Source organism: Ruditapes philippinarum, unplaced genomic scaffold (genome assembly GCF_026571515.1).
Source record: "Ruditapes philippinarum isolate M1 unplaced genomic scaffold, ASM2657151v2 ctg49_1_1_1_1, whole genome shotgun sequence".
Taxonomy (NCBI): domain Eukaryota; kingdom Metazoa; phylum Mollusca; class Bivalvia; order Venerida; family Veneridae; genus Ruditapes; species Ruditapes philippinarum.
In genome coordinates this window covers 1,174-145,352 of record NW_026859511.1, presented here as the reverse complement: position 1 = coordinate 145,352, position 144,179 = coordinate 1,174, and the positions used below count along the sequence as shown (strand labels likewise).

Here is a 144,179-nt window from a genome sequence, read left to right as displayed (position 1 = left end):
TATTTTATGAACGTCTTCATTTCTTTTATCCCTAGGGAAGTATCTCTTAGAGTTCCCAAACGTAGTCCGAAAGGAGTGACCGAGGATTGCACCATGTTACCCTCATGACAAAAGACGTTTTTAGTTATTGAACAATCAACTCAAGCTTCATACAGTACTGATTTATCGCCATTTGACTTGTGTTGTTCTCCTAACTCAATGCTGACATGTGGAGATCTTCAAATCTGTGGTATGCCGCTAGAACAAATGTTTTTACGATACGATAAGATGTGGCTCAGAACAGGTTTAAAGAAACCGCAAAACAAAAATCATACATACTAACATTTTTCTTGATTTTAATCATTGATATCCCAAAGGCAATTATATCAAAAAACAAAACAAAAAGAAACAAACAAAAGCAAAACAAAGAAACACAAAAAACATACTTTACATACACAACGAAACTCTTTTATGTGCCAGAATATCTCTCCTACCACAAAAGGTTACGGCACTAAACGTTCTAAAGACCTTTTTAACATAAACTATAACTGTTACAATCATGCAAAATTTCTTAGCGCAAAATATATGTGGTAAAGTAATGCCATTTCAGTGTTAACACAGTAAATTAAGTAGAAATTTACATTTTGTTAAAATATATTGTCTTTTAGACCTCTGCGGAATTCCTTTAATAGTAGACATTAAAAGTTATCCTTTGCAAACACTTTCAAGAACGTTAAGTATATTATTAATTTAAAATTCTGATTTTCGACTGAAGAAGTATAACTAGGATAGATAAGTAATTTTGAAACTCTAAATAACCTCAGAGTGACAATATAACGTTGTTCTTTAGTTAAAAATAATTTTCATTTGACAGACACGACACTATGAATTCAAGAAACCCTATGATAATAAAACTGACAATAAAATGACTTGATTCTAGACATAGAAACTAAGATAACGGCAATAAATTTCTCAAAATAAATGACAATTTAAATAAAAGATTAGAAGTCTTGAATAAAAGTTTATTTAAACAGGAAAACAAAATCATATTGATTGCACTCTTTGTATGTATATATATTTTAGAACTGATTTCTATGATATATATACTAAAAGAAATATGAAACAGTAATTATATGGATGTAACTATACGTATAAAATATGAGTTAACTCTATCTAAAGTTATACTTTTCTCAAAAGTGATGAATGAAACATATAACTTGTACAAATATTTTTTTTATATTTCATTAAATATGACAATTTCCCTACCCAAATGTTAATGTTGGGTGTACAGGCCAAAGTCAAAATAACTTAAGACTTTGCCGTGATAATAATTTTTTTCTCAATTCTAAAGTCTAGGTCACAATTTTTTTTCTCAATTTTAAAGTCTAGGTCCTAATCAATAACACAGTCACGTGACTCACACAAATTCTATAAATACCCTTCCGAAGGTATCGTTAACATTTAATTGGTTAAGAAATGAAACAGTTGTTAAATTCTATCCTTCACATTTTTTATTATCAATGATTAGTCAATAACTATTATAAGAAAACCAATATTTTAAAATATTTAGCCAATTAAACTCAACTCAACCATAATGTCACTTTAATGCTAAGATAGAGTATACAAATACAATATATCACAGACGTAAAAAAAACTGGAGACTGATCTTGACGTCACTGTTTTCATCTCATTATTTTGATTAATTTAAATATTTTAAACAGCCTTTACTACAATTACAGAATTCAAATATGAAGTGATAAATTCAGCTTCAGTACAGTGAAACTTATTATGAATAGAAAATCCTACAATTGCTTGACTGTTGTCATACTATTTCAAGTTCAAAATCTGACGTTAGCAATGTGAAATGCAAAATAAATGATATACTGTGAATTATATACATGTATATTAAAAACATAAAAACATTTTAAAAATTCTAATTATTTAAAAAAAACACTTATGTTTACAATTAATAATCAACAAAATATGAGTTCTGATTTGAAATCACAAAGATTTCTCTAATAATAAAACTATTTTATTGAACAGTTCTTATTTGGGAATATAGTATTAAGTCTTATTTTTATGAAAAGCAATGTTACAATTTCGTACTTAAATGAAAACTACCACAATGATTACAAGTTTTGTATGTAAGTCTTTTGTCAAAATACATAAATAACATGACTTTAACTTAAAATGACATGCAGAACCGTCCATGAACAGGCCCAATTATAATTTAACAGGGCTGTAATATTTTCAATTTTGTCGTTTTGGGCGTTCGTTTGGGATTCTGCTTTATTTTACTATTTGCAGAAAGCATTTGAGATAAAAATAAAATGTTAAACAAAATAAATCATGAGAACACGACGAAAAGTCAAACTAACATTTTTATTTTGACTATTTGGAATAAATGATATTCTATATTCGTTTTCATTCTACTTAATTATGAATAATTTGATAAAACTTCATCGCTTTACAAAGTTGACACTTGTCAGCTTATAATCATCAAACAAATCGGAATATTAGCATTTTGTTTTGAAAATGCATACATCACACAAAGACAATATTTCAAAATAAATTATATATGTCAAAATGAGACAGTAACGAAAACAGTTTCAAATCTTGTTAATTCTCATCTATATGCATTACTGAAACGGTTATCCACTGTGCCGTAGCTTCTCCAATGTTTCAGAACCTGTGATATCTTTCTTTAATAAAACATCTGAAATCAAATGTAAGATTGATAGCTAATTGGGAACGTTCATGGATAAAAAATTTCTTAGAGAAAAAAAATCCATTTGCCAATATTTGTACATCAACGTTCATAGCCAAAATTGTATTACAGAAATTTAGGATACAATTTTCCGAATGAATACATTCTATAGTCGCGTGCATAGACAATTATATCGCGATTCTTCCGTTTTATTGAAACCAATTTTCTAGATAGAGTGTGAGAAACGTTGTTTTGTATAAAGATTAATCAAATAATTTCCCTAAAAGCGCTTTCAATTAACTTCGAGAGTATTCTGTTTGACTGACGATACAAGTACAATGTACACTTTTACGTTGAGAAATATTCAGGGAGCGGTAACGAATTGTAATGTAAAATCTAGTTTTGTGAGATTTTTAATAAATCTTCTTTCTATTGCGTAAGAAAACCTAAATAAAAGAATGTATAAGCTTCACCCATTTCCCTATTTCAAATAATTATGGCAGTTTGAGTGCACAGCTGCCCAAAACATCTGACAGTTTCGTCAGGGAATTATTTCTTTGTCATAGTCGAATCCAGCAGAAGTTAATGGGTTTTATTTCATACCGGCCCTATGTCTTATTTGCGACTTTTCATCGTTCCTCGTGAAGGAATACCTAGTGATGTTTTATGGTAGAACACCCCTAATGGGCACTATAAGGAAATGTAAAATTGACAACATAGGACAGTGATATGCCTTAAATGTCACCTGTATGCAAAATTGAAACAAAATTCACCGTGTGGTTTATGAGTTATGGACATTTTTCTGAACTAAAACTTTGCCATTAGAAGGGCTTTTTTTCAGAAATGAGGAAATTCTAAATAATCTATAATATCATCATAATGAAAAATGTTTTCCTATTGCCCATTGTTAAGAAACAAATAATGACATTTAGGTAACAAATTAAACAAGCAAAATGATTGTTTTTAAACGAAATGTTTTAATATGTATAAAAATATAGCCCTACCCCACCCACTTTGAACACTTATTTGACCATTTCCCCATGTTAAAAGCCTTATTTAAAATATCCCTAAAATTTTCCACAATGAGGGGCTGTTTTCAAAGTTTGCCTAAATTTTTTTAAATGTATATTGGTTGGTCTTGCAAAATATAAAATACTTTTACCGTGTAGTTTTTATTTTATCAAATTTTGAAAATATTTGGTATCAAATTTGATATTAAATTTGGCATTGTTAAGTAAATAAATACCTACAATAATTATATAATTAAAATGAAACACTTTTTACTTCCATTAGGGATCTGAGAGATTAATAAAAAATGTGAAAAAGAAAAAAAAATTAAAAAAAAAATTGCCCCTTCTGGGGTTTGAACCCACGCCCCTCACTTTCAATACACTTTACAGTGATTCTAGCCTATTGGAATACTCTTCAAAGTGGAGATAGTGAATTAGGGGTGTACTACCTTAAGTGATAAGTAGGTAAACTACTTGACTTCCTACGGGACAGAGTATTCTTTCACATTCACGTCTAAGTCACGAATTTGGGGAATTGTAGGAGACACACATATACTTATATCTTGGTTCCGAATGTCGCTTTTCAATGAATGTTCCATGAACGCCACCAAATGAAGACATCTACGAGTGTCGGTAAACTCTAATGTTAATTCGAAATGTACATGTTGTATTTGACGTTCTTTAAGGTTCCAAATTTAACTATTTAGGTAAAATAATTTATTAGAACAATATTTAGTGTTTTATATGTTTATGTATAAAGTAATGTTAGTACCTCTTTCACTCCTATCTTTGGATAGTTTTGTATCTAATATGTTTTCTTCATGACTTTAATTTTTTTGTGATAATTAATTCAATGCTTTGAATGTGTATCAAATGTCTCATTGTAAGTTAAAAGTTAACACTATTTTATCCCGACAAGAAGGCACTTAAATACCAATATCTCATAGAGTTTGGAACCAAAATGAGATATTGGAATCTGTACCATCTTTAGAGAGTTTCTTCGATAGATCCATCACTGATAACTATGTGTAACACTAATGAAGTGCGACTCGTGGGATTTGTGACGAGTGTATTTATAAGATTAAATATATTTTCTTGGTCTTTATCAATTTTGTTTGAAGTTTTTTGTAATTTGCCGCTATCTTATACGCCCTCATACTTAATTTGGTGCTGATAGAAATGTACGAGTATATTTAAGAAGTAAATGTTCTCCTGTACTCGTATTTCTGAAGTAGAATTATGACTAAACTCCGAATAAATACATTATTACGAACAAAAACAGAAAAATAGTAATTGGTTTAAAGTTTAAAGTTGCAAAGCATAGAAATAAGTATTGGAGAATGGGGGAAAAACATATAAATACAGAATAAATAGATGGTCGTAAAAATCTCCCTTTTTATAAAGATCGAGAAGAGGAAGTGCTACGCGGGATGAAAAATGGAAGATCTGACATTGTGTATATGTTAACTTTGAATATATTGCAAGTGTACATGAGATATTTTTTATTGAGATCTTTAAAACTAGATTTGTCAATATCAATAAAATATTCAAATATTATGGAAATAAGTTCTTTGCCTAACACTTAATACCTGTAGCTATCCTTGATGATACTTATTCTACAATTAATTCTTTGCTTTATATTGTTGAGAACATTTTTATTTTGCCAAATATTTGTTGAGTTGGGCAGCTGTTAATAATCGAATTCAATCCCAATTTCTTGTCCGTAAAACATGAACTTTCGATTGCAGTCAAAAAGAAAATTTTCCCGCTTTCAAATGTTCATAGACTGATGCTATGTCTATAAAAATTCAGTCACATTTGCTGGTTTTAAACATTCAATGTTATACAGAGTATAATATTAATATTTTATTTTATTTACGCATGTCACTTCTATCTATTATGTTAACAATGACTCGTACACTAAAATAAATTTTAAAACTGTGAATTATTTCTGAACTATTTGTTCAATGTTCATACGACTGTCGCTCTAGCTATCTAAAATAGCAATACATGCTTCTTTGGTCTGTTTCACAAATAATTTTAGATAAATTCACAGTTAAGCAATTTCTGTTCCTATTTCCCACGGTTTAAATTAACCCATCTTCCCAATATCTGGAAGAACGACGTGCGTCAGATATTTTAATAATTTAAAGGCATATTCATTCTGTCAATGGTATTTTATCGTGAAAGATAGGGACCTACAATTAAAAGCATATTACTGAGAAAAACGTGCAGAAACCAAACGATCGTATTTAGAATGTATATGCCGCGATGTTCTGATAGCTGTAAGATAAAAAAAATGTCTCGTTATGAAATGTCCTTTTGCCAATGTCTTCTAATGAAATTTACTATAACAATGAATTATCCCAATTTTTTTTGTTCATTTCAATATGTCACATACTTAAATATGTATTCACACATTAGATTCAAATATACTGTAAATACTAAATAATTCGTACTCTAATGATTATTTGTAATTCATGCTTTGGTAATTGTATTTTTGCTTGTCATTCACTTAAGCAGATATGCACGTATTTCTAAAAATCATAAATTGTACAATATATACTTGGAGGTGTTTGTTATAGCATTAGCTAACACAATAAAACAAAATATAAAGAATTGTTATTATTTCAACAAATTAATATAGTGGTAATACTTCCTTACTTTGCATCCATTGCAAAAAAAGAAACTTATTCGACTTTACTGTTATAACATAGCTACGTTTAGAAAATCAGAAACATTCACTAAACAATTGTTATGATGAGTTATCTGTCAAAAGAACGTCATAATGTCTATTGCACATTAAACAAATCTTCATGTTATACAAAATATGCAAGTGTTTGTTTTCTTTATATTTGATTTTATGCAACATTAAGGTGATGTATTGCTCATTGTATGACAGAGTAAATTGATGCAGTTCTAATAGATGTGTTCCGAGGAGGTAGCACTTCTTATCGTTTGTATTGACCATTATCTTACACTTCATTCATTTAAGATCTGACCAGACAATACGATTTGATATTACTTCTTGTGTGTAAAGAATCATCTTAGATATTTGTCCATAGAGCAGGCAATCTCATTTAAGTGGAAAAACAATCATTTGTCGTCTTGGCTATTTGATAAAACTATAAATTGCCAAGACATAACTTGATCAGACATGACAATCAAATTGTCTTCCTTATTTCTCACATGAACGAAAAGGCATTAACTTTGTTGGTTTTTATAACACTCATTCTTGACTGTCGCATATTTATTGAAATGACAACTGAACACCAAGTTATGATCTAGATAATTTTGTTTTTTGTAGTCACAGTTTGATAAACAATTGAAACATTCAATGTTGAATCAAATATGAAATAGTTTCCCCGTTATAATCGTTTAAAAATGTATGTACTGGAAACTTAATGTAAGGTTTTAAACCAACTTGTTTTTTATGTTGATTTTCCAAAATAATCACAAAAAGATGTAATGTGTAAAGTTTGGTTTAACCTGCATAGCTAAAGGACAAAAACATGTTTAAATATCTTCCGGTTCCAAACATACTTAAGATAACATTTAGTCCAAGTCGTTTACTTTTTTTAGTAAAGGTCAACAACAGCAGTAATAATGAAATGATATTCAATAAAAATACCAGAAATATATATTAAGAACGATAACATAAAACACTATATCAATTTTATTTGCACAGATTTAAAAATGATAGAAATAATAAATAGATTCATTAAGTATATTATACGTTTTATAATACCAATTATTCACGTCTATTTCAGACATAAATGATTTTGTAATTTCATCTTTTTAATGTCCTTCAGGAGACTTTCAAGTGCTGTTTAAATATCAATTTCACTGAATTTATAATGTCATAAAGTGTCTTTGTTTTTCATTTTCGTTCCCAAATTCCGTTCCTAATAAAAAGCATAACGCTTAAGAATTTTGTTTAAAGAGCACAATGAAAAAATATATTTATTTTAAAGATTATCAAACAGAAAGCATAATGTTTAATAAGATGCTTTTTCAATGTTATCAAACTAGTGTTTGAGTTTTCATAGCCTATACCAACGAACTGGAATAAAAGAATGAATTTAAAAAAAAAGAATACAAACAACGCCATTTTTATTCATATCATTTGAAATTTATATGTTTCTATTTATACCATTCGAGTGAGAATCATTTATCCTGTAGAAAATGTTAATATTGACACATACCTGACCTCACCAAGCTTTATCATCATTAAACAAATCGGTAAATTATCAGATTTGCTTGGGAAAACACATAAATCACACAGAGACATTTTTTCTATGTCAATTAATATGTCGATAACGAGAATTTGAGGCAATGAAGAAACCAGTTTTATGGGAACTAATTTTGTTTATACTGAACAGCTTATGTGAGCAGTTGTAAACAATTTCGATTTCAGATACGCATCATAAGGCTCAAACTTTATTTGATTCACGTAAGTGTTCTAAAGAAACTTTGTGTAGAAAAATATATAGCATGCATATAGCATAATAGAAGTTGTAAAGGGAATTGTAAAACAACGAATGTAATTTATCTATTTATTGTTTATCAATCTTCATGCCGAAGTTGTTATGACAATAAAGACTTTTATTATATACTTATAAATGAAATATTGAGACTTATTGATGGAATGAAATGCGTATTTTCATTTTCCGTATTTTCACTGTAAAACATTATTTTTTCACTGCAGTGAAACATATTTTCCGTATTTTCACTGATGTCTTGTCGGACTACTTTCTTCTAAATTCAGCTAATACACAAAATTTAAAGGAAAATCTTTCAAATTTTAATATCAAAAAGGAGAAAAATGTATATAATAAACAGAAAATTCAAGTTTTTCTATAAATACATGATTTATTTTCATCTTGTGGCATGAAAATTACCATATTTCACTCGTGGCTACCGCCACTCATGAAATATTTATTTTCATACCACTCAATGAAAATAAATCATGTATTTATAGAAAAAACTTGAATATCCTCTATTAATTTCCTGGTTGAATGCCTTCGGTAATCGCTTGATTCGGCAATTTCTTCAAATGATTTTCCGTTTTATCGGATCCGATGTGAAGAATATTTTTCAAATAACTTTGAGAATAACCACTTTCTTACCTGTCTATTTGAAAATGGCAACTTAGTGCAAATGTTTGTCGAAATATCTTATTTCGGTTTTTAAAGATATCATATCGTTTTTATTTTCAATAGCTTGAAATAAAAAACATGTTCAAATTTATCAAAGATGAGACTACGGAAATACAAATATCTTTTACGATGAAGGCACAGATACAGATAGAGCAAAAGCAAAGATAGATTGATTACTTTGTGTTAGACTAATGAAGTTGGGATTTCGGACGGGTGCGTTTATTTGAATAAATTGATTTCTGCCGTCACAAGCCTTACTATAAACGTTACTTGACAATTACGAGTATGTACGGGCATTTTTTTTTTTTTTGATAATAAGACCGTTTCATAACCCATAAATATAGATTCTTATTCATGAAACAAGAAATGTCGAACGACACATATGCTCTCCTTTCTAGCCCTCGACTCACATTATTGGCAATTTTGTTAAAGAAACTTGCCATAAATGGGTACATGGAATTGTTCAATTATGGAAAAAAGAAAAATAATGACGACTTTTTTATAAATAGTTTTCAAGATAAAGAGCGGAAACCATTCTGAAATTTAAGGCCCCTGTGACCTTAACCTTTGAACTTGTGACCAAAAATCAATAGGGGTCATCTAAAAGTTATGACCAATCAATATTAGAAATATGAAGATTTTGTGATAAATAGCTGTCAAGATAATGAGTGGAAACCATACTAACATTCAAGAACCCTGTGACCTTGACTTTTGACCTAATGACCCCAAAATCAATAGGGGTCACTAACTAGTTATGACAAATCAGTATGTGAAATATGAAGACTATAAGAATATGATAAATAGTATTCAAGATAATAAGCGAAAACCATTCTGACATTTTAGGCCCATGTGACCTTGACCTTTGAACTTGTGATCCCAAAAGCAATACGGGTCATCTGCTGGATATGACCAATCACTATATCAAATATGAAGACTTTGTGATAATTATCCTTCAAGATAATGAGCTGAAATCATACTATCATTCAAGGCCCCAGTGACCTTTGACCTGGTGACCACTACATGGCAAAATTGGAAATGTTCCAAGTTCGATTTTATTGAGTTTATTACTTTAAAAGAGGTAATCAAATGAGGAAAGAGTTCAGGTCTACTGTTAATTACTTGGAAATACAGTATATTGCAGCAACCATTTTTACATCTGACAAAATATGTTGAAAATGAAAGTAAAAAGGTCCGATGGTATAAATAAATCCCTTCATAAAACAGATGTAGTTAAGATTTTCTTTAAACAAATATATATAAATAGGTTAAATACGGTACATTTCCCAATTTACTGGTACTATAAATATGTTGAGTACAAAAAACCTTTTATAATATATCTTTATTTTTTATAAATCTATAATTTGATTCAAATGTTGGAAATAGATCGTATTATCAATACTGAAACAGACTGATAACCCATACACTGCTAGAGCAGAAAGTGATAGGCCCTTTCCACCAGGATCAAGCCAGGCCAGCCTGCTAATCAGTGAATCTATTAAAAGTGTGTTATAAAACCGCCTTGGTTTGTTACAATATATAACAGATATAATGCAGCAAACATGCTTTGATTTTCGTGATACCTTTGAAAAGTAAACCATAGAAAGAAGAAGACCATTGAAAGCCATCCATAAAGCCGCGGAAAATTACCATCAACTTCGGAGAAAATTGTTAAAGACCTAGCAAATCTATTAGTCTAATAAACACACTCCTTACAATTCCCGAGAGCAGTGCAAAATTAGCACCCTACAAAGTTGTTAGTGATGCATCTATTGCCAAAGATATTACTCTACAGACATTATTGGGATTTATCGACTACTCTCCATTTGTGCTATCGAAGTAGAACATTTGTATATGTGTCATATAGTCGAAAAAAGTCAAAGTGATTGCGGATATCTTGTTCCTTTGTTTATATGTAGCTTTATAATTCACATGACAACCTTTAATCTTTAAAGTGATATTAAAACCTATTGCATATAAGAGAAAAGGGCATTCGTCATTGGCAGTTAAATTTTTTACTTTCATAAGTAATGATTTCATGATGAAATTGTTACATATTCCTTTTGTGACGCTTAAAATTAATGAAGATGTAAGCAAAATATTTCTACAATGCATGTTTAAACGCAGATTCTTGTTGTATATTTGACAAACACTTATTATCTTATCAAAAAAGAAGAAAAGCATAACAATACATATCTTAAAATGGAATCAAGTGAATCCGTCTGTTTCCCCCTTTGAACATGTAGCCCGAAATGTCTGTAACTTGAATGGTCTTTGCAAAAAAGGCATTTTCTAGAAGGTATAGGACTTGAGGGTTTGCAACTTGCAGTCTTGTCGTAATTAACGCAAGTAACGCTGTAAACTAATTTCAAGTTTAGAAACAAAAAAAAATAAACAGAATTAATGATGAACACTGATTAAACTATTTCGAACTTGTTGGCATCTACTTGTGTGCTGTTTATTAAGATGATCAGTGAATTATTCAGTAATACTGTAATTTAGTAATAATTCAATTATACGAGTTGCCAATGCAAATTGTTTTCTTTAAAAGTATATTATTATGTACTAAGTACATGAAAAATAATAATAAGTGAATATATGTATTGATTGGCTATTAATAATAATCATAATTAAAGCAGTGATTTATTCATTCAAATATTAGTTAGAATTATTTCAAGATCAACACTTGTTAAGATTTTTTATTTTCTTAAACTCCATCTATTTAATATTATATATGACTCGTAACAAATGTATCTGTTTTGTAAGCATATGTATTATTTGGCCAAAGTCAGATATATATTTGAGCCAGGGATGTACAAAATATTCATTCACTGTATTGATTTCCTTTTCCATATTATCTGAAATTTATCATTCATTTTGAAATTCCTCCTTCAAATTATGGATATTATCTGCCGGCGGGTTCAGAGAGCTATCTAAGAAATGTATCCATTATAAACAACTCAACCTGGAGCTTTGTTTCAAAATTCATGACAACAAATCTTTGAACAAATTATCTGAATTCGAAACGTCTTTTGAAAATTCAACAAAAATTCATAGACATTTCTTACATTACATATGGGGAAAGATTGGGGTAAATAAGGAAAGTAGACTGAAACATATTTCTACACTTTCTAATCTATTATATCTTAAGCGAAGCATTTTGCCAATAAGATTATAAATCGTTTGTCTTGTAAGCGATGTTTTGTTCAATGTAAGTGAATCGTGCATAAGCATCCTTTTGTATGAGTTGCGTACAAATTTTATTCATCAACCAATTAGTAATACCGATTTCGGTTAAAATCTGGACACACCTTGTACATGTATTCAATGAAATATCACTGAAATTAAAGGAATACATAACATAAAATTTAAATTTTGTGTCGCCAATGTTTTTGTAATCAACAAAAGCATCGTGTAAGGTACAACACTTTTTCTCCATTTTTATTAACTGAATTGATTGAACTGAATCGACTTAACAAGTATTTGTTTTTCAATATCAAATATTAGAAAATATTTTTATTTGTCATAACGGTTGCGTCTTGCTAGATCAACTGATAAAAACATCATAAATTATATCCAACTACTTTATTTGTCCATTAAACATTTGTTTCGTCAAATTATCATATCAGACATGTCAGATCAGAAGTTGCAATAAATTGATGACAGACATTGTTATATGTACAAATGTTTTTATTATATATAATCAATATTCAATAAGTTTTTTGTTTGTTTGTTTGATTGGGTTTTACGTCACACCGATATAGTATACGCATTATAGCGACGTTCCAGCTTTAGTGGTGAAGGTGCCTATCCATGCATTTTTATCAGGCACGAACGGGCACCTGAGTAGAACCACCGACGGAAATTCCGTAAGCTAGCTGGAAGGCTTCCCCACATGAAACCGCCTCCGTGGTCGAGGGGTTAGAGTCGATGATTTCTAATCCAGTTACCTCTCTGGCGTGGGTTCGATCCCCGGGAGATGCTTTGGTAGTTTAGCGCGGAGGAAGGTAGTGTAGTACTGGTGTAAGTCTCCAGGAACGATGGTTAGGAAACTGCCCGCCTATATGACTGAAATACTGTTGGGAAGAGGCGTAAAATGAAACAAACAAACAATCCTCACATGAAACATCTAAAGTCCCTGTCGGGATTCGAACCCACAGCGGTGAGTGGCAAGTGGTTCGAATCCTATTTAAGCCATTCCTTTTTTATTTTGATTCTAAAATTGCCGTTCTCTTAAAACTATTTATAACATTTTTTTGTTGTGTGTACTATCTATGTAGTATTTTTAATAACGGCCTTTATAGCGTGTATGCGCTAAAATATACGATTGCATTATGTCACAAAGAGAACTTTTGAAAGATACTGTATCTTACAGACGTAAGAAGACACTTTTTGAATAGTTCTGCTGAGGGTATAGTCGTATAAATCGATATACTCGTTAGATACTTGTCAGTGTTTATTCAAATGACCTTTACGAAAGTTAATGAAGTGCAAGGTCAATGTTGTTGGACAATATCATCCGCCTTGCGGAAGAAAGATAAATACTGTTTTATCAAAGTATAAAAGGTGTACTCGGCGTTAAGTCCATCAAAGTATGTGAAACCTTCTTGTTTTGTATCAATTGAAACAAATTGTGATAGCATTTATGTAGTGAAGAAATCAACGCCTCTCTAATCAGAGAAGCCTAAACGTTTCTATAAGGATTGTGTCTTTCTTACGGAAAAACATTCATGATTGTGTTTGGTACTAATTAGGTATGTCTTTTGGGATTTGTAACGGAAGGCTTAATAAAATTGAATAGATTTTCTTGATCTTTACCAATTTTCTCCAGATATTTATTGTAATAGGATTATATGCGTTAATATGAATCATTCGCACTGATTGAACGTCTTTATTTGTCAAAAGAATGTACATTGATTCTATACAGTATACTATATTCCTTTTCTTATAGTCTAATAATAAAATGCAAAAGAAATATATTCAGTCAAATATTTTGAATGACTCATGAATATGTTTATGAAATAAGACATACACTTAGATCTTTCTTTTCTTATTGACTTAAAAATAAGACAAGTATTTCGATAATTTTAAATTGTTTATGAATTATTGAATTTTTGCCTTTTTTTGTACAATAGACCAAAACGTTCCTGTCATAATTTTAATCAGTTAAAAACAGGATCGACTACATCATGTTGTTAGGGATTATCACTTCTTCCAGTTATTTATGCTACAGATGTTAAATAATTTTTACATTTTATTCCCTTTTTTTATCGTAAATGCGGATATTGGGGTTCATATAAAAATGAAGGCAATACTTTATCCTAGAAAAGTTAATGCGAAATGAAATGAATGCAATTGACCTAATGAATTTGAATAGTTAGTACAGAATCATATTTATTGTTATCTTTTCTTTCAAGCTATGATTTATAAGCTCAGTTCCTTTAATCTATGGTGACATAGATTAATTATATTGCATTTCAATTTCTGATTTTAGAACACTCTGTTAAAATGTTATGTTACCAGCATCAGAAATATTTTTTGTATAGATATACGAAAACAATAAATCATTTCTAATTTCCGTTTTCCGGTAAAATGAGTGCCTATAAATATAATTTTATCATTTTAACTTAATGAATTTAATAATAGATCATAACATCAAAAGAGAGATATTTTTTCTAAAGCTCTTTTTGTGATGGTGTTGATTCTAAATTTGTTCATAAAAATGTATCAATATTTATTTTGTTTTAAAATTTCATCTGATTCGGGCTATAATACTGTTGTTGTTGTTGTTTTTTAGAAAATACACACTTCTTTAGGGTACAAAAATATATGCTTGGACATGAAAGTATGAACATAATTTACATCAAAACTTGCATCTTCCATACCAAGTTGTTTATGAATGGGCACAATTTAATAGTATCTGCTGTGTATATAACATTTTAGATATTAACCTATCATGAAAAGGTGAATGCAGTTTGGAAATGAAAGTGGTTATTTTACCGTTGTATATATAAAACGTCAACTATATTATTAACTATTATATTAGAATAGGAGAATGTAAATAAGGAAAATAAAATTCAGTATTACTCTCACTGTTGAGATTAAGTATCTACATGTAAAATAAATTATTAAAAAAAAACAACAATATCAATGCCATATCTTTGAGCAGCTCTCTAAGGCTCTCACAAAACATTTAAATATAAATTCACAGTGGATTAGCAAAATGATTGTCCTTTAAACCAAATTGATTCAATATGTAAATTGTCTTGTCTGTTACTGCCAATCATTGTCACGGTTCAGCTTTTACTAAATAAATATATTTCAACATGTACCCTTCTTGCAACACTAGGGACTTTTATGTATCAAAGTTCATTGATAGAAAGATGACGAGTTCAAATATTATCTTAAATATGACACTCAATGAAAGAAGGAGACAATGTAAATTTCTTATATTTATGGTTCCCTTTCAGGAAATAATTGTATAATAAAACTTACTTTTTTTAATTTCCGTCTCTTGAATGTAACCCTTAATCTGACCGTCACACTTAGCTGCAAAATAATATCATTTAACATAAAAACGAGAAAAAAAGTGTCAAAGGTCAGCAGCTCATGTCTGATTAAACCTTAACAATAAGTAATACAAGATTAAAGATATGACTAATAAATTGACTTTCAGTACCACTTACAATATTAATTAATATTCTCTTATCATCGGGATAATAATTGATCAACTAAATGTATGTTCGACCTACAACTGATAAGTATATGCACAAAGACAAAGAGTTGAATTATAGAACAATATTTTTACAATAAGATCTTTCTTATACTAAATCGCACTGTACTAGAACAAAATAGAAAAATGCTATACACCATCTCATATTAGCAGTCCAATATTTTATTATCTTATTTTATCTATTTAACTATTTGTATTTTCTGATAACTATTCAATTTTACATTTCAACGACTAGTAAAAGGTATTTTTGTCAATTGTTTGTGCTGTTTGCGAGTGCTGTTACATGTGTTTATAATACATTTGATATTCATAAGCAGCTGACAAGAAAATAAACAACGACTAAACTGTACAAGAAATTATTATCTAAATAGATGCAAAACCTTAAATTGAAGTGACAGCTGATATAAATAATGTGAATTAGATTGTAATAAAAAAGATTTAAAGTTTTTTCATGACTGATTGTATGTAGATTATTAATCAACATCATCTGCATAGGATATATCGCAAAGATGATGTTTCAGAGAAAACGAATGACGTGTGTATCACAAAAGGGGTATGACATGTGAATTAATGAAGGAAGTCTGAATAAAATCGAATTGATTTATACGATCTTTTTTTAATAATTTACTTCATTTATCCATCGTAATTGGCCGACACTTTTTATTTGTACCAACATAACGTCTATATTCGCATAGCAAACTTGCAATGATTCTCTTTTAGCGACTTAATGCAGTTTTAATTAATATTCCGAGAATTGATGTATACTTGATGTTCAGATCTATTTTTTTTTGGAGATGCAAACGTTCTTGTCAGAATGTCCCTAAATAAAACTAAGTGTCAGTTCAATCCTGTGTCTGGACAAATGTTTTCAACAGAAACTAGCATAATGGCCACTTCGAGGGAATGTTTGTAGCAGAACACTTGGTCAGGTCAACAAAAAATTTAAAAGCTAAAAAAGCATTAAATAATTTCACCATCACATGAAGAAGTAGTTAATCCTTATAGAATATAATTATTACAAAAATTGTATTTCATTCCAGAACAGTTCACATTTTAATTACAGTAAGTTACTTTAGTTACCCTGCAAAAAGATTTATTGAGAATGTCACCTTATTTTCACCGGTAAGCCTGCCTTATATAATGATGCCAGGATCCAGGAAATTCGTTAAAACACTATAAGAATAGAATTAATTTCATAAACATATTCTTTACAATTCCCAAGATCATTACTTAATTAGTGCTATACACTGTTGACAGAGATGCATCTATTACTAAAGATGTAACTCTACGGGACATTATTAACATTATTTGCCTATTCTCCATTTACGGAAATCGAAGTTACTAAATCATATAGAAGAGAAAAGCAAAATAATAAAACTGTAATCAATCATAGATATTAACTGTCGCGTGTGTAGTTATTTCTGTATTATTATAGTTTTTATGAGTCGCTATGAATTTCAAATGATATATCAGTTTTGTAGATGCAAACATGATTCTGAAGAACAGCAAAAAAAGTGGGAACATGATGAAAAGCAAAAACAACTAAATGTTTGCATAGAAAAAGGTTCACTTTTAAGTTTTATAAAATATTTTTACAAATACTTCATTAAAATGTTATATCTCTTTTTCGATTTGATTTTAGATGACTTTTCATATAATATACACACTTTAACAAACGCTGTCTAAAGTGATTACTTTATAAAGCTGACTGACACGGATCAGTTAAAAATGGATAAAACTATAAAACTTTTGCTTATAACAGAACAAATTAAACAATATTTTATTAATGAATTCGATTAAATTAAAAAAGGATATTGCAATATAATAGATATAATAATGTCTTACCTGTATTAATGAATATTAATAATTTTATATGCTTTGACAATGTCTTTGCATGTTACCTAAATTTAGAAAGTTCGTGTCACAAACATTAGGAGAGAACTTTTCTGAACTCTGTATATGTTTGTTTTAGTCTCATTTCATGGACTAAGCTACTCATTAGACCGCCAATCGTTTCCAGTATAGAGTATTCAAAAGAATATCCCGATAATTTACGACATCTGACAAATTGCAAACAATTGTGTTAAAAGTCATAACCATAAGGACAAAAAAATTAATGGAAATGGTATTTGAAGACATGTCTAATAAAACTTACTGTTTTTAATTTCCGTATCTTGAATGTAAATAAAAGCTAATTCTGACCTTCACACTTAGCCGCGAAATGATATCATTTCCGGTACATCGTGTCTGAATAAACCTTAACAATAAGTAATACAAGATTAAAGATATTGGTAATAAACAGATTTTCAGTACCACATACAATATTAATTAATATTCTCTTATCATCGGGCTGAATAATGGATCAACTAAATGTATGTTCGACCTACTAGTCATAAGTGCATGTTCAAAGACAAAGAGTTTTTAAAAGATATTCCTAATACTATATTGCATTGTACTAGAAGAAAATAGAACAATGATATACACTATGTTATTTTAACGGGCCAATATTTTATTATTTTATTCTATTTATTTATTTATATGTATTTTCTGATAAATTTCAGTTAACAAATTAACAAGTTTTAAACTGGTCATTATAAACACCATAGTGAAGGTTTAATAGAGCAATGTCTGTACAATGGAATTAAACAGATGAGGTCCATCAAAAGACTAGTAAAGGTATTTTTGTCAATTCTTTGTGCTGTTTGCGAGTGCTGTTTAATGTGTACATTACACATTTGATATTTATAAGCAGCTGACAAGAAAAAAACGACTAAACTGTTCAAAATATTTCAATCTAATATGATGCAAAACCTTTAATTAAAGTGAGAGTTGATAAAAATGATGTCATTTAGTGTCACGGTTCAGAACTGTTCACTATTAAAGGGGAGAAGATGTGTAAGCAATCAATCGGTAGAGCTGCGTTACGGTATTCCGAGGTCCCGGGTTCGAGTCCGGTCAGACAGGCTGCACATTTTTCTCACCCTGAAATAAAAAAGTTTTAAAGTTTTTTATGTAGATTAATAATTAACATCATCTGTATAGGATTTATCGCAAAAATGATGTTTCAGAGAAATCGAAGCATATTTCTTTTTTTATCTATGATATATTAATGATATTGACATGACCAGAAGAAATAAGAACAAGAACTGTTTTATGATGTGCTGTACGTAAAGTCTGTCATGGAAGTATATAAATACCGAGTCATTCTGTATGACTGTAAACTTTGATGGCCAGTCATAGTGTAACGGAATGCTGAAATACTCACATAATATAATATAATCTAAAAAAAGGGAATGCGACAGTCACTTATCGCTGTCCCAACATTACTCAACCATACGATGACACTGAGCAGGACTACTGTCAAAAATGTTAATGGTAGGGCAGAGAAAGCACTGGGCGTATTATTCATAACTGACGACTAACGATATAATAAGGAAAATCAAAGGAACTTAAATGAGACCCTTGTCGGAGTTAAATGATTAAATAAAACCTACATTTGTCTGTTTCTTGCTTCAAGAAAATTGTTTATGATTGTGTGTGACACAAAAGAGGAATGACATGCGAATTTATGAAGAACGTCTGAATAAAATCGAATGGATTTATACGACTTTAATTAATAATTTACTTCATTTATCTAGCGTAATTGGCCGACACCGCGTTATTCTTTTTTATTCAGACAGACTTAATAATCGTGAAAATACACGTCATACAAAACTTAGCAAAATTAATGCGTTTTCTTATGTTTCTGTTCTTTCTTTCTTTTTTTTTCTTTTTTTCTTTTTTTTTGAAAGGTCGTTAGCGAAATGTGTAATTACAGCCTGCAGACAAAAAAGTAAAAGGCTATAATATAAGATGGCGTATTCAAATAAGAGACTTTAATGAAAAATCAGGGAAATAACATTGTGTGTAACTCTAGAATTTAGAATACTTTGAAAGTCTTTTATAAATACATGTATTTCCTAGCAACCGTTTTGGAAGCCTTTATTTAAATTATAAAGCCGAATTACAAAAGAATTATAAGTATAATTAATAGTTGAAATGTTTAAGCTCTTTGACAATCACTGGTACATGTGTTTCATTAATAACATTACATGTATATATGTCTTTTAAATTGTCCTGTTCAGATGCTGAACCCCATAATATTTGGATTCCCTTCTATCCGTGTTCGGCTCGTTTATTTCTGAGAACCTTGGAAATTATTCTGTCAACCTTTAACATCGAGGGCAAATTCAATATGGCATTTTGATTGATAACAATATCAGAGGACAAATTCGACTGTAAAACGCAACAGGGAGTTTTATCTGAAGTATTGTCATAAATCTAATTCTTCCAACGTAAGGTTTTGACAAAATGTATAAGTATGAAAATTTCAAACAGAAGATTTAGTTTCACCAGTCAGAGGAACTATTTATTTCAAATGAATAAAATGAAGTATATGAGTGTTATGTATTTATAAAAAAATAAAGTTGAACGATTTAGCTCAGTATCTCACATGATTTTATGTGTATTTTATTATGAATTTGCGCATTATATATTTTGTGAGTTTTGTTTTGTGCCACAATGTAAATAACATAATAAAGTATATTGCTAAGACAGTAAAAGAGTTCCACAGATGTCTCAAAGCCTAAAAATATAAATTTGAAATTATTGCATAGATCAAGTGATGCACTTAAAATTGAATAGTCAACAAAGGATAATAAAGAAATAACAAGTAAAATTGAAAATCGAAATTTTGCACGTTTTTTGTCCGTTTTGAGTTAAAAGCGTTGCAATAATTTTCAATTTTGGTCATTTTGTACAATAAAACAAATTGTTCCGAGAAAACGGAGTGAAGGGATTATCTTAAATGTTATTCAAAAGTTATTAGTTTAAACTTACATGAAATGGTACAAAACTCTTGAAAAAAAATTTCAATCTCTTCATGCAAATAAAAAAAGTAATAAAAAAATATAAAAAACCATCAGTGCAGTCCCTTCAATCAACATCACACGCGTGATAAAAATACAGGATAACAGTTAAATTGTGCTTATCTATAATAATGCCTATCATATATAACACGTTGTTATTTACTACTTTTTTGAGGGGGAAGAACGGAAACTCTGATGAACTAAAATGCAAAAGCAAGATATTGATAATGATGTACTTTACAAGTTTTCAATCACTACATTTACTGAAGTTTATTTTTACGCACACAATCAATGAAGCAATATCTAATTAATAAATTCGATCAGTGTGAAAGGATATTGCCAAAATAATATATTCATGTCGGATATTAATTTAATATGCTTTGACAATGCCTGTGTATTTAACATAAGTATTGAAAGGTCCTATCGCAAACATGGAATTTCGAGAGTTATTTTCTGAACTCTTTATATGTGTGTTTATGTCACATTCCATGGACTAAGCTACTCATTGGACGGTCAATCGTTTCCAAAATAGAATATTCAATACGATATCCCGATATTTTACCACATCTGACAAATTACAAACGCTTTTGTTAATAGTCGTAACCAGAAGAAAAAGATTAATAGAATTGTTATATATTTTAATACATTAAGACGAAATTTGATGCATCAATATAAGACCTTTTTAGTTTAATGCAATCGAATTTCGACGATTGATTATGACTTTTTGTAAAAATATACATGAGCATGGTCAAATATTCGCGATAATAATATATATTGTCACTTTGCAAAATAAATGATAAAGAAACTAACACTATCTGCTCAGATATATTTAGACAATTTAGCTAGTGCAAAATTAAGTTGGGAGGCGTATTAGGTGACGGCAAATTATTGTTAATGCTTAAATAAAACTGATAAAGACGACCGTAATCTATTTAATCCAATAAATACACTCGTTACAAATCCCACGAGTATTACTTCATTAGTACTAAACATCAGTGATGACTCTATCAAAGGGAATTTTTGTAGACGGCATAGAAAATCTATAGTCTGATGCTGTCGCTTCCTTTCATGAAAAATGGCATTGCAGTTTTTTAAAGCAGACTAGAAACTTGTAATTGTTAAAATGTGTCCAAATGAATCTAATAACGAAACAGAGGGTCCACAGACTACTGTTTTACTGAAACAGCTTCAAAACATCATAAAGGATTTTTAAGAAGTGGATTACTTCTAATTGCCAAATCAATGTTGTGTAACTCAAATCTCGACCTCGGCAAGATAAATTTCAGAACCCATGTCGCCTTTTTGCTTATTCAAAATTTTAGTTCATCATATACCAAAATGCTTAGACATTTCAAGATCAAATTAAGGGTAGTTCATTTTAGCGCATATCGGATAGTTTCTATACTCCTTAAAAGTCAGGACAAAATAGAGAGAAATAAAGAAACCCTAAAGAAAGCCCAACAAGACAAAATTGAAAATGTTGCATGCTCGGTTTGATTGAGCCTATTCATAAAGTCACACTTAAAGGTCAAATACAAAGACAATTTTGTGTCCCCACTTTAGAATCTATACTCTTTGACATCTTTATTTTCAATCTTAGTTCAAATGTTTACCTTCATACATAATGATAACTTGATTTACCTAAATATCCTGTGTCATAGAAAAATTAGAGATTTTCGGCGCTCCTTTTATAGTTCTGGTTCTACACGACAATAGCATTTTGTATCAGAGTGTAAGAGATGTTACCTAACAATATAAACAATCGACGTGATGTACTGGTGTTTTGATATTTGACGAAGTTATACTATCGTTCTAATATTTGAATTCATAAAGCTAATGCATCATGTCGTATGTGGAAATTCATTTTCTGTATCACTATTTTGTATGAATATATCATATCTTATAGCGTAAAAGTTTTTAACAACTCAAAATTTTAATTCAAATTTTGAATTCAATTTTTAAAGAATACATGAAACATGTTATGTAATAGCAATAATTATTGTTGTTTTTATGTCAATAACATGTTTGTACACTTTCAAGACTCAATACATGTTAAACAAATAGATATCACAACGTGTAGAAATCAAACAAGACAGAATAAATAGAATCTATTCAGAGTAAATTGAAAGTGCTTTTGGGGAAAATTATTTGATCAGTCTCTATTCAGACAACATTTTTCTCACTTTACTTGATAAAATTGATTTCAATAAAAAAGGAATGACTGGTAATATAATTGCCCATGCACGCATCGACAGGTATTCATTCGGAAAATTGGTTCCTAAATTTCTAAAATACAATTTCACTAAAAGCACTGATGTAAAAATATTGAGGATATTTGTTTTTAGTTAATTCTCTTCGTGAGCATGTGCCAAGTGAAAGAGCTTACTTATTGTCGCTTAGTAAAATAATAATTCCATTTTTTTTTTATTTAACTTGTTGTGGAATGTTTCACACATTCTGTTATCTTTTTAAGTCTGACAGCTGTGTTTAAGTTAAAACTTCAAAATAAGAAATAATGATAAATAAATAACATTGAAATGAAATATTGATGATAATAATAAAAAAACAAGAAGAAGGAAAAGGTTATATATAAACATAGGTTTATTTTAGTACTAACTTGACTTCATTTTCTCGTGAAGTACATCTTTAAGTCAGATTAAACATATTTTTCTAAGAATATAAGATTAAACAGGTTACAATTTACAATATTAGAAAAGTAAATATAAATTATTATGATACGGATTTCTTTATTTCCATGATAATTTACTAATTTCTAAAATGATCACGAAGCTGAATGCATACAGCTATGTGTAAAAATTACAATAAAATGTTTATCGGATAATTTAAATATAAAAAAAACAATTATAAATATCTATCCAGAAAATTTTTGTGGCAACTGCCTTAATTTGAATAAAGGTTCGTTGAATAATAATTATTGTTCAAATGTTTTCTAAATTTTTATGTCGTTTTATTTTAGGTCAAAGCTTGAATTGACATAGTTGAATTGGAGCAAATATTGCATATTTCTTTAAGCAACAACACGGCGGTTTAAGAAATCTTACACACTTTGTACAAGCTTGTCTAAAAGTTCAAATAACTTATATAAAATAGAGCTTATCTATATTTTATAAACGGTATATGTAGACATACGTTTAGCTTAGTTTTCGAGTTAAGTCAACAATGATTTAAAAAGGAATCTAACTACAGGAATGAAGCTTGATATATTTGTCAACAGTAACCACTCTAGGTTTTTTATATAGTTTTATTATACTGTTTTGGCGTGAAGGTCGTACCGGAATGTTTAACTGTACATTATTTTTATTTAAGTATAATTAAATCATTTAATCAATATACAATTTTCAACGGCAGAATTAGTCAATACACTTACTGTCTCAATCAACTTGATAAATTATCTGAATGATATTGTTCTCATAAATATTTGAATAAGTTTTATCTTAAAGGAAAATATATTAAAGAATATCTCATAAATTATTCAAAATATCATTATTATTGTAAAATTTATTGCCGATGTCTTTGTTATTTAATGTCGTATGCCTAGGATCTAAATATAAGAATATCAATTTAACTGCAGGGCGTAATTATTTGAGATTACATAAAATATAACCTTATTAATGATTGACATGTAAGTTGCCTAAATACATGTACATATTAATTATATCTTCTTTTCTTGCCTCATTTAGCATTAGACGTGCAAGATCATTTCTCGTTCTTAAGTAAACATAGCGGTGTTACTTTAGGCAGGACTATAAATATGACAAAGTATTAAATATATTGTGACATGCATTACAATTATGCATTCCATTATTTTGAAAAATAAAATTATTTCAAGTAAAACTATTTCGTCTCTTTACTTTTAGTTGATTCCATTCTAGCTTTTCTTAAATTAATAAGATTTATAATGTACATACATGCAGTACATACACTGTGATAAAAAGCTTACTTGATGGTGAATAATCGAGAGGAAATCTATTAAAGGTACCGAATATTTTTTATGATATAATTATGACATAAGTGTCAAATAACGTTTATAGAGACGGCTTTAATAGAATGGTGAAGATGGCAGAAATCAATTTATTCAAATAAACACACCGTCAAAAATCCCGGTTCGTTCTTCATTTAGTATTACACAAATCTATCAGAAATCGATATATCTTTACTCCTTCCTTATTGAAATTATAAAAACTGAATTCGCGTCTTTATCGTACAAGATATTAGTATTAAAGTAGTCTCATCTTTGATAAATTTAAACATTCTTTTTATTTCAGGTAATTGAAAATGAGAACAACCTGATATCTTTAAAAAACTGAAAAAAGAAATTTCGACAAAGATTTGCACAAAGTTGCAATTATCAAACAGACGGAAAAAAGCAATTATTCTCCAAGTTAATTTAAAAATATTCTTAAATTTCGGATTCGATAAAACGGGAAAATTTTGAAGAAATTGCCTAAACAAGCGATAATCGAAGGTATTCAACCGGCAAATGGAATTCTACATTGTCACAACAACTTCGGCTATAAAGACTGATAAACAAAACAAATCAATTAAATTACACTCCTTTCTTTTCAATGCCCTTTTAAACTGCTATATATTGTTTTCTACACATAAATTAGAAAACTGTGCATCAAATGTAGTCAAAATTTTCAAATCAAAATTGTCAAATCACAGCAACAATAAACTTCTTGGCTGGCATCAGAATTAATTTGAAAACAACTGTTCACATAACCTGTTTAGCATAAACAAAATGATAGAAGTTCCCATTAAACCTGGTTTCTTCATTGCCTCAAATTCTCGTTAGCCACATATTAATTGACATAGAAAAATTGTCTCTGTGTGATTTATGTGTTTTTTCCCCAGCAAATCTGATATTTTACCGATTTGTTTAATGATGATAAAGCTTGGCGAGGTCAGGTATGTGTCAATATTAACATTTTCTACGGGATAAATGGTTCTCACTTACATAGTATAAATAGAAACATATAAAATTCAAATGATATGAATAAAAATGGCGTTAATTGTATTCCTTTTTTGTATTCATTCTTTTATTCCAGTTCGTTGGTATAGGCTATGAAAACTCAAACACTAGTTTGATAACATTGTAAAAGCATCTAATTAAACATTATGCTTTCTGTTTGATAATCTTTAAAATAAATATAGTTTTTCATTGTGCTCTTTAAAAAATTGTCTTAAGCGTTATGCTTTTCATTAGGAACGGAATTTGGGAACGAAAATGGGAAACAAAGACACTTTATGACATTATAAATGCGGTGAAATTAATATTTAAACAGCACTTGAAAGTCTCCTGAAGGACATTAAAAAGAAATTACAAAATCATTTATGTTTGCAATAGACGTGAATAATTGGTATTATAAAACGTAAATGAATCTCTATTTATTATTTCTATCATTTTTAAATCCGTGCAAATAAAATTGCTATAGTGTTTTGTGTAATAGTTCTTAATATATATTCTGGTAGTTTTATTAAATATCATTGCATTATTACTGCTGTTGTTGACCATTACTAAAAAATTAAACGACCTGGACTAAATGTTATCTTAAGTATGTTTGGAACCAGAAGATATTTAAACATGTTTTTGTCCTTTAGCTATGCAAGTTTAACAAAACATTACACAATTCATCTTTTTGTGATTATTTTGGAAAATCAACATAAAAAACAAGTTTAGTTTCCAGGACATACATTTTAAAATGATTATAACGGGGAAACTATTTCATATTTGATTCAACATTGAATGTTTCAATTGTTTTTAAAACTGTGACTACAAAAAACAAAATTATCTAGATCATAACTTGGTGTTCAGTTGTCATTTTAATAAATATGCGACAGTCAAGAATGAGTGTTATAAAACCCAACATAGTTAATGCCTTTTCGTTCATGTGAGAAATAAGGAAGACAATTTGACTGTCATGTCTGATCAAGTTATGGCTTGGCAATTTATAGTTTTATCAAATAGCCAAGACGACAAATGATTGTTTTTTCACTTAAATGAGATTGCCTGCTCTAAGGACAAATATCTAAGATGATTCTTTACACACAGGAAGCAATATCAAATCGTATTGTCTGGTCAAATGTAGTTCTTAAATGAATGAAGTGTAAGATAATGGTCAATACAAACGATAAGAAGTGCTACTTCTTCGTAACACATCTATTAGAACTGCATCAATTTACTCTGTCATACTTATATGATATACGTCTCTCAATGGCTGCAATGCATTGACGGTGTCGTTTTGTACAGACTTCCTTTGCAATGAGCAATACATCACTTTAATGTTGCATAAAATCAAATATAAAGAAAACAAACACTTGCAGATCTTGTATAACATGAAGATTTGTTAAATGTGCAATAGACATTATGACGTTCTTTTGACAGATAACTCATCATAACAATTGTTTAGTAAATGTTTCTGATTTTCTAAACGTAGCTATGTTATAACAGTAATTGAAAAGTCGAATAAGTTTCTTCTTGTGCAATGGATGCAAAGTAAGGAAGTATTAACACTACATTTATTTGTTGAAATAATAACAATTATTTTTGTTTTATTGTGTTAGCTAATGCTAAAACAAACACCTCAAAGTATATATTGTACAATTTATGATTTTTAGAAATACGTGCATATCTGCTTAAGTGAATGACAAGCAGAAATACAATTACCAAAGCATGAATTACAAATAATCATTAGAGTACATAAAATTATTTAGTATTTACAGTATATTTGAGTCTAATGAGTGAATACAAAATTAAGTATGTGACATATTGAAATGACCAAAACTTTTGATAAATCATTGTTATAGTAAATTTCATTAAAAGACATTGGCAAAAGGACATTTCATAACGAGACATTGTATTTATCTTACAGCTTATCAGAACATCGCGGCATATAATACGATCGTTTTCTGCACGTTTTTCTCAGTAATATGCTTTTAATTGTAGGTCCCTATCTATTCGATAAAATACCATTAATAGAATGAATATGCCTTTAAATTATTAAAATGTCTGACGCACGTCGTTCTTCCAGATATTGGGAAGATGGTTGTTAACATAATAGATAGAAGTGACATGCGTAAATAAAATAAAATATTAATACTATACTTTATATTACATTGAATGTTTAAAACCAGCAAATGTGACTGAAATTTTATAGACATAGCATAAGTCTATGGACATTTGAAAGCGGGAAAATTTTCTTTTTAACTGCAATCGAAAGTTCATGTTTTACGGACAAGAAATCGGGATTGAATTCGATTATTAACAGCTCCCCAACTCAACAGATATTTGGCAAATTAAAAATGTTTTCAACAATATAAAGCAAAGAATTAATTGTAGAATAAGTATCATCAAGGATAGCTACAGGTATTAAGTGTAAGCAAAGAAGTTATTTCCCTAATATTTGAAAATTTTATTGATATTGACAAATCTAGTTTTAAAGATCTCAATAAAAAATATCTCATCAACACTTGCAATATATTCAAAGTTAACATATTCACAATGTCAGATCTTCCATTTTTCATCCCGCGTAGCACTTCCTCTTCTCGGGAGATTTTTACGACCATCTTTTTATTCTGTATTTATGTGTTTTTCCCCCATTCTCCAGTACTTATTTCTATGCTTTGCAACTTTAAACTTTAAACCAATTACTATTTTTCTGTATTTGTTCGCAATAATGTATTAATTCGGAGTCTTCTTCAGAAATACGAGTACATGAGATCATTTACATCTTAAATATACTCGTACATTTCCATCAGCGTCAAATTAAGTAAGGAGATGTATAAGATAGCGGCAAATTACAAAAATCTTGAAATAAAATTGATAAAGACCAAGAACATCTATTTAATCTAATAAATACACTCGTCACAAATCTCTTGAGTAGTACTTCATTAGTGTTGCACATAGTTATCAGTGATGGATCTATCGAAGAAATTCTCTACAGATTACAATATCTCATTGTAGTTCCATACACTATGTGATATGGGTATTTAAATGCCTTCTTGTCAGAATAAAATAGTTTTATCTTTAAACTTATAAGACATTTGATACACATCCAACGCATTTAGTTAATAATCACAAAAACAACACAAAAGAAATTCATAAAGAAAACAGAGAGACAATAACTAATAGAAGATAGGAGTGAAAAAAAGATACATCACATTGTAAATAAACATTTAAAACGCTAAATATTGGATGAAAATATTTACCTAAATAGTTAGATTCGGAACCTTAAAGATCGTCAAATACAAAAAAAAAAGATTGAACAATATTATTTAGAATTTACTGCCACTCGTAGATGTTTTCATTCGTTGGCGATCCTGGAACATTCATTGAAAAGCGTCAATTGGTACCCAAGAATAAGAATATGTGTGTCTCCTTCAATTCTTCAAGTTTGTGACTTAGATGTGAATGTGTAAGAAACACTGTCCTTGAGTGGAAAGTAAAGAAGTGTGCTCACCCGTCACATAAAACATCACTAGGTATACCTTCACGAGGAACGCTGGAAAGTCGCAAAAAAGACACCATATGACTTTGATATGGCCGGTGTGACATAAAACCTAACGACTTCTGCGGGATACGACTATGCCAAAGAAATAATACCCTGACGCAACTGTCAGAGATTTAGGACATCTGTGCACTCACACTGTATTATTTTTTGAGATAAGGAATTGGGTGGAGCTAATACATTCTTTAACTTAGGTTTTCTTACGCAATAGCAAGAAGATTTACAAAAATCTCACAAAACTAGATTTTACATTACAATTCGTTACCGTTCCCTGAATATTTCGCAACATAATAGTGTACAATGTATTTGTATCGTCAGTCAAACAAAATACTCTCGTAGTTAATTGAAAGCGCTTTTGGGGAAATTATTTGATCAATCTTCATACAAAACAACGTTTCTCACACTCTATCTAGAAAATTGGTTTCAATAAAACGGAAGAATCGCGATATAATTGTCCATGCACGCGACTTTAGAATGTATTCATTCGGAAAATTGTATCCTAAATTTCTGTAATACAATTTTGGATATGAACGCTGATGTACAAATATTGGCAAAAGGAATTTTGTTTCTTTGAATTACAAGTCAAGAAAAATCTTTATCCATGAACGTTCCCAATTAGCGATCAATCTTATATATGATTTTAGATGTTTTATTAAAGAAAGATATCACAGGTTCTGGATCGTTGGAGAAGCTACGACACAATGGCCCTGGTAATGCGTTAGTGTTTGTTTTTCTTTTAATTCGTAGTTTTTATTAACGATGGACCGCGATTTCAAGATACTGGTTGGTGAAATTACTTTGAGTACTCTAAGTCAGAAATGCATAAATCAACGATTTACAGCAAATAATTTATATGTTCGATAATGATATTCAGCAAGCAATAACCGTTTCAGTAATGCATATAGTTGGGAATTAAGAAGATTTATATTGTCTCATTTTGACATATTAAATTTATTTTTAAAATATTGTATCTGTGTGATGTGCATATGCATTTTCAAAAACAAATGATTATGAAAATTGAACAGTTTCAAGTATACATAAATTATGTATGTATTAAATTGTTCCCAATTACGTAGTTCAAAAATGAACATGAATAGCATTAATTCCAAATAGTCAAAATTAAAAAGATAGCTTGACTTCGTTACGTGTTATAGCCACGTACATTAAAAACGGAATTTCTAAAGAACGCCCAAAATGACAAAAATTTTAAACATGTTGCAGTCTCGGTTTGATTTGGCCAGTTCATGGACGGTTAAAAAAAGTCATTTTAGATAATAGACTTATGAATACACAACGTGTAATCTTTGTGGTTGTTTTGATTGTTACAAATGTTACAGCCTGTTACAAGTGTTACAGCACAAGCATTTAAAATTTTAAGAAATCGGAATTAACTTGCTGCAAATGTTACTGAATTTACATGCGTTACATAGGTGTTACTTAGGGTTACGCTTGTATCGAATGTGTTTCGTTAAATTGTATACTTAAAAAAAACAATTATCGGAATTAAGTTATAAAAGAAATATTTGTAAATTCAAATCGGAGATCAAATTGTGTTCATGTATTGTTAGCGTAGTTTTGTTTTTAAAATTATAATAACTTTAAATGATTTAAATATATTTTTATATATAATTCAGAGTATTTCATTTATTTTGAATTTTATTTTGCATACTTTCAGTTTTTGGAAATAAAATAGTGTGAAAACAGTCAAGCAAATGTATGATTTTCTATTGCAACAAAAATTACAGGACTGAAAATTAATTTGTCAATTTGTATTTGCATCCTTTTATTGTAGTAAAAGGCGTATAGAATTATTAAGCTCAATCAAACTGATAATGATACAGTCGTCCCCAAGAACAGTCTGCAGCCTTATCCTGATTCTGTGAAATATGATATTTGTATTACAATATTACAATGGCGGGGGTTCGATCCCCGGGAGATGCTTTGGTACTTTAGCGCGGAGGAAGGTCGTCTAGTACTGGTGTAACTCTCCAGGAACGATGGATTGGAAACTACCCGCCTATATGACTGAAATACTGTTGGAAAAAGGCGTAAAATGAAACAAACAAACAAACAAAATTACAAATATATGAAACTTATATCTTACTTCAGAAATGCTTTTAAATTTCTATAACCCACACTTTTCAATTAGGTTACTATCAATAAGCCAACAAGATAGACCATTAAGTGAGGACCCTAGATAATGTTGGTATAACATTTGGTCCAAAATATGATAAACAAGATCAACAAGGAAAGGCGGCGTTCAATGAACGCAACCCCCATATGACCCAGCAACAAGAACCAATGGCAAGGAGCCCAGGCCGACCCCAAACAAAAACAGGACAGGGCAAAGACAGAGCACGGACAGGTTAATCATTAAATGATAAATAATTTGTAACTGATTAGGAATTCAAAGAAAATAATAATAGGCCCACAAAGGGGAAGGGGACTTGAGACCGGGTGAAGGGGGGGGGTTAATCAAAGAAATACAAACTAGAGGCAATGGGGAAGATACTTACCGTAGACGAGAAAACAACAAGGGACACAAGTAAAAGTGTCACCAAAACAGTATGAAACAACATAGACATACATCTGAGGAACACAGTGGGGCGCCGCCTTGGAACGGTCAGCAGCATAATAATGACTGCTGGGGAGTTTAAACCGGTTAATGGTGCACCAAACCTCGCTCTTAGCCCCACCATGTTCCTATAAACGAGACAGTGTAAATAAAATGAATCCCCGCCAAGTGAAATTCTAACAGTTGTCATGGTTACAAAAGTTTAAATAAGTAAAACACTAAAATGATCATGTAGAAACATATAAAAGTAAACCCAATGACCATAACAAAAGTACTCAATGTCTTAAAGGAAGACAGAGCAACAAGAAAATCACCTACAAGGGCCCGACGAAGCAAGGCAGAAGACGAACATTAAGACAATTCAGTCCCAAAGAGGTTTACGAACTATCCATCATAGAGTCTCCCACTTGGTCCGTCAGATGCAATCAAAAGAGGAAAGCGTAGTGTCCAACTGTAAAAGGCTTGAACACTAAACATGCAGTATGTCTTAAAATAGTAGGGTCATAACCTCTTTTAATAAAACGTTTAATGATTTTAGTAAAAACAGCAGAAAAATTACCATGACCCAAAATCTTACGAAGTTTGTAAATCACATCGCCATAAAAACCAACCCTCTTGTGTGTAAATTGTATTTGTGCTTAGGATAGTGATGTTAGATTGTGTAAATATACAATAAAATATTTCAAAACTAATTAGCATTGTTTTTTAATGTACACGTTACACGTAATATGTTTCATTATCGCTGTTCAAAAAGTCCTACTTTAAATAAAGTTTGCTGCACGTTTTACGTATGGTAACATCTATATAACTATTTATTCATATTTTATTAGTAAATTTAGCATATAGATCTATATACACATAACAATAGTGTGTAAATAATATGGTTTTCTTACTTCAACAGTCCCTAGCTTTAAAGAAACTTTTATTCAAGACATCTAATCTATAATTAAAACTGTCATTTATTTTGAGAAATTTATCGCCAGTATCTTACCTTCTATGTCAAGAATCAAGACAATAGAACGTCAGTTTTATTACCACAGGGTTTATTGATTTCATAGTGTCGTGTCTGTCATTAAAATTTTATCATTAACTCAGTGAAAAACATTATTTGTAATGATTAGGTTGTTTAGAGCTTTTAAAATTACTTATCGATTCTTTGTTATTTTGTTCAACTAGAAAATCTTAATCTATAATAATGATTTACTATACTTTCTTGAAAAAATGCAGAAGGTTTTTCTTTTTTAATTATTTGCTATGACGCTAAGTTCATGTTTTGCCCTTGTGTACTCTGTTTTTTCATTTGAAGTCATGCTTGGCTTCTTCACTGTGGTCTTGTGTTGCTTGGTTGTGTTAACGGGATGCGTTCACTGAAAACCAATCTTTCTAGCTGTCTGAAAATTTGTTTTCATATTTTCTGTTATTCTTATGAAATATAAACAAAAAACGCTCAAATCGGCATAATTGTAGTTGCAGCCTCGGTGTGAGTGAGCCTGTTCCTTGACGGTAATGGTAACTGCAAGCAACCGTCCAAGGCCCCTAACGCAGTTTATAAGTCCTATTGTTTATGAAACAGTTTTGAAGGTATTTGTTTAATGTATGCTTCGTTTGCAAAAGTAAGTGTTCATTTTTTATTGCATGAAATTGAACCCGAAATTGAACTTCTTTACACAGCACATATCTCAATTATTTGATAAATATGACAACTTAAATGCATATTATTCTAAGGAGCGAAATTCAATTATAGTTTATTTTCGATTTAATTGACTTTGTTGAGTCCTGGTATTGTTGATTAAAATCTGCATTCAATGTTATAAATGGAAAAGAAGTCCTTAACTCCTATTTATTTTAACATATTTTTGAACGTTGAAATGACGCCACTGATGTCCATAACGTTGCTAATAACTTTACAAAATACAAACTACAAGCACGAAAACATTTGTGGTTTCTTTGAACTCTGTGCTGATAGATTTCGATGAGCAACACCCCATCGTATCGTGAAACTTTTTGTTGTATGCGACAACAGATGTGGCGATCTCCTAATGTCAGCATTGAGTAAGGACAACAACACAAAGTCAAATGGCGATAAGTCGGTACAGTATGAAGCTTGAGTTGTTCGTTCAAAAACACAAAACGACATTTGTCAAGAGGGTAACATGGTACAATCCCCAGTCACTCCTTTCGAATTGCAGGGGACAAAAGAAATGAAGACGTTCATAAAAAGCCGATTTTATGGCGGCATTAAATGCATTGATAGTTTGCTTTAAGACACGTGTTATTATCTCGTTCAAAGGTACAGTTTACTTTCTGTTTTATGAAATGTTGATAGTGCCCTTAACAAAATGAATATGGTTGAAACAGAATATAAGTGTCACCAACTATGCGCAATAAAAAGGAACACAATTTCGTTTATCTTTGTAAGTTAAGTGCCATATATTCGATCGTAAAATCATAAATACGGAAATTATCGAGAAAGTCATGACTTAAACATATAAATCAAACTAAATAGCTGTTCACAAACAATTATCGCGTCAATAATGAGTTTTGAAGCTAAAAAATGCACTCCATTTGACATAAATTGGTGTTTGCTCCATCAAGCATGTTATTTATTGTGAGCGCAAGAAATGACAATCAAATAATGCTGTTAAAGCCATGTTATTTGACAAATCACGAAATGCTTTAATACCGAAGACCCATTTTAAACGTGTAATTAAGGTGGGTACTAAGAGGAAGATATATGCAGTTTGATAGGCGAAACTACAAGTCTATGAAATATACTGAAGGATAGTGTATTGTTGATATTGTTGTTGTTGATGTTGTTGATGGTTAAATTTCCCTTTTAACGTATTTAAATATGCAGCTTTAAATCTTCAGTTCTGAAATATATGACCATTACTAGAACGCTGTGAAACTTTAGCAATACAGTGTTCACATATTTTCTCATGGTTTGATTCCTGTGCTCAAAATGCTTTAATGTGTTTAGAAAAATATTTATCGACTGGTTTTAGACATGCATTTGCAAAAAGCAAAAAGTACATTTCTGGTGCACGTTATGGCATACAAAAAATTATTATTTGCAGATGTTTTTTCTCAGTAATGATTTTATAAAGGTCAGATATTGTGACGCCATTTGTAAAGACGAAGTGGTAAAAGAAATATTAATCGAGTTATTAAACGGCGCGTGCACGCGCCGTCTAGTAGATATGCATTTGTCCGTATAGCAATGGATATATTATTAGACTTGATTTTGTTCATCTTTTTTTTGTTTTAACAAAATCAAATTGTTTTCAAATTTTCTAATAAAAATAGCATTTCTGATGTACAACATGTCACAGAGCTTTAAAGGATTAAAATAAACGTTTAACTGAAGTGATAGTGTCATGTTTGAATATCATATTCTATTTATAACTAACTATCTTATTTTATCTACCTAATAAATAACGTGCCAATGAGCCAGTCTATAGTCGATCGTTCTAAAACCCGGTGAGACCAGTCTATTATCTAATGACGGGCAGGGAACAAGGGGTATCACTTAAATATGCAACGGAGATTATTTTGGCGCTACGGACACAGCGGAAATATTTTTTTGCAAAACAGGCAAAACGTGTGCGGCATGTTATTCATTTATTAACTGAGTGAAAAAGTACGCTTACTTTAAACCGTATCACAAATATTTGCAATAGCTTATTTTGAAGGATTCTGTGACCGACGATTGTTCTCTTTTGCCTAGATTTTTTATAACATTTTGTGGTCCAATACCTAGATTACAGGCGAATATGCAATATTTTGTTTATTCAAGTAGTTTAATCTTTTAGTTTAAATTTTGCATCATATATACATATATATTTGACCGGCAATATCTGAATGTTACACATATAACATAATTTCCTTATATCCGTATCTAGATGCTTGAATTACAAATAATATAGTGTTTTGACAGGAATGAATGAGAAACGATATAAGTTGTTAGAATTCAATGTCATTGATACAACCAGGTCGTCTGGACAAAATATATCAATCGCAATAGAAACTATTTTAACTGTTAGTAATAAGCTTTTTCATGTAGGAGTTAATGCTGACAGAATGTCTTTTTAAACTTTAAAACTACCGTAAGATTAAAATATATTAATAAATATTTCTCGGAAAGAAAGATATCTTTGAAATGTTTAATCATGTAATTATTTTCAGCTTTTAACCTTGAATGTCACATTTTCACTGTTCATTAAATTATGAAATAAATGTGTGTACAGTCGAAACGAATTTTGATTGCTTCTCTGTCAAAAGATCTATTAAATTTTAAAACCGACCGTTTTATCACAGTAGCAAGATAACAGTTATAAAAAAAATGTAAGATAGAATCAAAAGTAAGTTGGATTGGAAATGTAATATTTTGTCTGGTAAAAATAGACAATTATGACGACACTGTTGCTGTCAAAACATTATGTTGTTCTTGTGAAAAACGAGGAAGACGATGTTATTTTTAGTTATCCATTTACCAAGTAAGATATGAATATAAATAGTTGTTCTCAGGGATTGCTAATGCCATTGTATGCTCAATCTTGTCCTTTTAATACAGGACTTTCCCTTTATTTGTTTGTTCTGAATACATTTAAAGGCAGGTTATCCCTAAAAAGTAAATACACTATTCCTCCTTTACCAAACAATATCTTAAGTTTTATAACCATGTTCAAATACTTTTAAGAGCATGTGAGATGTTTATCACTATCACCTGTAGAAAACAGCACAGCTCCGAATGTGAAATTAATTGTATTTTAATACAGTAACACAATGCAAACGAAGAAGAGGCTTGACTTCCACAGAAAAGTCACTTTAGCTGTAACAATTGCACATGAGTAAAAGATGGTTAATTATGATACCAAGAAATGAATGTTTTTGTATGTACTGTAGTTTACATGATATTGAAAATGAGTATATTTTGTTTTGGTTTGCACTTTTTACAATGACCTAAGAAAAATACATTAAGAAATTGTTCTACGCTAGACATAGATAGCATGTACAAATTCTTAGAATTATTAAATAGTTAAAGCATTTGCTATGAGAATATCAGTGACACATTGTTGAATTTACATTTAATTCTCTGTGTAATATAACGTAGATAAATATCATTGATTGCATAGTTTCTAATGTTAAAGAAATAAAGATTACATTTTGCTTTGTTAATTTTTTGATATGTTTTGTTTGCGCAATTATAAAATAGGCAAACAATAACTGTATACTCTGCTAACATTTGATTATGATATAATTATGGAATGTGAATTATATTTGATATACTCGTATTTGAATGATATAGTTGAAATAGTTGAATGATTATATTGTGTATGATGATGTATTTTGTACAAGTCTGAAATAAAGTACCAGTTCTGTTCTATAAATTTCGCATCATTCGTTTATGGTTTGTACTATTAATGGTTAATATTGAGATTTTTTAGTTACTTTTACTATAGCAACGAAATTTTATGTTGATAAATAGCGTTTGAATAAATTTCGGCACAAATCCAGCTGGAATGCTTTTATTGTGCATTCATTTAAATTTATAAATGTGTATATATGCATCAATGTTCTCATTGTGGCGAAGTTTTATAACTTTCAGTTTAGGACTGTAGCTTTCGATTTCTTTGCCACATTGGAGTTTATTTTATTTAAAGTAAAACACAATAATTTCTTGCTAACTTCTCTATTTAATAAATCCAATTATTTTATTTTATTTGACAGACAATATTCCTGCATAATCGTCACATGTAAGGTTTTCTTAATTAAACTAAACTCAACTAAACTAATACTCCCGGTTTCAAAGTTCATTCCCTTTATATAGTTAACAATAAACATGAAAATAACATGAAATTCGTGATACATGAAATATCTTTGTATCGACTCCGACGGATTCTGACGGAGTTCTTTCATGTTCCGACGGAGTCTTGACTCAGACGATCATCAACTGACTCCGACAACTTTATTTTATATGTACACTCGCTATTTGCGACACTCATAGAACATACTTATATGTTTACTCTTTGTTCATGATAATGATCTTTAATTTTTTCTATTTTCCAGTATTAGATGAATCCCTTCTTATGATAAAATTTCGTAACAACCCGTATGTTTTGTATCTGATGAGTTTATAGATACAACTTGATTTTGTATTTCTGAATGAGAATAGTTTCGCTTTGAATTATGTTTCTTATGACATAGCTTGCACGCGATTATTGCTTTCATAAACTCGATCGATTGTTAATATTGAAAACTCATGTACTGTAGCTGTATCTGTGCGAAAGATCAACCAAATGATTGAAATTTCCCAATGCTAGAAGTCTTTATATTGGCCAGCAATCATACTCAAAAGTTTTCATCATTTCTATTTGAGGCGGATATTTATCTATTTACATTGATCTGCCATGCTTTTTCATCATTTTGGTAATATCTTCTTGAAAATATCAAAATGAATATAGTGATGCCACGATATTTTATTGATTGTTCACAGCATTCAAGAGTAATTGCTTACGGCATTCAAGTGTATCCAGTTTAAATAACCGTGCTTGTGACGTTAGAAAATAGCGATAAATGTAAAATAATTTGTCATTAATGTATCAAAAATTAAACAAAGTAGAATTTTGACTTCCATACAATAATACGCATTCACTTAAACTGTACATATTGCCAAAAAGCAACAGATAAAAGATGATTCGGTTCATTGGCCAATTAGTAACTTTTTGAAGTTTTTGAGAAATAAGAACATTTATGAGGCATAATCCTTCTTTGCTATGGCGATCATATAGGATTAAATTTTTATATACCGGTATAACATGATGTTCAACTCGAAAAGACAGAAATAATATTAAACATACTATTCTTTTTTCACTACACCCAAAATGTCTGCAAAACGAATTTATTAAACATTCAAAAATAACTAAGCAATTTAGTAAAACTAGAAATCAGAGTTTTCTTTCATATTCAGAAGTCTTTGTCATCAAAGATAACATTGAATGACAATAATAAAGAACGACTCAGGGGTCTTGTGACAAATGTGTTTATAAGATCTTTTGGCTTTTATATCTGTTTATTCAATAATGTCCGGTCGTTATAGTAATTTAGGAGAAATCAAATGGCTTCGTATGTCATTATGTTGTCTGTTTTGACTAGTCATTGGAAAAGTTCCTAGACCAATGCACTTTTTCAATATGTTCATGTTTCTCTCTCGATATGTACACTGTTATTTAAGATTGATTCCTGTACTTAAGTTTCAAAGAGGATTATTCATATGTCTCTTGTCTTGAGTATAACAGTAACGTTATTTCGATTTTCGTTTGCTATATAGTAAAAGTATATATGAAATATGCTGTATTATATTATCAACGATATTTGTTTGCTTCAAGCAGAGGCGGAATATTTGATACATATCTCATTATAGTTTACACGATTGTAAGAAATAAAGGCATTAACAAATTTTCATCTGGTATCTGTAGTTCACGCATGCGTTATCTGGTATCTGTAGTTCATGAATGTGTTATCTGGTATCTGTAGTTCATGAATGTGTTATTTGGAATCTGTAGTTCATGAATGTGTTATCTAGTACTTGTAGTTCATAAATGCGTTATCTGGTATTTGTAGTTCATGAATGTGTTATCCATATGTTATAAAATTGTAAAAACATATTCGTTTCGATACATACAAAGAGTTTGTAAAACCGACACATTTGAGAGACAGATTTCACTGTAATATGTGTGTCGCAAATATGCCACTAGTAATCAAAGAAGTAAAAAACTTATTCGAATTGTGTAAAAAAATATTAACTTTATAATGAAAGATTCGTGTAGTTTTGTACATTTGGCCATCGATTATTCTTTATAATGCTTTAAGTGTCTTAAGATACATAAAACATTATAAAGAATGATCTCTTATAATGCATGCTTTTCAATCTAACAAATAAAAAACGTTTTGAAAAGATTTTATAATGTCAACTGACGTTGCAACATCATTTTGTTTTAAATTGGATGAATTTAGCAAAGTTTACGAAGTAAAAGTATTCTGATTTTTATATAGCAACTAAAATATTCCGTCAGTCTTATAGAGCATCCAATCTTGTAATGTTCAATGAAATATTGTCTGACTGATAGTATCTGTGTACAAAAATATGCAGTCAAACAACCAATAAATCAAATGTAGCGTCTGGCAAAAAGTCCAAATGCAAAGCAAGAAAAAATAAATAACATTTTCGGTATCTGTGTTTTTCTTGCATTAGCTGTCAAAAAAGTTGCCAGAAAGTCTGATGGAATATCGAGATATCATACCTTATTTGTGAAGACAAACAACCCCCTGCCAAAAGCATTCTGTATGATATCGAGTTAAATATTTGAATCACAACATAATCCTACTATATTTGTTGATCATAATAATCTTCATTAAATGGTAAACTATAAGTGTCGGAATAGATGAAAGAAACTTTAATTGATTTACGATTAGAAATTGATCCTTTGCAATAAGTGCCTTCTGTTTGCAATATTGCAAAAATGTTTATAATTTTAGTCGATTTATAGGAAAAGCTTGAACTGAACAGATGGCAAAAGATTTACAACCTTCAACATTAACATGTATTATTTTATGCTTTTCAGTGGATTACTGATTTATCCGTGAAAATTATATTTGATAATTTCACAGTGAAAATTATCAAAATATAATTTCACACTTTTCAATAACGAAACTACTTTTATTAAGATTTTCCCCATGTGATACCTCAATTTTATTTTTGCTGACAATTCTGACAATGTCAGGCTGTGTAAAGAAAAAGCAAAGCTGAAATTGATAAATAACTTAAATGTCAAAAGTAATAAAAAGAAGAAAACTTACTTCTATTCATTCAAATTCCAATCACCAAATTTCGTCTCTAAATTTTTTGTTTCATTTTGTTTTTATAATTAAAACAAGCGATCATTCATATATTTTAATAAAATATTAAATAAATATCACCGTCATTTAACGTTGATTGGCGGACTTATTTTTCAGCTCAAGACTTTTGTTTTTAATGAGAAATTCCGACTAAATGGGGCTCTCAATGGGGAAAACAGATTTTAATATTAACGTTAAAATTATGGAAATTTCGTTTTTACATGTTGTTAAGCATAAAATAAAAAGAAATTTGTTTGTTTGTTGTGTAAGATGTAATTTTATTTCATCTCGTGAACTTTAAAACAGTATTCTCACTCGTGGCTACGCCACTCGTGAGAATACTGTTTTTAAAGCCCACTCAATGAAATAAAATTTCATCTTACACACAAACAAACAAATATCCTCTATGAATTGTTTAGTAGAGCTTAGATATTTGGCATGTAGCATTGCCTAGTCAAACTCAAAACTAGCTAGCAACAAACTATTTGTCAATTAAATAACATAGACGTATATGTATGATGTTTAATTTTATAAAATGAATCCAACCGATGAGCTTGTTATACATTTATTATAATCAACATCGTATAGTTACGTTTCAAGCAAACTTTGCTGATGTTTCAAAATTCAAAATTGTACCATTTCACATTTAAATGTTGAATTCTGCTTAAGCCGGGGCTTGGGGGTGTAGACGGTATTTTGCACTTTACAATACCGTCCATGGACAAGCTCAATCGAACAGAGCCTGTAATATTTTCAATTTTGCCGTTTTGAGCTTTCTTTAGGGATTCTTATTTTCTCTATTTTAACTATACTTAAGGGTTTTGTTCAATAACAAACTTATATTCTGGTTGCTTAATTACAAATTATATAATAGTTTCACCGTTATATTAAATCACTGCTTCCGAAATATTACTGTTATTATCGGACCAGTGACGTCATTCTTTGTGAGTTCACAAATATTTATTTCCTCTTGACCTAATATTCTTCAGCCATTTAAAGATCTCAACTTTCTTATAAAAGTATCAGTTATTGGCATTAATCTTCTTTGCACAGAGCAATAAATACACAAATAATGTTGCATGTAGAAAGAAACAAAAATGATATTATTGGCTAATTTTGTTTCTAAATACATAAAGTAAGTAATAATTGTATAAACATCAGACATTGCGGTGTCATTTATATAGATGAAATGACGAGACAATTAAAACAACCGAGTAAATGCATCATAAGTCTTTAATTGCCAGGAACCAATAAATATGGTTGACTATTATGTGATGAATTACGACGTTACATATACGTGGGTAAAATATTACAAACAGTATCTGAATATATCGATTTATACTTTGGTATTTGTTATTTCTCATAGATTTATGCAATACTTTGATCAGAAGCAAATGAATACTTGCAGGTCCTGTATACACAAATTTATTTAAATAAGCTTGTTTCATGTATAACATAATATTTCGTATCTTTAAATAAGTGCTTATATTACACAAAGTATATTGTATTATGGTCCACTGAGTGAGAGTTGAGTGTATGTGTGGATGATAATGTATCGGTAACCGAGTGAAAAAGAACTAAAATTAAATGACGTTAATCATTATGAATTGTGAAAACTGTAAAATCCGACAGCACAAACTATAATTAAGGAGTGAAAGAAACTCAAAAATATGTCATGAGTTTACTATTCAATGTACTAATTTTTTTTTAAATTGTCATAATTACCTTTATAACTTGTGATTAGTTCCCTTCAAAAAGTTATATAGCAAGGGAAAATAAAACTTCCTTTGATTGAACCCGCCGCTGTGCATGTCCTGTACGTTGAAACAACTCTTCGTTTGCAGGTCGAAAGTAAAGTCAACCTTGTTAAAGAAACGAGGTAGACCATGTGATTGCTATGTCTGATCGAGTTAAATCTCTTTATGTCGGTCCATTGATCATGTAGAAAAAAAGGAAAACGGTTGATCTTGAGGTTAATTTAAAGTGTTCTCGGGAAAATATTCCCAGCGTTTTTTTTTATACATTGCAAGTCTCTTGACAATAGCTAATAAAAAGATTGAAATTTGCCGTCACTTCCGATTGAAACAATAATTAAGTAATTTATTTTGTTAATGGATTACTTGACTTACTATGAACATACCAGTATTTTAGATTAAAATGATTACATGCTTTATGACATCGTTAAAGGCTATTTTCATTTAGCCGTAAAAACATTAAATTATAGATGATACTTTATTTTACTTTTAATGAAAAAAACAACAACAAAAACAACCCCTCACATTCCTATACCATGTATACATAACCACATCAACAGCATGTTTGGCTAAAAAAAGGTATATCGAGAAATAAAATTCCATGTTAAAATAAACTCTAGCTTGCTTATTAATGTCATTCAGTTATAGATCTGCACTTGCAAGACTTTCTATTTCAGGTAACGCTAACTAGAATTGACGTTTATGTGACATTGTAACAATTACCGCAAACAGTCTGTTTCCATCGAAATTAGGCTGTATTCCTATCGTCAAGCATCGTTTTCAAGTTTGCAGTTCGTCTCTTATTACTTATAATTAAATTGTACATATATATTGTGGTTATTTTTATTTGCGTTAATCAATCTATGTCATATAACCAAATGTAAATATTTATTTTATTCTGAAATATAGTTCAACAAAATGTTAAGAAAAACATACGGCACACGCCTAACTATTACTTTTCTGGTGAAAAAACTTCAAATTCTTCATACAAGACTTCGAACAAAGTGTCGTTCTCTAAACTACCATTTGTTTTTGAAAAACATAACTGCATCGCCTTTATGTCTTTGCGGCCAAATAGAAAAATAACTTTCATTTCTTCTTCGAATGTACACAATTGGACACAGTTCGACAAAAGTTACTTCGACATTTGAATAATGTTGACATTGATTTAAATGTTCTACTTTTAGCCAGACTTTTCTGACCAAACTAATGACATATTTTTTTCACACGTACACACTTACATCCAAGAGACAAAAAGATTCATTTAACACCCAAACACTTAATCATTATATTCCTATACTTTATTCCTCATTATTTATCTTTCTCCTTATTCATAACCTTTTCACCTTTCTGTGTTGTTTTCAAATACTATTCTACTTTGTATGTTTATATTAATATAAATGTTAATTCGATCCATTAATATATTCATTCTAAATATATATTCATTCTAAATATATTCAATGGAACATATACTATGTTTCTTAAAGCATTTAAATACTTATCAAATTCTGTCTTTTCTTTTTTTTTCTAATATAAACTCGTGATTTTTGTTTTTTATATTATATTTGTCTCAGATTATAAAATATATATTTAAGCGCCTATTACATGTCAATTACAAATGTACTCACTTAGGAGAAGAATTTCATAAGACATGTTGTCTTTCATTCTAATCCTGTTGAATTGCTCTCTGTATATTGTAAATTGTAACATGTATATATATTCTGAGAAATAAAATATGTTTAAACTAAATATAGTTCAACTTTTTTTTGCAAAACTGGCTTGCGATTCATTGGAAACCGCTAAACGTTAGAATGAATAAGAAACTTTCTTAAGAGACAAATAAATATAATAAACCGTTTTGTGAAGTTAACGAGTACATGCTAGATCAGTTTTACAATAAAATGAAGCTAAAGTCTCAAAGAAATAGTAACATCGGTTAACATTTATTTCATTGATATTTATTTAACTGATGGTGCGATAAACAATGTTCAATTTTTTCGAAGAAAATTACTAAAGATCGACAAACGGTAAAGACCGGATTAAAGAGAATATAATTCAAGAACCATGTATATAACTGACAATTGTAGCAAATGCTGAAGATTGATAATAATTTTCATTGCATTTGATAATGATATCACATATGTTAATGTAATAGATAGATAGATAGATACTTTTATTTCCTCCAAAGATGAAGAGCATAACAGTATTTACAGATACAATATTTACAGTAACAATACATGTATAATACCATTTAAATATTATGCGATAACATTACAAAAATATATCATAACAAAAACAAAAATCATATATATTGTGGGATCTATATCAAATCTTTCATTCTATGGCAAAAGTAATTCACACCTTTGTTTAATTTATTGATCTATTATCTAACAAGAAAACATGGCAACTACAAGTGTATCCTTAATATGATTGTAAGCATTTCTCCTTTATATAGCTTCAACGAAATCGAAACTAAAGCTTTTTTAAAGTGGGAAACACCTTTTATTGATTTCTTAAAAATAATGAAGGGGAATTGGCAAAAAGTGCTAAATAAAAGTCATATCTTCTTCTTAACAGAAGATATAGTTAATATAAAGCTGAAGTTAATTATTTTAGTATTTTCTTCATTTATACAAATTAAATTAAATATATCATGGTTTATTTCTTACATAATTACAGATAAGACATACGTATCAGAAAACATTTCTCATTGGTACAAATACAAATTACAATATACACAACATATAACGTTCGAAAATGTATCACAATTCATGTCAATACATCATTTAATCTAATAAACGTAATAGTGATTTAGTTAATGAGAAATTTATGAAAATGCGTTCGTCATTTTTCACGGCGAGCCCCATTATAGTTTTACATTGTTCAAGAGGACAATCTGTTATAAGCTCACGGAACCAAGTAAATCCCAGACAGTCTATAAGCATGTTCCACAAATTCTCACGTTCTCGGGTATTTCTGATACAGAAACAGATCTGGTGTAGGATAATATTTTCTGTATTAAGTTTACATTTTGTGCACTGACGCTCATATTGTCGTGAAACCAATAACGCGATGTTTCTTGAGAGTTTCCTGCAGATATGTGATAGGGAAGGAGTGTTCCTGCTTACGAACCATAGGCTCGAACACTGGCTAACACGAATAAGGTTATTACAAACCCACAAATGTCCAGCTGAAACAATACAATCTATTTGATATTGGTTTTCCGACTTAAGCACTGCTTTGACGAGAATATATTTCCACTGCCATTTACTCGGAAATAAACTCGATTGTAAGTAATTGTACATTACATCAGTCAGAGAATATTTGCAGAGGATCCTATATATATCAGGAATAAAACCAAAACGTTCCGGAAATCCATTATGATATCTGGTTAAACGATAATTGAATATTTCCTTCGCTTACAATATGCCGGACAATCTACACAGTTGCCCAAAGAACTGCAGTTTCCTATATTCTATCAGGGTCTCAACACTCGTAATATTAAGACAAATACGAGTATAGTTTGAAGATGCGTTTCTTGGAAGCTGTTGCATATGTTTTAAACAAACGTTTTGAGCAGTCTCGAGTAAACGTATATCGTCTTTAGAATAGGAGCTCCATATTTCACAACCATAAAGTGCTCTGGGTAGCACCACAGATTTGTATATTTTACTTAAAGTAACAGGGCTGATAGAACCCACATCAAGACTTCCGGCTATGCTGAAGTACGTTTTCTTCAGCTTTGAACATGCGTTTTCAATGTTAGGTTTAGTAGATAGAATCTTTTTACTGATAACACCTAAATGACAGTAGCTTTCGGTTTCAGAAATAATGTAAGGCCCCATACTAAATCGTCTGCAATGAATTAATTTGTGTTGTTCATTCATCACGACAACTTTACATTTTTCTGCATTATAATAGTATCTCCATTTCTTTGAATAGTCCCAACATGTACTTAACATTATGTCTAAACCAGTTTTTGATAACGAAACAAGTACCATATCGTCTGCTACAGTTGGAGAACACACATTGAAATTGAAGATTCACATTCCTTCGCCTCTATCCTCAAGTTCTTCAATTAATTCATTGATATAGACTAGATGCATCAATGGCGAACTCTTACCGCCTTGCCTTGTGCCTTGCTGGACAATAAAGCTATCAGATATCAATCCTTGACAACGAACTTGACATTCTGAATTGACATACAATGAATATAGAGATGCAAATGTAGTGTAGTCAACACCATACTTAAGAAGTTTGTAAAACAGTCCGTTATGCCAAACGTGGTCAAAAGCCTGTTTTCCATCCAAGTAGCACATATATACCTTCGAGGAATTTTCTTTTGCAAAGTGGATGCATTCTCGAAACATAAAAGAAGTCATTAAACATCCAAGACCCCGCTGGAAACCACATTGCTATATAAGTATATTCCTGATTGCTAAACGTTTGCTTATTTTAAATCATGTTACAATAAAGCATGTTTAGCACTTAGAAAACTTTACAGCACACCAGTAACACGATCATTTTTTGTATCGCTGATCTAGAAAACAATTTATGTCTTTTTTCTTTCAAAAATGCAGGTCATACTTGTATTGTGCTTATATGTATTTCTCTCTAACAATCGCCGATTTTTGCAGATACACTAATAGAACATCTATTTATGTGTGCATAAAAGACTTCTGATTTGATTAGATTGGATTTTTTTGCTTTGTTCTTTTCATGTAAAATTAAACCATGCACTGTTTCATCTCGTTTCCTGAAAAGTTTATTTCACCCAGAGGAGTTTAACTTCCGCATTATATTAAACTCTTTCTAGGAAAACTGTTGTGTTTTTTAAGTAACAAACATCTGCTCTGTTCTTTATTTTCCTTATCAAATTATAGTGACAGATAATGTCAATAGTTAAGCGGTTATAGATGCAAAAATATGAAAGTAACATTTCTTAAATCATTATAATTCTTAAAACCATAATACATTAGGAAATCATGCATTCAGTTGTAATTCATTTACGAACTATCACCACGCTTATCAATCAGGAATCACATTTCAAGAATATAAAATGTAATAAAATTAATATGTTTTATGATAAAATTAACCCAAACCACGATTTTCATAACTGGACGTGTGTATCTTTCAACGAATTGAATAAAAATCGATCGCTGTGTTTTTCTTACGAATTCAAAATGAACATAACATTGCTATAGAGAACCGTGAGATATGACGAATATTGTTTTGATAACAACAGATCGATTCCTTCTCAGAAATGGTAACTATCCAGCCAAATTGCTTATATCATATTGAAACGCCATGTACTACAGTTGTATTTTATGAGGGAGATCAACCTAAGATTTCATGTCTTCATCACTTTGAGTAGTTTGATTGAAATTTGCAATTAAAAGTGTGCCGCTTTTTCAGTAATGACTAAACATATTCGAGTGTAATCAATATAATAGCTTGTTATGAACTTAAAAATATTCATCTATTAATTTGATACCAATTTAATGAATACAGTTAATACTTAACCAATTGTAACAACTGAACTATAATATAACTTTTTCTTTAATATATAAACTCGGTATATACCTTTAAAATCTTATGCATGTATATATAAAGACAGACATATATTTGAGCAAGGAATGTACATAATATTCATTCACTGTATTGATTTCCCTTTCCATATTATCTGAAATTTATCATTCATGTTGAAATTCCTCCTTCAAATTATGGATATTATCTGGCGGCGGGTTTTTGAGAAACAAAATCAGAGAGCTATCTAAGAAATGTATCCATTATAAACGACTCAACCTGGAGCTTTGTTTCAAACTTCTTGACAACAAATCTTTGAACAAATTATCTGAATTCGAAACGTCCGTTGAAAATTAAACAAAAAATTGATGACATTTCTTATATAATAATTATATGGGGAAAGATTGGGATAAATAAAGAAAAGAGACTGAAACATATTTCTACACTTGAACAATCGAAAATCTTATACATTTTGAGCGAAGCATTTTGCCGATAAGGTTTATAAATCGTTTGCCTTGTAAGCGATGTTTTGTTCAATGAAAATATACCCTCGTGCATAAAGATCCTGTTGTATGAGTTGCGTACAAAATATATTTATCCGCCAATTAATAATACCGATTTCGGTTAAAATCTGGACACACCATTTACATGTATTCAATGAAAGATAACTGAGATTAAAGGAACACATGACATAAAAATTAAATTGCATGTCGCCAATGTTGTTGTAATGAACATTTAGCACGGGTTTAGGTACATCACTTATTTTTCTATTTTAATTTGCAGAACTGAAACTTTTGAAAAGAATTGATTTAGGCAACTTAGTTTGGTATGTATTTTCCATTATCAAATGTTGGAAATTAAGTTTTTGATTATCATAACGGTTGTGTCTTGCTAGATCAACTGATACAAACATCATATATTCAACAACATTATTTACCCATAAAACATTTGTTTCGTCAAATTATCATAATTATCAAATCAGTAGATGCAATAAATTGATGACAGACATTGCTTTATGTATAAATTTTTTTATTATCTATATAAAATATCAATAAGTTATATTTAGTTAATTCCCGTTGTTAATGTTATTGAACACGTGTGTGATTATTTTTTAAGAAAACATGATTACATCATAGATTTATGAAAGAATTATACAAAAATAAGTTCAGCATCTGAAACGTTATACATTTTTGAATAATTCCTGCACTAGCATGGAATTATTGATTTACTTGTATCATGTACATGAATCATGTCGGGGCATTTTATCATCGACAGAAAGGTAAACGATAGCTTTACAGGTAAAAAGACATAATAAAAATGGGTTCATTAATTGCGCTATTCAACAACTGATATAACGTCAAACGTATTATATTCATAGTATGCAGCTGAAAAAAAATCAAACCAAAACCTGTGTGTACAAAATAGTCTTTGGGGATTAGAAGTTTTACCTCCCTTTGACTAGAATGCACAGTAAATATTTGACAATATATATAATATTGTATTTAATAAGGTTCCGTGCCTGCTTTAAAATAAGTTATAATTGAAATACAATATAAATCTTAAGATCCACCATAACAATACAGTGCTTGAGCGTGAATCGAATAGCATCTATTCATAAAATTAATTTTATAAAATAGCCGTATATGCTTTACGGGAGAAAGATAAATACTGTTTTATCAAAGTAAATAAGATGTACCCTGTGCAAAGTCCATCAAAGTATATGATACCATCTGATTTTGTATCAATCGGTACCAACTGTGATAGCAATAAGGCAGTGAAGAAATCAAAGTCTGCTTAATCATATAAGTCAAGATTTCGTCTTTCTTTCCGAAAATCATTCATGATTGTGTGTAGCAATAATAATGTGTGCTTGTTGAGATTTGTAACGGAAGGCTTAATAAAATTAGATAGATTTTCTTGATCTTTACCAATTCTCTCAAGATATCTATTGTAATTGGTCGTCTCTTGCATGATAGTCTGCGTTAATCTGAATCATTTGCACCGATTGAACGTCTTTATCTGTAAACAGAATTGATTCTATCCAGTATAATATAATTCCTTTTTCATATTGTCTAATAATAACGTGCAGAAAATATATGCATGCTTATTCCTGAAGTCAATATGGCTCATGCATATATTCATGAAATAAGACATACACCTAGATCTTTCTTTTCTAATTGGCTTAGGATAAAACAATGATTTTGATATTTCAAATCGTGGATGAATCGTTGAAAATATTGTTTTAACAATAGTCTCAAAACTTTTATCAGTTAAAGTAGTATCATACAAGATGGAACAGTTACAACTACTATCAAAAATTAAATAGATGAACAAATAGAAATGTTAAAGAAAACCAAATAGCCAAAATGGAAATGTCGCAGGCTTGCTTTGATTGAGCCTATTTAAACAAGCCTGCAATTATTCCACACATACTTTAATAATTGCCCTTCATACAGCCAGTGTATCATTTGTTTTGACAGGGGAACGCTTTATAGCCTACGGCAAATGTTTAGAATATCTAAAATACATTACGCTGCTAGTCAAAAGATCTGATGACGTTTCTAATCAATTTCTTCATAAACCAATGTATAGTTAAACTTTATAAAAAAGAACAATTTGTCAATATATAAAATGGGTAAAGACCTAGCAAATATATTACTCTCATACCTTACCATTCCCAATAGTAATATGAAATTAGCAAACTGTTTAGTTGTCAATGATGCATTTATTACAAAACGTTCTACTATATAAACATTGTTGAGAGATTATCTGACTTCGCTCTTGAAAAATTTCTTGCGAAGTGAAACCTTGGTTTCTACATTCCAGCCAAGAAAGTCAAAATGAATCGATCATCTATAATAATCCTTGTATGTCTTGATCTTCATGTACCAATATATTGTTTATATGTTTCTTAATTTGAATTTTACATGATAAGTCTATACAAAATAAAAATGAATACAATAACCTTATGTTGGCGAGAGAAGAAAGTATTATTAACAATTTTTGTAACTTTTGTATAAAATTTACTATACATAACGACTTGTCTTTTACAAACTGTACTGAATGATGTTTCAAGTTGATAGAGTTGTGTCAATAAACATGAACAATTAGTAAATTGTTAGTTTTCTCTTTTGTCTGATTTAATCAGATGTTCGAGCTCATATTAATAAAAATGAAGGCAATGCTTTATCATAGAAGAGTTAATGCGAAATGAAATGAATGCAAATGACCTAATGAATTTGAATACTAGTAGTTAGTCTAGAATCATATTTATTATTATCATTTGTTCAAGCTATGACTTGTAAGCTCTGTTCCTTTAATCCATGGTGACATATTGAATTATATTGCATTTCAATCTCCGATTTCAGAACACTCTGTTAAAATATTATGCTACCAGTATCAGAATTTCTTTATAGATATATAGATATATACGAAAACAATAATTCATTTTTAATTTCCGTTTCCGGTAAAATGAGTGCCTATAAATATATCATTTCAACTTAATGAATTTATTAATAGTTCATAACATCAAAAGAGAGATATTTTTTTCTATTTTTCTTAAGCTCCAGTTGAGATGGTGTTGTTTCTAAATTTGTCAATAAATATGTATCCCTATGTATGTTATTTTTACATTTCATCTGATTCGATACGGTCTATAATCTTGTTGATGTTGTTTAGTTTTAGAAAATACACACTTCTTTAGAGTATAAAAATATTATCTAATTTTTTACTTTGGACACGAAGCCATGAATGTAATTTCATCATAAAATCTGATTTAGTCAGTGCAAAAGGGTATGGACGTCAAAGTAACCAAAGTAACCAGTCACAGCCATTTTTTCACCGAGTGACCGACTATTTATCCCACATGATTTCTGTATCAGCGTTAAGAGAAAAATGACCATACGACTCAATTATTACGCATAGCCCGAACTAGTTTGCATTTTCCATACCAAAGCTGTTGATAAATGGGCTCAATATGAGATAATCTACTGTGCTATCATGGGAAAGGTGAATGCAGTTTTGAAATGACAGCGGTTATTTTACCGTTCTATATATAAAACGTCAACTTCTACATAATATTAGAATAGGAGAATGTGAATGAAAAAAATTAAACTCAGTATTTTTTGTCTCGATCAAGCAAAATATTCAAAAAACTAAACATATACATCTAAAAAGCGATCTTTAACCTGTAAAAAGGTATTTGTTGCTTTTTTCTTTAAACATTTGTGTCTTTGATGCAAGTTGATATATCAATTACTCTCACCGTTGAGATTTAGTAAGAATAAAAAATTTTTAAACATAATTATGTATTTCAAAATGGACCTTTCTTGCCAAACTAGGGACTATTCTCCTGTATCAAAGTTCATTGATAGGAATATGACGTGTTCAAATATAATCTTAACTATGCAACTCAATGAAATAAGGAGACACTGTAAATTTCTTACATTTATTGTTCCCTTTTAGGAAAAAAATGTCTTACTAATAAAACTTACTTTTTTAATTTCCGTAATGCGAATATAACGCCAATTCTGACCTTCACTCTTAGCCGCGAAATGATATCATTTCCGGTATATTACCATTATATTAAAGAAATAATACAGTTTTAAACATCAAAACGAGAGAAAGGTATCCAAAGTAAGCAGATCGTGTCTGATTAAACCTTAACAATAAGTAATACAAGATTAAAGATATGGCTAATAAATAGACTTTCAGTACTACTTACAATATGATAGAGAAAAACAGAATTCATTAAAGAAAGTCCAACACGCCAAAATTGAAAATGTTGCAGGCTCGGTTTGGTTGAGCCTGTTCATGGACGGTACTGGAAAGTGCAAGTTACCGTCCACGCCCCCTAGCACTGGCTTAAGCAGAATTCAACATTTAGCAAGAAAATGGTGAAATGGAATCAATATTATCTTATCATCAGACTGAAAAATGGATCAACTTAATGTATGTTCGACCTACAAGTGATAAGTGCATGTACAAAGACAAAGACTTGAATCAAATTTTTTTTAGATCTTTCTTATACTATATCGCACTGTACTTGAACAAAATAGAAAAATGCTATACACCACCCTATTTTAGAGGTCCAATATTTTATTATTTTATTTATTTATTTGTATTTTCTGCAATGAGAGCAATGTCTGTACAAAGGTATTAACACATGAGGTCCATTCAACGACAAGTAAAAGGTATTTTTGTCAATTCTTTGTGCTGTTTGCGACTGCTGTTATATGTTACACATTTGATATTCATAAGCAGCTGACAAGAGAAAAAAAACAATTGACTAAACTGTACAAAATATTTTAATCTATTACATAGATGCAAACTCTTTAATTGAAGTGACAGTTTTTAAAAATGATGTAAATTAGAGTGTTATAAAAAAAAGTTTTAAAGTTTTTTATGGCTGATTCTATGTAGATTATCGATTAACGTCCTCTGTGTAGGATTTTTTTTCGCAAAAATGTTGTTTCAGGGAAAACAAAGCATATTTCTTTGTATCAATAATATATATTTATGATATTTACAAGACTAGAAGAAATAAGGAAAAAAAACAATGTTTTATGATGTGCTGTACGTAAAGTCTGTCATGGAAATATATAAATACCGAGTCATTCTGTATGCCTGTACAAGTTGATGACCAGTCATAGTGTAACAGAAAGTTTAAATGCTGTCATATTGTATAATTTAAAAAAGAAATATAAAAAAGGGAAAGCGACATTCACTTCACGCTGTCCTAATATTACTCATCCATACGATGACACTGTGGAGGACGACTATCAAAACTGTTAATGGTAGGGCTGAACAAGAACTGGGCGTATTATACATATATGACGACTAACGATATAATAAGGAAAATCAAAGAAACTTAAACGAGACCCTTGTCGGAGTTAAATGATTAAATAAAACCTTAATGTGTCTGTCTCTTGCTTCAAGAAAATTGTTTATGATTGTGTGTGACACAAAGGAGGAATGACATGCGAATTTATGAAGAACGCCTGAATAAATTCGAATGGATTTATACGACTTTTATTAATAATTTACTTCATTTTTCTATCGTTATTGGCCGACACTGCTTTATTCTTTTTATTCGTACCAACATAACGTTTATATTCGCATAGCAAACTTGCATTGATTCCCTTTTAGCGACTTTATTATCATTAATACTCCGAGACTTGACGTATACTTGATGTTCAGATCTATTGTTATTTTGACTGGAGATGCAAACGTTCTTGTTAAAATGTCCTTTTATAAAACTAAGTGTCAGTACAATTCTTTGTCTGGACAAATGTTTTCAACAGAAACTAGCATAATGGCCACTTCGAGGGAAGGTTTGTAGCAGAACACTTGGTCAACAAAAATTTTAAAAGCTGAAACAAGCATTAAATAATTCCACTATTACATAAAGAAGTAGTAAAACCTATTAGAATATAATTATTTTAAAAACAAAAACTGAAATTCATTCCAGACCAGTAGACATTTTAATTATAGTAAGGCACTTGAGTAACCCTGCCGAAAGATTTATTGATAATGCCACTTTATTTGCAAAGCTAAGTCTGCCTTATATAATGATGCCAGAATCCAGGAAATTTGTTAAAACACTATTAAATAGAATTCATGTTCTAAACATACTCTTTACAATTCCCAAGATCATTACTTAATTAGAGCTATACACTGTTGACAGAGATGCATCTATTACTAAAGATGTAACTCTACAGACATTATTGACATTATTTGCCTACTCTCCATTTGCGAAAGAATTATTGCTTTCAAAGTTTCTAAATCATAAAGCAGAGAAAAGCAAAATAATAAAACAGTATTCAATCATAGATATTAACTGTCACGTGTGTAGTTATTTCTGTATTATTATAGTTTTTATGAGTCGCTATGATGTTCAGTTGATACATCAGCTATGTAGATGCAAACATGATTATGAAGAACAGCAACAAAACTGGGAAAATGATGAGTAGCATGAAAAACAACTGCATGTTTGCATAGAAAAAGGGTTAACTTTTAAATGTTATAAGATTTTTTTTTTACAATTATTTTATCAAAATGTTATATCCTTTTTTGGAAACAATTTTAGATGACTTATCAGATAATATACAAATTGATACTAACACTGTCAAAGTGATTACAACACTTTTGTACTTATAAGTTTATAAGGATGACTGACACGAAACAGTTAAAACTGGATAAATCATTATTTCAAAAAAACTTTAAAACTGTTGCCTACAAATTGATTTTAAGCCAACATTTCTCTATTGTTTTCATTTTTTCCATTTTTCTCATCCAATTAGAGTTAAATTAATAGGCATTTTATCTGTATTTAACTTTTAATTTCTTTTCATGCACAATACACGTATCAATTACCTTAATAAAAACAATGTGGCACATCATCATCAAGTTAATATACATCCGAATAATTCTATAATTTCACATTTAAAGATATTAAATGATTCATTACAGATTTTACAATTATTGTGTATTTATAATACCCTTTGTATTCAAAAAACATACGTGTGACAGACTTAATAAGCGTGAACATTAACTTCTTACAAACATTAACAAAATGAATGCGTGTTTCTTGTGTTTCTGTTTTTTCTTTCTTTTTTTTGTTTTGTTTTTCTGTTTTTCCTTAAAGGTCGTCAGCGAAATATGTAATTACAGCCTGCACATAAAAAGGTAAAAAGTTATAATATTAGATGGTAAAATAAAATTAGAGACTTTAATGAAAAATCAGAGAGATAACATTTTGTGTAACACTAGAATTTAGAATAATATGAAAGTCTTATATAAAATTCAGGCCTCGACACTAACATTTTTAGCAGGTGGTACGCCGGACCACTAGATTTGAAAGTTAGGTGGTCCTTCCAGAAGTTAGGTGGTCAGTTATCATTTATTATTATATCATTTTACTGCAAATGTAAAAATAAAGTTTAACCATGATGACAAAGATGTATTATTAACCTTTAAAGAAAACAGATATTTTTAGATATATATTTTTCATCTAATTAGAAAAGGGAGAGCAAGTAGGTACTCTATCGTAGATTTATTTGTTTGTTTGTTTTTATCTCATTCAAAAATACACAACAGAGCTCTTATTTATGTTAACTTTCATATTGAAGTGATTTCTCCCTCAAATCAAGTTAGGGAATAGTGAAACTATTTGTGTCTGTAATTTTCTTACTGTTATTCAAATATCCATTGCTGATACATGGTACATTGTACGTCTTATAATCATGACAGTAACATAGTATCTTTTATATATTCACCTTTTTAATGAAACTAATAAATTATCTTATTCTTGTCTTCGAAACCAAGGAAATATCTAAATTATTAAAATAATTACAACGTAATGTTATGTATAACTGTAGTTTAGCTTATTTTTCTCACAGATTTATAATACAGAAGTTTTACCTCCCTGTTGCTTGTTGGTTGATATTCATTTTTTAAATTGAGTATTTTTAACCTTTTAAATTAATTTTAACTCTAGGAGAAATAGATCCTTTATCGTTATACAGTAAAAATAAAGATAACTAGCAAAGAATTACTAGATGTATTTCTTCCAGATCATTTCGTTTGCTGCCGTTATTCAAGTATTTGAAATTTAAGTTTATCCGATATCATATGATTACCATCATCGGATACTCACGGTTGATTAACATGTAACATAAAATAAATGTTAATGGTTCCGCCGTCGGTATCCAACGATGCATAATTACTAGCACCATTTGAATGAATTTTGTACCTAAATTAATATCGCAAATTCTAAACACTTGCAAAACAAAATGTTAGCGACTTCAAAAGAAAATTATCGATGACTTAAGAACTTCTTTAACTAATCAGAGATTAATGAACCATATACATGTACAACGGACACAAGATTTTTTAACAAAATCATATAAACTGTTTTTGACCAAATCGCCATTCTTCCAAATGAGCTTTGCATCAACCAGAAAATTCAAGTGGTCCAACGGACCAGTGGGTTTTAAAATTAGGTGGTCCTTGCCAAAATCAAGTGGTCTCGGACCAACGGACCACCGCTAATGTCGAGGCAGTCATATCCATAAGAAAAAAAGACCTTTTTAGTTAAATGCAATCGAAATTAGACGATAGAGTATGCCTTAAACATAACATGAGTATGGTCAAATATTCGCGATTATAATATATATTGTCACTTTGAAAAATAAATGATAAAGCAACTAAAACTATCTGCTCAGATATATTTAGACAATTTAGCTAGTGCAAAATTAAATAAAGAGGCGTATTAGGTGGCGGCAAATTATTGTTAATGCTTAAATAAAACTGATAAAGACGTCGGTAATCTATTTTATCCAATAAATACACTCGTTACAAATCCCACGAGTCTAACTTCATTAGCGCTAAACATCAGTGATGGCTCTATCAAAGGAATTTGCTGTAGAGAGCATAGAAAATCTAATGTCTGATAGGTTGGTTTATTTTATGAATTATGGAATTGCAATTTTTTAAAAGCAGTCTAGAAATTCGTAAATGTTAAAAGATGTACGAAACAATCTAATTGTTATTCTCTTGAACAAAATAAAATGTTACACAGGCTACTGTACTATTCACTCAAACAGCTTCAAATTAGCATATTTTTTAAAAAGTGTATTAATTGCCAAATCGATGTTGTGTTCTATAAATTTTAGTCAAATGTTCACCGCGGCAGAACAAATTTCAGAACCAATGTCGCCCCTTTGCCTACGCAAAAAACTATCATGAGTTTAAGTTCATCATATACTAAAATGCTAAGACATTTTAAGATCAAATTAAGGGTAGTTCATGTTGGCGAAAGTTTGTAAAAGCTAAGGTATTATATGGTATGTGGAACTACATTTTATGTAGACATGACTATGTGTCACGAGCAATTTTGTATTAATATATCGTATTTTATAACGTAATTTGTTTTTAACTATTTAAAATATGAATTCAAAATTTTGAATATTATCATAATATAATAGCAATTGTTGTTGTTGTTTATGTCAATTACATGTTATTCTAATAGATATCACTACGTGTAGAAATCAAACCAGACATAATAAATAGAATCTTCTCAGTGTAAATTGAAAATGCTTTGAGGAAAATTATTTGATCAGTCTCTATTCAAAACAACATTTTTCTCACTTTATCTTGAAAATTGATTTCAATAAAAAAGGAATGATTGTAATATAATTGCCCATGCACGCAACTACAGAAGGTATTAATTCGGAAAATTGGATCTTAAATTCCTATAATACAATTCCACCATGAACACTGATGTAAAGATATTGAAGATGTTTGTTTTTAGTAAACTCTCTTGGTAAACTGTTTTGCCAAGTGAATAAGCTTACATATTGTCGCATGGTAAAGATAAAAATAACAATTAGGGTTTATTTATTTAATTTGGTTGTTGATGTTTCAAACATTCAATTATCCTTTTTATATCTGACAGTTTGACTGTTTATTCGTTAAATTTTCAAAACGATAAGAAGGTGCTTTTCAAAAAAACATATATCGCTTATCTTAATATTTACATGACTGTGCCAGTTTCAGTATCTTAAATTAAACATATTTATTCATAGAATACATACAGTTTACCGTTTACAATATAAGAACAGTAAATATAAGTTATCATGGTACGGTCTTCCTCATTTTCCCGATAATCTACTTATTTATAAAGTAATAATAAAGACGAATATATACAGCTATGTGTAAAAATTTACTACACAAATGTTGTATCGGATAATCTAGATACAAATATATCAATTCTAAATATCCATCCGGAAAGAAACAATTTTGTGGCAATTACCTAAATGTGAAGCTGTGTTCATTGGATTTTTATGACGGTTCTCATGTTTTAATGTTATGCCGTTTTGCGGGTCCAAAGCTTAAGATGGAGTTCACAACTGAATTGGAACAAATAACCTCTATTTCTGTAAGCGATCAAACGGAGGCGGTGACCCAACAATGAAAGAAAATGTTAAAGCTTTTGTCAACAAAAATCGTCGAGTAACTTTGGAGGAGGTAGCCAACAAGTTTTAGCATCGGTAAGGCATCGGCACACAAGATTTTACCCGAACACCTTGGCATGAGCAAGGTAAGTGCTAGGTGGGTGCCTAGACAGCTGTCCACAGATCAAAAGGCAACCAGAGTAAACCAATGCAAAAGAACATTTAAGTCGTTTTTATCGTGAAGGAGATAAGTTTTTGAACCGCATTATCACTGGAGATGAGATGTGGGTTCATTATTCCGAGCCTGAGACAAAAGCTCAGTCAAAGCAGTGGAAACGAAGCTGGTTCCCCACCTCCTAAAAAGTTTAAGCTGTCTCCTTCGGCTGGCAAAGTCATGCTTGTTGCCTTTTGGAATTCACGAGGAATGATACTTACTCATTTCATGCCAAAAGGTCAAACTGTCACCGCCTATACTATTCTGAAGTAATTCTGAAAAATCTCAGAGAAAAGCTGAAGCAAATGCGTCCCAGGTTAGCACAGAAAAATGTCCTCCTTCTTCACGATAACGCCCCCTCCCATACTGCCGCAGCTACAGTGGAGGTTATCAACTCTTACAAATGGCAATTGTTGTCTCACCCTCCTTATAGCCCAGACCTCGCCCCCTGTGACTTTTATTTGTTTCCAGAACTGAAAAAATTGCTTGCTGGAAAGAAATATATGACCAGGGCGGCTTTAAAATATGCTGTTACACAGTACCTAAAACATAGGTCTACGTCGAGGTTCACAGCGGGAATACAAAAGCTCCCACGAAGATGGCAAAAGTGCGTAGACGTAGGTGGAGAATATTTTGAAAAAGAGTAGAAAGATTTTTTAAAATGTTGAATGGTTTTCGAGAACGAGTCAAAAGTCCGGATATTTTCTGACTTCCTCTCGTATATTATCTACGTCATTTCTAAGAAATTATAAAATGCACGAAAAAGCATCTAGAGAATCAATAAACAATATCTTAACCAACAAATAAATGAGTTCAGATGGTGCAAATGAACCGGAATAATGCAAACAGCATTGTCAGTGTCTACCAATTACATGCAATATTTGTCGAAAATGAAAAGATCCTAGAAAGATGTAAATATTTACTGCACCTTCCGTTATTATTCCCAACAGTCATACCAAATTAGTGGTACGTATATATACAATCATGAAAAAAGAAGGAAACATGGCAAAAAACCTCTACAAAAAACATTCAGTTCAGTTATTAAAACACAACAACTTTGATTCGTTCAAAACATTATTGCAATTAAACTGGCTTTTCTGTACCAAATGAAAAGGACGGTATTCATATTCTTTCCTTAAAAAAGACTTTATACCATAAATGCATTTTATTTGCGATAATAAAACAGTAGTTTTTTCTCTGCTATTTTATGAGAGGATGTCGGTTATATAGCGATACGTTACTCCCAGTCAAAGTTGAATCACGCAAAAATAGTATAACTTTTATGGTGAATATATAAATATATCAAAATGCGTGAAATATAGATTCTAGTCAAAGGGAAGTAAAACTGTATAAGGTCTGTCTGATTTGCTTCCAGCTAGATTTTCTATAGAATAGTTTCATAACCATAAATTTTGAAACAGTTCTAGGATATGATGTATATAACTTATACATTTCTTAGAGAACTCTCTGATTAGATCTCATAGACACCGTCGGCAGATAATATCTATAATCTGAAAAAGAAAGATTCAAAACGCATGATAAATTTAAGATGTTATGGAAAGAGAAATCGATACAGCGAATATTTTATATATTCCTAGGTCAAATATTTGTTTGACTTTTAATTGAATACTTTTAGAAAATGAATTCATATAATTGAATCAAGTTGTTTTGTGATTTTTTTTCTCAAGAAGCCGATCATATCGTAATTTGGTATTTAGTGAACATTAGCATAATAATAAGTCTTACATTTAACATTATACCTTCTTTAATTTAAAGAACAAAACTTCATGGAGCTGACATCCTTTTTTGTTTTGCTTTGCCTTATCCTTATACCTTCAATGTGACCTCTGTCATTCCATAAAAAGCGACCATGAAGAGATCATAAGTAAGCTTTAGGGTAAAATATACGTAGAAGTAAGTAAAATTTCATTTTGAATGGTATTACAAAGTATTATGTTGTAAATGATGAGGTACGTGATGTTAAGTGACTTATAAAATGAAATAATCTTATTTCAATAAATGTAATTCTTAAGACAAAACAACAAACGCAAAATACGGCATATCTGTCCTCAGGTGTCATGCAAGTATCGGCTTATCACACAATAAAATGGATTTTCAAATTAAAGAAAGAAAGAAAATGGTCGTGTCAGTGATACAATTGTATCTGTACCCTCTGTGTCGTAAAGTATTGGTTTTTGACTGATTAAATTCATGTGGCTGACATCGGTTTTTCACTCCTATAAAATACACCGACAGGAAAGCTTCCTCCAATACACCTAATTAATTTCTTAAATTGACTTTGAAACGTTTTCAAGAACGAAAAACAACAAAGGAACCAAAAACATTATATAACATATACCAGTGAATCTCATTATTAAATTTCAAGTAACAATCTAATTTTCGAAATAAATCATGTTAAATGAGATATTTTAGTTGTTTGGAATATAAAAAAACGAATGTTTACAGTAACAAAACATATGCTTGAAAATACAAAAATTACAAATTGTTTTGTAGCACGATTATCTAGAGACTCCTTGTTCATGGATAGACCGGTACATGTATCTATTAGGGTTTAATAGAATTAGCAAGACATAAAAGGATTGATGCAAAGTCAATGTCTTTTTTCGAAGCATGTTTAGACGTAAACCCACGATGACAAAAAGTTATACAAAAGGAAGAATATAAAACAATATCTGAGAAATTGGGTAAGATCAATGCAAAACTATTGATTAAGCTATTGGTTGATTGTTTCGTGCGTCTGCAAAGCTGGCTATTATTTCACATAGTCACGAATTATTATGGTGTTAATAAAAAAGAGAGAAGAAATCCATGCGGACAGAATTTCATTAGTCCACATTTTTTAAGGATTTTTTTAAATATATGCATACAACCGGAGTTCTCGCATCGTTTTGACTGTCCGAAATTTATAACGTGTATTTGCCGATGTGCCTAAACAGACTTTCTGACAACTATGTACTTGACCAGTAAGCGGTGAAATATTAATACATGTAAAATGTCAATCTTTATGGTATATCTTTCTTAAGATTTTAGCCATTTTTCGTGTTCTTGTTTATTGTGACGCATAGGTCTAAAAACTTCTGAGCTTGACGTTAATTTGAAACTGTGGGCAAAATTTTGTTTTGCTGTTTAGTGTGCTTAAAAGTCACATTTAGCCTTAGGGTTGATTTTGTATTCTTCTGAAAGGGCGGACATGTCTTTGGCATTGTTTAACTAATGGATTGAAAGCATATTAGACGTTAATAACGTGAAGTTAGTAGAGCAGAATGTAAAATAATTGGCAACGAAAGTAGCAAAACGTTAACAATGTGGTATTTATACTACCAGATAAAATACTTAATCCCTGAACAAAATTGACAAAAAGAAAGAAAAGAGCAAAAGGCGGCTGTACTCTAATTCCTATGAGTATTATTTCTGAAATTGTTACAACACACCAACGATGAAAGATACATCGGTGTATTACAAATAAATGAGGCAAAATTAGCCTTTAATCGCATAGTACTGTATCATTCATTAAAGGTGCAAAATATGATCAAATGCATGTTCAAACAAGGAATACTGTTGAGTCTGTTTTCTACAAATAATAAATAAGTTATTTTGAAATAAAATGAAGATAACAATTAATACAAATATATTTTCTCGAAGTGTAATATTAAGGTTATTAAACATTGTATATGATAAAGATTTTTAGGCTACGAAATTTAAAAGAAGGCTTGAAAATTTTAAGATTGGCAAAAAAAATATCAAGGCTAATTTACTAAGATTGAATCTGATTATGATTTATATTGGGAAATCGCATTGTGCAAACCATGAGTCATTCAAAAATTAGGTATTTTTCATGTATAATTATTCCTCTTACACCAATGTTTCTTATGATTTATTAAACACATTCATTTAGTTAATCAATATAGGTTGTACACAAATAAAGACGTTCAATCGGTACAAATGAATCGGAATAAAGCAGAAAATCATGCAAGAGTCAGCCAATTACACCTAATGTCTGGAGAAAATTGGTAAAGATCGAGAAAGTCTATTTAATTTTATAAAGCCTTCCGTTATTAATCCCTATGGTCATACCTCATTAGTGTTACACACAATCATGAATGATTTTCTTACAGAAAGAGAAAATCTCTACAGACACTTTAAGGTTTCTATAATTGGACAGTATGTGATTAGTTCACGGCATTATTGCTATCAAATTGGTCGGTCTGTACCAAGTAATAACAAAATGCCATGTTTATTTATTGTGTCATGGAAATGCATGGAATAGATTTTACACCTAGTGCATCTTATTTGCTAAAATAAGATGAAACCATGTAAGGCTATTAAGAAAATGTGTTTTTGGTGGACAATAGGTATATGCGACACATGCAAATAATGTTTATTTCGTCTAATAATGATACGCTTTTTTACTTTTGATAAAAAAGAATCGTTTTCTTTTTGATACATTCAAGATAATTCTATTGCTGCTTATTATAACACAACAAATACGACAAAAAACGTCCAATTCCTAAAATAATGTTTCATGCTCCTTTCGACAGCATCGGGTACAAAAGACGTATGATGACTTATCATGTGTTCATTTAGACTAAAATGATATTGCATTTAGTTCATGGTGGTGTTCGTGTATTGCAAACACATGTAATGGATTTCAACGCAAAGCGCTATTTACTTAGCTATTACCCTAGCCAGAATAACAAAATTACTTAATGATAAGTATGGTTAAATGAAACTATATGTATGAATCTGAATAAATGCAACACTGCTATCGATAATCTAAAACATTTACTAAAAGAAAAAAACATCTAGCTCTTGCAATTTGTTTAGATGTTCCATAAGAGACGTGTATTCAGTCCTTTGCATATTTATCATTAAGAATATTTGTCTCCTTGAAAGTTTGATAAAAGCATCTAGTTTGAATTTAAAGGTAAATTGATATTGATATTCTTAAACATTCTGAAACGCAGCTAATATTTATACGTACCTTAAATTTATCTGCAAAAGGTGGCACACGGTAATAGGATTGATTTTATTTGAGGGATACAACTTCGGTAGCAAATCTCTTGGGCATGTTTGAAGAATTAACTGACTGCTTGACACATGGATGCCCCTCGTTCGTTTGCAGATGATAAACCGTTCATACGTTATTAAAACGTGTTTTTCAATACGGAACGCAGTTTTACACAAGAGCTACCCATTATAGTAAAGAAAGATGTTGATGACTCAGGGACAACACAAACAAAGAAATAAAATACAATCACTGTAAGATGAAATATTAATGAAATACGAAATCGTTCCTTGAAGTTATAATCGACTTTATATATACATGTATAACCGTGCCAAATAAGTTATACCTATTTCTCAAAAATAATATAACAAACTGCAAACTGTTATTTCGACTTGATGAATTAAGAGTATGATGTCCAAAATGTTTCGTTTCAGTTTTTGAATTTTACAAGATAAGATAGATTTCATGACATACAAATCACATCTATATGTACAAATACTCTTTATGCTTCATTTTTGTATGCTCAATTTAGAGTTGAACTACACAATTAATCTTCTACCGCAATAGCCCACAATATTTTGGTTTTATATTATCTAACGGCAAAGGAATCAATGCAAAATATCACGTCATAGCTTGCACAATTTTACGTGCACATATCGACGATGATGTTTTAATTAAGTGTCCATTAAGCTCAAAACAATGCTTTGATCCTTTCTATTTCTCAAAAACCCTTTATTTAAAATATCCTAATATATATTCCACATAGGTACTCATTTGCCGTAAATATGAAGTTAAGTTTTCTTTTTTGTTGTTGTTGTTTGTTCGGAAGTCAAAACATGAGTTTGTTCTTTATGGCACATTATTGCACATTTGCTTTTTTCTTCAGATGATTCAAATCTTCCTGAATGCACATCTATCAAAAATATGTAATCTTGTTTTCCAACAATTCCTCTTAGTCAAAGTTAATACGGATATTCTAAAACAATTCTAAACGAAATCAAAATCATTTAAAAGGTCATGTTATAGTACATCTTTGTCTTATCCACTGACAGAAAAGAAATCTTTCATCAAACAAAATCCAGCGCGTTCGGCTTTAACAATTTTTATCATATTTGATTCTCTTCGTTATTGAATCACGCACAAATGGTGTTATTATATTGTTGAAATATGGATATATCACGTTTTTAAATCATTTATTTAGATTCAGACATGCAAGTTTGTGAAAAGAAATCACTTAACACATTAACAATTGTTCCTTTATGTTAGATGTATTAATTAAACTCGTATTCATTTGAAATGACGACGATGTCGCGGTCACGGAGAAAAGTTATGTGGATTACATCGCTCATTGTTAAGTGAAAATTATCTTTTTGTCGTACTTCAACAGTCAAAACATAGGAGTAAAAAAGTTTTATTATTATGTGTGATGCATCATTAAAGAAACAATACAATCTCTGATAGATAATAATCTGTAGGTGTGCACTTATCTTTGTTTAGGGTTCACTTCAGTATAAGTTTGTTTTTGACTCAAAACATTGTGTTATAATCAAATTAAACCTGGAGGTGATGAGGGATATGATATTCAATACATAAGGACCGCACGGTGTAGTCAATGGTTGTGTTATGAATGTGTTTATGGAAAGTTGTCTAACTAGTATATAAAATAGATTAAATTCGACTTGTGATTTTAACAGATTCATGTTAACTGTCCAATAAATACTAAATCTTTCATATCTTAATTCTACATATGTACAGACTCAAAAAAATAAGTGTGTAATTTTCATGTAATTTTGTTGTGATTGATGCTTACGAGGGATCACCCGTCTTCCAGATTTTCTAAGATCGTCGACATATTTTTTTCATTTTTGTTATTTGTTATGTTGTATAGGTCTCCGAACATTCTAAATACAAATCAATTTGTAAAAATGTGTTTTCTTACAGCTTTTTTTTCTATGTATTACGGCAGTACATAGAATACCACAAAGCATTATTAAATGGATAACTAATAATATGTGTTAAGTAGGGCACCGGATGTTGTTTTTCTACAACATATATTACTTCTGATTAGAGGGATTAGGATGTATACATTGTTGAATAAATGGTTATTGTATTTCTTTTAAAGTTGCGAAAGGTTGCCTATATCTAAGAATAACATAAAAACCCAACTGACGTAATTGTGGGTACGAAAATACATGTCACGAACATTACAACTCAATTTTAAAATAATGTACAAAAATGCTTAAATTACGTGACGTTACAATTTCACAATAAAAATGATATTCTCTCATATGCCATTGTCTTGGAATACCAATTTTTCAATTGCTTGTTCAGGAATTATGAAAAGCATTACATTGTTGTTTTTTTATTTTTTTTTAAACTCGACATTGGCACACATATCGTTTCACAACAACTTTTCGTGATACTCCTATTTATGTATTTTGGGAAAGAGGAATTAAAGAGTTAACATATTCAAATTCAAGAAGATGTACATTGCTACAGTTGGGGCAGTCCTTGCTTTAAATTTTTGCTAAATTGATATCATAATACAATTTTCTCAAGGTGTCATTCCTTCCTATGAGTTAAATGTTTTCCATTTTGATGCATAATAGTTTCTCTACAATAAAGTAAAAAGTAAAAAAAAAACTTGGTCTGATAAATGGACTGCACATTATGATTAAATACGGACCTAATAATATTCCGGTTGGATTACTTGGAATTGATACATTTGAATCATTCAACTATGAAGACATTTTTGTATAATAAATCGATATTTTGCCACTCACCTGATCCTACCAAGTTTTATCATCATTAAACTCATTGAACAAATCGGAAAATTATCAGCCTGTCCTCAGAAAGCAGATATTTCACACAGATATTGTTTATGTCAATTAATATGTCGATTACGAATTTTTAAGGCCATGAAGAAATTCGTTTTTATAAGGATTTGCCAAAAATATTCACAGTTTGGTAACCATATGTGAAGACAGATTCGCTCTGTCCGCAACTCTGAAACATGTTTTTCCTGTTAATCGAGTTTTCCCCATGCATCATTCTTGAAATAGATCGATTCATATGTTATATTAGACACTTGAAAAGAGAAGATCCAGCTAAAGAAATGACATGTACTATTTAGCTATATCTTATCATGATGACATCATTTAATAACATGTTATTATTGTTGTTGTTAACATTCTTTACAATAAACACGTTAAGAAATAAATGATTTTTTTTTCTTTTAACAAAACAATGCTAATGTATCAATTGTTTAGCAATCCAATACGAAAGATTATATGATGCCAAATTTTTAAATGATATCTCATTTGTTTTGATGCGTTTGTAACTTCATGCCCGTAAAAATGCATAACAACATTCAGAGTATCTAGTAGAATAAATGGCCTTAGTATCAAATAAAATTCTGTACGATTTCAAAGAAGTTATAAAAATGATAAAGGGATTATTCAATCTATGTTCCGGCTGAAAATGTATTACATTTATTTGCAATTTATTTTATAAAAACGATTTATCCGATAGGAAGCTACTTAAATATCAATAGCTCATACAGTAAAGAAGCGCAATCAGATTTTGGAACTGTGTTTCTTCAAATACATGTAGATATATCACTTATTATCATATGTAACAATAATGAAGTACGATTGTAGGGAGATGTTAAGAGCGTCATATTAAATTAAAAATATATTTTCTTAATCTTTCCTATTGTTAAAAACTTCATTATCATAAGCTACTATTTCCCGGACCCTGTATTAATTTGGCGCTAGTGTGAACGGCCAAATATGTTCCGGCAAATATTAGCCTAGATGTCTTATCACACGATTTAAGTTATCTCATTATATCAGAGCTACTTTTATAAATACAACACATAATTTGAAATAAAAACATAATTATATTGTTTAACTACATAGTTATATAGACACACAGGGTACATAATTTTCTTCTGATGCAATAAATGCATTTATCACATAAACCGCGGCGCAGGAGTGTAATAAAGCCATTCACTTTGACGTCACGTAATTTGCACTATAAACATAGCGTTAAAGCGCGCTAATGTTAGCGTTACACTATCGGCGCGTCAAAGAAAAATGACTCTTGTTAACAGTTTACCGTTCTTATTTTATATATGTGATAAATAGAACATTATATTCGTGTTTGTTTGTTTGTTTGTTTGTTTCATTTTACGCCTTTTTCCAACAGTTATCCAGTCATATAGGCGGGTAGTTTCTTAACCATCGTTCCTGGAGAGTTACACCAGTACTAGACTACCTTCCTCCGCGCTAAACTACCAAAGCATCTCCCGGGGATCGAACCCACGCCAGAGAGGTAACTGGATTAGAAGTCATCGACTCTAACCCCTCGACCACGGAGGCGGTCTTTATATTCGTGTAGATTCAATACTAAATTTATTGAACTCGTTGAATAAAACAATATTATGCTCGCCAGAGGCTCGCATAATATGATTTTATTCAACTCGTTCAATAAATTTAGTATTAAACCTACACTCATTCAATATCCTCTATGTGCATCAATTTATGTGGCATGCAATTCCAGTTATACGATAAAATAATGTATAAAGAACACAAACAAAAGTAATTGAATTTTGCAATGTTTGACACACCATACAAATTAAATTCTCATTCCATACAGATGTAATACATACACTTTTTGTTCTTTGTCGAGTATATGTACAAACAAGGTAAGGGCATTTGCAAGATAATGTGTCCGATATAAAAATTAAATCAAGATGGCGTACTGGATGTTCTTTAGCGCCAAAGGTTGACAGAATAATAAAAATCTGAGGAAAGGGGAATGAAAACAATACAATCATATGAAAATTGCAGACTTGGTTTGATTGAATCTGTTCATGAGAGATAATGTATATGTGCATATACCTCCCTGAGTGCATTTATTACAAACAAATTATAAGAGACAAAATGTTTAATACTGAAAGTAATCAAATTCACTTCCAGAAAGTTCATTGAGTTAATTGTTAAAGGAAACGTTTATTTATAATGTATTTGATTAAAGGATTGGTTTGACATATGTCATTTGATCAGTGAAGGATAATAGCGTGTCACGATCATTCAGAATTAAGATACACTATACAAAGTCAAGCAGATACCATAATTACTTACTAAGCGTCAAATTAAAATAAAAACATCATGAATGTGCAATGGAAATGTTCTTTGCGATATTCGAGCTAAATCATAAACTGCTGAGATGGATACGATTTTAAAGCTTTATTGGTATTCTGAAAACATGTTAACAATAACTGCTTTATAATCAAGATATTAATTCATAAAAAATGAAAAGTCATTTTTCTCTCTACTCAGATGTCGCTATATATAATATACATTTGTATTGAAACAGGACTGATCTTTCAAAACATATCTTGTACACACGAATAGTGTTTCATCATGAGATCCAGAACTTCACATATTCAATATATTTACTCTAAAATCAACATAAAACTGGCAAGGATTTTACATTTTAGTGCGGTGCGTCATCAAAAAGAATAAAATTAACTGTTTTACAATTGAAAGAAATTCAAAGTTATTTTATGAGAAACAATTATGGTTGAACATTTGCATGGACGAAAGTGTTACATTGCAAAAGTCATCATAAAAATCCCTATGTCAAAGTATAAGAAAACATTGAAATATATCACTTGATAACTTCTGTGCATTTCTTGTAGGTCATGTGTTTTTATTTCATCAATTTAAAATATTTCCATATTCTCACAACTTTGCAAAACAAAGTTCTACCAAAAGAAACATCTTCCAAATAACACCAAACAACGAATAAAGAAAACGGAAACTGCACCCGAAGGCAAGTAAATTATATTAAATATCTGTTAAATATTTGGGAAATCACCAGTAAGAATTGTAAATCGTAAATGATATTTGTAAAATACGAAAGACCGGTAGGGCCATTTCAACTTCGTGAACTCCCGTTTTCAAAATACAGAATTCACGAATTCACGATTCAGCTTCATGAATTCACGATTTCAACTTCAAGAATTCACGATTTCAACTTCGTGAATTCACGATTTCAACTTCACGAATTCACGATTTCAACTTCATGAATTCACAATTTCAACTTCACGAATTCAACTTCGTAAATTCTCGATTTCAACTTCACGAATTCACGACTTCAACTTCATGAATTCACGACTTCAAGTTCATGAATTCACGATTTCACTTCACGAATTCACGATTTCAACTTCGCGAATTCACGATTTCAACTTCACGAATTCACGATTTCAACTTCATGATTTTTTAACGATTTTTACACCATTTTACTGATTTTTGCCGCGTAACGTCATGCTCTTATCTTCATGACGTCATCAAATAATGACGTCACAATGTTGAAGCAAAATATAATTCCATGATTATTTTTAGATTTTAGATGTTTTTCAGCACAACGTTCGTAAATATTTACGAACTACAGTTATCACGTATATTTTTTATTATGATTGACTACATTTCCGCTGAAAAAAAACATTCATTAATGATAAATATTTTATTTTTCGCTCATTCTCAATAAGACACAGCATTTGATGTTCCACTGGATAGCTCTTATACGAAGGTTTTTCTTGAGGTCAAAATGTCGTTAGAAAGGTGGCTGCCACTTTGTCTAATAGGGACACTCTCAGTTTTACATTTCTATCTGTTATTTTTCTTTTACAAGTACCATTAATGCCCTAAAATGTAACATACGCTACTGTCGCCATCTAGAATTTTCAACTTTGAAATTGTGTCTCAGAAAAATAAGTTCCAGTATAGGGTATGTAAGTCTCGTCATGTGACTTGCGAGATTTCACGATATTTTGCACTTCCGGGTACAAACAAACATCAACAACATTGCTTATCTATACTTGTATGCCAGTGGGAAAGTAAAACTTACATGGAAAAGCAAATGATATGTGGAAATTGGCAGAGTTTTTTGTTTTGTAACGAAATGCAAATGGTTTCATCTTGTGAACAAGTATCAATGAAAGACAACTTCGTATATAATCTTCAGGTGGGTGTGTCATTTCAAATTCAGTTTATCCCAATAAATGTTGTAATATTTTCATTTCCATGTAAATCTAATAAATTTGTTTTTTGATACAACATCATTCGCATCTGACACCAGACTGGTGAATTTGATTTTATCAATTTTCTATAGCGCTACCTGATTATCTCTTAGAAGTATATAATGTTTAGAAATTTCGGACAGCGCATATTTCGGATAAACGTTTCAATATGATTATCAGTGTGTTTTAGTTGAATATATTTTCTTCCAACTGAAAATATTATTTATTTATAATTATTATCTTTATAAAGCACAAACAGTCAAGCTGTTTTGCTACAGAATACTCAACACAGATGAATTGCATTAACATTGTTTACTCTGGTATTACTACCTGCCATGTACAATGCAAATCATGGCTTTTCTAAGAGCAGTGAAAGGCTATAACTGGAAGGAATTTTACACATCTTGCCTCAGAAACAAGTTTTTCTTTGAGATGATTTTTATGATATTTAAATAATGGTTAAAGATTACATTACTTTTACAATTGCAGTGATCATGGTGATAATATGAAATGAAACTCAATCAAGATAGAAACATTTTAATGCTGAACATTTATCTTTTTACCATTCCTGTTACTTTACAAGTCTATTTATAACAAATTTATCTTAACTGTTTTGAAACTACATGATGCCTGGTTGAAACTGTTTTGGGCAGCCATTTGCAGAAGATAAATTATCTTTGAATAATTAAGTTAATACAAAGTTACAAATGACAGGTTATTTATTTCTAACAAAGACAGATATTTTGTTTAAATAACATTTTTACACTGACATATATCTTTGAAGTGTCTTCAACCTTAGTTTTTATTAGAATACAAACATTCAGTCAGACAGTTTACACAAAACATGGAGCTTTAAGAAGCTTTAATTCAGTCAAAATCTGTAATGGACTGCCATGTCTCTACCACTATGTACTCCAAGACTGTGTATGGACATTTCCTTTCAACTATGCCTGGTGGTATCACTATTTGACTTCTAATCTGATGGTGAACACTCCAAAATAAATCAAGAGCCATGACAAGTACTCAAGATCCAACCAAGAAATCACATACCTGTAATATAAAAGAAAATTTATCATGAGTTGAAAGCATAATAATTGGTCAGCTATAAATTTCAAGCATTTTCATATTGTCATGAATAGAAAATAATGTTGAAAAGGAAGAAAAACACTATTTGGTGTCCTAGTTTTAACTAAAAATATGACCCACTCACTTGAGAAAAATACTTTAAACAGTATTTAAAACATGAATTAACTACATATATGCCATACTGTTTGTTTATTTAGCTACACTGTAATTATTTACAAAAACGAGAACATTATATGTAATACAATAATATTTATTTTTCATTAATGTAGTTTAAGTAGTTTTTAAGTATATATTTCTTACCAAAAACGATTTTACAGCAGAGCATGCATGTGTATTTACATCGGATACCAGTTCACGTATTTCATCTCGCCACTGTCCTCAGCTCTAAATACAGGAGCAAAATATTTCATTGAATTTTATGACAATTTAAATTGGTTATATACAGCTTGACTGTTTGTGCTTTATAAAGATAATAATTATAAATAAATAATATTTTCAGTTGGAAGAAAATATATTCAACTAAAACACACTGATAATCATATTGAAACGTTTATCCGAAATATGCGCTGTCCGAAATTTCTTAACATTATATACTTCTAAGAGATAATCAGGTAGCGCTATAGAAAATTGATAAAATCAAATTCACCAGTCTGGTGTCAGATGCGAATGATGTTGTATCAAAAAACAAATTTATTAGATTTACATGGAAATGAAAATATTACAACATTTATTGGGATAAACTGAATTTGAAATGACACACCCACCTGAAGATTATATACGAAGTTGTCTTTCATTGATACTTGTTCACAAGATGAAACCATTTGCATTTCGTTACAAAACAAAAAACTCTGCCAATTTCCACATATCATTTGCTTTTCCATGTAAGTTTTACTTTCCCACTGGCATACAAGTATAGATAAGCAATGTTGTTGATGTTTGTTTGTACCCGGAAGTGCAAAATATCGTGAAATCTCGTAAGTCACATGACGAGACTTACATACCCTATAAACGAAACATGTGCAATTAGTCATTGCTGTGTGTATATGAACTTTGATTATTGGTAAAAATTACAATTGACTGTTAAAATCTCATTGATATAATGGATGATCAAATGTCGCCAAATGCATATAAATAAATAGTGACAAACCTAAAACAATTATAAGAGGAACCGAAATTACATAATTGAATCGATGCATGCTTAATGATACTGCATATATATAATTATAAGTAAAAATAAGCTTGCAGCCTCTCAAAAATCATTATATTTTCGGAAATTTTTATTTTTTATTCAAATCTTTTCAACAGCATTTTAAAAAGAAACATACGTTACCATTATTTAAGAGCCAATCCATTCAAAGAAGAATCCAAACAAGAAAGAAAATTAACATGTGTGTAACTCTGATATATTAACCACAAATTATGGCGGGTTAAACGGTCTTGCGTCATTTTTAACCCACTTTCAATGTAAAAATGAAACATACGTTACAGAAACATACGTTATCAACTTTTTAAAGTAAGTTTATCAAAAGGGAAATTGAAGTCAGAAAGCACGTATAACAACATCATTAACCTCTATTTGACATTAGTAAGTAAATTTTGATAACTTTGGTCGAGTTTTAACTTGTTTAAGTAATCACAGTGAAACAAACGTTACTTTTATCAAACAGACTTTATATTGTTTACACATGCATATATAAAACCATAAAATCGCATTTTTATGACAATAGAATAATGTACATTTGATTCCTAAATAAAAAAGTCGATTTTACATGTAAGTTTCAATTCCGTTATTAAGTTCATAAATAAGCGAGTGTGAAACATACGTTACTCCAACTTACAATTCAACAATTTTTGAAAATTAAAGATAAAGTTGGGATGATCATGCCTGTTAGTAACGGTTACCTTGTATTAGATGTAAGAAGATACAAAATTATTTTTACAAAGGAAAGATATGTTAATAATATGTTGATGTACCAGCAGAAATGTTAAAAATATTTTACAAGATATTGATGTTCTCAGCAACAACTAATTCGTTTCTGAAAAGAGCTTACTGACCGTATTTCATTCTATATATAATAATGTTAAAATAATATCCAGAAATATTACATTATTTTACAAAAAAATAAATTGTTTTCTCAACCTTTACTTGCATTTGAATAAAATGAAACATACGTGACATCCTATATGGGGATAAATATAGAACTGCTTAGCAATAAATTTTCCAAATATTAAGAAAGTGAAAAGTTGAATGTTTTTGAAACAAAATTGCTAATACAACATTTGTGTATGCCATTCGACCTCTCATAATATTATATATGATATATATCCTTTGAATGAAGACATAAAATAATCATTTCCAAAATTGACTATTTTTGCTTTCTACGAATATTTAACTTTGAAGAAATTAACTGAAAATTAGCAAGGTACCCAACTTCCTTGAATTTTCCTGGGTTAGAAAGTCCCTCAAGATAGAGAATTTACAAATTTTGATATATTTTAAAGACATTTGTTGTAAATATGCAGTCAATATGTTACATTATTAGATCTGAAATCTACGTTACCGAAGAAATACAGTGTCATTACCAAAATAAATGCCATCCTGTTATATCATAGTTTCTTGTTCAAAATATTTCTGGCAAACTTGCAAAATACCCTAAACCTTTACTTCAGCGATAAAAATTGACACAATGACAACATCAAATTTTTAATATTTTTCAACCTCAAATGCTTTATTTTATTGAGAATGGGCGTTTTACGCCAAATATAGTTCGGCTACTGTGAAATTATATTTGGTAATCATTACTGTGAAATTATCAGAATATAATTAATCGTTATAATTCAGTAATCTACTACAAAACATGTAATAAAGAAAAATAGTTATTGTTGTAGTTTGTTTTATCTTATTTATTTTTAACAAAGAGAAAATTTAAGGACCAAGATATCAAACTGATCCTACTACAACTTGCTTGGTTATGTTCTGGTCGTAATGAATTCATGATGTTGAAATAAAAAAAGTTCAAGAATGGTCTGCATATATTACGACATAGCCATATATGCTTAAGCAAGGTCATTCGAAGCAGTTTTCTGTGAAAGTACATTTTTGTATTATGGTTTATTAGCAATAGTCTCATATAAACAATGTATCAGAATAACTTGTTATTGTAACATCAACTGCAGTTTCTCACAGTTTGTTTGTTTGTTTATTTGTTTCATTTTACGCCTTTTCTCAACAGAATTTCAGTCATATAGGCGGGTAGTTTCCTAATCATCGTTCCTGGAGAGTTACATCAGTACTAGACTACCAACCTCCGCGCTAAACTACCAAAACATCTCCCGGGGATCGAACCCATGCCAGAGAGATAACTGGATTAGAAGTCATCGACTCTAACCCTTCGACTACGGAGGCGGTCACAGAAACACAAATTGTAATAGAATAATATTAACAATTACATGTATATCAATTATACTATTATATGACTAAAGCTCATATCCGAACAGTCGGAAGTGACATTTTATAAAGTACTCCGGATATCGGAAGCTAAATATGTTTATTCAGATATTATCAATTAAAATTATGTTTCGAAAAAGAGACAACGTGCTGACAAATGCCAGATATGATAAACACTTGATATCAGAAGCTTATAAATTATGTTTTATAAATATTATCAATAAAAATTAGTTAAATTTTGAAAAGAGTGATTCAGCCATGTGTTTATATATATACATTTATCAAGCATATCACAATCAAAACTGCCATATGTTAAATTAAATATGATAATAGTCAATAATCAATGAAATGTAGTAATTAATTTTGATTATCGCATTGCAAATTTAATTTTCATTGCCTGTTATTTCCACTAGTTATTGTTCTTAACTAAGGACATGCATACAATTACTGTCTTTTTTATACTAGCACTTGGCATTAATATGATGTTGTTGTTGTTGTTGTTGCTGTTGTTGCTGTTGTTGTTGTTGTTTTATAAAAAAAATTTTTGGTTTTGTATTTTGTGTTTTGTTTTAAGCTTTTGGTGAAATAATTAGCATAAATAAATAAATATAACTTGAATTTCTCAAATACTTCTAACATTTTACATCAGGAAAACATAAAAAAGATGAGATGAAAATAACACAGCTTTGTAAATTCCACTTATTTAGCTAAAGTTTTCTTTTTATTATGAAACTTGACAACAATTTCATCCGTTTTTGCTGTTAGTGATACATCGTTCCCAAAACTTTATCAACATTGAATCACGCACAGATGAAATTATTGCAATATTCGAAGTTGGATCAGTCACGTACTTTAATCATTTATTAAACTTTAGACATGCAAGGTTTGTAAAATAAACCAAAAATATATCAATAACAGTTTTTATCTTACAATGGTCATATTTATCTTCCTGAATTATTTTAACAAAGCATCGCAATAACAAAGTGACTGTACGTATATGACAGCGGTTATATTCATTTGCTTCAAGTAAGTCTTAAACAGGTGAAAAAGGCTATGTAAGTTATTGCTAAAATCGTATGAGGGACAATATAGGAGTATAACTAAAGCCACTACCTAGCATTTTAAATATCTTCTTAGCCGAGTGGTTAAAGTTCATCTGGTCACTTTTCTTCACCCTTGTAGAGAAGTTGATAATATTTTCAGTCGATGTTGAAGGTATCCTCTAGGGCCAGGAAAGCTAGAACAACACCTAGCTTCTTATCAGTGCCTTGAAACGCACTTCATTCAATCGTAAAAATAACAGCCCATGTATATTCATAGGAATAACTTTTTACACACTTAATCGTGCCTTCATATGTTAGGTTTCGGCTGTGTATGCAAATTTATTCAACAAACTGACTAGCCTGTTAACAGCCTTCCTATACGAACAGAACTAGTACTAGACAATGATGCATCGTAAATCCAGTTGTACATCCTGGTAGACCAGGGAACTCAGTTGGTTATTCGCGCAAATCCCCAACTACCAACCAGAAGGTAGTTGGTAATTCGAACATTGCATGTTTTTCTGTCAAAACAGAAAGATATTTTCCAGAATAAAGGTAACGGATATGTAGCAAGATATATGTGTTCGTCAACATGGAAACGCCATGTCTCCCTAAGTCCACCAGGGGACTCGGTTACTCGTTGTTCTACTAGATGGTGGTTGGTAATCCGGATATTGCATATATTCCACTGAAAACAAATATGTTACGGATATAAAACAGGATAGGTGTTTTTTTTCAACATGGTAGCACCCTCTTCACCATAAATTGACCAGGGAACTCAGTTTTTTATTGGTGGGAACCCCAACTTCCATCCAGAAGGCAGTTGGTTATTCCAACATTACATGTATTTCTCTCACAACAGAAATTAATTTTCCCGAACAAAAGTAAGAGATATATGACATGATAGATGAATTCTTCCTAATGGCATCACTCTGGTCTCCGTACGAACTCAGCTGCTTGTTCGCCCGAATCCCCAACTACAAACCAGAAGGTAGTTGGTAATTCGAACATTGCATGTTTCCCCGCAAAACAGAAAGAACCTTTCCGGAATAAAAGCAATGGATATATAGCAAGATAGATTTGTTCTTTTGTATGAAAATGCCCTGTAACTCATGTCCACCATAGGTGGGTTATTCGCGCGGATATTCGTTTACAGATATTCAACTCAAAGTGCAAACTTGATAACTAATGTGCTGTTAAATAATGATAAATTCTCTCACGTAGTGTAACTTCCCTATTTAAGGTGCTTGCTTATTTTAAAAACTGTCATGCAACTGGGTCTGTTTATTTTTGTCCTTTATTCTTGGAAATGTACTTTTTTCTTTACTCTTTTAAACGTGAATAATAGCATCTTATTTTTATTGACTGATTAAATAGGCGTAGTTGACATCAGATTAAAAAGGAGGTAATTTTAAACAGGAAGAATTCCGAAAAATATCGAATTAATTTGCGAACAAATTCCAGGAGAAAAATCGAAATTAAAGAAATTTAAGGGAATACGGTCAAATGTTAATTTTACAAACGAATCTCTTCGTTTGATTATAGGTAGTTTTAATCAATTTCAAATGCAGCATTTCTGTCTTAATCTGCATGCATAAGCAAAACGTCTAGAAAACAATGAAATAGTTATTGTTGCTGTTTGTTTTATTTTATTTATTTATTTTTTCACAAAAGAGAAATTGAGCCGCGTCACGCCAAAACCAACATAATGGGTTAGCGACCAGCATGGATCCAGACCAGCCTGCGCATCTGCGCAGTCTGATCAGGATCCATGCTGTTCGCTTACAAAGTCTATAACAAGAAGAGAAACTGATAGCGAACAGCATGGATCCTGATCAGACTGCGCGGATGCACAAACTGGTCTGGATCCATGCTGGTCGCAAACCCATTATGTTGCATTTGTCATGACGCGGCTCAATTATAAAGACTAAACATCAAACAGATCCTACTCTGTCATAATGACTTTATGATGTTTAGAAATAAACACATATTCAGGAATGATCTGCATTCATGCATACATAGTAAATATGTTTCAACCCTGTGTATGTATATTTTTTGTATTCTTATTTGTTATTTATAATCTGATAATGTATCAGAATAACTTATTTTTTAAAATCAACGGCAGCTTCCCAAAGAAATACAATTCATACCCTGTAATGAATGATTCTAGAAAGCCTTACTAGTTATACGAACGGCGGTTAATTAAATAAATATCAGAAGAAAAGTGGTAAAGATTGGGAAAATCATTTTAATTTCATTACGCTTTCCGTCATTAATCTCAAGAGTACAATAGTGTTAGTGTTTAACACAATCACGAACAAGTTTTTCAAAGAAGAAATATAGATTTCACCGATATGTTAAAATTTCAAGATTTTTAAATCTTTTTTGCAACACTTTTTGCTACAGTTTAGATATCGATAGGAAAGTATCACAACGGAGTATAATGATGTAAAGAAGGTCATCGAAGAACAAGATTAGTTTATATGTTAGATTCCCTTTCTGTTTCTTTTATTTTAATCAGTAAAATTCCCTTTTGTACTTTATACAGTGTGCATATAAGTGCATTTAAATATCATAATAGTCAATAACAAATAAAATATAGTAAATTGATTTTCAGTATCGTGAACAATTTTAATTTTCAATGCCTATGGTTTTCACTAGTTAATGTTCTTGATTATGGACTTGTATACAATTTTTGTTAAAGATTAAGCATTCAGCATTCATATATTAAATGGTGTTTGATTCTTGATTTTAAAACTTTAATTCCTCAAGTACTTCTAACATTTTAAATTTGGAAAATATCAAAATGATAAGTTAAAAATAACACAGCTTTGTATTCCAGAAGATTTCTTTTAATGCTGAAGTTAAACAAAACATTCACATTTTGTTGTGATTGATACATTATTCTTTATCAATATTGAATCACGCACAGATGAAATTATTGTAATATTCAAAGTTGGTTAAGTCACGTACTTTAATCATTTATTAAACTTAGGACATGCAAGATTTGAAAAAATAAACCAATAACAGTTTTTATCTTACAATGATCATATAAATCTTCCTGAATTTATTCAACAATTTGAAAGTATTGCAAGAACAAAGTGACTGTACGTAAATAGCAGCGGTTATATTCATTTGGATCGGGTTATAATTAAACAATCGGGAAAAGGTTATGTAAGTTAAAGCTTTGATTTGTATAACTAGAGGCACTATGTAGGAAATTTAGAAATTTTCATGGCCGAACGGTTGAAGTTGCTTTCTATCACCCTTATGGAGGGGAAGCTGACACATACTTCAGTCGATATTAGAGGGACAGCTGCGAAAGAAATGCTGGAACGTCGTCAAGCTTCTTATCAGTGCCTCGAGACGCTATTATTTCATACATTCTGGTGGAAGGGAGACAAACCTTTCCTAAAAAATAACAGTCCTTGTATCTTCATAGAAAAAAACATTTTGTACAAATATATTATTAGATTTTGGCTCTTTGTATATTAAACATTTATTGCAAATTCATTCAACAAACTGACTAGTATGCTTACAGCTCCTTTGTTGTTTCTTGTACGAACAAAAATGTTCATGTGCCAGGCAATGATGTATCTTATATAGATGATTTCTAAAAATAATAGGTCTTGGAAATTTGTGAAATCTTGGAAATAATAAAAGACGAACATTAATTCTAAAATATAATCAATAACAATTTATTGTACATTATTCATTAATGTGAATACGATGATACATACATGTATAACAAGGTGCACGTAATAATTCTTTTGATACCTAAATGTACATTTATATAAAACCATATATTCGTGGAATAACATCTTAAAATATGAAATTGACAGATATGAAATACGAGTCCAAATAGCAATATTGAAAAAAAAACTGAGACAGGAAACAAAAAGAATCAGAATAAATTTAAGCTAGTTTAGATTTAAAGTCTATGAAATCCTGTTGTACATCCTGGTTGATAGTCAAGACGTCCGCATGCAAAACATGTCTGAAAAAATAAAATACGAGATATAAATATATATAGAGTATTTTAGTTTAATGCACATTTAAGAATGTGTATTTAATTTAAAAGCACTGTTATGTTAGCATAGCTACAACCTAAGTACAGCTATTGATGCATATATAAGCATTGAACATACTTCGGTGAATCATTTAAGACAAACAACTTCCAAGTAGGTTTCCATGTGGTTAGATCGCAAGCCTGTTTTATCTTTTACCTAGCGGAGAAAGACCTAAACTTTTCTTCTGTGCATCATTTTAAGCACAAACACCTGTCTTACGCAACCAAATATGATTGTCTATATAAAATACGTCAAACATCGCCGGAAGGATTCGAACCAACAACGGAGTGAAAATAATTTTAGTTAACAGCGTATATTGACAGAATATATGGGCTATATTCAACTTTTCACATTTTATGACTTTAACAAATAATTTGTAACTTAAAATGAAATTTATCTTACACCAGCATAAAGCATTTTTACGACATGTTTGTGTATGTAAATAAAACAAACTTTACAAAATCGTTATATGCAATTTGATACATAACAACAAATGTTAAGGAGCACCAAGAATTTATTTCAACAAGAAAATATTTTAGAAAGAAACGTAAAAAAAGAAGTTTAATGTAAATGTACTTACACCCTTGATTTTATGTAATCCAAATAGGACAGCACATGAAAAGACACAAAGAAAAGTATAAACAATATTAATCGATGGTAAAGTAAACACTTTAATATAAAAGGCACAACAGTAAAAGCATTTAAATAATTGTACATCAAATAAAATTATCCCAAACTCTGAAATTAAAAAAACAACAACATAGAAATAAAACGTATTACCAGTTTTACACCATGTTAAATACGAAGGGGTATCACAATCAAAATAAAGAAGAAAACAGATTGGCCCACGTTTCAAAAGTATGAAATTATGATAATAAAAAAGAAACACTCACCCCCTGTATCACCGTCGGCAGGTTATATGAAAAAGAAGAGGGACAAAAGTGTAAATAATTATTACAATTTGTTCATTATCTTTTTCAACTAATTTATAATATCATAACGAAAGAAAACGTGTGATTTAAATCTATATAAAACAGAACGCATATAAAACTCCTTTACCTAGATAGTTTCACTTTAAACCATTTATGTATGCATAACTCTTTTAAGCCTTTATTTAAGTTAAGCAAGAGTTAAGTTTCTTTATATAAATTCTGTGAGAATGCTTCGGCAAAGTCGAATCTTAGATAAATATTAGAGCTCGGATTAACTGACACTGAGTGAAAGTGTTCCTTAATAATAAGATTAATAATGACCTGAATATAATATTATATCAATATAGTTATAATCGTTGACCTAGCGAGACTATGGTCAAGACGTATTTGTCAAATACTAGTGCAGATTCATGTACATTTCAGATTTAATATTTAATCAAACTTTTACAGGTACTATTTAAAGAAATTAAAAGTGCAACAGTTTATTCTTAAATTGTTCTAACACTATAATCATGCCAAATACATATGTGTATTTTTTGTAATAAATAATTGTATAATTGATATAATCTAAAGCATTTTCTGTTACAAAACTTTATAATAGATTCAAAGGTATGCTTACAAAGACTTCAACCTGAAAAGATAAATAAAGAAAGAGATATCATATGATACTTTTATGACTTTCTTTTAAAATGCAATCAGTTTCATTTCTATTTCTTTCCTTAAAAATGAACACATATCCTAAAACTGAATGTTATATATGAAAAACATTGTTATTCAAGCTTAATAAAAGCTAAAACATAAAACTGAATTTTAAGATTTCAATGCTGCAATTTGTCGTGTATTGGAAATTTGATTTTGTTGTGTTGCTTATCATGCAGGATCACATGCAGGATGGCCGCTTGAATCATAATTTTTTTCTCATTTATTTCATATTTGAAGTATAACAATACAAGCATACACATTTACATACAAATTCATAGACTCATACCTATATTTTTCAAAAAAAAAAAAAAAAAACACTACAAAGTATGAAAACACCCATTCACTCCATATTTCTACCATATATTCATTTTATTTCGAATAGTAGAAAGAGTATTTAAGATAAAGAAACTGAAAAATTTAAGCATATCATAATTTATTAATTAATCAATTAATTGATTTAATCAACTAATTTATCATTTCATCGTTTAAAAGATGTCTTTAATGTAAAAATAGAGTAATTCTTTAAGCAAAAAAAATAATAATGATAAACTTACCATCTGGATTCATATGAAAAGAAAAGATACTAAAAATACAATACAATAAATTTAAACATGAACACAATTAGTTTATTCTTCTCAGACAAACGTGTACGAATCATAGATTTGCATAACCTAATGCACACACGTGCACCTAAGCAGAACTACTTCTAATAAGCTAACGGACAACATCTTTTCACTCGAAAACATACCTTATGGTACAATATAGACAACTCGGCTACAGACTTGTCAACTTCTTATAACAACATCATCATTCAATAACTTATTTTTGGTGTTTTGTTATATAGTGTGAGAAGCAAACATTCAAGTTATTTCAAAAACTGTTATTCTATGGAAGAAAATTATATTGAATACGCTCAATCAAAATGAATTTCAAATATGAGCAAGTAATGTAAGTTATATTAATTAACTAAACTGAGGTATCCATTGACAAATACAACATTAAATTTGATACATTGGACAAAAATGAACTTACCGGCTGTTAATGAACGCAATTTATGAAAAGAAAAAATAATAGAAAAGAATTAATATCAAAATGTAGAATTAAAACTAATGGTTTTAATGCATAATAATCACATTGATAAATCAATTGTATTGAGAATAACAAAATAAGTTTTAAAGGAATTATTTTAAAAAACCGATTCTAATTTAATTTATGTGAAGCCAATGATCTTTACCACTTGAAAAGACGGTGTCATCGGACTAACGAAATATAAAGAAAATGCAGGTTATTTAGAAGAGGTGGTGTATAGACTTACCCCTACATGCCACCTACAGGCGGTTGAAGTATTAGTATCGGCACGGAACGTTCTGTTACACTGTGAACAAAACTGCATAGCGAAGCCTGACCGGGATGAATGTGGAGTTTTTGTATTCTGTAAAACAAATTAAACCTTATATATAGACAAAAGGTCACATTTACGATGATACCTAAAAACAAAGATGAAGTCAATTAAAGGCATTTTTCTTGTTTTAAGATCTCCCTAATTAGGTTGTTTCCAAATATAATTGAAGACTAAATACATTAAAACTATTAGGTTATTCGATATCTTTTTCGGAATGTACATGAGTCGTATTTACTATATGACATCTTTCTTTTATTCTTCGCTTATTCTTCAGATAAAAAGGATCGTAATCAATTCAACTTATTATTCTTCCCCATTATGACCACGGCAGCAAGAATCTTCATTCAGCTTAGGCCTTACATATTTAAGTTGCCAAAATGAAGTGTGTTGTTTTTTTTTTGTTGTTTTCTTTTTTGGGGGTTGGGGTTTTTTTTTTGGGGGGGTGGGGGAGGGGGGTTTTGTTTTTCAAATATTGTATCTTAAGATTAATATATAAACATAAATGCACCAAAGAAATGTCAATTTACTTTTTGAAACACATTCAAATACATGTACCCTAAAAGGTCTTAATTATCACAAAAATCTTGTATTGCTGGTAATGCCGAATTCGCGAAATTGGTGTGTTTCGTCATAAAAAGGATTTTCTGATAACAAAATAATAATACCCACATTCTGAATTTGCCTTTGTCTTTCTATTTCCTTCGAGTCTTCGCCGTTTTGCTCCATCGTAACATCATTATGATGCTCTACAGCATGTTCTGTCAAGAATACGCCATCTCTTGGAGATAAATCAAACTCAGAATCGTTATCATTCTTGGAAGAGTGCCTTAACTTTCTTCTATGGTTTAACGATTTAGAATGGTTAAGAATCGACTTTCTTTGTTGTTGGTCTAGTCGGCAATTGTCTCGGAAAAGTCGTTCTCTATGTTTGTTAACCTCCTTTAATGCAAGCTTTCTTTCCCGTATTATTTGTTGCTTCAACTTCTTCTCTAGACAACGAACACGACTTTGATGTGTAAAGAGTTCTCTGTATATAGTAACATGCCCACAAGCCTCGCATTCAACCGATCTATAGTCACATTCTTGTAAATGCTTCTTGAAATCACATCGTTTAATTGTTCTTGTACATCCTGTAGGCTTAAATTCACATTGTACCGGTGCGTTGGAACATATATCCATATGGTCCGGCAGGTCAGCCAGGACAAACTTAGCTCCACATGTATGACTGCACCATAAGGTCAGATTTAGTAGCTTCAGTTTAAACTCTATAGTTGTATCTTGAGTATTGCTTGAAAGTTTAGCACTACACAGTGGACATAATGGTTTCGACACAAGAGACTTTAACTTCCGGTTGACACAAGATTGGCAGAAGATATGACTGCATCCGGCGGTGACAGGGTTCAAAAGTACTTGATCACACAGTCCACAAATAAATTCTTTTTCAACATCACCTTCGAACAAATCCTTATCTAGCCCCATGACTACAATGTCACTTTAATTTTGTATCTGCAATCTAAAAGAAAGAAAAAAGTCGAACAAATTAAATTGACTATTTTAAATGATACGTTAAATTTAGTTGCGTGAATTATGATTTCTTAAAAATTTGAATAATGTTATCTACATCTTCAATAATTTAAAACTTTATGAAATGTATCCAGAGATAAGTATTCCTCTATATATAATTTCTACCCGTAGTAATCATTTATCTACCATACGCTATACACCAACTTTCAATGTTTAACGCTAAAAAGACGATATTTTATCTTAAGCTTTCCTTAACTTAAATACTTTGATATGTTTTCAAAAAGTAATCCCCCGTTACAATCAGGATTATAGGATTATATATTTATCATTCAGTCGGGTATTAGAACTTTAACACTTGTTTGAACGGTAATTTATGACAAATATGTCAATATAAAATGCCATGGTTTCTCTTTTTTCTTTATATATCATATCTTGATCTATCTTAACTGAGATTGCATCTCTTGACAAGTGTTACTTAACTTATTCTTATCTTAAGTCATGTTAGCCTTCGAATATTTGAAAAATATATATATATGATATACAAGCCGAAACTTGGAAACGTATATCCGGTATTTATTTGATTTATCGAACTATTAAATTATGATTTAAGTTCTTTATCATATTTTATATACTGGTTACATGGCGCAGTTTATATATATCATCGAGGTTATCTGTATAATAACGACATGTTTACACAAACAGTCAGTGTCGGTTATCATATGTAATTAAAACAGGTTGACAACTTTAACCGGTGAATAAGAACCCGCGTAATTCTCTTTCATTGTCAGTCAACACAAATATTGACAGTTAAGATTTGCGATTTTACAAATATTTAAACCGTAACAAATCTCGCTATCGTTTTTTCTCTCCTAATTGTCAGGTTATATTAAAGCTATCCGCGTTCTCCTTAGTTCTGATGACTTAATGGCTCCATGGTCACTAACCAGTTTAAACAGCGTGTGTTTGAAATGATAACTTCCTTTTTAGGAAAATGATAACACTGATAAAAATCTATTAAATACATTAAACCCTCTATGGTGGTTATTTACAGAGATATGTCAACAAAATCTTAGTACGGTTTGAATTTTGTATTCACCAATTCAGGCCTATAAAAATGTTTGTGTTTCGTGCATAGATATTATCTTCCAACGATCGATTTACCAATTATATATTAACGCTTATTCGGAAAAGTTTTTAATTATAAAAATACTCATTACTTATTAACAAAACTCATTTAAACAATTTACATGAACAAATTAGCTTTTACCGCCATTACTGGTCGTATATAAATACATTGAATATATATAATGTCTTTATAATATTATATCTTATAGCATGTGCAGTTTGAGTCAATATTTTCTATATATGAGCCGTGTCACGACAAAACCAACATAGTGGGTTTGCGAACAGCATGGATCCTGATTAGACTGCGCGGATGCGCAGGCTGGTCTGGATTCATGCTGGTCGCAAACGCACTATGTTGGTTTTGTCATTGCGCGGCTCATATTGTAATCACAAATATTATTGATAATAGTTTCCTATGACTCGTACGCTATCCTAATGTTAAGCTCTAATCATTCAAATCAATATTTAACTCTTTATTTCCATGTGAAGCATATTAAATTAAATTGTCAACATGTCAAAAAGCTATTTCCTTATTACGGAATACGCTCTCGACATTTTTCTATAAAAGCTAGTATTATGTCCAAATGCGGAATCTTTCATGCCCAATAAACAAACAAGTGAATTGCTTTCAATTCAAATTACACAAATCGGTTTATTCAAAACTCGCATTAATAGAAATTGGATTATCGATAGAAATCTACCCTTTACTTTGACTGTTCAATAAATAGTAAAGATTTTATCAAAATCTATTAGATTTCAATATATTCATTAAACAGTGCACTTTTTCAATTAAAGCGGTGATCTGTTACGACCAGTACATAGTGTTATTAGCAGATTACTAAATAACGTTTTCAAAAATAAAATGAAGCTACAATTATATCTACGTGAAATGAAATGATACAACATATTGCAAATTTGTTTATCAAACAGATTTTTTTTTAAAGATTTCTCCAAAACAAGAACTGTTAAATATATACCACTATCCACTATTAATTGCAATTCTAGGATTAACAATTATTTAATTTAAATATAAGGAAAATTTCCTTTATTTTTTCACGATGTTTAGTCACTAACTATACCTTGTGGATGATTATTCTATGTATGTCGCTATTTTGTTTGTATCCATAACAAAAATCCCTTCCGATTGATAGACAAAATTCGAATACAGAAGAATTTTACATAAGCTCGCTAACAAAATATTTAAGCAATTATTTATAATTAGTCAAACCATTTGAAAACTTGACCTTGTTTTTATTTCTTAAAGTATAAATACAATTACAAAGAAACAGGAAAAAACGGATTTGACAGTTATTATGAAATATGATATTTAATTTCACGATAGAACTAGTATTTTAAATCGACTTCGGCATGAAACACAAATCTGCATTGTTTGACTCAGAACTTATAAACCAGAGTACCAAGCTTGAGAAATAATTAATACGTATATTCAGCAATGACTCGGGAACACAACCACTTACATTCTCCTTTATCGCTTTCTGTAAATTTTTAATATGTTTATTATCTTCACCCACTTTCTCTGTCTTCCCTTCGTTGCGTGCACGTCAAGGAGACGCACGAGGCTTGGACATGGGAATTGCGGGTTACGGGTTAACGGGTTAAAACGTACATGTACCTGCTTAAAATAACTCGATAAAACAATTTTATTTACCCCCCCCCCCTGCCCACTCCGTCTGTAGCTTAAGATCAGCTGTCGGAGGCTGAAGACGAGGGAAGTAGCCCTACAATGTGGCGGGGACGCCGAGGCAGGGTACTGGGGTCCATTAGTCTTTAATAAGATAAAGACGGCTTGAAAGGCTGAGAGCGACACTTCATTATAAATATAGGGACGACTAGAAAGGATACTAGGGTGCGCGAACCCCTAGTGCTCAGTTACAGCCAATAAGTCAGACGTTTTGCTTGCACAACAGCCATTATCAGGGCTTACCTAACCTTTCCATTATTTCTTATGTGAGACCGGGTTCTTCACCTCCCGAGACGAACTGACGGAAAAATTTAAAACAAGGACGTTGGTGTAAGGGTAATAAATCTTTTCTTTTCAATATTTTACCTAATAATTAAAGCTACAATACAAATTACCAGTAAAATAGTAGTAATACACCAATGATACTCTTGAGAGTGAAATGCAGTAAAAACAACTACTCTACATTCATACAGAACAATAAAATATAAATTATATTTTGATACTTGCCTTTGTTAGCTGTTACAGTAATCCAAGTGCAAAAAATATCATGTTTGATTTAACTGTTCAAAATTGACTCCCACTTAAACCTTCCTACCTCAATCTATCTGTATACAAAACTGTTCTCGTTCAAATATAGATAGGTGATTTATGTCGCCTGACATAACCATGTTGAATCCTGCATTGTGGATAAAGTATGCCATCTATTTCAAATTATTAATGCTATTTTCAATTTTGTGAAGATCGCTTTACTGATACGATAATGACAGCATACTTAAACCTCAAAGGATAATTTCAACAAAAAAGTAAACGCAATATGCAATACAAATTTTTATAAAAATCGAAACTCATTTCAAAACCCAACAAAGGGCAGTAGTTAGGTGGAAATCACTTGTAAAAAATTGAAATAAATCCGTTTCAAATTGCATGCAAAACAAAAATGAAAAACATACAAATGAAAAAGAACTTTGATCAATAGCATTTTAGTAACTGTTATGGAAGCAAGGTTAGACTCAATGTCGTATTTTGTTATACATTGAAAATGACATAACTGGAAATTGTGCACGCAATTTAATATCTAACCAAAATCAAACCAATAGCTGTAAACCGTAGTTACTTTATTTGCTCATGGAAGAATACGTTCTTTTTGCGACTCTTAAACGTCTCTTCAAAAGTCCTTAACACGCGTAATATCTTAAAAAGACTTGCCTATCTTTAATCTTAACAATTTTAGGAATATTTTCGAAATATTAACACAAACTGAATAACGAACAGTGCAGACAGACCAGGGTCAGACGACAAAACAAAACAAAATCACAAACAAACAAAAACACATAACAAAAAGAAACAAACAAAAAAATGAAATAAGATAAAGTTTTGCCTTAATTAACGACCTTTAATTCTGACATCGTATTTAAGTCAGTTTCTGAATGTTAGAACTGGCAAGTTTTTTAAAACAGTCTAGAACAACGGATATATTCATGTAATTCAGTAAGAGAGTCATAGGTCTTAAACAATGTACTGATTCAAAAGTACATGTTAAGTATCAGTACACGCCGACCTAATGGTACGTAGGAAGCCCGACTACTCCTCGAATAGTACGTAGAGCTACCAAGAGCTGTCCATAAGACAGCTAAGGTACTCGACCGACTGTTATAAGTACTTGGTAGCGTATTAAGAACATATTCTAAAAAGGTTGACTTGATAGAATCATAAGAAAAAAGTCTTTAAAAACTAAATTTGATAGAGTGAAAAAGACACGCATGTTGAATTTAGGTCAGGTAAAGTAAAACATTAACTATGTTGGGATAAAAAGGGCATAATTTAATTTCACAGTAAAACAGAGGTGTCGTACAAAAAACATGTCACAGTTCTCAGATGAAGCAATGACATCATTTTGTCAACATACCTGGCAGAGTTATGTATCTTGTCTGGAATTTGGGGCGGTTACTAAAAAGCATTAAAAGTTTTAAAGTATTATTGTAAAGAGTAAAGTGAAAACAAGGTGAGAGATTTAAATTTGTACTATAATTTACTTTGAACGAGGTCTATTACATGACAAATGTCTGAGCTCTGGGTAGTGTAGTTTCATACAAAAAGACTTCATGGGTTTTCCTATATATTATTGGTTATAAAGATTCTTTACAGGTTTTATGGCCCTATATAAACAGTTGTTTGTATATATAACCCGATCCACTAGGCGAGGGTTATATTGCAAACAACCCTCCATATAACATGTTTAGGAATCTTTATGACAGCAAACTTCCTTTTTTAGGGGTAAAACTTTCTTGCATAGCAGACTGGCGTTCCCGTGAGTTTTAACCCATGCCGGAAAATCAGCTATGCAAGAAATAACTTTATGTAAAAATGACAGTTCTGTTAGCTGAAGAGACTTCAGCGAACATCAAAATAAAAGTGACATAAAGTTATGGAAGCCAGTTTCACTCAGTTTAACAAAGAGGAATATGAGTATATATGAAGATGCATGTAAACAGATAGAATGAAGTCCCTATGTCTACCACATTTACTATATGGCCTTTTGACCTTGACCAAATAAATGTTAGATAGGTAGAATTCATAAAGATGTCTCTTTATACGAAGTTAAGTTGTAATATGATATTTAGTATTGGAATGAGTGACAGACACAAGTCCTAAAGTAAACACAAGTTGTCAATTAATTCATCCAGAAAAGCCGGGATCCTATTAAAAATATAGGGATCCCGGGAACTAACCAGTCTTAGATGCTTTTCAGATAAGCCGGGATCCTATTAAAACATATAGGGATCCCGGGAATTGACCAGTTCAAGAATATAGATTTCAGAAAAGCCGGGATCGTATTAAAGTCTAAAGAGATCCAAGGAATTGGCCAGTTCAAGAATAGTTTTCAGAAAAGCTGGGATCGCATTAAAACATAAAGGGATGCCGGGATTTGACCAATTCAAGAATGTAGTCTTTGATTTTTCCAATTAATTAGGCATATAATTATAAGTATTGTGATTTTTAAGTTTGTTGATAAATAACTCTAAATATATTTATATCCAAAGTTTAATTAATTTAACGTTCATTACATACAATAAAAAAACTTAATGTTTAATGGCCTTTCATTACGACAATAATCAACACAAATATAGTTTATAAGTTTTTCTTCTATATCTTATACGATCCCGGATCCCGGCCAGTCCGGGCGTCCCGGATCCCGGTCAGTAAATATATACACTAAATACCAGAAAGGATAAAATGACCGGAAAAAAGGAAATAGAAAAAAATGCACAGAACCAGGTGTACACTTATGTTAATTAACCAAACGAAAACTTACTACAGAGGAACAGGTGAAATCGCTAAATCAAAAGTCAGTGTTGATATGATTTATTGAAAAGAATACATGAAAACAAACATTTTTAATCATCATAATATCTTTGCGCTCAAAACAATACTTGCTGCTTTTTAAATATGGCGTGAAAATTGAAGGTTTTTTGACGCTATGTAAGATTAAATTTGATTGGCTAAATAATTTTGGATCCTAGCCCTGATAGATAAATTTTTATAGAAAGCTGGAAGCCAAGCTTCGATTAAATTTTCGGATGGATTCGGAGTTTTAGGTTGTTTCTCAGTAAAATCCTAACGTAATACCGGCTCGCCGTGGCGAGCCGGCATCAATTGTACAGTGAATGTTTTAGTTGATTTTAGGTAAACAAAACAAATGACTTTCAAATTCTAAAGGCAAAAAAAACAAAAACAAAGTCTGATGAAAAAAGGATTTTATAAAATTTCATTCATATTTTCAACGTACATATGTGTCAAAAAATTTGGTGGGGCTTCCCGGAAATTTGTTTCTCGTACATGTATCATAAAGTTGGTGGGGTGTCAAGCAAATGTGTTACTCAAACATGCTAGTTGAGGAGGATCTCTTATATGCCAAGTTTTTAGAAGATAAATAGCCAAGATGAAGGGAGGGACATTAAATATATGTAAATAAAACATTTCATAAAAACACTTTTCTTCAAATTACAACTTGGATACATTAAACGTTCACAACTGTGAACATTCATTTATTCACTTTACTTCATTTCCTAAGATGACCATTAAAAAATACATATATGTTAACATTTAAAGTATATCACACACCAATCTTTGTGAATGTAAAGTGACACTAAATATATCAATGAACATTTTCAATAAAATTTTCAAGATAAATTCTCAAGTGAAAAACTGAGTAAATAAGTTTTCATAGATATAAATTGTGGAAGAGAAAGAATTAAGTCCTATCTAATGACATGATAGACATTAAATATCAATTTTGTTAAATCAAATTTATCATTTATCCCTATTTTATTGGAGGCAGTGTCACTTAAAGTATCATACCTTTAACAGGTAATCTATGATTGGTCTGTTATCAGAATACTCAATTTAGTACTATTCCAGTAAGTACCGATAAAGAATTCTAAATCATAAAAATATTGCAATACAATGGGAGACAACTCACACAAAACAATCTAAAACATCAATATCAATTACTTCCCTTTCTAGCTGGCAAAATATGCCCTAAAATTAGAAGCGTTTTTGTACACAATATAAATGGAGGCCTTTTTTAATAAGACTGCTATCAAATTACTTCACCATGTAAAATATACACTTACTCTTCTATTCCTTAATATGTCTGTATTATAATATCATTAAAACCCTGCTGAAATGTGTGCCCTGTTATAACATCATGATTCATCAATTAGGTAGATACCCCATACTTTCTATTTTCTCTCAGTCAGACCTTAAAATTTGATAAAGTATCAATAAAATCTACTCAAGAAACACTCAATGAAATATGCATTGGTATCTAAAACATACATAACATTATCAAACAAAATAAAGCAATGTTAAACAAAACCTTGATAATCCCAGTACTACATCAATCAAAACCATAGGAGCCCTGTATCAAATTAACCCTTGATAACCCTAGTGCTGTATCAATCAAACCTTTGATAATCCCAGTCCTGTATCAATCCCAGTCCTTATCAATCAATCAAACTCAATGAGTTTTCTTTCTCATTAGCTAGATGAAATTCAGAAAATTTAAGCTTTCAAATGACAAACCACGAAAAAAATGGTGTAAAGTACATGTACTTATCAAGGCACATTGGCTATATATTTCTGCCAATATTTCTTTAATTCTTAAACAGGATAATCAAATATTAACCCTTTTGCTCTCGCCTGTCTTGTTTCTTAATCAATGCATATAAACTAAAAATTTCAACAATTTACATAATGTTTGAAGTAAATAAGTGAAAGGTTGGAGGTTTTTAATATATTCTTTTATATAAAAGAAAATGTACAATGTAAACATCATTTGTTAACATGAACTCACACCAAAATACAATAAATCAGATAAACCTTTTCACAGGAATATCCCCCATTTATAAGCAAACCAGGTGCTCTGTATTGAAAGTGGTATACCTGTTTTGTGGGCAGCAAGTTATAAAGCAATAAAAATTAAATATAAACAGCTAATGGTTAGAAAACACCATACTTAGTTTTTATCCCCTAGAAATCATGACATTTAAATGTTATAATTGACCTTTCTTTATCCTCATATAATCCAACAGGGTTAACCAGATACAAGAAAAGTTCAAAAAATGAAAGTTATAAATGTGACACTAACAAACATTTATGCTATAATTAAAACCCATGGTAACAGCCTGAAACAGCACTATGATGCTTTAATCAACAATAAACAACAACAGTAAAATCATAATAATCTGCAGGCTAACAACAAAATGATATACCAAGCATGAACGTATAATCCGATAATATTATTGTATGATAACATTACCATATTAACTGATAATAATATCGCATTAACTGATAATAATATTGTTTAACCATTAACTCTTAAATTACTTAATTGTACACCTTCATTTTTTTGTAACTGTCATTTTCAGTTTTTGGGGATATCAAAATGCAGATATGAAGTTCATCAGCCAATGGTATAGAGCCTGGTCAGACTGCACGTATGTGCAGGCTGGCCTGGCTCTATACTGGTGGCAAGTGCTAATTAGCTATGATTCAAGCAGGTTGATGGCTACATAATTATCATATTAATAATGCAGACAACTTTATCAAGCAACTCTCCTCCTTAATCTACATTATACACACAAAAAAGAGGGCCACGATGGCCCTGAGGTCGCTCACCTGTATATAGGCCCCCCAACCCCCACCCCCAAACGTTGCAGGGCCAATTTAACCCAAGGGCTTTTATTTGCACAAACTTGGTAGACACCCATAAGAAGATGTTTCATGCTAAACATCTAAGCTCTAGCTCATTGGGCTTTTTAAAAGAAGATTTTTTTAAAGTTTTTACTATACACATATAGTTAAAAACAATGACACCCCTGGGGCCGGGCCAGGGCTTTTATTTGAACAAACTTTGTAGACACTTACTAGAAGATGTTTCATGCTTAATATCTAAACTCTAGCTATTTGGGTTTTTTCAAAGAAGATTTTAAGTTTTTGCTATACACATATAAAGAAAATCAATGACCCCCGGGACGGGGCCAATTTTGACCCCAGGTCTTTTATTTGAACAAACTTTGTAGACACTCACTAAAAGATGTTTCATGCTTAATATCTTAACTCTAGCTATTTGGGTTTTTTCAAAGAAGATTTTTTAAGTTTTTGCTATACACATATAAGGAAAATCAATGTCCCCCGGGGCGGTGCCATTTTTGACCCCAGGGCTTTTATTTGAACAAACTTGGTAGACACCTATTAGAACATGTTTGCTGCTCAATATCTTAGCCATAGCTCTTTGAGTTCTTTAAAAGAAGATTTTTTAAGTTTTTACTATATGCATATAGGGAAAATCAATGACCCCCCGGGGCGGGGCCAATTTTGACCCCAGGGCTTTTATTTGAACAAACTTGGTAGACACTCATTAGAACATATTTCATGCTAAATATATTAGCTCTAGCTCTTTGGGTTCTTAAAAAGAAGATTTTTTTAAGTTTTTACTATATGCATATAGGGAAAATCAATGACCCCCCGGGGCGGGGCCAATTTTGACCCCAGGGCTTTTATTTGAACAAACTTGGTAGACACTCACTAGAAGATGTTTCATGCCAAATATCTAAGCTCTAGCTCTTATGGTTTTTTAAAAGAAGATATTTAAAGTTTTTTCTTTCGGTTGCCATGGCAACAAGATTTCTACATGGAATTAAATTCTTTGAACAATTTTTAAAGGTGACCACCAAAGGAACATTCCTGTGAAGTTTGGATGAAATTGGCTAAGTGGTTTATGAGGAGATGTCATTTAAAGTAAAAGTTTACGGACGGACGACGGACGGCCGGACGCCGGACGAAAAGCGATCACAAAAGCTCACCCTGTCACTTTGTGACAGGTGAGCTAAAAACTTGTTACAAGTTACAACAAAAGCTCAAGATATATAAACATATACATACATGTATCCATGTAAATGGTGACTTTGTCATTTATATTATGCAATTTGCTATCATATGCATGTCTTATATATTTCAAAGTATTGTGAAGTAAATAACTAATTAAAGAGTTTCAACTGTAACAAAAAACAAAAACAAGTAATTATGTCTAAACCATCACTTATAGAGGTGCAGTTACAAAAGAAATCAATGCAAAAACAAAACGATATATATATATTGTCAATCAATAAGTTTTTTTCTTAAATAAAGGAATAGTGCTGTATTATTGATACATTATTCCCTGCGGTCTGGAGACCGCAGGGTATTGGTACGCGTTTAACTTTTGAGGCATGGAGGAGCACGTGACCTGTTTTCGGTACATGGAGGAGCATGTGATCTGTAAACCGTATATGATTGGTTAATTGACCTTTTCGAAAACTTAGCTAAATACCGTGCGCCGGTACGTTACGGATTAACCTCTAGGGTCATAATGACCCTAATTAAGAACAAAAAACGATTACGTTGTATTTCTTTTCTAATTTTCTATAATTATTTTACAGTTTAAGGTGGAAAAACTTGAATGATGTGTTTGAAAATTTCAATGTTTCTTTAATATCTATCTCAAATTTTACAAACAATAAATTGTTTATAATACTGAAAATATACACAATTAAAATATTCGTAGTGGCATCTGGCATAATAAATAGAGACATTTTCTAAGTAAACTTGTGTGTTTAAATTATTTCTTTTGCTCGGAATAAGTCATAAAATGGTAGGCATATTTAATCATTTTCTTAAAAAGAAATAATTGTTTATGTTCGGCCTTCTCCGGTCTTCAACGGTTACCAGTTTCCAAAGAACTTCTTCTATATTGATCGATTATTGTTAGCTATATTCCTAATACAAACGTTTATTTATCCCCCTAAACAATGTTGAAAATAGTTAAATGAAATATCTTTATATCATTAAAAAAGGTTCCCCGCAGGAAACCATTTTACTTGTAAAGATTCTTGACAGGAAAAATACCTTTATAAACGGTTATTTGCAATATAATCCTCGTCTATCACCTCGGATCATATATGCAAACTACCGTTAAAATAGAGCTATTTAACCTATTTTAAGCTATTTTGTAACTCATCAAATAAACAGTGTTCCCCAGAGCCGGGTAATTGAAACTCCAATAATTCATAAAACGTTTGCAGAGGACATCAAGACGGTGCTGAGGTGATGTCACATGCAAACGTGATGCTCCCCTGGTGATTGTTGTTACGGGGAAGATATTAAGATATGTTTTACCATGTAAGTTTAAATACTGCTCTAAACAATCCAAGGGGCATGTCCAATATATATATTCTAGGAGTCCACTAGGCAACGATACATGTCAAATGTTAAGCTCTAAACATTGAAGTTTAAAGCAAGTAGGCTTAAATGCTTTTTACTTAGAATAAAAATCTTTAACAAAGTGACCCCAGGGCAGGGCCAAATTTTGGTTCCCAGAGCATGTTTGAGAGAACTGCAGTGTGATGATACATGTATCTGGAGAAGTGTTTTTAAGATACGTTAACTACATAAGTATCTGTAATATAAGTGACTTTACCTTTACAGTTTCTGAAAGGACCTTCAATATATTTTCCCTTACGACCTTTCAAAAGTTTGCTCAATTTTATTCCTGTGTGACTTCTACCTTCACCTTCTAGACCGGATTTGGCTACATGACTCTAAGTCTTATTGTGGTGAAAATTTATACTGTATAAAATAATACAAAATCCATCTATGCAGCTCTGGAAATTCTGGACATTTCATCATATCCGATGCCCTTGATCGTAATATGTTGGCAATACTCGAGTCTCGTGATTATGAACATTGCTAAGACTACCAAATTGTCCACACACACGTTTTCATACCTTTATCTGGCCTTTGACCTCCGTGACCAATGGTGAACATTTGTGCCCAATTAAATTAAATTATTATAATATAAAATAATTCAAGTAGAAGCTATCGTTTTTCACTGATCTCTACATGTGACCTTGACATTTGACCTAATATGCAAAACAGAATGCTTCCGGTACGCCACCAAAAGACACCACGAGAGACGATGCTAATATATGTCGTGTTTTTATTTCTTAGGTAGGCTTTACAAATTATTTTTGCAGTCAGTAGCGAAGGCATTATGTTATTCATTTCTGATCATACAGAGGCATTTCAGAATAACTGGATAAGCCAAATCTTCATCAGCTTCAAACAGACAAATTTCGAACAGAAACTTATTTTTTAAAGTAAATAAGCAACACAAAACTTGGCGAACATTTTATTTATACTTGAAATGGAACAATTAGTAGCTTTGAAACAATAACTGTATAAACATTTTAATAAACAAAATTTACACAAATAAGATTCAGTGGTTTTCAAATATCTTTTTTTCCCTCAATAATATCGCAACATGAACAAACTACTACGCTTCCGGACAATGGTTTTGACAATTTCAATAAATTGGATACAAATTAATGAAAAAAACATGTTTAAACATAATTTTTATCTTTACAAAGCAGTTACACTTTAGAAAACTAAAAGCTCAATACTACATCATATAAACACATTCCATTGCTTGTGAACTATTCAGGTTGTCAACGGGATGACGTCATCACGAGTCCTGTGCTCGAGGACAACCAACCAACTTTTGTTATCTATTCGATAGTTTCTTCACGTGAAAAAGTACATGACATGATTCTTATTCCACCCCCTCCGCCGGATCTAACTCGCAACAAATTGTAGACAAAAGAAAACAAAATGGACCACTGAAAATGAAATTACTGTAGAGACCACCTTTATTTTATTGTAGAACAACAATCAATTGTACAGTGAATGTTTTAGTTGATTTAAGGTAAACAAATCAAATGACTTTCAAATTCTACAGGCCAAAAAAAACAAAAACAAAGTCTGATGAAAAAAGCATTTTATAAAATTTCATCCACATTTTCAACGTACATATGTGTCAAAAACATTTGGTGGGGCTTCCCGGAAATTTGTTACTCGTACATGTATCATAAAGTTGGTGGGGTTTCAAGCAAATGTGTTCCAAAAACAAGCTAGTTGAGGAGGATCTCTTATATGCCAAGTTTTTAGAAGAGAAATAGCCAAGATGAAGGGAGGGACATTAAGTATATGTACAGAAAACATTTCATAAAAAACATTTATCTTCAAATTACAACTTGGATACATTAAACGTTCACAACTGTGAACATTCATTTATTCACTTTACTTCATTTCCTAAGATGACCATTAAAAAATACATATTTGTTTACATTTCAAGTATATCACACACCAATCTTTGTGAATGTAAAGTGATACTAGATATATCAATGAACATTTTCAATAAAATTTTCAAGATAAATTCTCAAGTGAAAAACTGAGTAAATAAGTTTTCATAGATATAAAATGTGGAAGAGAAAGAATTAAGTCCTATCTAATGACATGATAGACATCAAATATCAATTTTATCAATTTAAATTTATCATTTTAAGAACTGATCAACAATGATTTAAAATATCCCTTTTTTATTGCTTTCATTTTACAGCCAAGAAACTGTCAGAGGCAGTTTCACTTAAAGTATCATACCTTTAACATGTAATCTATGCCTGGCCTGTAATCAGAATATTCAATTTAGGACTATTCCAGTAAGTACCGATAAGAATTCTAAATCATAAAAATATTGCAATACAATGGGAGACAACTCAGACAAACAATCTAAAACATCAATATCAATAAGTTCCCTTTAAAGCTGGCAAAATATGCCCTAATTTGTACAAAATATAAATGAAGGTCTTTTTTTAATGAGACTGCTATCAAATTATTTCACTTACACTGCCCATGTAAAATATAAGCTTACTCTTTTATTCTTTAATATGTCTGTAATATAATATCATTTAAACCCTGCTGAAATGTGCCCTATTCTAACATCATGATTTATTTATTAGGTAGATACCCCAGACTTTCTACTTTCTCTCAGTCAGACCTTAAAATTTGATACAGTATCAATAAATATTTATACCAGAAACACTCTATGAAATATGCATTGGTATCTAAAACATACATAACATTATCAAACATAATAAAGCAATGTTCAACAAAACCTTGATAATCCCAGTACTACATCAATCAAAACCATAGGAGTCCTGTATCAAATTAACTCCTTGATAACCCTAGTCCTGTATCAAATTAACCCTTGATAACCCTAGTGCTGTATCAATCAACCTTTGATAATCCTAGTCCTGTATCAATCCCAGTCCTTATCAATCAAACCCAGTGAGTTTTCTTTCTCATCAGCTAGATGAAATTCAGAAAATTTAAGCTTTCAAATGACAAACCACGAAAAAAATGGTGTAAAGTACATGTACTTATCAAAGGCACATTGGCTATATAGTTCTGCCAATATTTCTTTAATTCTTAAACAGGATAATTATATAATAACCCTTTTGCTCTCGCCTGTCTTGTTTCTTAATCAATGCATATAAACTAAAAATTTCAACAATTTACATAATGTTTTAAGTAAATAAGTGAAAGGCTGGATGTTTGTCAATGATATCATTAAAATTATATACTTTTATATAAAAGAAAATGTACCATGTTAACATCATCTGTTCACATGAAATCACACCAAAATACAATAAATCAGATAAACCTTTTCACAGGAATATCCCCCATTTATAAGCAAACCAGGTGCTCTGTGATTGAAGGTGGTATACCTGTTTTGTGGGCAGCAAGTTATTAAGCAATAAATTTTTTAAATATAAACAAGCTAATGGTTAGAAAAAAAAACATATTAGATTTTATCCCCTACAAATCACGACATAGAAATGTTATAATTGACCTATATATTCATATAATCCAACAGGGTAAACCAGATACAAATAAAGTTCAAACATGAAATTTATAAATGTGACACTAACAAAACATTTATCCCATAATTAAAACCCATGGTAACAGCTTGAAACAGCACTATGATGCTTTCATCAACAATAAACAACAACAAAATCATAATAATCTGCAGGCTAACAACAAAATGATATTCCAAGCATGAACGTATAATCTGATAATATTATCACATTAACTGATAATAATATCGCATTAACTGATAATAATATTGTTTAACCCTTAACCTGCTAAATTATACAGCTTCATTTTTTCAACTGTCATTTTCAGTTTTGGGGATATCGAAATGCAGGCATGAAGTTCATCAGCCAACAGTATAGAGCCTGGTCAGACTGCACATATGTTCAGACTGGCCTGGCTATACACTGGTGGCAAGTGCTAATTAGCTATAATTCAAGCAGGTTGATGGCTACATAATTATCATATTAATAATGCAGACAACTTTATCAAGCAACTCTCTTCCTTTATCTACATTATAAACACACAAAAAACTTGTTACAAGTTACAACAAAAACTCAAGATATATAAACATATACATACATGTATCCATGTAAATGGTGACTTTGTCATTTATATTATGCAATTTGCTATCATATGCATGTCTTATATATTTCAAAGTATTGTGAAGTAAATAACTAATCAAAGATTTTCAACTGTAACAAAAACAAGTATTTATGTCTAAACCATCACTTATAGAGGTGCAGTTACAAAATAAATCAATGCAAGAACAAAACGATCTATTATACCAGTGTATAAGTTTTTGGCAATATATGACAAAAAGTTTTCATAGTTTCCCTTGCCCTTTCCTCACATGAACATTACAACTATACAAATTCTAGGTCCAAATAACTTTGATATTTCAAGTAAGAACCATAATCATTTGTAAAGTACAGTCTGTCAGTAGTGGGATAATAATAGAAGAAGAAAAAAATACAAATGTACTTTAAGTACCAGTATTCATAAACTACATTATTAATACCAAAAGGAGGTTGCATTAATAACTCATACAGGACATTCGATAATCTAGAAAAAACATGCAAACTTTCTCTTATGGTTAAGTAATTTGGTGCTTATTTTGTTTGTTGGTTTTGGGTTTTACGTAACATCAACACAGTATAGGTCATATCGCGACGTTCCAGCTTTACTGGTGAAGGAAGACCTCAGGTGCCCGTCCTTGCATTATTTCAGGCACGAACGGGTACCCGAGTAGAACCACCAACGTTCCGTAAGCTAGCTGGATAGCTTCCTCACATTAAAGAATCCAAAGTCCCTGTTGGGATTCTAACCCACAGGGGTGAGGGGCAAGTGGTTTGAAGTCAACGACCTTAACCACTCGGCCACGGACGCCCCTTATTTGGTGCTTATATTTCAAGTGTTTTAAAAATGTTCTTCCATCCACTTACAGATGATTTCTGAAAGAAGTTCCCAGTCTATAACAAATCATAAACCCATTTAGCATAAATCATTTTGAAATGGCAAGATTGGCATAATCTATAGAAATTATTGTGAGCACTTTTGAAAACTATCCTTATAAATTTAACTATTTTTTCTAAACACTCAATGTGATTATCCTGATATTTCATTAACTAGATATTACACTGAACAGCATCAAAATAAAGACAGGATGATCTATTGTTAACAAAGTCTAATTATGAAGAATCCTATTAACTTTACCTTGCTTATTTTGTTAAACGGACTATGTAAGATGATCAGAATTGAGCTCAGAATTCACTTTCTGACGGTAGTCTCTATTCTTTATAAAATGTTAAATGTACACCAATTTATGCACCATATATGCCAGTGACATTATTTTTTATATACTTGGGTAGGTTAAAATATACTGACTTTAATACTTTAATAAATTTTCTAACACTTATATTTCATAAAATATACTGACATATTGAACACTGCTGACCATTGCATGCATATTCCTGCAGAGCTAAGTCTGCACTGGTTGCATGGGAAGATTCTGTTTCATTTGTTTCATTTTACGCCTTTTCCAATCATATAGACGGGTACTTTCCTAACCATCGTTCCTGGAGAGTTACACCAGTACTAGACTACCTTCCTCCGTGCTAAACTACCAAAGCATCTCCCGGGGATCAAACCCACGCAGAGAGGTAACTGGATTAGAACTCATCGACTCTAACCCCTCGACCACGGAGGCAGTTCAACCAGAAGACAACGAGTTAAAGAAAAAACTAAACAAATGCAATTACATAATCAGAAAACTTATCATCATGAGGTAATATAAAACAGATCTCTAAAAAAATCATTAACATAATTGTATTTATATCTCAATAACAAAGTGAAAAATGAAAGTAAAATCAACATTATATGTGTATCTTGTATTTTTATCTGCAAATACAAAAAAATCAGAAAAGAACATGATGCTTTTGTACATGTAACAATTACTGCCCTTGTTTTAAATCTGCTTTTAATAAATAGAATGTTGTTGTTTTTTTAATCAAATTACCTGTTTTTTTGCGAAAAAAAAATGACCTTGATTTCAAAGGTCAAGATTTTTATTACAATATCCCATTATAAAGGTATAAATCAGAGGTACATGTATGTTGTGTACAAGTATAAGGTATCTAGCTTAAATAATGTATCATAGGTTTTCATTTCTTTTAATTCAATTGTAAAAAAAATATTTAAATACAGTCATCATTCATAATAAACTGCAAAAGCCAGAAATGAGTCTGAAAGACAAGGATGCCCCTGCTAGAAATGTTACGACACCTATAATATAATAAAGATGTTATGACAGGAAAGCAAAGTTGGTATTTCATAAATTTTTTTGTAATAAGATACCTTTTAAAGTAAGAGGACAGATGGCTGTTTTTTAATATTTACAAGCTGGCCTTAATTTCAAAATGTAGAGTGACAGAGCATAGAAATAGAAAAATAGAAGTAGATATTTATACATTAAGTATTTTTTTTTCTTCAAATTTAAGGCTGACATTTGACATCTTATTGTGACCTTGACCTCGAAGCTAGGGTTCTAGCTCTTGCGCATGACACATCGTCTCATGATGCTTCACATTTGTGCAAATTTTTAAAATCCCTTGATGCATGACAGAGTTATGGGTTGGACAAGATTTCCTAATTGCTGACCTTTGACCTTTTAACATGACCTTGACCTTGGAGATAAGGATCTAGGTCTTGTGCATGACACACCCTTTCAAAATACCTTAATACATGCATGATTGGCCAGACAAGATTCTAACTGCTGATCTTTGACTTCTTTATGTGACCTTGACCTTAAAGCTAGGGGTCTAGGTCTTGCATATGATACACGTCCTCATCATGCTCAACATTTTTCCCAAGTTATTTCAAGATCCCTTGATGCATGACAGTTATGGACAGGATATGCTTTTTGCGCACACAGGGGTACCACTATAAGCACCCTTGCCTTGGCTTAGGCATAAAGATGATACTATTGAATATAATATGATCTCACCAGACAGAATAGAAATAAACCAAATAATAAACTAAAAGAAAAATTATAGACTTCATCATATAGTTACCATTTCATACTTGTTTTTTGTGTCACTTACATATATTTAAGAACTACACAATACATTGAGCAGTATATAACTAAAATTCAAAAGCTACAGTTGAATAAAAATTTGTACATTGTTAAATATTTCAGAAAACCCACACACATGTATGTAAGAAAACTGAACAATTCTGTAAAAAAGCAGCATCCTTTTCACTACTTCAGAAAGAAAACAACAATATACCGGTAAGTTTAACAAATAATGAAAAGAAAAAAAATCAACAAACTTTAACAGCGGTCTATGTACATGTATACAATAACATATCGCCTTCCCTGAAGTGTCTTTTTTCAAACTTTGTTATTGGCCACTAAACCAACAGTTTATAAAATCTCACCGCAGTAATGTACATTGTACATCCATTCATTTAGGTATGTAATATCTCAGTAAACTATCTATACATTCTCTACAATTTTAACTTCTCTCTTACTACGACTATTGCTACCACCACGGTGTTTCGGGGATTCAGACCTGTGCCTCCTTGTATGGTGAGATCTTTTGGATTTGTGACGATGACTGTGACCATTTTCTTCACGCCTGTCGTACAGGAACCGGGAACTAGTATCAGGGTAGGAATGCCTTGTTCTCTTACGCCTCCGGTGAGAATGATGACCACTATCACTGTCTGAGCTGTTAAAAAGTAAAGAAAATGAGCTGTGCCATGACAAAACAAACATAATGGGTGTGCGACCAGCATGGATCCAGACCAGCCTGGGCATCCCTGCAGTCTGATCGGGATCCATGCTGTTCACTATCAGTTTCTCAACTTGTTATACGGTTTGTAAGCGAACAGCATGGATCCTGATCAGACTGCACATTAATGTATATAGAACTATGTGTGATTTGTAAGTTAATTCTTATTAAATGTGTCAAATGAATCGATAAACCACTGCATCAACATATTTTTTCAAGATCAACAGCATATTCATATTAGAATATTGTATCAAATAACTGTAAAAGAAATAAAATTACTAAAATCATATACAAAAGTCCACCATATTTTAATTTTCAACAGTTAGATAATCTTCAATAAAACAGTTACAAAATATATAAAAGTCTTCTGTTACTTTTCAGAGAGTAACTGCAAGTAAAATATCATGTTATCTCACTGAACCTTAAGGCAGTGTGCCTTGTGTTCTTTCACATGGGTCCAGAAGTTTATAACAATAAAGCTTCAAAATTATTATTTGCTCTAGAATCTATCTTTTTCATTAAATTTATAAACACTAGGGACTTACTATCATATATGTAAATATAACACAACTAAAAATGAAACCAGTCCGTGGACAAAAACTTAACTTTTTCTGAGCCCTGGATAGCTAAATAAAAGCACCATAAAAATGAGGCATCATTTGGCAAAAGTGCTAAGTAAAGTAAAGTAATTGCATTTTATAGTCTAAGTTTCATGCTTACGCACGTTCACCGACTTTACAGCTATTACCCCTGGTCATCGGGCTACTGGTATCTATCTATCAATCTCCCTGGGGAGTCTTTTAACTCCGCTTAGTGCAGCCGACACTTTGGCGCAACGGATTTATACCACCCTCGCAGGTACCCATTTACACCTGGGTGAAGTGAAGCAATCGCAGGTAAATTTCTTGCTCAAGGAAATTAGCAGTGCCCCTAGTGGGGTTCGAACCCGGGACCTCTCGATCCCTAAGCGCGCGTCCTACCACTGGACTACTGCTCCTACTAAGCAGACTTACCTGCCCTTGATTGTGAAGTAATATTTCAAGGAATATACCCCTTAACAAAATGTTAAACCATGTAGTTCATTCAAAAACATGTATACTAAATCAAGGTTCATTCCCTTTATAGTTTCAGAGAAAATGACCTTAATGTAAACTTAGGTTAACTAACACCAGTGCCAACACTGAGTTGACTGACAAGCGGGCTATGAGTTGTGACAATAGCTCCAATTTTTTCCCTAAAAAAGTGAAGCTAACAAACTTTTAACAAATTCATTACCGTTTAATTTAATGGAATACTTTGTTAATTTAAATCAGTTGTACAAACCTGTGTGACTCTGAACTTGAATGCGCTGAGGACCGGTCTCTTGGTCGCTTCCTGGCATCATATGCTGGTCTTACTCTAGAACTGGCCACTGGATCAAGTCTTGGAGCATCATCACATGTCCTTTAATTTAAATTATGGCATACTTTGTACAAGTTTGACATTTTTTTTCAAATTAGATTCAGTCTGATAAACAGTTAGTACCTGTTTCATCATTTTCCTTATATACCTCCAGATGAATATTGTGAATTCACTTAATTTTGTGGGTATGAAATTTGGTGGTGTTGTCAAAAATCAAAATGAACATTTTCGTTGGTTCTTAAATTACTGGATTGTCTAGGTTTTTTTTGTTTGTAAAAAAGTAAACGGAAATAATATAATATTGATAATCATACAGCAGAGAAATGAAGTTTTGTTGGAACTTAAATTTGTGGACTGATTTATGAACATATACCACGAAAATTCATACCCCTCTTATAATAATATTTTTTGCCATAATATGTTTAAGTGTTAAGGAACCTGGTGGCTCAGTACATAGGTCTGAGGTCTTTGTGTTTTACAAGCTCCATTTTTTAATATCCTCACTTGCTGCCAAACAAGGGAAAGTATATGTTAAAGTATAAAGCTCATTTCTTTGTACATACCCGTAATTATAATTTAATAGTCATTTTTACAAACTGAAAGCATATATTCAGTGAATATTATAAGGTTATGCACAACCAGAAAATAAATACTTATAAATGATAAGTTGATTACTACACAATGAAAGATAAAAAATACAAGCACATAGACATTATCACATAGATATATACTATCAAGACATGTATACCACATACAAAGCTATCCAGCTAGCTTACGGAACTTCGGTGGTTCTACTAAAGTGCCCGTTCATGCCTGAAATAATGGACAGAGGGGTACCTGAGGTTTTCTTCCACCTGTAAAGCTGAAACCTCGCCAAATGACCTATTCTGTGTTGGTGTGATGTAAAACCCAATCAAACAAACAAACAAAATATCACATACTTTTGTGACCTGTGTTTCAAGTAAATGAAAATAAAGTGAAGCTTACTTTCTCAGGATGATTACAGCTCGTCTTTTGACAACATCTTGAGGCCTAATACAGTGGGTTATGTTATCAGCTGCATAGCCACTGAAATACAACATAAATATACTTTAAATATTAGGAAAGAATAAGATAGAATGGAATCAAATAGAATTAAACAACATTAACATAAAGCATGCCCATTATCAAAAAGACCTGCACATTTCATGCAGAAAATACATTATACATGTAGAATTAGTATGTATATATATATTTTATATGTCAATGCTTGCAAGTAAGCAGGACTACTGCGGCGTGCTGCCACTGACTAGTATACAAATTTGGCAAAATTGACTGGAGGTAAATAAATGGTGATTAGTGACTGATAACACTTTAAAAAGCATATTTGCGGTATCTTTGCAGTATAGATAATTTTTAATATGATGGCAAAACTTTGAGTCAGACATATTATTATTATGATATAAATTTTATCACTGCTTGACTCTCTGAGAAAATCCAACAATAATACTGTAGTACATGTATAAGGAAACAACTAAAGAAATTCTGACTGTTATAGTAGATAACAATATTTGTCTTTAGATATCTATCATCTATATTCTTAGTAATGATTAAATTTTTATGATAGATCTATCAATTCTTTTGTTAAAAATATATAGACATAAACCAGTTATGCATACAGTTAGCGCTTTTGAAACAAGTAATTTTCTTAAACAAAAACATTCTGCTTGCCTAAATGATTTACAGACAGTTCACCCCACAGAAACTTCATCCTTCTTTTTATGAAATTTGATAGAGTCACTTCACTTCATGTCACCCCCCCCCTCCCCTTTCCATTTTGTTTTTTTGCACAAAATATGAAATGAATACATTATGTGAAAAATTTGAAATGTAATTAATTGTGATTTTAGGTTGAAAGTCAAATCTTTTAAAGACACAATATTAATTTGCAGCAAATGTAACTAAGCAATTATAAAACTATCTAGTAGTAGGTTTTTGTTTTCTTTAAATTGTCTTTCATGTTATATAATAATTTATATATAACTGTTGCAGGGTTTTCATCTATATGAGAGGCAACAGATATGCTAACAAAAGCTACCAATTTGGTCAAGGGTCAAGGAGGACATTTTAATCTACAGGCTAAAAATTACAACCAAACTTAACAGCATTTAAAAAGATGATATGAATCGCCAATCTGTTAAATTATAATGAAAACCCTGCTGTTGAAATATATTTTCAAAGTTTTATTTTATATGTTAACTGAAAATTGTCTTTCAAGTTATGTTTTAATGTTTCAATGTATTAAAAAGTGCCTTACATGAAATATTTTTTCAAATATTACAAAAAAAAGAAAATATTTACTCTAATCAAAAATAAGAGATGAGGGGCTTAATGTCTTCGTTGAGGGGAGAAGTGTCTCACAATTTGAGGGGTTAAGTATCTAGGATATGCCTTGTTCCCACCCATACAGCAAAGTTGGAAATATCACAGGTTAGACCCCTGCCTATGTTTATTTCAGAAGTCAAACTTATACATTAAAGAAAACAGAATGAACCTGATATATACTCCTCATTTAGACCCCAATGCATACATATGAACCAGGGCTCATCCTGGGGGGAAATTTTAGGGAGAAGTGACTTCCTCGCGAAAAATAGGGAGAAGGGAAAAACCCAACGTGTTTGCATTAACATGCATGGCTATACATCCTTTAACTATAATATAAACACAATTAATCTATTTAGCTTTCTCTAAATATTTGTTTATATATTTTCATGTAGATTTATTGATAATAATGTGTAAGAAATCATATGATGAATAAATTAATTTTATATTTTTACTTTCCTCACTTTTAATAGAAGATAAAGTTACATTGGATATTGATTAATAAAATCTGTCTATCCTGTTCTGATTACAGAAATTTCTTTTCTATGATCTTGTATGTTGTAATGTCACATTTATGTGCATATAATTATGCTTATAAAACAATTTTCAAACATCGAAGAATATGTAAAATATGTACTGCAAACATTTGTGCACATTATATTTGATCAATAAAATTATACATTCATTTCTTATTGAAAAATTTGACTGAGAAATTATAGAAAATAAATTTCTAATTACCTCCCTTTATTTTCATGAAATGTTAAACTTGTAATATCTTTATATAAATAATGCTTTTTGAAATTTACAATATTGATCAATCTTAATCTGAGCGTCATATTTATGACATTAAGAACACTTCTTTCCTGACAAATTTTGTTGTTATATACATGTACACATGATATACGACCGATATGTAGTATGCCGATCATGATTCGTAGTTTTTCCGGGATGTTGTGCCCACGTGCGTAAGCTGTGTCAAATTTGGCATTCTACAAAGATAACAATCCCAAACACTCTCACTGTCTACAACATACCAATCGTAAGATTTTTGCGAATTGGCTTTCTTAAATTTTCGCGTGTATTAGGTGTATCAGAATCAGTAACTTTTTTTTACTGCTAGGTTTGGGCATTTCACCCTAAGCCATGACATGAGCGACATAACAATTTTTAATTGATGTTAACGGACTGAAATCATTCAAAACTATGCTTAAGTTTTTAATCCGGTCGCTGATCATTAATGAAATTGATTATTTTTAATTGACTAACAGTTTTGTGATAGCCGTGAAAAACCCATGTGATAGCCGTGAAAAACCCATTGCACATCGCCTTTACTTCGGTTAAACACCGCGTGTATATCAATTAGGGAAGATTTGCAATGTTTAGATGATCGGGAAAAATCAATCTATAATTATCGCCAAATCCCGTATTAAACTCGCAAAACTGTCACACAATATTACCCTTTTCGGGCCGATGCTCTCATTATTTACTGTTTAGAGTAGGTGGTCTATCGCTTTGCATACAGGTAGAAGGGTAGTATAAAGCGACAATCTGATTGGATAAGGATAATTAGCAGTCGTCATATGGGCGGATACAATCTCTGCTTTTTACATCGGCAAGTAATTACTCTTTGGGAATTAAGATTTTATCGGCGATGTTGACTTCTCTTTGATCAATTGGGAGAGCGAAATGGAAATATACACGGCGAAGTTTTCGCCTGAATCGCTCTTCCGGATGAGCCCTGATGAACTCTCCCACTTAAAGCGGGAGATTCCCGCTTTCTGCAGCCATATTTTCAAAGATTTTTCTTACAATAAGGGGTATTTTCACAAATTAAGGAAATCTCCCTCTTTTTGATGTCAGAACTTTCTTCTTTGTTTATTGCAAATTCTAAAATCTCCTTCTTTTTGAAGAAAAATCTCCCACTTGATCATTGAAAAAAGTTCACATGTAATGATGTATGCCAATGTTGCATAGATCTATAATTTCAAAATTATGGGGGATTGTCCCCCACTCAACTGAAAAATGTGGGGGATTTGAAAAATATGTGGGGGCATGCCTTTACCTAACAATATGACATACCAAAAATAATTCATTTATTTTACCTTTAGACATTTTTGACAGCTATCATCTGCTCAACAACAGAAATAGAAAAAATAAAATATTGATGAATACTAGTAAAGTGCGCAGATCAAACCGTCATTATTATACACACACAAGATGACCCAGTTGGCTGCTACACACCATTTAGTAAGGGTGTAACGGTTAACCGGTATACCGATATATTGCAATATGAAAAAAATAAATTTCGTACCACGGTACGATTTTTGGAAAACCGGTATTTTATAAAAATCATAATTTTCAATTAATTGCCTTCCAATTTTGTACAAATTTCACATAAAATCTTTAATTGGCGAATTTTATTGGCACCAACATAAGGTAAAAGTATCCGACAACTAGTACACTTAAAAATCAATAAGCGGCCGCATAATTTACATAAGCGGCCCAGATGTGAAAGGTCCCATGTGACTAGTTTTGTTTATCAAATTGTGTGACACTTTACTTTCTATTTATTCCTTACATTTATATTAAGTTTCTACTAAAAATATATACATATAATAATAAAATATAATGTTACTCCATCTTAAAAGACTTTATATCAAAACATATACACAACAATACGTATTGCAATATATTGCAATACGCTTCAGCAAAATGGCAATATATTGCAATACGGTTTTTGCCGTATTGTTACACCCCTACCATTTAGTATGTATTTTAGTCATTTCAAACTTGGCAGAAGCGTTCAAGATACGATGAAGATTAACTGAATTAACTTGAAAAGATTGTCAGATGCGCAACTTGGTGCGCAAGCCAATGACTTCATTAAAATGCTCGATCTGCAAAAAATATGTGCACATAGGGTGTCCTATATCCTGCTTAGTGTAATTGATAATGATATTGAAGCAGTATGATGTAGATGTAAATGCAACACTGGATCACAATGTCTATTCCAGGATATAGTCGCAAAATGTATGATATAAATTTGTGATATTCTTAGCTTTGACTTAGTCTTACCTAATCAAGGTTACACATCCTCTATCTATAGGTAGCACCAGCACAGGCTCTGATGTGCGAATAGGCCTAAATGAAAATTTGCAACCAAATGATAAGGCGCTGTCACTAAAAAATGATACAGACACTATAGGTCTGTCAAAAATATGGGGTGGATCAATGTGGGACACAATGCAACCACCTGGCATGTAGTCATTTATCACTGCACTGTTAACAAAGCCTTCTGGTACTAGTCCTGCTTTAACAATGGGCTTAACTACAAGATCAAAGATCCATTTTGGAACTTCGTCAACCTCGCCCTTGGGATAAAGGCGCTCCATACCCGGACCCTTTTTTTCGAGCTGTGATCCGTATGTGTAACCTTCACCGAAGAAATATTTATTTCTAAGGGGAGCTCTATCTACTGTATGTTCTTTGTATACACCTCTGTTTGATATCTTAACAACTTCGTCGATCTTTCTCTCAATTTCTTCACACTGTTCTTCAGAAAATAAACGACGTTGGGTTATTCCCGTTTGCGTTTTACGCATTTCTTCCTTCCGCTCCGCTTCTCTCTCCTTGTCATGTCGAGACCGAGTGTTATAGTTATCCTCACTATCACTGCTGTCACTAGAATCCGAGTATTTTTTCTTTTTACGGTACTGTCTTTTACTGTCAGGTGTTTTTATTTGCTGTCTAAGATCATCCTTGCTATTTTTTGACGCCATGTTGGTTTTCTTTTGTCAAGAGTTACCCTCCTTGAAAAAAGCTAAATTCTATCACTTTTGTGCCCGGTATGGCACGGATATTGCCTGACCGTGAGGAACGTGAGACTGTACATGTATGTTTGTAACAACATATTTACGATGCGGCCAGCTAAATTAAACTTATCAATCGAATATTATATAACATATACATATATCTTAACACACATACTGAACAATCATACAATCATTTTTTATCAATAATTATCATTAAACATAAATACAAGTGTACTTTCTTCATCTGCAATTAACAAAGTCAAAATTTAGATAGACATCCATTATTAGAAAAATTACAATAAGAAATAATGACAATAATGAAATAAATGTAAGAATATAACAATCGTATCTTGTATATATAACACACATAAAACCGTTATTAAGGCGATTTAGTAAATCTTTTTAAGCTTTTTTTAAATATAACGTTACTTTCACTCGATACTTTTTTGCGTGATTGCCAAATTTGTGTTCTTACGAAAAACGCGCGAAATTCATACGACAATCGTTACGAAATGTAATTAATTTATTGAAAAAACGAGAAAAGTCAGACAAAACTAAGCGCAAACTCGAATTTCAACGGTAAGACATCATTTGAGATGAGGATCCTAATTTGGCTGCAGACGACAATGCCATGCTGAAGGCTGTAGTGTGTCTCATTGCTGCTGCGGTTCAAAAAATCAGGACATTTCGCCATTCCTGTCCTTAAACGTTATAATCTACGAAAAGGTAACCAATTAATTTTGGATTAATTTATTCCTTAAATGATTCTTAATATGTAAGTTAGTCATTTTTTATAATGTTTACTGTTTTGATGCACGGAGGGCAACAAGCCATTAGGCGCCTATATGCTTCATAAAGAAAAATAAGGTGTTGCTGATCATATTTTTTTGGACGGGCTTGACTGACTGATAAGGTTTTGCAAACCGGTGAAATATGAATTGCATTATAAGACATAGTAAAAGTCAGTTAATGATATAAAACATATCGTTTTATTTTGTTTTGCTTTTTTTCATTAAAGGTAGATTTAATTAAACAGGGCTTGACTCCATTCTATATCATACTTCACAGAAGAATTGAGGTTAGCTCATATGACTGTATTTAGGGCCATCTCCTAAAGAATATACCTCATATGGGACTGTGAAGGAAAAAAAAAACGGTATTTGTTTTAATGACTTTAGCTTGCCCACTTGGCTCATATGGGAAAGGGCTTGATTTACCTTCATCGTTAGGTATTTTTAAGGGCCTATAAGTGTCCAACCTCTTATTTCTTATAAACTCACTATTAATTATCATGTATTTAATAAGAATCCGGAGTTTTCTATGCTGCTTTTGATTTAAAACATGTACAAACATTCAAGAATTGTAAAGATGCTTTGATTCCCATAGCTTTGTACTATACTAGTAACGGTAGTTGTTTTAAAATAATTCGATGTTTTGCACAAAAGTATAGCGTTAACTTAAGGAGTATATATATTGAATAGGATGTTGCTAAATCTGTAATTTTGTTTATCTTTAACGTGTTCTGGGCAAGATAATTTAACAATGTAATTTGTTTCAAAATAAGCTTCTGCCGCTAGAAATTACGTTTAATTAATTTATATTGTGAACTTCCAATTAAACACTATTTATAATCATTGAAGCTCATTGTATTGATTTTAATTTTAAATCTTTCGAAACGGTTGCCATATTAATTAAGTGCCTGCAGTTTTTGCAAGTAAAATGGAGAGAAACAGAATCTCTAAAGAAATACCAAAAACGGCAAAAATTGAAAATATATTGTATGATTCAGGCTCGGTTTGATTGAGCCTGTTCATGGGCAGTACTGGAAAGTGCAAGCTACTGTCTACGCCCCTAGCACGTCTTAAATAGAATTCAACATTTTAAACATGTTATAAATGAAATTTTGAATTGAGAAACATCCCCAGATGTGTTCATGCGACGGTTATCATGGATCTTTCAATTTGACATATTAGTGCCATTCCATGAAAACATGAAACATAATTATTTTGTTTTTAACTTTTGATTGTGAAATTTCATTACACTTAAAGAAAAACACTTAATATTTATCTTTTTCGTGTCAACATTTGTTGTAAAATGATTACATAATATCTCTAAATCATATGATAAAGAGCGCGTCGGCTTAATTCTACAACCCCGTTGCTCGATTTTATGCTAAATTGAGATTTTCACCCCATTTTTTGTTGCTCTTCATAGTGAACATACTTAATAAGGTGTATATCATGGATTAAGACTTTTTCCAAAACATTACTTAAACTTTCCCCACATTAAAAAGCTCTTTTTAATAGTATACAATAGAACGTTCATGTACTACACGTGTATGATCACACAAAATGGCGCTAACTTTCACCAGGTCCCTTCACAAATGACTGGGAAATAACAAAGTCCTTTCTGCCTACATAAAGAAAGTTGCTAATTTTCAACAAATCGACGCTAAATGTATGGTTTTTTATGTACACGAAAACTACCCTTTTTCATTCGTTTTTCATTCAATCATTTACCCCTACTCTAAGCATTATTTCATTATGGCATTTTTTCCAATTTCCTTGCAAAAATGCACAGACACTTGGGGTTTGGAGCTCAAAACGCCTTTAAAATCCAAATAAAATGCATATTTGTCAATCCCAGCACATGTACTGATCATATTTATCAAAAAAACTTAATATAAGCCGTTTTGAAAAAAAATCATATTTCAACAACTATAATATTATTATAGTTGTTGAAATATGATTTTTTTTCAAAACGGCTTATATTAAGTTTTTTTGATATATATGATCAGTACATGTGCTGGGATTGACAAATATGCATTTTATTTGGATTTTAAAGGCGTTTTGAGCTCCAAACCCCAAGTGTCTGTGCAAAAATGCATAAGCCGTAAAGTAAGCAATGCCCGAAATTGCAACCAGATAATAGTATTGAGCAAGTTTATTTTATGCACGTTTCGACCTAAGTGATGCCACGTCGAAATTAAAAAATAAATTGTTCATTGCATGTTTTTCTCTTGCAAACAGAAAGTAGAATATAATGAAGTGACCTACATGTAAATATGTTTTTTGGTCGTTTTCCTTTGTTCTTCAATATTGGTCATGCCACATTTATATATCATTTTACTTTTGTACTGTTTAGGGGTAGTTTAATCAATTTTACAAATACCTGTAATACTTTTACGTCTTTTAGAGCTACAAAAATACCTCTAGATATACAAAATCCGTTGAGATAAATGAAATAGCCATTAGTTTGGAAAATATCGTCGCTGAACTTACCTTCGTTCCCCGTTCAAAGTCGCGAAATGGGATGAAAGTCCTCATAATATTGAGCAATATCCGGGGTACGGTATACCGCAGTGCAAGTGATATAATCGATTAATTATTATCAATTTTCCTTGTACTGAGGTAGTCTAATTATAAAAATAAATCATCTGGGGAATTTCCCACGTATTTTCCAACATGAAACCTGCGCGGGATTGAGTAAACTGCTAAAGGTCAGTTAATTTATTAATTTAAAAACCTCTGTTGTTAGATTTTATGTTAAATTTCTTATGTAAATCCCTCATTAAACACTGTTCAACTATCACAGCTCAATGCTTAGCTTTTGTACTTATTTTATTTAAAATCGCAAGATCGACAAGTCATTGCGCGACTGACCTATTAATTAAGTGTCTTGCCTCATTTTATTGTTCTTCTTCTGTTACGCGCATAAATCACTATGTAAATGATCATTATGTTAAAGTGTAAAAGTCATAAATTTTCAAAATATCTTCATGACTATGAAAGAAATGTGTTTGTTTAATTACGTAGAGCCAATGGCGCATGCTCGACATCATTTCTAACGGTTTAAACCATTTGAATATTAATAGCATAATATTTTTTTGTCAAGACCATTTTATTCTATTTACATACAATATTTATTTCTGTTAATTTGGATTGGGCCGCACAATTTTCAAAAGTATTTCAAATACATTTTTGAGACCAAATAATAGAAATTATTTGGATATCATAATAAAATATTTTACGATTTGGAATGACCATTTTATTTCTATAAAGAATAATAATTTTTTGTTCTGGAACAGTTAATTATCTGCTGTATCTAAGTAAAACATTTTTAGGTGTAACTCTATCAGCTCAAAAGGCATTATCTGCAGCCCAAGCTTTAATGGCTTTTTTTTTTCAATTCCACCATTTAAAATGTAAATTTAGATATCAAATATTAATTGGAACACTATAATTGGTTATCTCAATTTGAGTCTTCTAAATTAGATGAATATAGACAGTTTAAGTCAAACTTTATTCAAGAATTAAATTTAATAAATTCATTTAATGTTGAGGGACATATGAAAGCGATAGCGATGTTCATCACATATAACTTACAGATGGAAGAATGTCGATATAGGAATATCATTAGAAGCGAAAGATTATGAAGAAAATGTCTTATGGATCAAGTTGAATCAGAGTATCACATATTGATACTATGTCCTTTTTATCTAATGAATTATTATTATACATGGCCTAATATAAATAAGTTCGATAAGTAAAACTTCAAAATTTGTTCATCTCGTTTGGAAAAAAATAGGATTGTGTTTGATATGCTATAAAAAATATGCATTGCTTAAAAATAAATTATTTGTCATATTTCTGATCGTATTCTATCTAATATGGTAAAAACGACGTAACTTGTATGTTATGCATACATATGCATACCCGTTATTTGTTAAAACCATGAAAATGCCACTTAAATCATAAATTTCATACTCATCAATGTTATGTTAACACATCATTTAAATATAATATTTATGTAATCACACAGTTGTTCAATACATAACGCACATAGTATGATTTTATTGTTGAAACACATAGGCTTTCTTTACAGACTTTTTTCCTTGGCAAGTGAAATTCTCTTGCTTAACACAAAATATAGATACATACATGCATATGATATCGTAAAGTTACAGTTCTTTCAGCAACACTTCTGTTTAGTTCATCGAATTAAGACAAGAGTAACAATACTATGTCAGAATAAGTAAAAATCTATGTTTAATTTTCATGTACACAGAAAACTACCCTATTTTCATTTATTTACTCCTACTCGTAAAGTATTATAAGCAACGCACCAGATTGCAACAAGCAAGTTTATTAAATGACGAAAACGTCAAAATAAAAAAATAATCTTTCCTTGTTTACTCTTGCAAACAGAAAATAGATTATGTAGGTGTTAATATGGACATTAATCGAATCATCGCCATTCTTGTAGAGAGGTAGTCTATTTATAAAGAAATGGATCATCTGGGGGATTTCCCACGTATTTTCCAACATGAAACATGCGCGGGATTGAGTAAACTGCTTAAGGTCAGTTAATTTATTAATTAAAGAAAAGCCTCTGTTGTTAGATTTTATGTTAAATTTCTTATGTTAATCTCTCATTAAACACTGTTCAATTTGTACAGCTCAATGCATAGCATTTGTACATCGACGAGTCATTACGCGACTGACCTATAAAATAAGCGCCTGGAGGTTTTAACAAATAAGTGTCGCGTTTTACTTCTTTTACGCGCAAATAAATCATTATGTAAATGATCATTATGTTGAAGTGTAAAAAGCTGCATATCTGCCATTATCTGGTCAAAAATTTCCAAAATATCTGTATGACTATGACATAAATATATTTGTTTAATTAGGTAGAGCCAATGGCGCATGCGCGACATCATTCCTAACGTTTTAAACCCATTTAAACAAAAATAGCACAATATTTTTTATGGATCATTTAAGGCTTTTTACATACAATATTTATGTGTGTTAATATGGATTGGTCCACACATTTTCCATAAATATTTCAAATACATGTATTTATGTCAAACAATAGAAATAATTTGGATGTTATAATATTTATAATATTACGAAAAGATGTTGATAGAAGTCTAAATGATTTAGCATGACCATATCATATGATGAAAAATAATATTTTGTTCTGGAACAATTTATTATCTGCATTTTTTAATAAATTTTATCATCTAATGATAATTTTTATCAAGCTTAAGCTTTAATGGCGTTTTAATTTTTAAATTCTTTTTTTTGAAAATGTAAATTTAGATATCTATTTAGATTTAGATATTTAAACACTTAAATTGCTTTTCTGATTTGAGTCTTCTTCTAAATTAGATGAATACAGAGAATTATTCCAGCTTGTTATTTAAATACTTTTAATGTTGAGGCACATATGAAAGCGCTAGCGAGATTTAGATGTTCATCACATAACTTCGAGATTTAAGAAGGTCGATATAAGAATATCATTAGAAGCGAGAGATTATGAAGAAGATGTATTATGAATCAAGTTGAATCAGAGTATCATATTTTGTTACTGTGTCCTTTTTATAGAGAATTTTGTGACTAGTTAATTATAATTAAACATGGTCTAATACTAGTATAAATAAGTTCAATAAGTAAAACTTTAAAAAAATTTCATCTTGTTTTGAAGAAAAGATATTTTTCATATTTCTGATCGTATTCTATCTAATATGTTAAAAACTACGTGACTTGTATGGTATGCATTCATATGCACACCCGTCATAAAACATGAAAATGCCACTTAAATCATAAATTTCATACTTATCAATGTCATATGTCATTTAAATACAAGTTAAATGTTGATGCTGTACATCAAAGACACCGCAAAATGATGTGAACAGTCACAGGTAATGTGCAAAATCAGCCTTGACAATTGCTCTCTATTACAGTTGAATATCCGAAGCACTAATAAATTTTTCTCCATGTTCTTGGTATGTGCTCGTTGATTAATGATTGAGTTGCATATTTGTGAAAAAAAGTAGAACCAAATGCATAAATTCACAAAGTAATACCATGTCTGAAATTCTGCAATGTTTGTCTGTTGCAACAAAGATTCGAAGCAATTTCAAAATAAAAACAAGTAAAAGTGAAATGATTAGTATACATGTACTTTAAATAAATTCAAGACAAAGCCAGAGGTAAAGAAAAATTCTCCGTTGAGCCGAGAATATGTCCATTAAAATATTGGTGCGAATTGCATAATATTCGAATGATTTTGAGGACGAACCGTTTTGTTATTTTGCAAAGCTATCTTACCTTGGCAATTGAAATTCGCTTGCCTATTACTTAACACGAAATATATATATACATAAATGTATATGATATGGTACAGCATTATTCAATATTTACAGTTCTTACCGCCAAACTTCTGTTAATATCATCGAATTATGAGAAGGGTGAGAATAATATCTAAAATAAGTACAAATCTACGTATGGTTTTCATGTACACAAAAACTACCCTGTTTTCATTCATTTATACCTACCCTAGCCACTATTTAAGTTTGGCATTTTTTGACCTTCCTTGATGTAAAGAAAGCAACTCGCCAGACTGCAACAAGAAAAAAGTTTTGAGCAGGTGTATTCTATAAAACTATGTAAATTTCGACCTAAATAATGTAAACGTCAAAATAAAAAAAAAATATTGTTTTTTTGTTTAGTCTTGCAAACAGAAAGTAGATTATGTAGGTGTTAATTTGAACTTTGATCGAATCGCCTTTATATTCATTTTACTTTTGTACTGCAAGTGAGCACAGGAACTTGAAAATTCTATCAAATAACCAATATTAATGATAATATCCAAATATACCCCCTATATACTATAAATAAACATTATAGTATATAGGGGGTATATTTGGATATTATCATTAATATTGATAGAATTTCAAGTTCCCGTGAAGTGAGACAATCGGATAAGTATTTTGGTAATTCAAAATATCAATCTTTCTTGTACCTATAAGAGAGGTAGTCTGTTTATAAAGAAATGGATAATCTGGGGGATTTCCCACGTATTTTCCAACATGACACCCGCACAGGATTGAGAAACTGCTTAAGGTCAGTTAATTTATTAATTAAAGAAAAGTCTCTGTTATTAGAGTTTATGTTATTTTTTGTGTAAATCTCTTATTAATCACGTTTCAATTAGTACAGCTTAATGCATAGCATTTTTGATTATTGTAATTAAAATCGTAAGATCGATGAGCTCCAGACATTACGCGACTGACCTATTTTACCTGTTCTACTTCTTTCACGCGCACATAAATCATTATGGAAATCGTTTTGATATCATAATACCTTGAGATATTTTCCGAACAAATGTTGATAGAGTTCTTAGTGATTTAGTATGACAATCTTATATGGTGAATAATAATAATTTGTTTCCATCATCTAATGATGAATTTTATCAAGCTCAAAAAGCATTATCTGGCCAAGCTTTAATGGCTCTTTAATTTTCAAATACCTCTTTTGAAAATGTAAATTTAGATATCAAAGATAATTTTAACAGTTTTGTTGTTTTTCTAATGAATATAGAGAATTTAAGTCACAAATTATCGGAGTTTTTTTCAAGTTCTAATAATTCTGATATAACGAGACACACAAAACGGATATCTTAAAATTAAAATTAATTATTTCTATTTACTTAGATTTTGTGTTACCCTAAATTTAAGATCCATACCCTAATGTCTAAGATAGAGCCAACAAGCATCATCTAACACTTTTATGGTAAAATTGTTATAGTAGTAACTAATAAAGTAACCTTCTACCATGACTAGGTATTCATCATTTAATCCGCAATGCAATCCTGCAAATATCATCAAAGCATATCATCATGCAAAGAAAAAATAATCGTTTATTCTAATGTTTCCGAATTAAATGCAGTAAGATAAAAAATAGCATCTACTGTAGAACGCCCATTTTGCTTACCAAATTGATAATCAGATTATTTATTATTCTATTATTATGTTCAGTGATTATATTAGCAGTAAAAAACAATTAATGTCTTAAAATCACATCAAACACTACTTAAATGATGTTAAGAGAAAAATTACAACCGTTACAGTTTTTTATATCTAGATCGAAGGGACTACTAAATACTATCCATGTCAATTTCTTTCAATTTGGATACTATTTTGTATAAATGATATGTAATGCGATTTGATTGGAAGAGTACTTATAAGGTATATACATTCATTCAGGTATGCAGATTAACTGCATATTACAAATGAAGCAATAATTAGATTGCAAAGACTAATATTTTACAAATTTATTTCATAAATTTATTGTAATTACATCATAACATTTCAACAACACAACAACAAATCAAATATTAAAAGGTCTGTTATAGAAGTTTACTCCTGTTGAAAATATTAATGATGATACGTACTAAGTCAGAGATGATTATGGATAATTATCGAGGATGTTTCGATTAGAAATAAATCTCCATGTTATTCAATTTATCAAAACAAATAGTAATTTAAGATAATGAAATAATATATGATATGTTTAAAGACGATGATTACACAAGTGTGTATGTTAAAATAAGTTTTCTTTTCTGTTAATTTTGTAAAATAATGTTTAGCTCGACTATTCGATAAGAATAAGTAGAGCTATTGCAGTCACCCGAGCGTCGGCGTCTGCGTCGGCGTAACCACTTATGTTAAAGTTTTTGTAATAGTTCAAATATTTTCAAAGTCCATTGACATATGGCTTTGAAACTTTGTACACTTGTTCACTGTCATGACCCCAACCTGTAGACAGGAGGAGGTAACTCTATCAAGCATTTTGACAGAATTATGCCCCTTTTTCGACTTAGAATTTATGTTAAAGTTTTTGTAATACCTCAAATATTTTCCAAGTCCATTGACATATGGCTTTGAAACTTTGCACACTTGTTCACCATCATGACCCCAACCTGTAGACAGGAGGAGGTAACTCTATCAAGGATTTTGACAGAATTATGCCCCTTTTTCGACTTAGAATTTATGTTAAAGTTTTTGTAATACCTTAAATATTTTTCAAGTCCATTGACATATGGCTTTGAAACTTTGCACACTTGTTCACCATCATGACCCCAACTTGTACACAGGAGGAGGTAACTCTATCAAGCATTTTGACAGAATTATGCCCCTTTTTCGACTTAGAATTTATGTTAAAGTTTTTGTAATACCTCAAATATTTTCAAAGTTCATTGACATATGGCTTTGAAACTTTGCACACTTGTTCACCATCATTACCCCATCCTGTAAACAGGAGGAGGTAACTGTATCAAGCATTTTTTTTACTTTTTTACTATCAAGCACTAAGAATGGTCGAGCGTTGCTGTCCTACCGACAGCTCTTGTTTTATACCTTATGAATGGCAGTTTTGGAAACAATACGTTCTTTAGTGCTCTTTTAATCCACACTCTTGAATTATGTCATAGTCATTCGATTCCGTCAGATAATAAAAAGAAATTTGGAAGCTCATCTCGGTGTTTTGGCAAACTTCTTTGCTTCTAATATAAGAATAGTACTATACGTAATTACTATTATTGGTTCATATCATAAAGTTAAAATATAACATTATGAAAGATTTTATGCTGTTTCTACATATGGACAACGCTTTTGATAAACATAATACTTAACAGGTCTTTAGAAATTACTATAAATGTAAACTTCTCGATGAATGTGTGAATATTTTATAACGAGCAGCAGCTTACCTTTTATATAAGCCCATAATGTAATCACATTTGCCGTTCTTTTGCCAATCATTTTGTGTAGTGAGTTATTAATATACCATAAAACAATGTGCACTTTACAAGGATATTTTTCTTTGTCTTCATCACATAATATAGATAATTTACTATCTTTATATTCCACCTTGATTACAAACATTTCGTCTTTAAAAGTTAAATTGATAAAAACATTTCCGTTAACCCAACTTTTCTAAAGGAGCCCATAAGGCATTTAGTATTGTTGAGAGTTATTTGGTCTCTTTCACGCACTTACAGCAACTATATCTTTACATCTTCAGTACACAGTGACAAGAACAAATGTATTCTAGTCTATACGAGATGACTGAGCCAGTGGTAGGGAAGCGGAAATCAAAGGACAGGTACATTTTATGCATATACATTATTGATAAAGATATGCTGTGTTTTGTTGAGTACATTAACGAGGAATATTGTTAATAATGTTAAGTCCAAAATATTACTGAAATGCAACCAAGTGCATTCCCGAAATCATTATTATATGTATTTAGTGTCTAAATAATGATTCAATTGATAACAAATATGGTATTTTCAGAGTCTAATAAAATCAGAACTACACGGTAAAAGTATTTTTCTATTTCAGAAGATCAAACTAAATACTTTCGAAAAAATTAAGGCAAACTGAAAAGCCCTTCGATTGAGTGGATTTTACAAATATTTTGAATGAGACTCTTTAGGCAGGAGCATGTTCAAACAATTGTTAAAAATGGATGGGTTAGAATAACATTTATATACATATTCAAGATATTTTGATGAAAAATAATGATTCTGCTTGTATGGTTTGTTAGCTGAATGTTTGTTATATGTTTCTTAACAATAATCAATAGGAAATGTCTAGCATTTCCTTTTTTCTAATGTCAAAGTTTAAGTTAAAAAGTGTCCATAACTCATAAACCATACGATAAATTCCGTTTAAACTTTGCATACAGGTGTCTGTTAAGGTATTAAAGTGACATATGCCGTTCATTTTTCAGTTTCTTATAGTGCCCATCAGGGTGGTTATACCTTAAAGATAACAGTATCGATGTTCTTTTGATAAGAAGTAAATTGAACCTATTTGAACGAATGATGTATTTATAAAAATCTGGACAAAAGTTGATTCCTCGGAAGCATTAATCATAACAAAATTACATGAAAATTACGAGTTTGTACATGAGGGATTATGAAAAGGTGCAACATCCCTGACGCCCCTAGCACCGACTTGAGCGGTACTCAATTTACAACAAAGGTGTTAAAAGCAATGGTCCCGAAGGACCAGAAATATTACAACACTGAATTGCAAGGCAAATTATTATATAACAAAACAAAGATTTAATTTTTTTTTCAGTATTTCATATAATGATATGTTTTACTAGATATTTGAAAGAATATTTTAAGTAATGAGTAGAGCAATGAAATTGACAATTTTGGTAATAAATTATGTTGTCTATTATACAGCCAAGAGTTTGACCAACCACCAAACAAGAAACAAGACAGTTTTAGCGGTAAGTCTCTTTCAACATCATACTAAGTGTAACAAATAAATGGTAAAAACAAATAATCTATTAACAGTAAACATTTGATAAGAAAGTTATATGTGTTAAACACACGGTCTTCTCTAAACCACATTTTGTTTTCCCCACGTACGAATAGAAAACATTTTTTTTGAAGTTATGGACTTTTCTAGATCACAATTGTTTTTATTTCTGTGTCGATTTGCTCTGCAAGCTGTTCAGTTTGATATTTTATTGGACAAAATATTGCTATTCCTCATATAAATGTTTAGAAATTTGTCAGCAATTTTTTATCAAGCAACATTTTAATAGAACACCCAAATGAAATTTATATACATGTATTTTTAGCTCACCTGACCACGAAGTGGTCAATGTGGGTTATGTCCGGCGTCGTGCATCGTCAACAATTGGGTTGTTAACAGTCTAGCAGTCACAGTTTTGATTGGATCAGCATCAAACTTTGTCCGAATGTTTATCTCAATGAAATACAGATCGAATTCGAAGATGGGTCGTCTCGGGTCAAAAACTAGGTCACTCTAGTGGCTGCAGGTTTGATCCAAGTATTCTGAAAAATTGTCAGGAAGGTTGTTTTGATGAATTCTAAATCAAGTTTGAAGATTGGTCATCTCCGGTCAAAAGCTAGGTCAGAGGAGCTAAAAATAGAAAAAGCTTGTTATCAGTCTAGTGGCTGCAGTTTTGATCCAACTATTCTGGAAATTTGTCAGGAAGATTGTTTTGATGTTTTCTAGGTAAATTTCGAATATGGGTCATCTTTGGTCAAAAACTAGGTCACAGGAGCTAAAAATAGAAAAAAAGCTTGTTAACACTCTAGTGGCTGCAGTTTTGATCCAAATATTCTGGAAACTTGTCAGGAAGATTATTTTGATGTTTTCTAAATAAAGTTCGAATATAAGTCATCTCCGGTCAAAAACTAGGTCACAGGGGCTAAAAATAGCAAAAGCTTGCCAACACTTAAGTGGCTGCAATTTTGATCCAAATATTCTGGAACACTGTCAGGAAGGTTGTCTTGATGATTTCAAGGTCAGGTTAAAAGATGGATAATCTCTATTCAAAAACAATGTCACAGCGGCTAAAAAAAGAAAAGTTTTTTAACACTCTAGTGACTGCAGCTTTAATCCAAATTTCCTGGAAATTTGATTGTTTTGATAATTTCTATGTCAATTTCGAATATGGGTAATCTCCGGTCAAAAACTAGGTCACAGGAGCTAAAAATAGAAAAATCTTGTTATCAGTCTTGTGGCTGCAGTTTTGATTTAAATGTTCTTGAAACTTGTCAGGAAAATTGCTTTGATAATATCTAGGTCGAGTTCAAATATGGGCCATGTCCGGTCAAATACTATGTCACTAGAGCTAAAAAAGGAAAAATGTTTTTAACACTCTAGTGGCTGCAATTTTGATCCAAATATTCGGAAAATTTGTCAGGAAGGTTATTTTGATGATTTCTAGATCAAGTTTGAATATGGGTCATCTCTTGTCAAAAACTAGGTTATACGAGCTAAAAATGAAAAAATCTTGCTAACACTTGAGTGGCTGCAGTTTTAATCTTAATATTCTGGAAATTTGTCAGGAAGGTTGTTTTCATGATTTCAAGTCATATTTGAATATGGGTCATCTCCGGTCAAAAAATAGGTCACAGAAGCTACAAGTAGAAAAAAGCTTGTTTATACTCTAGTGGCTGCAGTTTTGATCCAAATGTAAGAAGGTTATTTTGATGATTTCAAGGTTAAGTTCGAATTAGTTTGACTTACGTATTGCTTATTACAACCTTTACATGTAATAAGGTAAATTACATTACGCGTAGTACAGTTAACATCATTGTGTTAATCAAAAGAACGACCTGTAATGCTGCTACCAACAATTCTATTTTTACAATGTGAACATCTAGTTCGGAAACATTGGCTAGATAAAAAATGTGCAATCAAGTAAAGCACTTCTCATAAGATAATCTCGAATATTTTTAGGACGTCTATAAGCTAAAATAGGTTTGAACTTGGTATGTATATTTTTAACACTTTCCTTATAAGACAAAAATAATAGATCCCAATATTTATTTAAGATTTTAGGCAGAGATGTATTAAAACATACAGTAAAAGGTATTATTGAACTAGTACTTTTAACGACAGGACTAAGAGCTTCATTTTGGGACATGCCTTCAATTTTAGAAAACGCTTTCTCAATAATAGATTTAGGATAATTTCTATCATTAAAATATCTATTTTTTTCATCTTTCATACGAAATATATTTTTCCTTCAAATATTTTGAATTACATATAATGTCGTAGTTAATTCAACTAATGCACGAATTTATTTTTATAAAGGTTTACTATAAAATAATCATATTTGTCTTTTTACATGTTGCTCTTTTCTGATATATATTGCACAGATTCTGCGTTACTGTTGTACAATTCCTCTGTTGTTTTTACATTCTTGCGTTACGAAATTAAACACTATGTAAAAGCTTCTGGAGGGACTTGTGTGATTTAATAAATACACTCTAATTGGTTAATTAAACTTGAATTTTAAGCTGCGATCATCCTAAAAGAGATACTACAAATCTTAATGGTGGAAAGGGATAGTCAGGCGTAAATAAACTAAGAAACGGGAGTAGATCAAAACATTGAAATGGAGACAATAAAATTAATGGCAGTTAATATATAGTTGTGTTTTCTAAAGATTCATATATTCATTGGTTCCAAACAAGAATTATTCATAGAACTTTAGCTACAAACTCAATGTTGTTTAAAATGAAAATTGTTGACAATAAAATGTGTACATTTTGTAAATGCTGTAAAGAAACACTTTTACATTTATTTTGGGAATGTCAGAAAATTCAAAGCCTATTTCAATACCTTAGAGAAAACTTACATAATTTTGATTATGTTTTATGTTGTAAATCATTCATATTAGTTACAGAAACTTAAGATTTTAAATATGACATATTGTTTCTAGAATTGAAAAGATATATTTATTTATTTGTCTAAGAGAAAACACTTTTTACCTACATGTATTGGTTTTAAAAATAGTTTGAAATTAGCATGGAAAATCTATAGAAATACAAATTTGACAGATGATGAAAATAATAGATGGTCAATTATAAGATCCTTAATTGTATAAACTACACTTAATATGTGAAAAAGAACTTTACCTCGTAACAAATTATTTAATTGTTTGATAATAAGTAGTATTTTTTTATTGGTAAAACATTATTGGAAAATAGATGGGTTTATTGTATTTATGTATATAAATTATGTTTATATTTATATACAAAGTATATACAGTAGATGTATTTGACAATATTTACATTAATATAATTATTTTGCAATATATATATATTGTATATTAACAATGTAAGGTATGATGGAGGATGACCCCCGACCCCCTCATAGCTATTACGGGGTAAATAAACGGGGTTACCCAGATGGGGCCTCAAAAAAACAAAACAAAATAAAACAACATTGAAATGGAGACAAAACTTACCGTACAAGACAAATCGCATAGTCTAGTTTACATATCGTCACTAAATATAACATAAAACCATTTAAAACGATGTCAGGCTTAGAGGCTATTTCTCAACTCACTCCACAGTTTCTTTTAAGTATATGAAAAACAAAGACACTCCGGATATGTTATCCGGTATTCGAATTTTTTACCTATAAACTTGTTTAGCAAGACAATGATATATCTTAACTATATACTTACTATGCTTAAAAATAATATTTTTTACAACAATAATATCAACAATTAATATCATATTACTGTCATAAACTTAAATGAAGGCAAGATAATTTTGTTACAGGTGATGAGGCATACTGTTCATTTTCATATCAGTCATTAAGAGGGGGTAAGTAGTTTTGTCTTTATATTTTTGTTGTATGTTTTGCTATAGTTATGAACACGTTTTCCTTCTTATTTTAAAGACTCATTAATTCTCTAAAAGGCGTGGAAATAAATAGGTATTTCAATAAACATAGTTTGCAAGTTTTTTTTATTCATGTGTTAAGTTGTTTTGTAAAAATACATGGGACTATAAATGTCAATAATTATAGTACTCATTTAATGCATGTTGTTTAAACATAACCTGGTTGATATGTATGGACGTTTTGGCATTAATTTTTGTGACTATTTACTCGTAGAGTAAGACAAAATGCATGTACTTATGTACAGTTTTTGTAATCATTGAATTATTATTATAGATGAAACTGATATGTCATCAAACGAGGATATTCTCGAGATTGAGGAAGAACCGAAGGTACAATTTTCGTTATACCTGATTTTGTTGAACATAAGGTTTTGCACTTGTCATCTGTAAGACGATTGAGCAATTCGAAGTTTATTACATTTTAGCGTCTATAAAGTCAAAAGAGATTGCATTTCAATAAGAAATTGTACAAAAAAAACAAAGAAAACCGTATCAGTCCCTCTTCCTTGAACATTTATGTATTGATACGTAGTGCGATTATCAATAACCAATATGTTCAGTTAATGAGCAAACTTATTTCTTACAAGAAATTACCTAAATAACACAGTGTCAATCTATAAAATTGATACAGGAATGCAAATAAAAGTTAACATGCTTGAGATGGAATGTTTCAATCAATACAAGATTCATGGCATGAAACATAAATAATCAAAGTGTATGACATGAATAATTGAAATAATTGCGATGGAAAAACATTCTTATGTCTGCCCTACAAATTTCAGCTTATTACTGCAGAAATGCTACAAATCAATTACAAATACCTAAAAAGTGAGATGGAATCTCGGGAATTGATTGATATCTTGCACCAGTATGAGGTTTTTACAGATGAATTTTTAGAAAACTGCAAGACAACACCAAGTAGAATGCGCCGCAACGATTTGCTGATCAAAGAAATTTACTATATTGCCATAAATAAAGATAGCGAAGTACTTCACCAATTTACTACTTCTCTTATTCAAACAGAGCAGAGCTATTTAATTGACCATTTAAAGAATCACTCCTCTTCTGTATATTCAGGTTTGTTTACTTAGATCTTCTTTTTATTTCAAAGCATAAGTATTTTTATAGCAAACTAAGCCAACTTATTGCATGTATATATTATTTGAATCTTGTTACTTACGATAGTTTTTAGAAAAGGGGAATGTATAGTTGAAAGATAGTTCCAAAGTCATCAAAATAGCTTCGAAAACATACCTTCAGTAATGAATTAAGTTAATTTTTGTTAGGTTTCAGGAGAATAACCTTGTCATTCATTGAAAGGTTTTAAAGTTATAACTAACCCATAATTGTTTTGTAGTATTCTTGCTGTTGCCTGTTCAAAAGCAGTGTATTTTAATGTTTTATCTGTCTCATTTTTCTTTAAAGTGCTCTACTCTGTCCTTCTATTACTGTTGTTTGCCCTTCTAGGCTTCCTGCCGGTGGTCATGTGTTACTTTTTGTTAGGGGATGCTTTTACTCAATATGATATAAATTTGGTTAACTGTGCTCTCTACTTATTTTCACTCCTACTTTTTCGACTTTTCATTAATATTGTCATTGTATTTTAAAGTACTTCGTTTGTTTTTGTTTTTGTTTTTTTTTTGCCTTTGCAAAACTGGTTGTCTAAAGCTATTTTTATGTGAAACAAAATAGTCGCCCAAGAATTTGTTATATGTTTATGACTTCACTGCTGTACAACTAAATTGTATTCTCTTGGAAACAGTTTATTTTTTAGTCTATTAACTTATTCTACCCCATAAAATATTTTATTACAGTTATGAATAGAAGTTTTCTCTTTCAGAGGAAAAATATAGTGCATCGAAATCAAATCAGTTCTTACGAAAACTAAACGAAGATGACACTATTGAACCCAGAGATTTTATAGATGATCTGATTGAGAATAAATCTATGTCATTTCGTGACCACGAAGATGTGACAAGGTTGGATCTTAGAAAGAAGAGGGTTAAATTTGTAAGGAAATTGGTAAAGTCATCCAAACGAAAATCTGCGAAAATCATAAAAACCGTAGAAAAAGCGTATCCTAAACTTTTCAGAGACGTGGAGAATAATGATGGTAAGCTTAACCTGTGGAATTACATTTAAAACAACACAACATAATACATGTTAACAGATATAAATTAATCTGTATCAGAGCTCATTTAATGCCGGACACTTTTAGGGAGGTATAGGAAAATTATAACATTTAGAATTTCTAATATTTTTATCCACCGCCGATAAAATAGAAAAAGGAGATGCAATCTTACCGTCTGCCCGCCCGGACCCATATCTTAAAATTTTGTGTTTGTTAAATATGTTTTGAAATTCGGAGCTCACAAAATATCAATATGCACCAATTGTTTTTTTAGTTATGGACATTTGTTAGTTATAAAAGACGTTTGCTTTACAAAAGCATCCACTAAAGATCAACATTTTTAAATTGGTTGATTGAAAAGTAATGATATTCAGCAAAACGTTATATCATAATACGAAAAAGATGCTCATCTAATACTATAACACTTTGATAATGCATTATTGTGTTATGGCCCCTCACTATTTTATATCAGACTTTTGTTTAATCTGTACATAAGTACGTATTTGGAAAAGGAAATTATTTGCATTGAATTTAAATTTGAGCTATAGACATGTATATATTTGTAGACAAAATTAATTAGTGTCAAAATCTTACTATTGAAACTATTTTTATTGTTTTTAAACAAAATTAACACTAAATAAATGTATACATTGAATATAACATCTGAAATGGTATTATTACTCACGAAAACGAACAATATCGCCGGATCATTAATTTGTCTATAAAAAATATTTTCCACAATTGGCTATGCCATATTTAATTAGAGTTAATATGTATGTAATTGTATTTTTATGCACCTGCTGTTTACAATTATTTATCATTGAAATAGGCTTTTGCGTTGCATGTTGATAAATTGCGTTATGCAAATTGTTTTACCTTTACCTATATTTTGCAGAAAGATCTATTGTACAGCAGACAGGTGGAGCAGCTGTAAACATTAAATTGAACCTGAAGTGTAATGGAATGGAACAAGAGTTGCGCGCAATTGAGAATAGATCAGTTCAAAATTTCAAAAGGAAAGGACATAAAAATGACGTTATCATGAATGATTTGGTGGAGGAGTGTAGAAGCTTGTTTGAAGGGCTTAAAATTTCTTCTATTGTCATCCAGTTATTGACTCGAGATGAAAATTCTCTTGGCAAAATCGTTAGCTTGGTTCAGCAGGGAAAGGCAGTTGATTGGTTACTCTCCATTTTAGAAGAAAAGGATAAACGTCGTCTAATTCTTCTAGGTGTCACCAAATTGCAAGTATTGGTAACTGTAAATACTGAAGGCAACTTGGGCAATCTTTTATTGGGACAAGGTAAACACGTTGTTTTGTTTTGGAGATTAACGTTTTTTTCAGAAACTGTAGTATTATAAAGATCCTTTCATATTCAAATTTCGTACTAAAGAAATAGCAATGATTTAATGACTAGTGTAAAACTGCTTACTTTCTTTCTATGGTTGAGAGGAGGTTAACCAATGTATTCTTTATTAGGCCAGGCGGTATTATTTGCTATAAAAACCTCAATCTATTGAAAAAAGAATTGTTTTAGTTTAAACCTATTGGCTTCAACAAATCAATCCATGAATTATATATATACATATATATGTATATCATGTACTGACACGTTTTCGCTGCTTGTAGATTGCATATGTCAGTTGAATCAACAGAACATTAGGAAAAATAAAGATACAGTCACTGGAATGATAACAGATGTTAGCACGCTATTCGAACAAATGAGCTCGTTTAGTGATTCGCCGCCCCATTTGTTGTCTCGAATAGAAAAAAGCGAAGATAAATGCGCAACTTTACTAGACTGTTTAATCAAAGACGATGTACCACAAGTATGGTACTGTTTACTTGAAGAACATATTAAAAAGGAAGCACATAGTGTTGAAGAACTATTAGTGGGTAGGTTTTAATCATTTTTTTGTGAATTATCAAATAAATTCATATGCTGATAGAAGCAAAAAATATGTAACACTGAATTTGCATTTACATCGGGTTCTGGTTTCAGGCTATTGTTTTAATTGATTTTTTACTAGATCTATAGATCTGTTAGGATCGGAATTAATCATTACAAATCTTGACAAACGATTACATTATAAATTTCCTTACACTCATTTATATTTAAATTTATATTTAAATGAAGTGTATACAAAATCTTTTTTATTTCATTGACTCAAAATGTGGATTGAATATCGAATGACTGTTGTAATCTGATTTTGATCTCTAATGACGATAATTCGGTCTAATTTCTGTCTTGTGTCTCTGTTTCCTTCCGAATATCTGCATATAATCTTACTATTAAATGCTTATAACATAATGTGTGTGTCATTGTATGCTGAATGACATAATATCCTTTATTTATCTTAGATATACCGAAAGAATATGAACGATGTACTTCGAATGCATTCATGTGTTTACATACTTTGATCATTATGTAAAAAACCTTTTATTTCTTTTCATTAGAAACATTGGACAGAAATATAGAATTTGACGGAAACGACATCAAAATACACGAAGAATATCTTAAAAATGAACTGGAACTTCGTACATTTCTTCCAATCATTCGCTCATGGATGAATGAAAAATCTGAAAAAATCCTTTCAAAGATTAACAAGTGTTCATCTCGCAGATCTCGTATGGAACAATTTATGACATTTTTACTATGCGAAGAAGACCTTGGTTGGTTTTGGGAGGAGGTCAAGATAAGGCATCCATATGTCTGGGAAACTATGACAACTTCAAGACGCTCTTCCGAGCAGTCTGAAAAAGGTTCTTTCATATTATTATTTTCAAAATTAAAAAACACATGAACAAATGGACAGGATTTATTGGCTCAATTTAAACCGTAGTTGCCTTTTTAGAACCGTCTTCATTTCATTCAAGCGTTTAATGCTTATCTTAGATTTATGACAAATATGTAGCAGTCATTTTTTGAAAACAAAGTACTTCTAATCCCTTTGAAAAAGATGGCAAGAAGAACAATCGACACTTCATATGGGAAATGAAAGCTATATAAAACAACTATTTATTATACAATATGTTGGTTAAGATATTTTATGTTCATAGGAATGAACATGATCGGTTATAGTTATGAATTATCTTTTGTTGCATTATTTGTAAAGTCAAAAGTGTATATGTTATCTATTGTGTTTGTAACGTTGTTATTCTACTTGAAATGAAACCAAATAGTTACAAATTGATATTTGACATTAATTATAATTTGTTTCAAAATGTTTCATAAATATAATGTGGTGTAAACCTAGTTGATTTTTGTCAGTTAAAATGTTATTTATATTTTAGATGTTTTAGCTATCAAATTGATGAATGATACTGTTGTTGAAGAGATAGACCCAATCAGACTTACAAAATATTTGAGGGATGAAACCATCACTGACCTCGGTTTTAATGACTTTAAAGATATTCAGAGCAGGAAATCAAGAGCACAGTTCATATTAAATCGACTAACAGCAGACACTATAGGCGATTTCATGACTGCATTACGCCAAGGTGGATATGAGCACATCTACAGGCAAATTAAAGCAGGTATGGAAATGTTATATTCTTCATCTGGAAAACTAGCATGTTAACAAATTGCAAAGGAAAATCTACGTTTTTTTCATTATGCAACAATTTTGCATTGCGTACTCGCAGATATTTGTTGAATTTTGTTCTCAAGTCTGTGCTATGTTTATAATATTAAAAACAGCAAACAGAAGAATATTTTTCTTGAGGTTTGTGAATAAGATACTTTTAAATAAAAGTTTTTTTGGTGTGTGTGTTTGATCTCAAAAGGTATTGACTTGAAACTTCACACATATTTTTAATGTCGTAATTGTAGGTCCTTAAATTTTTTTAAAAAGTAGTTTCCTTTGTTAACAATTTCTATTCGTTTCGCACATTATGTATTCATTTGAAACCGAAAACTTTTCATTTAGGTTATGAGTGTGGGTTTTGACCAAAACACAAAACTATAGAACAGATTTAACAGTTTATATCCATTTGTAACATTCATTTTCTTGTCTAACTATCGTAAGCTTAGTATAATCGACGACAATGTCCGTTGTGCGACTATTCTTACAATTTGCAAAACAAATTATTGGGAGTTTGTTTCCTGCTCTTTTCGAAGCGATAAATAATGCTAGGCTTAAATTATATATACAAAAGGATTTTGAAAACGCACGCCTGTATTGTGAGGGGTTATCACGGAAATAAATTTAAAAGGATTCTGTCACAAAGTGAAAGTACGTTTGTAAAATCTTGCATTATATTTTCACGCCGAACCTCATTTTTACTCTATATCCATTGATGTGAGATTGCATCATCTTTTGTTCAATTTAGAGTTTTCGGGTGAAATTATTATTTAGAGTATTTTTATGGTTTGAATAAATTTCCATGTATCAATTTAAACATTTTGCCGTTTATTTCACAAAAATCCTTTCAGTAATAAGAAAGTTACATTTTTGTTTTATGAACCAAATATATGTATTATGTCTGTATTTGAAGGAAGGGCCTTTATTTTACATAACTATTTTTCCCGCCGTCCCAGCTTTATTTCGTGCAAATCGATTTTTCATGTTTTGCACGATCCGTTTTCCCGCTCAGTACGCAGTAGTTTGCTATATAATGACTAAATTTTAAGTGATATATTGCAATGCACTGGACGTTATACAGGTCACCTATGACGGTGACAGACAAATCATATTTTGTCATAAAATTACAGCTTGTACAAGGTAAATTTTATTTCTAGTGATTTTGTTTCATAAATGTTTGCTATTTCGTAAAATACTATTTTCTATTAGAATTATAGTTATTTGATTCAGGTTTAGTTATTTGGCAGTAATTTATTGTTTTCTAAATTTTCTAAATTTTTGCAGATTAAATTTTAAAAGCTCTTTTTATTCTAGTGTTTCGCTTTTGCAAATTTATACCGAGACATGTTAATTGATGTATGTTTATTGAAGTTTTAATTATATTGTAATTGTATAGGAGCTATGAATATTTTATATATATATATATATCTATTCATAAATAATTTATTATGGTTCTACCGTATTTTTGTAACTTTATGTAAAATGCTGCAGTATCGTAATGATTTGTTTCAATCAATTTAATTTACGTTATCATCTTACTTCATTTCATTTATCATCAGTTTTTGTTATAAGTAAATACAACGTATCTCTAGAGAAGGATCTTCAGTGGCATGATTTTGGAAGACGTTTATTTATTGGTGGTTATTATGTGGCGTATATTTGAATATATTTGCAACGCAGTATTATGCGGATGTGATTGAATTTTTGTTCCACGGAATGTATGGTGTACTATAGTGGACATTTTGTTTATTCAAAGAAGCACGTTATTTTATTGGAAACCGACAAAGGTCGAGTCTTTTCCAAGGGACTTTATTATACCCTTATGTTTGATTATCATGGAACTTACCATGTTTTATACTTTGTAGCTTCTTATTTGAGGACACACCCGAAGATGACACGGGCCCTCCACACGTATGTCCATGGCTAAAGGGTGACGCATGCCCTTGTTCAGGATCCTATCAACTGTGCCAACACTGTAGGAAGTACAGTTACGCTTGATAAGATTTTATACAAGACGCCCGCCATTGTGACGAATTTTGTTCAACAACGCCACCACTTTATTGAAACATCATGACAGAAACTTTACGTTGATAGTGTTTGGAGAAATAGACTGAGATACGTTGATAGTGTTTGTTTACGCAGTGACTTTTCATCTATAATCATTTTTCATTTATAAATATTCATTTCTTGTAAATAAATTTGTATATATTTTCTGTTCTGAGTTGTTGGTTGTTTTAGATAGCAATTGTGGTCGGCCTGGTATCCCATCGTAGTCCCTATTGTGACAGATTCCATCAAATGTTTATCATTTATGTACTTTATAAAAGATTTACTTGGCAATTGAAAATATTTAAAAATTGTTAAAAACTATATTTGCACATGTCTGTTAAAGAAAATGAGTTGTTAATATATTAATGAATTACACTTTTAATAAACAGCACTTTGGCAAAAAATGGATAATTGGACCATCGGATTTAGCGCCCTGAAATGATTCTTGCCCTTCCGTGCGAGTGGACGAGATGGATTTGCAATGTGTTGTAGAGGTTGTGACACAATGTCGTCACTCTTCGCTGGCTTATTTTTGGTATCTCGTTGACGGTGCCAGTGGAATAAATATATCAAATACCAAATGTTTGTTAATTTGAAATGACTAATGATAATACTATTTATGTTCATTCCTTCTCTGTAGGTTTCACAGGAAGTCAGATTGATAAAAAACGGCATTCGGCCGATAAAGAGAATTATATATAATCCATATTGCTTCATATCTTATTACTATGTTATATATAGGATCTCTCGCAAAGCAGTATGTGTGCCCACGCATTCATAGCATAAAACGTCCGAAAAGAAAAATCTACAAAAGTGTGTTTGATTTACCAACGAAACTTTGTTCTGACGAGGTTCCTACATGTTGTAAGTAGTTGCTATTTATCAGCAAGTTTTCAACTACTTTACAATTATCTGTACATGTATTCTAAATTTGAAAAAACGCAACTGAATTACAAAACTAATTCCTCTGTATTTCATTTGAACCATGTAAAGCTGTATTAATCGTTTATTTTATCCAAAGACTCATGTAAATTGATTAAAAAATTTATGCAATTGATAAGATGAAATATTTACATATTAAAACTATCTTTATACATTCTTTAACTAGCTTAAGTGATATCAGTTTTTTGGTGCATCAGGTCTATGATAAGTTAGGCATATTTAACAAATGATGGTAGATTGCAATAATGTGGCATATGCAGAAAACGTTTTTTAGCTTGACTTTTTTTTTTTGAAAAAAAAAAAAGTAGAGGTATTGTTATAGTCAGGTCGGCGTTGCCGTTGCCGTTGCCGTCCGCAAACTTGTACCTGGATCATAACTTTTTTATTTCTTGGTGTATTGTCTTCATACTTGGCCACAACAACCCTTGGGACAAGACCTTTCAGTAGACCACACTAACCTTGACCTTCATCCATAAATGACCTTGACCTTCAAGGTTAAAAGTCCAATTTTTGCTTGTTCATGCTGTTATTGGCTGTAACTTTGTTATTTTTGAATGGATTGTCTTCAAACTTGAACATAATAATCTTTAAGGATATCCCTTAAAAATAACCAGCCAGACCTTGACCTTCACTCATAAATGACCTTGACTTTGAAGGTCAAATTATTGAAATTTTCATTTTTTGGCTTTTATTGGCTGTAACTTTGTTATTTTTGAATGGATTGTCTTGAAACTTGAACATAATAATCTTCAAAGATTACTGTTAAAAATATACCGAAAGACATTGACCTTCACTCATTAATGACATTGTCTTTGAAGGTCAAATTATTGAAATTTTCATTGTTTTGGCGGTAACTGACTGTAACTTTGTTATTATTGAAGGGATCAACTTCATATTATCAGAGAACATTCTTAAGGACCAGACCTTGTTGTTTATCAAACCCAAATTTGCTTGGGCTCTTTAATGACCTTGACATTGAAGGTTAAATTACTGAATTTACTCAGATTTGTGCATTAAATGACCATAATTATATATTTATTGGTGTGTGTGTCTATATATATATATATTTACAACAACAACAACAACAACTAGAATTGCGTCATTGTTTCTGTTTATAGAATTGTGTCATTGTTTCTATTTATAGAATTGGATCATTGTTTCTATTTATAGAATTACGTCATTCTTTCTATTTATAGAAATTGCATCATTCTTTCCAGTTTTAGAAATTGCGTCATTGTTTCTATTTTTAGAAATTGCGTCATTGTTGCTATTTTTAGAAATTGCGTCATTGTTTCTATTTTTAGAAATTGTGTCATTTTTTCTATTTTTAGAAATTGCGTCATTATTTTTATTTATAGAAATTGCGTCATTATTTCTATTTTAAGAAATTGCATCATTTTTGCAATTTTTAGAAATTGTTGCTATTTTTAGAAATTGCGTCATTTTTTCTATTTTTAGAAATTGCATCATTGTTGCTATTTTTATAAATTGCGTCATTTTTTCTATTTTCAGAAATTCTGTCATTTTTTCTATTTTTAGAAATTGCGTCATTGTTGCTATTTTTAGAAATTGCATCATTGTTGCTAATTTTAGAAATTGCGTCATTGTTGCTAATTTTAGAAATTGCGTCATTTTTTCTATTTTTAGAAATTGCGTCATTGTTGCTATTTTTAGAAATTGCATCATTGTTGCTATTTTTAGAAATTGCGTCATTGTTGCTATTTTTAGAAATTGCGTCATGTTGCTATTTTAAGAAATTGCGTCATGTTGCTAATTTAAGAAATTGCGTAATGTTGCTATTTTTAGAAATTTGCTTAATGTTTCTATTCATATATATATACAAAATATATAAACAAAACTTATGTGACAAGACAGACCAACTAAATTTATAAAAAGGAAACATTAAGATATGTTCAAACCTTTCTATGTTTGCGTTTAGAAAAAGTAAAAAGTCGAGCGTTGCCCCCGCCCGGCGGTGGCTCTTGTTGAACAGTGTGATGCAGACCCTTTTCTCTCTCTTGATTTCTTGAATGTGTAGTGGTTGTAATGCGGAAATGCAGAAATAACAATTATTACATTTTAAAATGAATTGATTATAACATAATATGATTGTAAATTGTGGTGATCTACAGAATTGACTTGTTTTACTTTCATATAAACGTGTTTTATCAGGGGTAAATTCAAACAAAGCTGGCGAATCAACTCTCCCTACATTTTCAACTCACTCCACAGGATATGAATATGCGAGTGCTCAAACCTCTGGAATAAAAAGGTATATAACATGACTTTATACACGATTAGTGAATGAAATTATGGCATTTAATACCCTTGAAGATTTCTGCATAAAAATGGGTTTCAAGTATCCTCAAATCTTTGATATGGTAGGTTTAAAAGCTTATTCACTTTTCCCCAGCAGTTGTCAAGTGCTATGTCAAGTACTGTGTGGCAGCCGTAAAATGTTGCCCCGTACTTCACTTCAGTTTGATTATATCTTTCTGGTCATTCGGGACTTTTAAGTGTTGAGAATTGAGTATAGCTCAAGTCGGTGCTACGGGATGTGAGGGATGTTGGACTTTTTCATTATCCCTCATGTACAGATTCAATCAAACAGAGTCTGCAATTCTCATTTAATCTTGCTGTTTAAATGCTACCGATGGATCACGCTTTTCCAGATATTTATACATTACAACAGCAGGTATCAAGTGCTGGGTGGCAGCGTAAAAAGTTGCCTCGTCCTTCACTTCATCGTTGTTATATTTTTCTTGTCCTTCGGGATCATTGAATCTAGCACGAACTGATTACCACTCAAGCTGGTGCTAGGGGGCTTGAGGATTTTTGCACTGTGTTTACAATTCCTTATGTACAGACTCAATCAAACCGAGTCTGCAATTTGCATGTATTTTTATGCTTCCGGTGGACCACCTTTTTCAACCTTATAGTAAATGTCCTTTGCTAAGCTTAAATAACTAAATATGCATACTTGACAATATTTATGGTACTGCAAACGATCACAAATTGTTCAAACTTAAACTGTCATGTATAATAAGTAATGCTGATTTAATTTGATTCAAGATCAAAAAGGCTTTTATAACATGTTTATGTAATAGTTGTGACACAGCTTCTATCGGTTCTAGATTTTTTTTTTTAGATCGAAACACATTTTACTCAATTGAAATCTCAAGCCTTATACTTGCTTGAAAATCATTAACATTTTCCTTATTTTCATAACTGAAAAAGTCACTGGCTTGGTTTTATTTTCATAAAGTGTTGTTAAAATGAAGTGTTAAATAAGAATTTAATGCAAATGTAGAGATTTGAATATGGTCAATACAGTTATGTAGATTTGATAGAAGTTAAGATTACAACAAAAGTTAAACAAAAATTTGTTTTTATTTATGCCTTCAAGTTTATCATCACGTCAACTTTATTTTTAGTCCGGCAAGTGTAGGGTCTCTTAAAGATTCTGAAAGTGGATTTATCTCTGGATCGGACGACTTTACTTGTGAGATTGCTAACACACATGACTTCGATGACGAGGGAATATCGTCATGTTCCCCAGTGTCACCCACATCATTAAGTCCAGGTGATGCTATAAATTCTCTAACAATTTCTGTAGTTTGAAATTTAAATGGTTAATAAACTTTTGTAGTTAATAAATCGATAAAAGCAAAAAGCTATATCTGCCTTTCTTGTCTTATATTTGCTAATTATAAACAAGTTTAGAACTGTTACATGTCTAACAATTTTATTGTATAGCTGAGAAATATTGTCAACATTGTATAACAAAATCGGTTTGTCACGGCTCGTAAGAAATTTTATGTGGCGGGTATTGAAAATTGGGAGATTTTCTATATCTTTTCTTAGGCATGTAGTACCTAGGTCATATTGATGTGTACGTTTTAGCATGTTCGGAAATGTTCTGTGATTCTTTTATCCTGAGGAGTGAATTAAAAGTTACGTTTTAGTAAACGTTAAGGTCATTGCCACGAAAACATGTTTTCCAACAAAGTAGCTTAGATTGTTCGAGGGCAGCTGCCATTCCAATGACGGATTAACGATCAATTCTCTGAAGATAGAGTAAAAGGAAATACATGTATAACAAGGAGTGTTCAGATTTGAATGAATCTAGAGCGTTATATTGTTCAATATTCAACAAACATGAGGAAATAAAGGGTATCGGGTAGATATACACGTTAGCTTATATATTAAAATCTGTTCACTTTGGCTGTAATGTTTATTGCTCGCTATACATTGGCTACTCTTCGACTAATATTGCAATACAAAAATGGTTGGTTGAAGTTCATGGTATGCCATTGAAAAATACTGTCTTGTATCAAAACTTGATGACTTCTTTGAATACATTGTGAAGACACGTCTATTCTGTTTAGTATATGGATGAAATGAAATGTGTTCTTCATAAATTATTCGTTGGTTAATTAAATTCAAATGTGGGTTAATTTCGAGTGGAATGAACGTCATGTCCTCAGCCTAAAAAGCAACGTCTGTCAAGATTGTTACTTCAGTAAAAGAAATAAATACCAGTGCAAGATACACCCTTAGGCATTATATTAGGAGCAGCTCAAACCATTTTCAAACCTTATTTGAAAAGGAGAGAACTATGTGCTGAATGGATTCCCTATTTGATGACAGATGAGCACAAAAAAGTTGCGTTCAATGCGTTTGGTTGTTGCTTAAACTGTATCCAAATTACAATGCACGGCCTTTTGCAAATAATGTCACTTGAAATAAAACATGGGTTCAAAAGGCGGATATACGTATATTGAAGTAAATGTATGTCATAATCTTTACAGCTGAGGGTCCCACCATTCAGGTTGCTGTTCCTAGAGGCAAATCTGTTAATGCCAATTTTAAAGGCAAAAGTACTTCGAAAACTAAACAAATACTTTCGAAAACGAAGATTCGCAACAGGTTCGGTCAATGTCGGAATTTTGCATGACAACGCGTCATGCATATAATGAACATGAATAGGCACAAGACATATAATATATATAGTGTAAGACTTTCTGGAGCATAACAGTCGTTGTGCTCCGTATCCTCCGTATACATCTTACCTTGCCCCTGGTGACTTCTTTTTGTTTCGAAAGGTTAAAAATATCTTTCAAGTCGAAAAGTTGTTCAGGGCAAGAACCTTGGTTCTGTAATGTTCCAGTGTATTTATAGTATAACTAAAAGACTATGAAAGGGGAAAAATAGAAAAAGTCAGCCAAGCCTATGAAAAATCAAATTTTACGTTCTTAGATGCATTCATTTTTGAACAGTATAATTATACATGTACATGTATACTCTTGCACATGATGTAATACAACAATTAACATTTCTCACCAACGCACAACAAATGTGTTATATCTTAGAACGATTGTTAAGACCAAAAGTATCGAACAGTCTAAAGTTACCATTTATTCATTTTATTATAAACTCGTCAAGTCGAGCTATCATGAACGCTACGGCGTCGTTGTCGTCGCGCAAAACTTTAATGTGTCCCCTTCAAGTGTTTTTTAGCAGACAAGCGTAAACACCGCATGCGGTTCTCTTGTTTACATGATATTTTAATGTATATATTTCACATACAGATTCTAGTACCAAAGCTGTTAAGCCAAGCAGTAGATCACGTGAAACACTTCAAAGGAAAGATTTTAAAAGAATGCTTCAACTGATGGATTCAGACATTTCAGCTTCACGTGAAAGAATTCTGTTTTGTTCACACTTACGTCCAAATAGGTTTAGACTAGGTATGTATTTTTGTTCAGTATCTTTATGCTTCCATTTATGAAATGGGAACATACAGTTATGGCCTTGGTTTAACGTCCGTCCCTTCGCACATATGTAGGTCACCTATTCTTTGTCCAACAAATAACTAAAGAACAGTTTGGCCTGCTGACATAAGTTTTGGTTTGGAATTTAGACATTTGTAGTAGATTTGAAGTCTAAATGTCAACAATAAAGGTCACCATTGCAACTACCACTAAAAGATTGTCTGACAAATACCTAGAGAACGCTTTGACCTAAAATCCTGATATCAAGTAAGTATGTGTGTTATGCCTTTTGATTTTAGGTCGAAAGGTGACAGCTCAAAGTCACTATGGCCCTGATTACTCATTGATAGAGATAACGAACGTTCACAGTCTCACAGTCCTTCACGTTGGTGTTTGAGTTATGTATGTACAAATGTGATCCCTATTGTTTATCCATACAGGTCAAAGGTCATTGTCTTGGAGTTTAAAACCTTGTTCGACCAATACTGAGAAAATGTTTTGACCTACTGTCTTAAAATTGAGAGAAGGTGTTATTTATAACTAGAGAATGACATATTTATGGCTGATCCTTGGTATGTAATTACTCCTTAAATCTTTACATTTTTATCCAATTACAATAAGGTTTTGCCCTGGCCCTATTTCCCGTTTTACAAATGGTTGTATCCTTGCATTTGTGATAGCTTGTATATTAAGATATATGTGAGGGAAAATAGACTATAATTATCAAGGTATTATGAAACTTAAAAAACAGAATTTCTTCGAGCAAACTTTTCAGTCTGTATTGCATTTCTTTACGGAAATATTTTAGTTTGTCCATTTTTTACATGTTATTTGGTATCTGGAAAACTTGTAAAGCACCTATTGTGTAAAAATCAAATTGAAAATTGTCGTTTTAACACATTTAATTAACCTTGAATATTTAACCAGTATTCATTTAAATACTTTTTATCATTTTGTATGACTATTAATAATTCATATTTTTCTTCCCTATTCTATATCTGAAAAAGAAAAGTATAAGTATTGCATATTAGCACATTTGGGTGTAATTGTTCATAAATATACAATATTGTTTTTCCTCTTTCTTTAGCATTTGTTACATATTTTTCATTCTAATGTGTTAATCAACCAATCCCATAAAATATCACACAACTTTTATTAAATGCAAGGTATTTTGAAGAGATATATTCTAGAGTATGTGTATGTTTTTTACAGACTTTTGACTGTAGTCAATTACAATAATATTAAATTTTTTCATTATTAAAATTGTTGTATTGGTAAGCATTTTATTATGTCTTTTACATGTTTTATATCTGTATGTATGTATGTATGTATGTTTGCGCGTGCATGCGTTTAAGTACTTCCGTAGAGGCACGCACGCCAATTTATACACCAA

The 144,179-nt window shown here is 30.8% G+C and overlaps 3 protein-coding genes across 3 annotated transcripts; 1 reads left to right on the top strand and 2 right to left on the bottom strand.

Moving 5' to 3' along the window:
- Nucleotides 1-83,609: 83,609 nt before the first annotated feature.
- Nucleotides 83,610-85,286, bottom strand: LOC132756762 (E3 ubiquitin-protein ligase PDZRN3-like). The gene is made up of 2 exons (XM_060747899.1): nucleotides 84,411-85,286; nucleotides 83,610-83,771 (listed from the first exon to the last, which is right to left on the bottom strand). The coding sequence occupies exons 1-2, from the start codon at nucleotides 85,218-85,220 to the stop codon at nucleotides 83,625-83,627; spliced, it is 957 nt and encodes a 318-aa protein (XP_060603882.1). The 5' UTR covers nucleotides 85,221-85,286; the 3' UTR covers nucleotides 83,610-83,624.
- Nucleotides 85,287-97,809: 12,523 nt separating this feature from the next.
- LOC132756761 (RNA demethylase ALKBH5-like) lies at nucleotides 97,810-112,240 on the bottom strand. The gene is made up of 4 exons (XM_060747898.1): nucleotides 111,534-112,240; nucleotides 107,085-107,165; nucleotides 106,020-106,139; nucleotides 97,810-104,633 (listed from the first exon to the last, which is right to left on the bottom strand). The coding sequence occupies exons 1-4, from the start codon at nucleotides 112,235-112,237 to the stop codon at nucleotides 104,399-104,401; spliced, it is 1,140 nt and encodes a 379-aa protein (XP_060603881.1). The 5' UTR covers nucleotides 112,238-112,240; the 3' UTR covers nucleotides 97,810-104,398.
- A 7,878-nt stretch (nucleotides 112,241-120,118) lies between these two features.
- Nucleotides 120,119-143,171, top strand: LOC132756764 (uncharacterized; the record flags this gene model as incomplete). The annotated part of the gene is made up of 16 exons (XM_060747902.1): nucleotides 120,119-120,177; nucleotides 123,136-123,216; nucleotides 124,310-124,356; nucleotides 128,183-128,227; nucleotides 128,580-128,635; nucleotides 129,088-129,382; nucleotides 130,146-130,418; nucleotides 131,332-131,739; nucleotides 132,067-132,333; nucleotides 132,895-133,200; nucleotides 133,732-133,974; nucleotides 136,812-136,934; nucleotides 139,185-139,284; nucleotides 140,447-140,595; nucleotides 142,604-142,762; nucleotides 143,086-143,171. Coding segments are annotated over exons 2-16 (2,619 nt in total), but the record flags the coding sequence as incomplete, so codon positions are not given.
- Nucleotides 143,172-144,179: the final 1,008 nt, after the last annotated feature.

Excerpts from the sequence above, each read along its gene's own strand:
- LOC132756762 (XM_060747899.1), bottom strand. The coding sequence starts at position 85,220 with ATGGGGCTAGATAAGGATTTGTTCGAAGGTGATGTTGAAAAAGAATTT. Across the intron at positions 83,772-84,410 it reads GACAAAGGCAAATTCAGAAT|AATACAAAAACTCCACATTC; the intron begins GTGGGTATTATT and ends TTTGTTTTACAG.
- LOC132756761 (XM_060747898.1), bottom strand. The coding sequence starts at position 112,237 with ATGGCGTCAAAAAATAGCAAGGATGATCTTAGACAGCAAATAAAAACA. Across the intron at positions 106,140-107,084 it reads GCTGTAATCATCCTGAGAAA|GACATGTGATGATGCTCCAA; the intron begins GTAAGCTTCACT and ends TTTAAATTAAAG. Across the intron at positions 104,634-106,019 it reads TCAAGTTCAGAGTCACACAG|CTCAGACAGTGATAGTGGTC; the intron begins GTTTGTACAACT and ends ACTTTTTAACAG.